Source organism: Phasianus colchicus, chromosome 4, assembly GCF_987193195.1.
Source record: "Phasianus colchicus chromosome 4, bPhaCol1.hap1.1, whole genome shotgun sequence".
NCBI lineage: Eukaryota > Metazoa > Chordata > Aves > Galliformes > Phasianidae > Phasianus > Phasianus colchicus.
In genome coordinates this window covers 55,787,588-55,931,766 of record NC_143439.1, presented here as the reverse complement: position 1 = coordinate 55,931,766, position 144,179 = coordinate 55,787,588, and the positions used below count along the sequence as shown (strand labels likewise).

At 36.5% G+C, this 144,179-nt stretch overlaps 2 protein-coding genes across 2 annotated transcripts; one reads left to right on the top strand and one right to left on the bottom strand.

The window, feature by feature from the left end:
- Positions 1 to 33,128: 33,128 nt before the first annotated feature.
- Positions 33,129 to 88,561, bottom strand: ADGRA3 (adhesion G protein-coupled receptor A3). The gene is made up of 19 exons (XM_031588429.2): positions 88,197 to 88,561; positions 74,921 to 74,992; positions 65,987 to 66,058; positions 64,617 to 64,688; positions 63,876 to 63,947; positions 62,097 to 62,257; positions 61,423 to 61,636; positions 60,348 to 60,512; positions 52,708 to 52,909; positions 49,671 to 49,820; positions 46,985 to 47,146; positions 46,523 to 46,726; positions 45,258 to 45,471; positions 44,897 to 45,105; positions 40,978 to 41,102; positions 40,316 to 40,439; positions 39,226 to 39,371; positions 36,255 to 36,350; positions 33,129 to 36,060 (listed from the first exon to the last, which is right to left on the bottom strand). The coding sequence occupies exons 1-19, from the start codon at positions 88,460 to 88,462 to the stop codon at positions 34,818 to 34,820; spliced, it is 3,969 nt and encodes a 1,322-aa protein (XP_031444289.2). The 5' UTR covers positions 88,463 to 88,561; the 3' UTR covers positions 33,129 to 34,817.
- Positions 88,562 to 111,674: 23,113 nt separating this feature from the next.
- LOC116225972 (cytosolic beta-glucosidase-like) lies at positions 111,675 to 120,697 on the top strand. The gene is made up of 3 exons (XM_090140111.1): positions 111,675 to 111,761; positions 116,107 to 116,179; positions 120,375 to 120,697. The coding sequence occupies exons 1-3, from the start codon at positions 111,675 to 111,677 to the stop codon at positions 120,695 to 120,697; spliced, it is 483 nt and encodes a 160-aa protein (XP_089996237.1).
- The last annotated feature ends 23,482 nt before the right edge of the window (positions 120,698 to 144,179 follow it).

Here is a 144,179-nt window from a genome sequence, read left to right as displayed (position 1 = left end):
TCTCCCCTCCTTCTTGTCTATTATTAATTTTACTAATTATTTAGTTTAATTGTTGTAGCATTCTTCTGAAACTTACATTGCTGCTCCCAGAGAAGAAATTTGAGTTCTAATATTAACAAATTTTCTCCCTACACTTTTGGTTGAAGGCTAAGAGCCAGGGCTGAAAGACTGGGGAGGAGATATACTCTTCTCCTAGCTTTCTGTTGTCTGAGGGTAGATGTACTTTGAAAATAGATAACAAATGATCCTCTGTAAGCAGAAATATGGAGCATGAAAGGCAATCCTGGCAGATTTGGGTGCAAGCAATATATTTGATTTGAGGCAAAATTTACACGCTGATGAAAAATCTCTTTATCAGACAGTTAAGTACTCTGGGAATTTATTTAGTGGAAGTGTAAGAGTTAAGATACTAGACATTAAAATATAGCCATTACACAGTCTGTATGTTTATATGTTACTATTTGACTGTGTCTTCAGCTCATTTCCCAGTGAACAGTTGAAATGCTGTGTTAGTAACAGACAGGATAGGTCAAAAATACATCAAAAATATATATGCGAACACAAAGATGTAGTGATTAAAAACTGTAAGTATGTCAGAATGTTTGCAGGATTTAAAAGATCTATGTTTGAAACTTAAGCATATCCTCTTCCTTAGGGAATACTTAGAATATGTGTACAGTTCAGTGCAGGTTTGAGGTTCCAGAAAACTCATGGAATGTATAATAAATAACTAAATTTAATTCCTTAGCATTTACATTCTGTTTATGTAGTCTCAGCTATGGAAATAAATTGTTACAGTTTGCAACAGGAGAAAGTCACAGGAGAAACTGTAGAAATGTAAAACACACTAAAATTTTCATTCAGTTTATAGGAGTAACAATTATATAACACCAAGCATAGAATTTAACAGTCGCATACTCTAAAAGGGAAAAAATAGTTAATATTTTATTATAACTAGAAGAAATAAATAAGATTACAGTAACTTTAATGACATGAATTATTCTTATTAAAGGAAAAAAATACATCAGCATAACTTGTTTATCTTCTAATGTGGCAAGCACAAAATATTTTACAAGAGCCTAGCTTTTGGTCTGTTATAAAACAGCCATACATAAAACACCAAATTAATTAATTCAGCCATATGGTTATAGATATCTGTTGAGGTCCTATTTCCCTAACTGCCATTTTCTCATATTCAAGATTCCCACTTTTGCAGAAATTCACTTCCACTAAGATGGATCCTAAGCGTGGCACAAAAAAACACCTCACTCTGTCCTCCAGTTTGAGCTCTCAAATAAATTTTTCCATTCTCAGATCACTAATAAAACAGCAATGATATATGAGTCAGCTGGTATCTGTTGAGCATTGCCAATCTATTACAACCTGGTAGAAATAAAATTTTGCTAAATTGGTTGTAAATCTTAGATTGGTAAATTAAGATCTCAGAAAGAGCCAGTTCTATCATAAAATGAAAGTCCTTATTCCCATTAATATAAAACAACGTCCAGGTCCCAGCAGATGATCCAAGAGTACATTTAGTTTGTTATATGGCAGATTCCCAGTAAATACTCTCTATGCATTAACAAAAGCAGATGTTTGCAGTTCTTCTTACAGCTCAAGGCAGATGAGATCTTTGAATTCTCCATCAAAATATGCAACTCCCCACTTTTCTCTGCTAATAGAGCCTTTTCTACTTTCTCTGTGATTGAAGTTATTATTTACTGTAACCAAGCCAAAACACATCAGTATCATCAGCCCTCTCATCCTATGTGTCAGTAGGAGACTTGAACATTTTCCTCCCCCACCTCTTCCCACAGTTCTAGCCATATAGCATAGTCACAGTGGAGTGAAGTGGCTTCCCATTTTGAGCTGTAGCTGGTGTGGGGAGTTTGTAAGCAGGGAGGGTGGGTGATGTTACACTACTGACAGTGCTGACCTCCCCTTGGCTCCACATGCTCTGAAAGACCTATGGTGAACACATGCTTAGAGTCACTGCAGCCCTGCTGCTATATATTGGCAAGGACACTTGTCACATAACCTCAGTAAGTCAGGCAACCTTATATGACCTAGCTTGCTATCTGGATGCATTAAAATGCCTGTTGGCAGTTACTTGTGCTGGAGATACGATGGCTTAGGGAGTGGCTTAAGGACAAATGTGCTCTGGGAGGAACATTGTAGCCTCCTCTCCGCATATATTTTGGCTTTCCCTTTGGCAAGTAAAAGCCCAGTAAGCCTATTATTCCTCAGATCATTTCCAAGGACTGAGATAGACACAAGAATATATAATCTTAACTCTTGTCAGGGTTTGTGAGACTTGGTCCTACTACAAAACATAACAGTCTCTTTAACAAGGCAATTAAGCTAGCTTGAGAAATAAAATAAGCTAGCTACAAGAGAAACTGCTTGATCACCCAGCTACTTGAATTTTCCATTTTCAGAACACTGAAGTGTCTGTAAATCAGTAAGCTACTTTTATTTTTTCCACTTCTTGGTAAACTGGTGAAACTGTAAATATATTTATAAATGCTCATATTTTCTATATTAACAGCAAGTTATTATATATAATATATATTAGCAGCAAGTTCAGTACACAACACACCTGAGTCCACTGAATTTTTTCTGATGTTTTTTGTCATCTCATTTCTCTCCAGACTACTTCACCTCAGCTTCAGTTTCTTAATGAAAAACAATCATTTCTCTTGCTGATTTGATTAAATATCTTACTGAACTTCATACTTGTTTGAAGTATGAGATAAACATCCAGTTCTATCTTTTATTTACACTTTATAATGTTGTCAAAAAGCATGCCACTGATACTGTCTATGCAGCTGAGTATTTTAACAAGTAGTAATAAACCTGAACTATGACATTAATTTGGTAATTTTCTATATTTTAAGTACGTGGAGACAGTGCAAGTTCAAATCAAAGCCATGCAAAATCTGTGTAATTATTACTTAATTTCATGTTATTTTTTCACTTAGATTTGTGTGTAAGCAGAGTCAAAATTATGCAAAATTATGCATAGTCAGAAAAGTTATTGCTTAATTAGTAAGTTAAATTTCAAAAGCTTAATTGGGTTATATGGAGAAGTTTATCCAAGAAACAGCCTCTTCGCCATGAAGTTCAATGTGGGTAAGATTTGAGCCTGGGAGACTTACCTGAACCAGACAATAGCTTTCCCATGGCATCATCTAAACTATTTAAAGTGTTCAGTAGTTCAGATGGTAGTTGCTGTTAGAAAATCACTTGGATACAGGACAGGGTAGGTAGTTATACATATCCTTGGTACAAAGGTTCAATGACAGTTTGGACTGAAATCCCTTTCTCATGCATTCTTTGGGGAAAGTTCAGTACAGGGTGAAGACAGTTTGAAAGCACGGTTTGTTTTTCAGCATCAGCTTCTATTTTGTCTTGGTTGATAGCACATGTTCTAAACACGTATATTTACACACCCAGGTTACTGTGGCAGAACTTCCTATAAGAAAATGTTCAAACTTCAGCAGATCTAACCATAAAGGTTTGTAAGGTAGCAATTTCATCTCTTGATCTAGGTTAAATTGCTGCCCAAAGCATTATTTTTGTTATTTCTTTCAAAAGCCTGGGGAAACTCCAAGCCCTGTTTCCCACAAGCTTTGAAGTTTTTCTCTACCTTACCTCAACTTCCTTCTATAAAAAATGAATCTATCAGAATCTAGCTGATTCTACTGCATCTGCTGACCTATTAGCAGTTGACAATTCATTTTGCAGGGTTCCCGCAGCTCACAGCTTCTCTACATCCTGCTCTGAACTCTACTGCAGCCAGCCTGAGCAGCACTTAGCCTGTCATAAGCTGTTGCAGCAGTTGTCCTGTTTCTATACTATAAAACTTCAGCTCTTCTGCTTTGTGACAGTCTGTCCTTGTTCTGATTTCTGCTTTCTCAGATGATGTATCATCTTTGTCATCCAAAGATGGTGTGCCAAGAAAGGGAATGCATCTGCTTGTGCACCTTGACTAGATCAACAGCAAGAGGACAGAAACACTCAGACTTATCTTTGGAGATTCTACCTTTCCTTCAGAAGTATTCAGTATCATCCAATAAACCAGTGAAATAGTTCATAGATGAGCTATGTTGTCTTCTGTCCTCAGACCCATGATATTCTTTCAGTTCCTCCTGATAGGTGTTAAAATGACACTAACAAAGTCTAAGGCATCTTGGAATTAAATTAACTTTGAATGGGTAACAAAATGAAATTGGATTTTCAAGAGCCAAAGTTTGACCTTAGGTTAGGAAATAAGACTTAAAAAATCTATAGTCAGAACCAAGACTCAGTGTTTGGAATGGAAGACTTTACATAAACAGAGTTTAATTTCCTCCAACAGAGATAGATCGGGTCCCTTTACTCTGGAAAATACCACTCTTTGCCTTAGTAAAGTGTTAAAGACTCAGCAGGACATTTATGGGGAGCATATATCAGCTGAATGAGAGGCAGCTGGGGGTTTGTATGGCAATAAGCGTTAGAATTCATTGCCAGGGATTGCAAAATACACCATAAAGCCAACTAAAATTGTCAGGATGCATTTTTGAAAACTTGATAATATTTCAAAAAGATTTTCTCTACCTTTCACAATGATTAGATGTGACTAAGCAACCTGATGAAAATGAAAGTGCTAATTCTGAGTGTCTGGGCAGCTACATTAATGAACAATAAATCCATATTCACTGAATAGGAAAGAGATGAAAAACTATCTTGATGAGAGAACTGAGTCTCACTCAATGGTACAGAACTACAGGAGAAGGAGCATGTTCCTAGTGTGATAGGAAAAACCTTGCTTAAATGGCAGTGGAGCAGAATCTTGGAAAACCACTTATATACCTTATGCACGTACCTTGTAACTTAGCAAGTTTCTGTTTTGATCACTGCTTTTTAAAAGATTATCTAGAGTTATGGAAAAGTGATCACTGTGTAAGCGAAATTATAAATCCTGTCACATCCAGTTTTGATTTCAGTGATCCCATATACTGTATTCTGTATCTGAGTTGCTCCTGCTGAAATGCATGGCAGAGTTTTGCATGGAGTAGGATTACAGACTTTAACTTGAACTTAGTGCTCACCATTATATAGCATGGAAGTTAATCTGATACAGTATGAAGATTCTCACGTTTACAGTTTTGTAAACTGACTACTATGCTTTCATTTACCTAATACTCAGTATTGAATACTGATAGCAACAAGGTGAATGGTACCTCTTGGAATATGGCTCTAAGGTAGTAAAGAAAGAAGTAAAATTTGTTATTTATTTTCCACTGAGCTATAACAGATGGAAAATAACCCAAATTCTAATTATTGAGGAATTTTACACAGTTTTTCCTCCAGGAGTTCCTAACTGCTTAACAAACTTCATTATTCCATTGTCTGAAGCAGTTACCAATTCCTGAATATATAATATCAGTCCTGTGACCTTGATATATCTATTCCCATTGACATGTGACAGATCCCTTGCCAAAAAAACTTCAAGGCAGAAACAAATTGACAATGGAACTACTTATATGAGATAACTGATTGGGTACATTTTTGTGGATAAATTTTGGGGTGCATATACTCCTTTGGATAAAACATTTCTGCCAACAAGTTTTCAGATGGTTTTAATGGTGCCTTCAAGAAAGAAAGCATAAAGATAGGAGAAATTGCTAGAATATACTCTGTATGGAAGTGCAGCATGAAAAAAGAAAGATCTGTGTTGGCTATTCTAGAGCCCACAGAGAGATGCTCTTGTAGCTTATGGACATTTCCTTCTTGATTGTTACCCATAACTGAGAATTATTAAAATAGCTGCTTGTGAGCAAGAGAGGGACAAGAATCATGATCAAATTCAAGGACAAATGCAGAGTCCTAAACCTGGGGAGGGATAACTGCATGCATCAGTACAGGTTAGGGGCTGACCTGATGGAAAGGAGCTTTTAGGAGAAGGACCTAGGTGTCCTGGTGGCCCATGAACCATCGGTGTGCCCTTGTAGTCAAGAAGGACAAAGACACCTTGGTGTGCATTAAAAATAGTATGGCCAGCCGTCGAGGGAGGTTCTCCTACCCCTCTACTCTGTCCTTGTCAGGCCACATCTAGAGTACACTGTCCAGTTTTGGGCTCCTCAGTTCAAGAAAGTAAAGGAACTACTGAAGAAAGCACACCGGAGGGCTGTAAAGCAACAGAACAAGGGGCAATGGGTGCAAACTAGAACACTGGGCATTCTAAACAAACAAGAGGAAAAACTACTTTGAAGGATATGGAACACAGGGACAGGAGCCAAGAGATATTATGGAGTCTCCTTCCCTGAAGATATTCAGAACTCACCTAGACGCTTGCCTGTGTAACCTACAGTAGGGAACCTTCTTTAACAGGGAGCTGGATTAAATGCTCTCCAAAGGTCCCTTCCAACCCCTCTGATTCTGGGAGTCTGTGATGCTGCATAAATTTATATAACACCAATCAAATTTATCCTAGTTATTTCTAGCAACTTGAATAGATTTCCTAATTTCAGACCCTGGTTGCCATCAACACCTTTTCTAGTCGATAGAGATCACCTGAGAAACATTTGGTCCACAGAAGGGCAAGTCATGTTCCTGGAGATGCATGATTTGCTTTTTATCAAAGGCGTCTCCTTCTTCTTGCAGAAGTACAGTGCAGCAGGGCTCCCAGGAAGCTGTTATATATCTCAACAAATGTAAAATGGCCTAAGGAAAATGAATCCAAAAACTTCAAATACACAGTCTCAGTTGTAATTCAGTTAACAGACTTTCAAATTAGTCAGAAAAATGTGATCAAAGCATCACATTAAGGAACTATTAAGAGGAATACACTTTGATCATGACTAATGAGGTGAAAGCAGAGAAAAAAAAGAGAAAACCTCAGTGAAATTAAAAGGTAATTAAGTGTAAGAATTAATCTGCATCTATAACATTTTATTGACAGGGCAAAGATTGGTATAGTACATATTTAGACAGATATTATCTTACTTTTTAGCAAGTTCTGTGCATAAAAACTGGTTGACTTCTTCCATGAATAAAAAGTATCCATCTAATATAAAAGCTGTAGGTTTAAAATTGATGGTTTAAATATACTTTTTTTTTTTCTGAACCATTTCAGGTCACAAATATCAAGCCTAAATTCTAGGTTTTTGGAAAAACTGTTGAAGCTTTAGTGATCCAAACAAGAACTAACACCAGTAGAATGCCGCACGTATTGATTAAGCTTTGTATCAGTCTGTGAGATATTAAATAAGTGTTCCTTCTGTTGACAGGAAAACAGAAACTCATGGATTAAATGGATTTTCTAGTAAGAGTAGTAATAGTATAAATTTTTAGGTCTATGATTCATTTGCCAGATAGCACAGTGCCTCTGTGATAATCCCCTTAATAAGAAATCTGATATAGGTGTGTTTGGAGTGCAAAGAACTATAGCCATGCTACTAGACATAAGGCATGAGGTATCTTCTTCGTCCTCTGAAGAACAAACACAATAAACAAGTGTGATAATAAGGCTAGATTTATGAAAGTATTCATTATAAAAGTATTCATTTATCACCATTTATCTTCATATTTTATTGATCTGAAACAGGCTGTGCTACAAAAAGAACATATACCTTATAAACGGTACTGAATCAACAGCTTCAAAGTACCATTACAGTTGTTGGTAGAATGAAAAACTGCAAATATGAGACACAAAAATAATCAATGTCTTAAGTTAAATTTCAACCCGGTAGAACTGTCAGCAGCTGGTTGTGATGTGCATTTCTATAAGCAGTATAAAATGCTGAACTTTTAGAGATTACAGTGATGTTTCTTTATGCCTTTCTGTAACCACTAATGGTCACATCCTCACTTGACTTAAGTCAGCATGTCACTGTCCATGCCTTATCAGCTGAGTGAACACATTTTGCACCAGCTGAGAATTTGGTCCTTTTTACAATTTTTCCTCACAGAGCATTTGATTTTATTTTAAGTTATAGGAAACAACAACAAAAAAGTATCATACGCTTTGCTATTCACATGTGGACAGAACAACTTATGATTATCAAGCCATATAACTACCCAGCGTCCATCTCTTCCAAAATAAATGCACAGCCACTATTTGTCAATCACAAACTCTGTGACCAAAGATCAATTTATGAACTAAGAAATGTTGAAGAATGCAATTTCTCATGACAATGCCAGCAAAAGGCTATATTATAAACATTTTTTCATTGGTTTTCTTTTTTTTTTTTTGATGTTTTATTTTTTGCCTTACCAGAAAATCCAGCATTTCAGTGAATAATCTTTTTTTTTTTTCTATTTGATAATTAAAATCTTAAAACTGATACAATTGCTGGATTAAAGGCCTACATTTTAGAATCATAAAAGCTGCTGGGGCTCATAGTGGGGAAAAGAATAGCTCGTTACCTATGAGTAACTAAGGAGAACACTAGGTAATAAAAAGAAGGTAATAGCACATCTATAGTATAAAAGGAATTAAAAGGTAAATCAAAAGCAGATTGACTTCTTAGTCTGACAGACTTCAGAAAATGTCCAGACTCTGTTTAAAAGTAAGAATAGTAGTACGTGCAGGTACAGACTCTTTGAAGAGTGTGAATACAAAATATAAGGATAGCATCAGCCTCCAACCTGAAGAATATCTATGTCAACAATAGTCATAAAACATCACAAACTCAGGTAATAATAACCTTTTCTTTTAGAGATGCAAGAGAACAGGGAAGCAGAAGATGTGATGGGCCTATTCTCATAATATAAGAAAAATATGAACCGCTCCATAGTTAATTGACATAGCAGTCCAGCTATCAAATTTTCCATTATCATCTTCACATCATTGGATTACTGTTGCTTTCTTTTCTGCTCAAAATATGACTTAATAAAGTGTCACCCAGCCAAACCTTTTCTTAACTTGAAAACTGTCATTCACCTGGATAAAGAATAACACTCAGTTCTCCAGTTCTGCAGTATACTCATAAAAGCCATGCATATGAAAACATCAATATTTAATTTCAGTATAGAGTAGCTTACAATGAAACACTATTACATTTTTCAAGTATTAATTTTTAAGTGTTTACATCAGACTAACACATTGCTCAGGTTCACAGAACAGGCAGTGATCCGGTATTTCACCCATCAGCATCATTTGTGCTTTCCCAGTTTCGGCTGCCTTTGAAATAAACTTTCATTTTTTTCATACTCAGAGATGAATTTATGCTAAAGGCACAAAGATATAGACAAAAATGTACCTACCACTAACTGAACTGTGTTTTGGTACATCATAACTAAAATGTATTGATTGCAGTCTTTATAATCTAATACTTGTATCTTCTTAAGTGTAATAAAACAGTCACACTTAGGAAGAGATGTTCTCCTCTCTTGCCAGAATCAAGAGAAGAAAAAAACCCTTGGACTTCTTTCCTTTTTCTTTCTGATATATTGGCATGCTGGTGAAGAATTAAGACTTCACAGGTATGTTTATAAATACGTTCCTGTCATTAGAAAGCAAAACCTTTGGATAGCTGAGATCTGACCCAATGCCCTTTTTTTTTTGCTGATGTTCCACTTTATGCTCAGTATTTCTGTGATGGGCAAATGCACAATTGAAAACTCTGTCTTTCAATTACCTGGAGCCTGTATCATAATTACAATTCACCTATTTTTGCATTTTGAAGTATCCACTGTACAAATTCTGGAATTTTATGTAATCACTTTGGATCTCATTTTATACTTGATGTACTATAGTTTGACAGTAAAGCATTTTTTGATAACATTCAAGTACAATGAATGAATATATAGCATAAATCTGAAGTTTTTAATATATTAAAATCAGATTTCTGAATCAAAAATCTGTAATCTTCATTTAATATTGAAAAGAGGTAGAGGAACACACTATTATATTTATTACTTTAAAAATCCAACAGTTAGAAATGTAAAAAATTAAAACTAGATAACTGAAAAGAAATTCACAGCTACAGTAATCCAACACTTAACCCAGTAACAATCCATAAGCAAATTCTCCTCTGAAGCTGGGGTCCGTGTCCTGCAAATTCCTATCAAAACTGCATGTTATCTTAACAACTTTTAGCATATGTGCTAAAGTTCAGACTGAGAGCTCTTTCAACAGTGATTTAAAATGCAAGCTTAAAAAAAATACTTCCATGGGAAATACATCTTTCTACAAACATAATATGCACGTGAGTTTTCCTACTCTAATATAGTTAAAAAAAAACAAAGAAACCACAGAACAAATTCCTATGACTTTATTACTATATTGCTTTCCCCATCCCCTTCCCCCCCACCTCTTTCACCCCCACCTTTACTTAGGCTGTTAGTTTTAATCACAGAGTTAAAGAGCAGTTCAGGTCAGAAGGGATTACTGGAGGTTGTCTTGCCTAAGCTCCAATACTTGATAAAATCTGGTAAAAAATTCCAATGTGTTTTACACATTCAAACTTAAAAACATTTCCATTAATCAAGTTAAAAAACATTTGTGGTTTTTTTTTCCTTTTATTTCAGTGTAGTTTGTCATTCACAAATGAGAAAAGGTAGAAAAACAAAAGGCTATTAAAGTCTCAGAAGATATGGACGAATTAACTATGCAAAAAACATACAGCTTTCCCATAGCTTTAATGCTTAGAAGTTGAAATAGACAAGTTCGTTTCCCTTAGATCTTTGATATAAGTGTAGCATATGAGGGCTGTTCTGAAAGTAATGCCCCCTGTTCTGTGATGTTGACGCATAACATCAGATGTGGATGTTGGTGATACAGCAGTAGAGGTTGAACCTTCTCATGTTGTTGCTGCGTGACAGATGGCAGCAGAGAGGCAGTCTGACAGAATGGTGTCTGACATGGAAGAGTGTATGAAGCAAAGGTGTGTCACTGAATTCCTCCATGTGGAAGAAATGCATCCACTGACAATCATTGATGCTTGCTGAACATTGAAGGAGACCAAAAAGTGGATGTGAGTACAGTGAGGTGGTGGTGGTGTGCTTCAGCAGTGGTGACAGTGGGTCACCCTCACTGATATAGATTGTTATGAGAATAGCATGCAGGCTTTTGTTCATCCATGGTGAAAGTGCATAGCTGATGGTGGTGACTGTGTTGAAAGAGTGTTTTGTAGCTGAAAATTTGTTCTATCAAGTAGTGTCATAATGCTCTTTGTATCTGTTGTAGTTTCCTCAGAAATAAATATGAGGCATTACTTTCAGAGTGACCTACATAGATGTGAAAAGACTAATGATTGAATGTTAAGACTACTGTTTAAATCTTAAAGTTAGGTAAACTTTGCTGAATTAAATCCTTAAAATGGAGAGATTGTAAGCACTATTTGTCAGAAACTACACCTAGTAGTGTATCTACTACACCTACTAGATAGGACTATTTAAGGAAGTCATGGGCCAAAATATTTTTCCTCAACAAAATCAGAGGTGAAATGGATCTGATGGCTCTGGCAATTCTCAAGGGCTGCCCTTGAATTAAATCATATTTTGGAACTTTTCCAAGTTTGACCTGTAGAAGGTGAAACAAATTATGCAATATTTTAAAAGCTCTGTGCTACATTTAATTCCAGGGTGATGTCATCATCCCTCATTATGGAAATTGGTTTTTTTTTTTTTTTTTTTTAAAGTTATATTCCTGGAATACACAGCTTTCAAATTTTTAACATGATTTTCTTCTGCATGTGCTCCTTTTTACTAGTAAAAAAAAAAACTAAGGAAATGCTTCTAGATCACTGTGAAGAATACTGTGTTGTTTCTAGCACTCATCAAAATAATCAGGATGAAGTGGTTTTCTGTCTACCTGCACAGAGCTCAAACTTTTTATGTATTGATACTGTTGCTAGGAGAAACATGAACTCAATAGTTTGAACCACAGATATTCAAACTAATTAACTATTTGAGTGTAGGAACTGCAAAGTTAGGTTTGTTACAAAACACTGTTTTACAATCACAGTATATTTTACCTAATTAATGCTTAATTAGGAGCTAAGGGTCAGTTTGTTTTATAATTATATATGATAAAACAGTTCTGCAGGTATTGCTCTAATACAAAAAAAAAAAAAAAAAACAGCAAAGGTTGAAAAGAAGGATAACAAATATTCCCTTCATTTAAGAAGTTATTTTTGAAAGCCTGTAAGACAGAAAATTCTTAACAGAAAAGGAAAAAGCTTAAAAAAAGGCATATAAATTAGGAATTGGCAGGAGAAATGGGCTTTGAATTCAGTTACCTTTAATGGATGCAAACTCATTTAACTAGAGAAAGATCTTGAAAGATGTGGTTTGTAATTATCATTAAGCTGCAGTGCAAATCATTGTAAGTAGTGCAAATCTACTACTTCTTTTTTATCCAAGTAAATACAAGCAATTGTTGCTTGTCACTTACTGTGATTAAATGAATATGATCCATGCTTATCAAACATAAACTGAAGTCTGTGGAAAGATTTCATTAAATTTATGAGGTTTGGAACCAGCCCTGAGATTATCTATTCAGTCCTTTTAGATTTTCCTGACTTCAAATGAATAAGGCATTTGAACTGCAGGCACCAACGTATCATGAATGGGCATATCTGAAATAAAGGCCTCTGTCATCATACAACTAAACATTTTATGATCAACTTCCCTCTTCTTTTCTTGCAGCTCAGCTGCCTTTTTCAGGTGTCTTGAAAACCTGAAAGGTACCTGTTCTTTGTTATACTTCAGTGTTTAAGACGATACCCTCTGGGCACACTTATCAAGTGTCCAAGTTCTATGTTTTACTCCTCCCTGTTCATGAAAGTCCTTTTCTTAGATGTTCAGGCTGCATATTGATTACGAAATCTTAGCTCTAAACTTGACACTAATGCATGACCCTATGCACTGCAAAGCCTAATTACTTCTGAGAATTATCCCAAATGCATTCTACAGTGATCAAATGAATACTCTCTCAGTACTGTAATTGAGCAAAGGTCTCTTGAGTCTGAGTCTCAACTGCAGAAATTTTTTCTGTTGGTTCAGGGAACTTTCTGCCCTTACATATAACTGATGTCTTCATAAAGTTTTTCACTTAATCAAAACCTGTCATTGGAGTTTTTAATCATAAAGGTCAAAAGCTTTTCATATGCCTTATATCATTACTGCAAGCTCTAACAGTGAATGAATTATTGAGTATGTGTAGCTTACAGAATGAAATGTGCACCAGAAATAATATTTGACTTAATCTCTTGCATAATTCTGAATAAAACAACAAATTGTAGATCTATTAGAGGAGGAGTACGGAGGAACCCTTAACATAAAAGCCCCTAGAGAGAGACAAATGAGACAGAGGGAGTGAGAAATATCCTGAAAATATACTCTGGTTCCATTAATAAAATGTTTGCATGTAATTACAGGATGTACTGTAAGTATATTTTTAGACTTCATCAGCCAAAGTAATGGCAGATACTAAAAATATTTCAAATTATTATTAGACACTGTTCTCTCCCTTCTTGCGCTGCTTGAACGCGTTGACATGAGGTCTAAATTACAGTTTACGTGTAGTGAGGACAATATCTCACGTACTTGTGCTGAGGTCCTGGGAGCAGCAGTTCCTCTAGAGCTTTGCTCTAGGCTTCACTAGTGGGAAAACAGTAGCAGGTGCTTCCTATAACTTCCTAAATAGACTAATCCTTTAACAAATGATTCCTATTATCTATTAATAGATGATTATTGGTGATGTTAGCCTCAGATAAGAACCAATTCCTTAGGTGTTGTGTTTCTTTCTTTTAGTAAATTTAATCTTTTCTCTTTGTTTCACTGAATGTTTATTTTATATGTAGTATTCAACTGTTATTATCAAATCATTGTTATTTGTACCTAGATATATGTATATAACAGCACTGTAAGTCTTCTCTTGTCTTGAAGTTTTAGAAGAATAATGGTTTCATGTCAGTTTATAATGACATACTCTTATCTTTTGAAGAGAAAAAGTTTAGAATTGAATTACTGGGTGTATGGGAACTACTGAGTCACGGCCTGAACCTCTGATTAATCACCTGAGGTGAGCAACGAGTCAGCCCTGGGAGCACAGGTGAAAGCAATTCACCTGTGCTGCAGGAAGGGGTGGAGCCTGGCTGCACCTCTCCTAGACCCATTTAAGAGCTGACTACCAGGGGGGAAGGATCTCTCTCTCTCTCTTTGGAAGATCTACTCCACTGGAGTGTCCTGAGTGAGCCTATGACATGGGTAAGCCTCCTGTTTATTCTTTTTGTCTCGCTGGGCCTAACTCTCTTGCTTATTTCTTTATTATAACATCTTAATATTATTTGGTTATATAATATTCCTTTATATAATTTTCATTGATTATACACTGGGGTTAAAGTAAATTTCAGTGTCGCAACAAGTGAAATCACCTTTTTTTGTTGTTGTTTGTTTTCTGCTACTTAATGAAAACAGAGAATTACTGCCTTCATAAGATCAACAAACCAAGTTGCAAAACATGCTTAAATAATTTTTACACCATACATCCTTCTATCTAACTCATTTTTTGCTGCAAATATCAAATTGCAAAATAGTAGGAAAAAAACTAGTGTCAAAACTAGCTAAAATTGTTCCTCTAGACTCTGAAACTTATGTCTCTGTCATTACTGGCTCATATAAATTACTTTTCCCACCTGATAGTCTCTGTATACATATGCTGAGACAATTGCTTTATAACAATGAGGAAATCCTTCTGTATTTCTTAATAGCTATTATCTGTGATTGTGATCCCAGGTGTAGGGAGGGCTTACTGAAAACTTAAGCGAGAAGGGTAAAGGGGATACTCTTCAAGAATAGTGGTCTTCACATGTAAAAGTCTTTGGTTGTGACAAGTATTAGAGGCAATCAAATAAAAAGGGCTTAATAAAGCCATGATTTCAATATCTGTGTGAGGAACTAAAGTCTAGGGGGAGTCTGAGCTTTTGTCTGTTCAGAAAACTCCACGTGGAGAATCTGGCACTGATCTGGGGTTGGAGATATGATGTGAGTAAATAAGATGCACCAAAGAAACACCAGATCCATATCAGACTGATAGCTGACAGAAATGACCTGCTGAAGATTCTTCTATCTGTTAGCTCTTAGGGACTGAAAGTAACAAAGTCTGTCTTCATCTTCATCTAGATGGCAAAAGCCATCTAGATGGCTTACCATCTGGTTCCAAAGCCATCAAATGGCTTACTAATATAGATCAAAGCTATGTTATGAGGCAGAAATAACTTTAAGCAGAGTTAACATATGCAATCTCCTACATTTAGTGTAGGACCAACCAAAAAAACCCAAAACAAAAAACCCCCCTCAAAACAAACAAAAAACAAAATGGGATAAAGAATAAAAGAATAAAAGAGGAAAGAAACCTGATGCATATTTAAAAGAATTCCCATTAATCTAACAAGCCAGTAAACCAAAAATGTATGTTTTTCCTTTCTATGAACCTGAGGGATTGAAAGACTTTTGCTGTGTTCTGAGTACTTTGTACTAACTTATACGAACTGTGTAAAAAGACTCATTTGTGACCTAGGTCATCTTTTGAAGGGAAGGAAGAAAGACGTGTGGATTTTATTCTGGTTTGGTTGATTCACGTCTGGAGAATCCTGCAGGATGTGATAGTGGGAAAAAGCCTTAACTATATGGACCCTAACAAGGCACACAAATATCAATACTAAGGTTTTGGAGCTTTGGTTTTGTGTTACATGCAGTACTACATCAATTGCGGAAATTGAAGCTGCATTGTCCACAGATTCATTGGCAGAAATATTAAGAGTTTCTTAAGTCATCATCCAGAACCTAAGCTAATTTTTGGAACTATGATATCAGATGTTGCCTATCTAGAAATGTTGAGAGGTGTATTCAACAACAAGCAGGATTAGTACTTACTTCTGCATGGGCTTTCTCCATTTATAGGAGAAATTGTATTCTGGCAGCGCAGCCACTATAAGTTGCAAATAGAGGAGGAGTAATGCAGCTTATGGCATCTTTAATAAACTTTAATGGCTAACAAAAGATAATGACATAAAACAATCTTATTACTTTCCAACTGAACTGGTCTTCTCATCTATGATCTCTAAATAGTGTTTGGAATCCATAAAAATGACATAATATTTAATCAAGTTCCAGTATAGAAATCTCAACTCTCCTCTGAGTCTTTTTAAAATTACACTGTGTGCTCTGTTAATCAAGGCCCTGATGCTGAGAACAGAAATCATGGTCTACCTGGTAATGGAGATCTGTGCCCATTTAATGCAGAAAGTGACAATGTGCACTAATCTTACTACATTGGTAGAGAGCATGCAACTTAATGCTTTCTCTGTCTAGAGGTTCAAATTTTCCAAAACAAATCAGTTGTGTTATTCAGTCTCATGGAATTCTTATGTGAAGAAATGCAATTAAACATGCAAATCAAATCAGTTGGATTTCAGCTGTTCTAAAAACTACCTCTAAGCTATGCTGTCTTTCAGCCAAGGTGAGACTTTCTTCTTTCATGATGAACACTCTATATCCAATTTAGAGCATCTCTGAAACTACAGTAACAGTGAATGGTCTCTGAAGAGTATCAACATTTTCATTTTGATATTCCAGAAAATACATTGGGAAAGGAAAGACCTTTGCTAAATAGGTTAGGATTGACTGAAAATCAAATAGATCATAAAGCTATCATAATTTAATTAGTCTTACTGTTAGTGGGTCTTTTTTTTCTGTCTTAAATGTAGTAAAGTGAAATATCATTATCCACAATAAACTGGGGTAGATCTGTGTAAACATAGGAAATATTGTTGCATCTCCTGGGAAGAGGAATTGATACAGTGAACATGCACTGGATTACCAGTTGCTGAAAGAATGCATCAGCAATTGCATGACAAGCTTTTGTGTTTCTAGTGGCAGCTTTTGGATGATCTGAGTGTAAGAAGTTTCCAGCACTGTCATTACATCAGAATGGTGTGAAATATAAACAAATGTTCTGGCAGATGCTTGTAGTGAGCTGCAACATACTTAGGAACTGCTTCCTTGTATCCTGTTTCTTTTCCCCATCTCCACAGAACCCAATGTCTGGACACCATTTCGTCATATTTGTGTGCTAACTATTTATCCAGCTAATTACATACAGCTGGATGTAATAAAGAATAATGGGGAAAATACTTTCTTCAATCTTTAGGTAGAACTGAAACTAGAATAGGAGAAACAGTTACTGAAAAATACTTTCCTTTTTTTTTATTAAACTACATCATAGCAAAATAGTGTGGTTCTCTCTAGTACAGTTCATTCTAAATTTAAGAATTCAACTTATGCTCCATCCTTACCATGTTAGTATTAACATCTGGCTATGAACATTGCACACAAATTCTGGATATGTATCATAGATGAACAGGACCACCAAATTTCTAAAGCTGGTCTTAAGTAGTGTTGTGTGTTTAGAGCTTGGATGAAAACATGTCTCAGCCAGCAGAAAACTTTAATAAGTTCTGAAATTAAAACTGAAGCATGCAATACAAATGCAGCATTCTGTTTGTATGCCTTTGGTCTCATTCTCCATTTTCTCAGTTTAGGCTCCAGGCAGTTCAGGGAGTTTAATTTACACCAATTACATGTGATTGTTATGTGTATTTTGTAAGGCTTGGGACAATCGAGGATGTAATCATCTCTGTATCTGAATCATTGATGGGTTTCATTTCAAATGCATTCATTATGCAGTGTGTACTTCAAAGGCTGGTATATTTGATGACTTTGTTTACTTCTAGCTTAAGAACTAGGATATACCTTGTCTATTAACACTATAGCTTTAGATTCCTGGTAAGGCAAAAATCAAAGAAAAAAAAAAGCTCTGACGGATTGCCCTTTTAAAATTAACAGAAATATAATCCAGTCAATAAAATACACCATTTATCTCGGATTGAATTCTGTTCATCTAACGAAAACCCAACAATTCTGTAATAATGGGCTACACACCAGGCTCAAGTGGCTTCAGTGCCTTTTATTCATTCACTATGTTCCTGTAGTAACCAACAAAGAGGCAAATATACATTAGGTAAGACCTGCCTTTATTACTAATCTCCTTATTATAAATTATGGCTGTGTTAGAAAAAAAAACACCAAAAACAACAAATCTGCTTCTTATTAGAGTTTCCTAAACCTGCATTTTTCTGCTTTGTGATAGGAAAAGGAATTTTTGAGTTGAATTAGGGAGATCAGACTGCTAGTCTTGTTCCCAGCCAGATCTAATAATGCTCGTACTCACAAATAAAACCCTGCATGGCTTGAATCTGAGCATCTGGCCCTTGTGGAGACTTCAGTGGAAGTGAAAGGCACCTTGAAATAAACACGCAGCTTCTAGAGCTTTCAAAATACAAAGCACAAACGCAGTGGTAGTGGAAATGCCTCAGTACACAGGTGCTGGATACAGGTTTTCCAGGGGGAGCCTCTGTCCTTGGAAATAATTGCTCTTAGGAATGAGTGTATGCTTGCTTTTCTCAGGAATGCTTGCTGGCTTGGAAAGGGGCAAGGAAAGGACAGCAGAAGGGAGAGTCTCCTTTTTATTACCTACTAATGACATTTCTCAGGTGCTTCATCTGTGTAGGATATACAGGTTAAATTTCCAGATCTGTCCTGGAAATTCAAGAGATTGAAAATCTTGTTCATCGCCTCTAACAGTGCTGTAAGTGCCAGGCTTTGAGCATGAGCCATCCTCCTCCTCCTCTTTGAAGACTTGCTTTTTTACATGGCTTACCAATCAAAAGGAAACAAATAAAAAAAAAAATAAAACAAAACAGCTTTTATGATACTGGGAAGGGCTCATACACTTTGTTTTCTTCATAAAATATCTGAAATATGTTTTCTTTTTTCTTTCAATGCTGAACACCACAAATCACAAATTAAAAACATTTTATTTTATTATGTGTCAGAGGAATAGGACCTGTGGGATGCATTCTTTTGTATGTGACTCCAAAGTTTACTGTCTGCAGGAACAAAGATGTTCTGAGCAGAATTAATTCTAGCAATTATTAATAGTGACACTTTCACACACTTTCACATATTCTCATAGAAAATTGATTCACAAATACTTGGCGTAAGAGTTTATAAGAGCAGGGCCCAGGACAGCAGATCATCTCCTTTCAGAGAGTTAACTAGCAATAAAGTACATTGAGAGTCCTGCTTGTTTCTCAGAGATTAAGTTAAATGCTTCTTTGCAATTCATGAGGAGGTATTATCAAAGGTCAGCTGGCAGGTTGGAAAAAAAGAATCTTTTTTTCTAAGCAGAGAAATATTCCTATCTAGCTAATCCATTAGTGACCTAAATTAGGCATTTTGTATTTCACAGCAATAATTGGACCTTAAGTCCAATTTTGTTCAGGCTGTATTGCTCTTTTGACACTTAAAATCTCTGTAAATATAAAACCAAATGACATGGTTAAATAAAGAATGAGCAAGTTAGTAACACAGTCACTCAAATCTACAAAAGTTTGTAAGTTCATGGCTTGTGATATTCTCCTTTCTTCTCACTACCTTCCCACAAAGCTATTCAACTTTACTTGCCTTAAAATATTCCCTGTAGCTTAATCTTTGTAATAAACAGGATTATGAAACACTAAATTATCTTTGTTTGAAATATTGCATATAGGTAAAATTAATATCAAAATTTAGGACGCTGTCAAAATGTTGGTGAGCAAACACCACTAGCTTTCTCACAGTGCATGCTGAAGGTGCTTGCTACATTTTCTCTGCCTCTCCTTGCTATCAGCTTTATGTTTGCTTTTTTTAAATTGATTTTCATTGGCAATACTCAGTATTGACCACACTTTAGGAACTGGCAGTGAAAAGATACAGTGGGTTTAGTTGGAAGAGACTTTAAACATCACTTAGTTCCAAGTCTGCAGCTGTCTTCATGCCTCCTTCTGCAGTGTGTGCTGAGATGAGAAGCTATCACTGTCCCTCATGTGCAGTTGTGGCTAGTGGGGCTTGTCTAGTCCTCTATGGTTCCTCTGTCACTCCTATTACAAGTGAAGCTGTTAGGCAGTTACTGTGCTAAAATAGATGGAATTATCTTTCAGTATCACTCACAGTCAATGATTATGAGTCAGTTTTTAGAGGCTATTGAACAACATATGCTGAAGATGACTTCTTAACATACACCAAGAATTAGTTGTGTAGGATTCTCATGAAAGTAATGAACAGAACAAGCACTCATTCCAGATCCTTGTCTGTATTTTTGACATTATAAATTGTTCTTTTTTCTGAAATTAACATCTGCAAACTACAGATTTGACCATTAGTCAGTGGTTCATCATCATGACAAGCATCTGAATTCAACAAAATAGACTTAACAAGTGTTGAAGAGAATTGCTGAATAGAACTTGATTTAGAATCTTGTCTATCTAGACCCTAAATTGTGAGAAAGAGATCTTAATATTGAAACTTTTCTTCCCCCCCCTAAAAGTGTATCCTGAACATTTAAGCCTGGAGAATTCTGCATACTGAAATAGAGATTAGGGAAAAAAACGGTGCAAAAGAAATGTACAGAGTAGAGGAAGAGGATATATTTTTACTATAACCACGATCATTGAAATCATTGCAGAGAATGATTTAAAGTCACCTTCCAGTAAAACAAACCAGAAGGCTTGTGATCTGTTTCAGAAGCTCAGTGGAGGAGAAAGAGCGCTCACCCTGTGCTCTAACTGTTCTCCCAGCTCTGCAGTTTCACATCTGTCAGCTCACTTCTTTGATTCCAGAGGAGTGTATGCTTTAGCAAGCCAGCCCAGCTGATTTGCCCCAAACGGCATGCTTATGACCTCTTTCCCCCTCTTTCAACTTCCTTCTGAAATGTTAGACCTGGTTGTCTGTTCTTCTTTCTTGTGATTTCATACACATTTTAACTAAACAAAGGTGGGTAGTTCAAGTTTCATTGGATTGTGCAGACACATTTCTTGGCACAACTGATAACCTTTGGGATGTTTTACATGTATATAGAGGGAGCAGGGGAGGTGTTGTTTTGTTTACCTTTGACTTGGGACAGGATTCTGTTACTCAGCTGATGCTCCTTGACATACTTACAATGTCTTGAGTGATAATGACCCCTACATTTACCTCGCAATGATTCATAAGAGCTAAATGTATGGTACTGCAGTTTTTGCTGTAACCTTGAAAAAATAAGTGGTTGTCCAGGCAGCAAAGCTTAAACACACTTTGTGTCTCATTGTACTTGTATGAGTCCCAGTATAGAATAGAACAGGTTTTTGAGCAGTTGAGATACTTCTAGGTTTTGCTGGAATGTTAGTTTCTCCTCAGTATCAGCATTATGTTGGCAGATTCCATCTATAGCTATAAAAGACAAAAACTTACATACTGAGATATGTACCCTTTTTTTAAGTGGGGTTGAAACAGCTAAGAGACTCAAACCTTTTGTAAAGGTGAAAACTGTGTAAGACGCAGTGCCTAAGGGAACCAGAGTAAAGACGCTTCTTTTGTTGTTGTTGTCTGTTGCTTAGGTTTAGGTTTGATCCCCATCAACCCAACTTCATTCCAAATCAAGGTCAGGCATATCTGAAAGGCTCACAGACATTTTCAGCAAACTTAGGTTGAAATTTTTCGAAAGCTTTTGCTGAGATTTTATTTTTCTTCTGAGTATTTTACACAGCTCTATTTTCTCTCTTGATAATACATGCTGTTGTTCTGAATATGATTTTAATGTGGTATGAAATTGTTTGAGTGCCACAGGGTCTGCTGTTACTGACCTGTGGAGTAAATGTTTCAAAGAGCTTCAATGAGCGCTTCAGAAATTCATATGGCTTATGGAAACCCTGGCATCAGCTACTTCATTCATGTGGGACAGTTTATTCTTTTTCTTCTTATTCGCTTACTCTTTTTCCATGTGCTTTCAGTTTGTCATAAACATTTTCCAATAAATATAATTCTACAGATCACCTACCTTGCAGAATACAAGAATTTAAACCTCTTATTTTATAAAGTTACTTCAAGTTCCATTACTTCTAGAAAGTGGGTGAGATTAAATTGATATAAGGAATACAGTTTAACTGTATTTATAAGCCTGAACAAATTAAACCTGATAAGTCTGTTTCTCTCTGATGGATTTGAGCACTACGAATTAATTTCCTCTGTGCCTCCTCTCACCCATGCAAATGCCTACCAAAAATAACAACACCATTTATTTTGCTTCTCTCTTATTCCAGGAGGATAAAAACATATCCAAACCTCACCAAAGCCAGTATCAACACTGATCAAACCATTCCTCTGTCTTACATCTACAGTTGTATGTTGGTTGTAATCATTTCTTTTTTAATTACCCTGGGAAACAGCTGGTTTCTAATTCATTCAGCTGGATATTTATACATACATAAACATCAAAATTACATTTACATGAGTAGATAAACAAATGATCATAAATGTGTGTAAAAAAAAAAAAAAAAAAAAAAACAAGCAAATGTTAGTGTCATTACATTTAATGCACTGACCATTTATTTTTCTATGTAAGCGTGATGCAAAAGGAAGGGTTGCTCACTTAACTGATAGAATGGTGCAGACTGCAAAGATGAGGTAATTAGTGCAACCTTAAGGAATTATTGCCTGGTAAAATTGTGTGGGTGTTTTGAATACAAACCTGTCTACCAAATGCTTCAATGCAAAAACCTGAAAGTGTCTGTGTAGGTCAAGAAGAGTGTCTCATACAAAGTGATATAAGTGAAGGCAGGTATTGCTCTAAAAGTAATGTGCCCCAAATGTCTGGATTTTTATTCTGCTTCTCTAAAAAGAGGAGAGCTTTATGATACAGAAAATTATAAGAGGAATTTAACAGGCAGAAAGGGATGAGACAGATTTTTTTTTTTTTTTACCCCTCTCAAATGAAAAATTGTTTCAGATATTTGCATGCGATTTCCCGATGCAAAAGGTTACAGAACACACACAAGTCATCTCCCTCAAATACCTTTGGTGGAGGAGATTGCTTTCCCTGATGCTACCTGCTTACTGCAAGTATCCTGCTTAGTTAGAAACATTAGGGCTCTTTTCTGGGCTTCTCAGGCACATTGAGCAGGAATGGGAGAAAGACAGGAACAAATGCCATATTCCCAGCAGCCATGGATTTGTACTGAAGTTTGATAGATTCAGTGCTTGAAAAGAGACTTTTTGTGCCTCTGATCTCTCTGGATTTGTTGCAGATGATCCTTCATCATTAAATATTTCAAAACATTTTTCATACTTTGAGATCAGAAAATTATCTATAAAGCTTAGTTTGAAAAGTAATCAACCCTCTCTTCTGGGAGACTCTACTACTTTTAAATGCTACTCCTTGAGACACATCCTAAATGTGGATGTGTCTACTAATCATTTTAGAGCACCTGAGGAGATTTGGGCATTTTACTTAGTTCAGGAATGAAATTGCTTACATTCTTGCACATGCACACTGCTTGCTTCTCCCTTCACTGAGTGGACTCTGAGTTCTCAGCAATACAGCCCACATTATTCTTGGGAATAAGTACTATTTATATTAAAAACTCCTGAAATTTCAACATAGCTGTCATAGAAACACTTTTTTAAAAATCTGTTTTAAATGTGTAATAAAAACCTGAATTCTCAGTCAAATTCTAGTCAGTGGTACACATCTTAAAGACCTACTGGGAACAAAGGTTCTACTCTTCTGTTTCAAATCTCATCACTTGCAATCTGCAACTGCCATTAAACTATGTTTGCAATTTGCAACATTAAAAAAAAAAGTCTATAAAACTACTCAGTATTACCATTTTTATTACCTTTTCCAGTTTTATGAGAGCTATGCAATTTGAATTTTTTTTCCTGGACTTCCTCATGTTTCAGTAATTAAATTATGAGATTTTGTAGCTTTACAAGACAAAGCCAAGATTTTTTTATACCAATACATTTAAATCATGTTTAGGTATAAGATCAACCCCAAAATATTCTGCTTGCAGTGTCAATAAGTGTTAATTCTGTGCACTTATTCTTTTGATTCCTCATCAGCTTTACACAATTTTAAAGCAATCTTTAAGATATCTTCCAGCAATGTCAACCACATGCCAGATTTTACCTTAATATGTTAATTAGCATACATCAAAATTCACCATTATTTTAAGGACAATTTTGTTAATATTTCAGCTACTTGATTTGAAATGAAAATCTGGCTCTCTTCCTTCCAAGTTTTGAAAAAACGAAAGACAAAAATGCCCATAATGCAATTCTTTTCTTTAATGATCCTTAGAAATAAGGAAGATGAGACCTTGATACAGACTGGCACACTTCAAAGACTGCAATCAGCTTTGTTTCTGGCAGCCATGAAAGTTTTCTGAAGAAGCTCCTTCTGCTTTGAAACAAACTTTGCATGAAATTCCAGGAATTTTATGGACAGAGAGCAGATTCTTTCCTTTTTGATTATTTTTTTAAAATTATTATTATATTTGCTGATAAGGAAAACTTCTGGAGCTAGATCTGATTCTACGTCAATCTGATAAACCTTTCTAAGACATTGCCATGACTTACAGAAAACAAAGAGGGGCCAAGGACCAAAAGTTCCTGGGGCACTCAAAGGGCTCCTTTCTCAAACAGAAGGAACATAACATTAATTTGCTTGGGGAATATTCCAATCCTTAACCTAGATGCAAAATGCTCATTAATTTTCTTTTTTATTATTATTGCAGTGAGGTATAAATTCACATTCAAGGAATTCTATGCTACTTTGCACATTTGCAATGCAAGCCATTAGCACTGTGACTTCCACAAGAAAATGTAAAAGCTGCAGCAGTTTTAATGAATGAATCCATCACACGGTGTCTTTCAAAACAATTTTTATAATGGTCATAAATTCTAGAATTGCCACTGCTGTTATCAGGAAAACTAAAATGAACAGGAAATTAAAATGTAAATCTGTAGTCCAATCAATAAACTAACAAACCCGAGGCAAAATTTTGAAAATAGTATGTTAAGTGTTGTTTTTTTTTTTTTTTACTTCAGTTCATGGACTTTCTGACCCAGTATTACAGTACAGTTCCCCCAGTGTCAGCTTTGTCCTGATTCAAGATAATCACAGCATGAGATCATATTTTTGTTGTCTTGTGTATGGATTGGAGGTGAGAGAAAATTCAGTTTTGCCAAGGTAAATTAAGTTTCTTTCCCTGCTGCCACATTTGCATAGGCAATATTTGCATTTTGTTAATTGTTTACAGATGAGAGGAATACAAAGACTTTAACAAATAATCTAATTCTGTATAGCACTTACCCCTTCTGTCATCAAGAATACTCTGAAGCTTGACAATATTTTTAAGCATTAGCTCCGACTTGGGAGAGAGAAGTCCTCTTTAAACAGCATCCCTTGTAGCAGAAGGACAAAGCTAAATAATGCTGCTATAAATGAGCCACAGCTCCCCTTGCCACTAAGGTTACCCATGAGTCAGAAAAAGATTCCCTGACTGGGTTTAAGTAATAAGGACAAAATAAAAGCTATAGTCTAGGAATTATTTGCATACTGGCTGCAAATTCCTCTGGCTCAATTGCCTGTAATATATCACACATGAAAAGGTTTTACACTGCTGCATGGAAAAATGTGTACCTTGCAATATGACCTTCTGGAGGGGGAAAAAAAAAAATGGATATGTGCCAATGTAGGAAATTATATTAAAAAAAAGAGAGAAAAGGAAAAGAAGGGAGCAGGAGCAAATAAATCATGCTTACTTCTTAAAAGTGTTCTAAATACAAAAAAAAAAAATAGCATGGAATTTTAATATATGCACACATGCATACCCCTCTACCTTGTTGTCATTTGCAGCGTATCCTAATAAATCAGCAAAAGTTTTAGAATGACCAGAACTGACAAAAGAAATTTTTCTGCCTTCTGCTGCTCTTCAGCATGGCTGATTAAGCTTTCACCACTACTATTGGGCCTGGGAAACCACTGGAGACCACAGCATGTATAAATTCATCACAATTCACCTAAGATTGGTATGGTGAACACACATGTAGCTTTTGCAGTCATGAGATTATGTTGCAAAACTATTATCTGAAATAATTCCTGCAACCTCTAAGGGTCCCTTCCAACTGGAATTCTGATTCTACATACATTTTACACAAAATCTGAAAGAATGCTATATTTATATAAAAATGACCATGAAAAATCCAGAAAAAAAATTTGTTATGGTATCTATACTATGATAAAGCTTTTCTTACTGCATCCACATACTCTTATTCTGAATTTGAAAGGTGAATATTTCAGCAATGCACTCTCTTTCAGGAGTGCTAGGTTGCATTATGATGAGCATATTCTGATCTCTAGCTTTGAAACTATTTCAGAATCACTAAGTGTTATTATGTTATAGTTAATAATGGAAAAGAATGTCTTTCATCTCCAGAAGCAATTTACAGCTTACAATAAACTGGCACATAAACTGCTCAGAAGGATCACTTTGTGCATTAACTTCCCCTGTGCCTTACAAATATATTTAGCCATGACATAGAGTCTAAATGTTGTGCTGAGTGGACCATAGAGCCTGATATCCTTTGATTAACTTCTCATGCAATGCAGAATCAAATGTAATACATTAAATGTTAGAATGGGTCCTTAGTACAGGGGCAGTATATCAGAAATATAGAATGATTTTGAGTAATTTTCAGTGAAAGCTTTGTATTTTCTTCCTATCTAAGGAAACAAGAATAGCATGTGAGGGGCATTTCTGTATTTTGTTGGCTTTGTACCACAGAATTAATGTTGGAAGCAAACTTAAGCTTTAATTCCAAGGCCAGCTGTTATCTGTGTCTTTACAGCTTTAGATTCAGTGTTTTCAAACATGCTTAGGGAATACTGATTTTTACTGACTGTGAATCACCTTAATTTATTTAATACTCCATCTCAATTCTTGAGACATAAAATGCACATGCAGGTGCCAGATGTCACCTACCATCAATCAGTTTGCTTAATGCAATGAGTATATTGGCCAGGGTGGGCAAGCAAGCTTGTATTTTCTGTGCCTAGGTTTTGTAATGGGAGCTTTTAATTTTCTCACTTTACAGATCAATGACAGCATCAGAGTAATGCAATAGGTAGGTCACTCTGAAAATAAGCCTCCTATTTATTTCCATGGGAACTACAACAGCTACAAAGAGCACAATAACACTATTTGACAGAGCAAATTCACAACTACTGTTTTTTCCAACAGTCACCACCATATGCTGGTGAAAATGCATTGCTAAAGAGTCTCCATGCCACACTTGTAACCATCTGCACCAGTGGAGGTGATCCACTGTCACCTCTGCTGAAATGCATCACCTCACTGTGCTCACATCCACTATTTGGTCTCCATAAACGTTCACTAAGTGTCAACAAATGTCAACAGGTGCCATTTTTTCTGCATAGAGGAATTCAGTGACACACCTTTGTTTCATCCGTGCTTTTATGTCAGATGCCATTCTATCAGACTGCTCCTCTGCTGCCATCTGGCACACAGCATTTAATAGAACATTGGTGAGAAGGTTCAACCTCTGCTGCCATTCTAGCATCCACCTCTGACATTGCAGGCTATCAGCATAAAATAGGAGGTAAAATATTTTTGGAGCAGCCCTCATAGATTATCCACAAAATATTGCAAATATTCTATTAGGAATATGTGCATGTTGTTGTTCTAAAGGGATTTCTATAGAAGTCCAAAAGCAAAGATTTTGGGGATTGAAGAAGAGGTTTCTTTTTTGAAGCCTTTTTTCTGTTGCATCAGGTTCAGAATAGCATCTAATGGGAGTTGGCAGTGCAGGATATTGACAAATAAAAAACAATATAATGACTAGAAAATAAGCATAGTGTTCTAATGCAGATTAGAAGAAATAATAATTATTTTATTAAAGAAAACCTTTATTTTTTAATTTTATAATTAATAAATGAAGGTATTTATTAATGAATGTAATGCAGTATTACCTGTCTGTTTCCTGCTTTTTCTGTTTCTCACCAGAGCTGTGCACTGCTTTTGGCTCTCACTGCCACAATAGAGCTGAAATAGGCTTTTATTTCTGGAGATGATCTTGAGTATGCTCTCATTTTGGAACTTCTTCCATTTTAATTTGGCTGCAGGCAACTTTGTCAGTCTGAGCTCTATTGAAATCCATGGCAACACTCTCAACGACAGAACCTGCCTATTGTGACAGCTGTCCACCACCCCTTACATTCTGCTATTAGTCATATTGCTACTTCAGATCATTTCTTAATTATTATGCTCTTTCCATACATTTGTGATGACAGGGTTGCCATTCATTTCTTTTTGTCTGTGATGGGTATAAGCGGCTTGTCACTAGCAGCATTATAACATATTTATACTGTTTTCTCCTCCATCTCTCCTCCTTATATCCTCCCAGCTCCTTTCAGGCCCACAGTGTTGCTTCTGTAGTTCCACATTTTACAGCCTCTTTGGAGGCCTGGGGCACAGGGAAGCAGCACCATCAGCAGTGCCAATCTCTGTTGGCACCCACCAGCTCCTGGGCTAGAACTCAGCAAGCCTGGCCTAGACACACAGTCATTGTAGAAACTGCATTTTCTCTCATGTTTTCTTCCTCCATCACCATTCTCATCTCTCTTTATGCTCCTTTAGGTCCTGTTTTCCTTTGCATTTTCGTCTCCCCACTCCCAAACAGATTTAGTTGTAACACTGCTGAAAAACGTAAGCTTTCTTTGAAGCCAAACATGGGAGATGTGGAAAACTTTGTAGCTTGAAGCACACCATTAATTTTATTCTTGTGAAGAAAACAATATTTGCATAATTGTTGGTCAGATATTTTTTTTTCACAAGTAAGCTTCTGCAAAATAAAGGCTGTATATTAAGGAACAAACATTTGCCAGTACTTTTGGTTGGATTATTTCCTCTTCGAAAACAGTGTATCTACCATAACAGCTCCTGTGTTTTTCAGTTACCATCCTAGTCCAGAGACCAGCTGCTGTCACTGAAAGCCCACAGAAATGTGTGAAATAAAGCAGTGAACAGTGCCAGCATTTTCCTCACTGGGCTGCAGGCAGAGGTATTGCTTTGCATATAGCTCCTGAAGCTCCTCCTAATGGATGAAAGCAGGGAAGCCCAAAAAAGCTTCCTCTGCATCTGATGCTGGTTGTATGGAAAAAAAAAAAAAAAAAAAGGAAAAAGAGCCATGGTTTTACTGCTATTGGATTTCAGGCTACTTTTCTTGTAAGAGATGCCCTGCACTGAAGGTGTATTAAACTTTTGCTACTGTCAGCAATTAACTGCAAATTTTCAAGAACCTCCAGCTAATACAGACTACAAAATTTCTTCACAATTTGATGTTGTTAATCTTAAGGCTTGCCCCATCTATTGCACTCAGAGAATGTAATATTTAGAAGAACGCTCTGCTGCATTCAACTAAAACACTTTGTTCAGCCACTTCATTTGTACATAAAAATTGTATATTTGGAGGTTTAATTTTGGATAATTTTCAATTTCCATCTTCACTGCAGGTTGCTGAAGTGACAGAAATTTTCATTTTTAAACTGAAGCCACAACAGTTGTGCTCAACAGCCAATAAAGCACACTTTCAGAAATCGGAAAGCCCCATCTCGGCCCTGACCTTATAGCTGCTCTCTTTTGACACACAGAGATTCTCCACTCACTCAGGGTTTTGTCTATAACATACTGGTAAGGCACAGCAGCAGTCAGCAGAGAAGCCTGACCAGCAGTGCCAGTTCTGCAGGGGCTTTAGTAAGTTGCCAGGTTAGTAAACAGCAGATATGGCAGTGTTAGGCTTATTTCCTCACCTATGAGCTTCAGGACTGCAGCTACAGCCATTTGGGGTCTGCCTGTAAAAGTTTGTCATACTTCTGGATATAGCTAACCTCATCACTTTCAAAAGTTAAGTCTTCCACAGAAAACATTTTATATTCATAGCCACCACCCCTTCACATCCTCCTCCATCTCCCCAGGTGTCCCTACACAACCAAACACCAATCCTGGAACCAGAAAACGTATAAACCAAATGCAAACAACTGAAAAAAAAATCTTCTCACATTACAACAGGTCCTTCAGTTTTGGAAAGAGGGGATTAAACATTCACAGTGTGTTGTTTACATTGCAAGCTTCCTTCATGCTCTGTGAGTTTTGAAGTATAAAGGACAATTTCTCAGAGGTAGCCATTGATTAAGATTTAGAAACAAAGTTCTGAGTTCTATAAACTGTAAGCAAAAAAAAAAAAGTCCAACAACAAAAATCCACTGATCCTTCTGTTTGCTTAAGGGATGTGAAAGAGCAGCAATACAACATACAAGTCAGAACTACAATGAGCAGCGCTGTGTTAACATGGAACTACTCAACTACTTACCATAAAAATGAAAGAAGAACTCCATGTTTTCCTTTCAAAAGCTGACATTTTCTAACCTACAGAAATTTAAAGCCAGTAATTAGCATTTAACACATTCTGCTAACCCATCTTTACACATCACCCATGAGCAAAACAGTAATACAGAAAGCTCTTTTTTCAATTAAAGGGAAAATATTTGTACTTTTGTATCTTAATCATACATTGATGCAATGCTTACTTGCATAGAAAACAAGGAAGAAGTCCCCTTACAAAAATCTATTTTTTTGCTTATAAATGCTTTCTTGAAAAGATGTCTATGTAATTAAACAAATTTTACTGTCTAAGTACTTTTTAATATGCTTCCCTGATAATACACTTAACAGCACTCTGACCAGGGGTGGATATACTATCCTACATATGCTGGTGTCATTTCTCTTACAAGCCATAAAGCTACCTGATTTAGCTCTCAGAACCTGAGAGCTGTCAATTTGACCATGAAACAGATGATTTATCACATACATCTCTTATTAAAATCAATTCCTCATTAACACAACATTTTTTTCTGCCTGAATCCCCACCCTTGGTATCACTACTGAACCTTTATTAGAGCCAAAAGCTGTGACATGCTCATTGCCCTCTGCCTCCAAAGCCATGCCACCTGCTTTACAGAGCAAGCTTTTGTCTATCATTTGAGGACAAACTTACTTTATTACAATTCTTATCACCAACTACTGCAGCCTCCACCTTTTCTGCAGCAAGCAAAGCTGATGGTTCTCACTTCAGTTTGCATTATCTACTCCCCTTTATATATCTGATCATTGAATGAATGTTCAACTACTTCCTTCTTGTCTAGCTTCAATAAGCAAAATAAATTTCTATGGTGCTTTTCTTCCTCCATTGGAGCGATCCAGGGGGTTTTACACAAGGTTTAATTAAAAACCTCTGAAAATAAGCTTGTTTTACAAGCTATTAGAAAAGAACATGAGGAACCTTGAAAATTTTGTTTTCATTTTCCTTACACTTAATAACTGCACTTTTTCACAGCTTAAAAACCTGTCTTCCTCTTCTTTTAGTTAAATAAATTCCTTTATTTAACATTCTTCATGTGAAACACAACAGAAGCGTGTAGTCTTGAAGTACCAAGGCTATGCATCTGCTTCCACTATTGCTTACTTAGCACAGAGTTTATTTTTCAGTCTCATCAACATTTAAGCCAAGCTTTGAAGCTATGAAGGATACATACAGGATTAAAACTGAAGGCAGTTTCAAGACAGACCGAGTAGATATTTCCACCCAAACTTATGGAAGAGATGCTAAGAGCCAAGGACAAGCTGCTTCTGAAAGACATTTGTTCTCACCCTAACCCTAATTCATACCTTGTTCAGACAGGAGGGAATAATCTATATACACACAGAATTTTCAATGAAACACAAAGTAGCTTGAGGGAGGGGAGATTTAGTTTGTCAGGGGGAAGTTCTTTACCAAGAGAGTGGTGAGGTGCTGGAACAGGCTGCCCAGAGAGGTTGTGGATGCCCCGTCCCTGGAGGTGTTCAAAGCCAGATTGGATGGGGCCCTGGGCAGCCTGGTCTAGCATTAGGTGGGAAGGTTGGTTGCCCTGCATGTGGCAGGGGGGTTGGAGATTCATGATCCTTGAGGTCCCTTCCAACCCTGGCAATTCTGTGATTCTGTGATTCTGTGACTTATTTGCCTTAGTATAGATATTTGGAGCTATAGAAAGCAGCGTGTATGCTCATCCTACAGAGATGTGAGGTTTGGGCTATAACCTAAGCGAGGAACCCCAATGATTACACTGGCACTAATTGCAACACTCGGCATGGAATTATGATCGAGCCACCTGAATTTTGACTTCATAGTTGAAAATGTATTTTTGGCACCAAGGGGAACCATCAGCTAATACAAGCTTCAACAGCAACCCAAATGGCTGTCATTGCTCCCCTTCCTCCCCAGTAAAGCAGTGAGTTGTCTAAAGAAGTTTAAACAAGCTTGTCCAATAGCTTAAAATGTACATTTTTAAAATGTATTTGGACATTCAGTTCAAATTCAGTTTTTCTGGAGATACTTATAAATGCACTTCTACACATGTGGCAGTTCTGAGGTTGGTTACAAGCTAAAAGCTAACTAACTTTCTTGCAGCCCAAGTGAAACAGCCCAGCAGTTAAACTCAGTTATACACTCCTCAAAGCATCACTTTGACAATTCGTAGATGGGAACTACTCAGAAGAAGCAAGAATTCCACCCAAATCCTAGTAAAACTGTCCTTCCAGTGTTGTTTGTATACAAGATCAGTTCAGGCTACCAAACCAAGTGTTAGGGAGGTGCAGTAGAACTGACAAGCAATAACTAAGTGTACCTGGATGAGTCCTTGCATTATAAAACACCACCTCTGGATAGGGAGAATGTCAGAGCCCGTCCTGTATTCAGAGAGTATGCTGAACAGTAAAATGCACAAGAGAGAAGTTTGAACTGGGGAAACAAGCAGACAAATGCAGGCAGCCCAACAGAGAAATGTATAAGCATTTTTTGCTATTAAATATGAACGGTTTCAGAAAAATGGGTAACAGTTAAAGGAACAAGTAAAACCCCCAACCATGACCTACAACCTCACATTTGTCACAGCATTAAGATGACACAAAATATGACCCTGCTTATGTTGCTAAGTCAGCAATTTAAGTAGAGAAAACTATAATCATAACTGAAAAAAATCTTTCATAATATTGCATTTCAAATAAAATAGTTTGACTAATGTTGTAGATAAATTCTAATTTAAATGGAATTGCAGTGTAACTACAATGATTTTAATTTTCAAGATACTTTATTGTGAAAGACTGTACAGATTGTTTTTAAAAACCAACAAACCTCTATAGAATATAACTTCATTTCAAACAAACTCTAGAATTGATGCAATTAACTGAACTATCTGTATTGTCTATTTCAAACACCAAATATTTTCTTCTGACTGAAACTGTCACCGTTTTCAGATATGAAGTAAAATCAACATGACATTAAATGCAATAACATTTCATTAAAAACCAACAAATGAGGACAAAACTGGGCTGCTGGGGAAAATACCATTTATTATACTTTTAAATACAAATTTGAAATGCATTGTGGACACATCTTCAGAGTTACATGTGAAAAATGTACAAAGTTGTATTTTGCATTGCTCAGCAAGATGCAGCCAGCTGCTCCCCCAGTGCACATCAGCAGCCTCACCAGCCCCTCCTTTGCTCCCTTTCACTACACTCAGCCACCAGACAGAAAGGGGGGTGACCAGGGAAGTGAAGCCACCCAGCTGGAGAGAGACCCTCCTTGAAGCCCTTGGCTGGCCAACCGGGATACCCCTGATAGTGTCAACTTCAAGGTCTGGGCTCCAAACCAGACGGGATGAACTGTAAACATGTTTAGCTTTGAGGGGAATTTCAAAAGAAGGCCCAGGGTGTCTCTTGGAGAAGGGAGAAGGAATGAAGAAAAGGCTTCTCTCCTGCATCACAGCAGAGGCAAAAGCAAGAGGAAGGAAGACAAAGGCTGAAAAACGCAGTAATAATCGAGTCACTGGTAAGAGAATACAGAGACAGAAGACATCAGCACTCTATCCAAAGCAGTGATTGCTTTGCTAATTTGGCCCAGTCGGGAGGAACCTTTTCTACTGCTAATGGAGCAAATCTGACCCTTTTAGTTCCTCAGACAGAATGAGGATTATAAGCGTTTGACATGGATGTGTCAGAATTTTAATTAAAAAGTGTTAGTTTGTTAAGCAAACTTGCAAAAAAAAAAAAAAAACAACTTGGGAAGTTTTATCCATTCTGTCTTTTGTGCCTGTACTGATTTTTTTTTTAATGCAGACTCCTACTGCATACAAAGTACATGCAGAAGTCATCACTTTTGAAAAATACATATGTAACAACTATTAAAGTTATCTGAACCTAAGTTAACAGGCTTTATCTTTTATATTTGAAGCCTGTGGTGTTTAGGTTCCTTTTCCCTGTCACTCCTTTCCATCCTAAATACCCTATCTGTGCTGGAGGCACTAGTCAAATTCAGTATTTTTTTTGTTAGACATCTTTCACATCCATCTGCCAAGAGAAGTAAGTGGAAATATACTGCTTCCCTAGATACGTGGGAATAACTTAAGTTTCACACGGAAGGAACTGTTTCTCTAACCTACCTGTAACCTACCTGTAAGGAACCTGCTATAGCAGTGGGGCTAGATTTGCTGATCTCCAGAGGTCCCTACCAACCCTGACAGTTTTGTGATTCTACAGTTTGTGGAGATTGATGCTTCAAAAGAAAAAATTAAAAAAAATCCCAAAACACAAATCACGAAATATCAAAAGTTCATCCTTGTAGGAAGAATAAAGATAATAATGCATACAATCTTTTGCTTGGCAGATTCTCTCTGTTCCATCCCTGCATAAAGTACCTACAATTTGTAAACAGTCTTTAGAAGCATTTAATAGCTTTAAGGAATGTGTAATCACAGTTCATATGGATTTGTCCCACACTGAACGATAACGCTACACAGTAGTTTCATGTTTCCATAACCCAGTTCTAATATTACCAGTACTGTCTGCAGTGAGCAAGGGTCCATCCTGTCCACTGCTTTTAAGTGGTCCGTTCTGAATGGCTAAATTTAGGCCGTAAGATTTTTGCTGGTTTTCAAGTTCAACCACTATTGGTTTCCTCAGTATATCTTTTTTGTTGTTGGTAGCTATTGTTTTTTCAGTATTTCTGCTGCTTTTTGGAAGCGTACTGCAAGCATCACTGCTATCTTGTTGGGACTGGTTATACTGACGTTCCCGGTATGCCAAATAGGCTCTCCTGCTCCTGGAATGTCCTTCACTGTTGCTTGGTCGGCTTTTAGGTACACCATTTTGCACACTTCCTTCAACACTTGTAGGAACATCGTATGCATATTCCCTCAATACTGCAAGCCTGCTAGCACGGTGCCCCTTGCTTCTGTTCTTGTGATGCCGACTTGGGTGCCCATTTGTCCGAAACTGCACCTCTAATGGAGCTACGTGCATTTTGATGTCGTTATCCACCGAATGTTCAGTGAGACTGTTATCAAGCTGAGGCCCTGTGTTTAATGGTAGGGAAGTAGAGTGGCACTGAGCTGCCGCAGCTTGTAAATTAGTTAGTTTACAACCTTGAGAAGAATTTTTTAGGCTTGATGCACTTTTATTTGTGCATGAAGATTCTGCACTGCTGTTGGTGCACTTCGGGGTCTCTCCGTTGGTTCCACTGGAACTGGATGGCTGAACATTCACTTGCACGGAATACGTACTCCTTCCAGGGCAGCAAGTTGTTATCCATGCATGCCTGACATCTTCCCTGTTAACACAGTGATGCACCATAAGAAAGGCACTGAGGCTTAAACACGTTGCCCCAAAAAAACAGCTAAAAATCAAGTCCATAGGATAATACAGGGAAACGGACAGAGCTCCAAAAATCCACAGAGCAATGTACAAAAGCAAAGTAAGGCTCACTCCCATAAGCTGTGCTTGAAAGCTGTGCTCATTCTCTAATGCAGATGTAGACACTAATGACACTGACAAGGAATCTTGATGAGTGAGTTCCCCATGTTCGTTGGTAGCCAGACGCTGCTGTTCCTCAGCTGGTTCCTTAAGCTCATATTTACGTTCAGGGTGCCGTTTTAGTTGTATGAATATGCTGAGAAAATACATGCAGTTTATGAAAATTATAAAGCTAGCTGGTCCATAAAATGCTCCTAAGCTAGGTTCCCAAGCCATCCAGCAACTGAAAAAAAAAACCAACACAAAAAGTCAAGACAAACATGTTTTCATAAGTAACTTATACTTCCATTGGTTCAAAATGGTACTTGAAATGATCTTGGCTGCATTACATTTTCTGAAGCATTCAGAATCGCAGGGAGTATTCAGAAAAGCAAGACTGAGAGCTTATAACAGAACTCTCAGTTATACAGTACTTACTAAGGTGCATTAGGTCTGCTGCCATAATTTCGGATGTTTGCTGCTGCTGTTATTCCACAAACTATGACAGGGATTCCTCCACCAATAAGGTAGAACCTAAGAAGTAAAACTAACATATCAGTGATTGCATGTAACCCTAGAGGAAAGGAGAAAGAGCTTTCCAGGATTCTAGAAATATATCATTTTGTTAAGAAAAAAAGCAGATGAACTGTGTGTGTGCTCCAGCAAAACTTTTTTTTTTTTTTTAAAGTCTTCTTCACTACAATTTTTTTCTCCCAGTATAAATCCACCCCTCCTTCAATTTCCAATTTCCCTCTGAGGTACTAAACATACAAGGTACATAAAGTAAGAAGGGAGATGCAATAGCTGGCAGTCAGAAGTTGTAAATTACTACAAAAGAATATGGACACTTAGAAGGAAATAGTTTCTGAAGATGAATTAAGATGAATTTGCTTAATATGGATACTTTTCTGAAGATCAGACACAAGAACTGGTCATTTGTTTTGTTTTAAAAGGACTGAACTTGTAGCATACATCTCCTGCTTCCCCGTGGCAGCGTTAATGAAAAATGCATGCTTTCGTAAGGATGAGGGCATACAATGTTAGAGGATCCAGCTTTAACTTTTAACTCCAATTTTCATGAATTCATGTTGAATTTGTTAGTGGCAGATCAATAACAGGTAACAATCATTCCAATCAATGCGACTCTGTAAGGTACATTATGTTAATCCTGTCAAAACTCAGATCAAATTCAGATCAACATGCTCTGAAAGCTATTTTTGTGGTATATAACGTGGGTAGTTTGTTTTGTCAACAACAAATATTCATTCCCGCAGTCTTGAATTTGCCCATTGCATTTCAAACTATTTGCCAGAACTTACTTTCGCCTCAACTCAAAACGAAACATTCTAAAATAAACTATTTCTTCTTTGGAGGTCCAGGTAGACTAAATATATTACTCAACTGCCCAGGCTAAGAAGGATCATGTTTTGTCACTTGTTTATTCAGTGTCATGATATAGTAAACAGGAAGAAGACAGACAAAACAGATCTTTGTGGCAGACCTTACTCCACTCATCTATCATTACAAATTACTAAATCACTGCCTCAAACATCTACCACTATTCAAACAAACAGTTTAACTTGATTCTACACAAGACAAGCTGTTATTATTGGGGCAGTGAAGTAACACGGATTGTTTGCAGATTGTAGTTCAGTCTGCTGTGCTGAAGGACATGTTTATTTACAATCAGCCTTGAACTCCTCTCGACCCTCTACCCCCAAAAAAAACCACTGAATCAATTTCAGAAGTCTTTTTTTATATTGTTTATGACCTGTGACAAAGCTGCACTAACACAAAGAACAGAGCTCATTATCAACAACATCTTAAATGCAATGAACAACACACAAAACAAAGCTTATCTGTGCTAGTGGGAAGGATGATTAATGGATACGAAGTCCATTCTCAAAAGGCACCCCCAGGAACTGAAGATCACTGTGTATGCATACTATCTACCTACCAACTGCAAAGTGAACTTTTTGGAAACACAAAGAGTGCAAAACAGAATAATTTATATATGGATATACAGTTTTCTTCTCATTTATCATATACATCTACTGGAGTTTTAATTTGTCCATTTTAAAATACCCTTTGTTAACCTGAAAAGGCACGTGAGAAGAAGAATCTAAGTAGCACAAAGACAAATTTTGAATTGGTTGTTTTGCCTCTTTCCATTCAAGAAACAGGAGAAATGAAAATAACAGGTGACTGGTTCCATACAAACAAGAAACTCCTGCTCAGAAGTCCTTGCCCTCTGCTACAACTGGGGAGGTTTGTTTTGAGCACAAATATAATAGGCAACTGAGTGAAAAAAAATTCTTTCACAGCTGCTCAGCAACAATATCACACATTGACTCAGGAAATCCTGATCTGCAGAGAGGAATCTGAGAATACATAAAGTATGTTCACCCTGTTCTTGTACTTCTCTTCAGAGCTACTGATGAGGCATTCAAATCTGAGGAGGTGTATGTTTATGTTTACACAGATCTAAGCCTGTGAGGCTGGTAATTTTACAAGAAAATTTTCCAGAGAAAGAAAAGCATATAGTAATAGCGGATGGGGGAAAAAAATTGCAACAGATGTTAAAATGCCCATTCAGTACCATGCTGGAAGGCACACATGATACCCTACAATAAATGGAACAGACTCTTTTTCTTAATATAATAGACAAAATTAAATAACGCAATGGGAATGCTCAGTGGTACAGATACTAACCTTCTGGCTCACATACACTGTATTTCTATATGTTTGTACATTGTACTGCACATTTTAACTGATACTTAGAAAAATGGTTCTAACTTCCTCCTGCTTCTGTATGTCAAAATTAAGCTTTCTAAACACTTGCCTGTGTAACTAATCAAAGTTAATCAATGTCTGCCACCTTGTGGAGAATTCGAGCTTAGCAGTTTTTAATTAGTATCTGGAGGCTCAGTGAGCTATGGGTATAAATTACATCAATCTTTATTATTAGAAGTACTTCATGGGGGAAATTTTACAGATAAAAAGTTTGCCCCATTTCAGTGATTTCAGAAACAAATATTCTAAAGAGGAACACTTCACAAAGAACACTACTTTTATTTGATAATGGCATTTTCAGAAAAATGTATTAAACTATACTTAAATATTAGTGTTTGTTAATTTTCTGATAACACAGTTCTCCCCAGTCATTTCCCTATGACGATTTAAGGTAAAGTGTTCCAACCTAAAGCCGTAACCAAAGCCTCAGATGCACTGCTGAAACAGTAACATGATAAGACCAAGCATCCTTCACCTCATCCTCACTCTTGGAAACAGAGAAGTCTGGAAGAGACTTGAATGGCACTTGGAAAAAAACAGTATTGACTTTACAATTTCCAGTCAGAACATGAGCATGGTGATCTGGCAGACGGCACTGCACAAACAACAGGCTCACCTCAGCATTGGTCTGGGTGGAGGTGGTGGCTCATCAGTATCTTGACATCTTTTTGCTTTTTTGGTTACTTGCTTGTAAATATTACGAGATGTCACTCCCAGCCACAGTACTGTTGCAAGAGTAGAATAATGGAGAACTATCCCAACCTTAAAAAATAAAAATAAACCCCTAAGCATTTATAGCTTACCAAGCTACAAAATTACCATTTATTGTATGACTGGCATAAAACTTGAATTTCCAAAATTTCAGTTCAAGAAAAGACAATTTGCTACAATGTTTTCAACTCTCAATCTAATAATTGCAAATTCGAACAAAAGCACTACAGAACATTATAGTAAAGAATTATAAACTTTTAGGAGTCATTGGAGGAAAAGAAAACACTTCAAAAATTTCCACTGACATTGTTCCAAAGAAGCAATCGTGTGACACTGAAACATGGCAATGATAGATGGCTCAATCTCAGAAGAACAAATCATCACAAAAGAGAAGTCCTGATAAAAGCTGTTTGTTTAGAAAAAGCACAGGTCTTTGACTTCAAACACTTCTCATTTCCTCCTTTTAAGTTACCATGAGGCAGTAAAAATAATTATGTTTCTATTTGCAGAAAGCAGTTTTTATATGGTCTGTAAATGTCACATACTTATTATAGAACTGTTATTGAGAGCTGTAAGTCTCAAAAATAAAAGATAAGGTAAAACAATCACTGTGATAGCATTTTTGGCTAAAAAAATCTGCTGCTCTTATAAAGTATTTTTCCAGTTTTCAAATAACAGATTCTTATCTTTAAGGTAGAAAAAGGTGATTCTTCATCTAAATTTAGCATTCTGATGAAAATGCCTGTACAGTACTGCTTTTCTGTAGAAAGCAAAGGGGTGTATATGAATATAGAGGTATGAAACGTACCTGATTTTTTCAAACGATATTAAGCACAATTCCAAAATATTCACTGTTATAATAAACAAACCTCAAAATATCAAGTTTTAATATTTAAAGTTTCACTTTCCCTAGCAAAATGATGTGAGTTAAAATCTTAACATTATTTTCTGGAAATAATTTCAACTTATTTTCTTTTGCTGCTGTGTTTACTTACTGCTTGGCAAATACTGGCATTCCTGGTCTGAGTTACGCCTCCAATGAACATCACACATGTCAGGAAAATGTGAAAACTCAGGTTAACTAGCATATGCCAGCTTTTCACACTGATCCTGATCAGACTGTTAAAGAAAATGAAGTTAGACAACATAAAAACATAGAGCACAGCTGCATTATCATCTTTCAGAAACTAGAAAGATACAGTCATGTTAAATGAGATGTAATTACTGTTAATGACTGTTTGACTATCATGCATTTTGTAATCAAACAAGCTCTGGACTTCATTACAAGAAATTAACATGCCCTCCTATTAACCAGTTTAATACAACTATTTTGGCTTTGATTAAAAAAAAAGTCAGGATCCAAGCTTTCATGTCAACACAAAAGTAAAAAGTAGAACATGGTTTAATTTCACTGTCATTTTTGAGAGTGGTCATTTCCATCACCACAAAAGAGAAGGATTAAAGAAATACATGGTTACAAGACCTAAATTATCACACCAAAAAGAAAAAATGAAATAGCCACTTCCTTAACAGTTTGTTTGCATCAACAAATTTTATAGGAAAATATGGATACAGATCACTACGTCATGCTCAAAACAGAAGGAAAACGTTGTTGTAAGTGCTAAGAAAGCAGTTTAGTCTCTAATTTTATTCATACCTGTGATGGTATATATAGCTGACTATGATCATCAAGAGGCACATTAGCAAAACCATGGCAGTGGCATAAATTACTGGATGCAAAAGATCAGCTGGCTGTGTATATAATTCAGCTTCTGTCAAGTCCTGACAACAAAACCAAAAGCAACATTAGTCCACCTCCTTATTCTGTAGGAATGACAGAGGAAAACAAATATACATATATATAGAATTAACAGGAACTCTACAGATAAAATACTAAGTCCTCACTGTCTCCCCAGTTAGTTAAGGTAGCTCACAAATACCTGCTGTTCTGGCTGAATGTTATAAATGCAGTCATATTTTAAAGCATGACTAAATGTCACGTATGTAGGAATACAGAGACAAGTTAGCGGTTCTGATGAAACCAATTTTATTATTTTTAAAATGCATATAATTTTGCATAGTGTGTAGAATAAAACTGTGCTCCAGTGAAGAGTAGCATCTACAATAACTTGGACAACTTAAGAGAAACCACGCTCAGCAAGTTTGCAGATGATGCTGAAGCAGGGGAGTAGATCAGCAGGCTGGAGGACATTCAGAAGGGCAGAGAAGTGGGCTGGGAAATGTTATGAACTTCAAAGGAATAGCTGAACATTTTTGCATCTGGGATGAAGTAACTCCCATGAATGCAACGTATGGGCTAGGTGTAGGACTGAAAAGAAAGCAGGAAAAGAAGAATCTGAGGGTGCTGGTAGACAGAACTTGAACACAAGTCAGCAGCACAGACTACAGTCCAAGGCCACATTTCAACTGTACCAGTGAAAATGACATACAGATTAATTATTCCCCTCTGCAACCACCTGTACAGAACTGTACTCAGCTGGAGGCCTCCTAGTACAGGAAAGGCACTGACACAGGATGGTGCAACAGGTGAACCATACAATGGAGGCTGAAAAATTATTATACTGGACTAGTTATTCTAACAAGAAATATCATCATTATATTGAGCTATCGACTGGGATAGTATGAAGATGACAAAGTCAAATTTTCTGGAGCTGAACAGAGAAGACTGAGAGGCAATGGATTTCTTATTAAAGCTAAAAAATAGGAATTCTACATAGTAGGTACATTTCAGCTCAAGTTGAAACAATTTACTAGGATTGTTTCCCTAATGGTAACAAATTTGAAAAATGCTTCAGTATCTTCTGACACAGAATGAACTGTTTTTTCACTGATATTAGGCAAACATATCTATTTTTTCCTTTTTGGAATAGACTGTATACAGAAACATATCTTCTAGCCACATATGGTGAGTCACTCAAACTTCAAGAGTTGTGCAAAGTTCAAATGCCTGCTGAGGGAAAGGAGAACAAATTCAGCCTTTACAGAAAACAGAGAACATTAGGAAGAAGCTTCAGCTTGCTTTGGAGAAAGATCACAGTGATATACATTCTATTTTTAAGGTTAAGGTGAGTAATCTGATTTCATGGACGGGAGGAGAGTTCTTGAATCAACAATTACCATTAAATTAGAGTTGGCAGTGTATTTACTACTCCTTCAATTGTTCTTTTATCAGAATATAAATTTGTTATTGCTAAGTAACTCACCAACCTCACTCCAAACAAATTTGATCAAATTGCTATTTGATTTTTTTGTGTTTGTTTTTCTTTCAGCACTTGGAAGAAAACGCTCTGGAAAAGATCATAAGACATTACGCTTTCAGGCAGCCAGTGTTATCAGAACTTAACGCTGCCCATGGTCCAGTCAATATTCACCTGGAGATCATTAGGACCACACTGCAGTGACAGATATGAGTGAAGGTAATATCACACAACTGAGAACAAAAACCATAGGAGAACTCCAGTCACTGCTTCCAAGTAGCATTGACAGGTAGCATGATGTCATGTATCATTTGTTATAAGTTTAGAGAGCAAAAGCTACAAAATCACAAAATTTAAAATGAACTTCTAAAATGTTTGAGAAAATTCAGCTTGACCCAATACCCACTAGATCAATGGAAGTCTGACCGCACTGTCAATTTTTCATCATATCTACTAAAAGGAGTGAGGAAGCAAATAATGTTATTTTTGAGCTAAACTGATCATAAATAATAATCTGTTTATAAACATGTCAATAAAACAGAAGCTGTTCTATTATTAAGCAGTAGTTCAAATAATTTCAAAACACGTAGAGATTTTTATAGCTCTATCTTTCTAGATCACGAGATTAAAAAACCAGGCACTCAAATACAGCTCCCTTATCAGAAAGGACTTTACATTATGTTCTGAAACGTATACAGATATACAAGTATATTACATCTGCTTTTGTTTTAAATAGGTATAGAAGAATAAATAATTAAATAACTCAGATTATTAGCCAGAAGTCATGCAGCCAGGATGATGAATACTGCTTTTAGACTCTATTTCTGTATTTGATGTTAATGATAGTTCTAGAATTAAAAGCCAAACTTCTAAAACAAAAATCAAAAAACTTCCTATAAGCCAGTTATCTGAATCCAGACTTATGTACCACTATGAGAGTCTATTAAGATAATAGACTATTGTGGCCTTTTGAAATTTTCAGTTAAATAATACACAGGCATTATGAAAACCATCTTCAGTAGCTACTTAGAGAGCTAGAAGTTCTGCAGTGTTTTAAACTATGTGCAAAGAACTGCTTAACAAATAAGAGTTAGTCTTCCTTCCTTCACCCATCCTCTCCTCTCTTGTCTCTACTGTCTAACTTTGAACATTAGATAATATTTAAGGAGCACCAGTTCTGAGTGCACACAACAACAGACCAGCAGAGAAGGATGAAAGCTGCCTCATCCTCTTTTTTGACTTCTGATTGTCAGCAGTTTTCTACACGTCTCACAATATACGTAGATACTGATGCAATTGTGCCATATGTAAATTTAGAAAGTCATTTACAGCTGCAGATTAAGTATGCCCTTCATTTTTCTTCCTCCAGATGGCAGAAACGTGACCAACTTTAAGCAGAACTTCTCTTTGAATGTATACTATACCTACAGATGAAGTTTAATTCAGTTCTAAAGACAACAAATTTAGCAAGTTACAAAATGCTTTCTTAAAGCGTTTACAATTTCACTGTTTCTTACTAGTTTACCACTTTTATGGCTTCACATTTTATACAGGCTGATGACTGAGCAGGTCAACAGCCGCTGGCCATAAACTGGAAGCTTCCCAGGCCAAATTCCAAACTGAAGAGCTCTGGGAACAAAGAAGAAATCCTACTTCCTAACTGAAGAGCAGGAAAAGAAGGCACCTCTCTCCCTTTTTATTCAGCTACCATTATATTTTAGAACTTCTTTCTTATTTTATTGAAATCACAAGTTAAAGTTGAGGTAATGCTGTTTTAAACAACATTTAAAATGTTTTATTTTAGATAATAATTATTTTTTTGTTCACCTTTTCAACTGATTTCATTTGGTAACGGACCTACATATTAGTAAGCGAGTAGCTTATTTGTAACTTAAAAATACAAATTATGAACTATAACAACAACAAAAAAACACAAAAAAACTACAACCCAACAACCTGGGAAGCATTAATAATGTTAATAAATTTTATCCAGCAGACAATAACAACTTCTCCAATATTAATTGTTCTTTATTTTGAACTGTCATTATTAGACAAAAGTTCATAAAAGCACATATGATTAAATAGTTCATTAGAATGACCTCTTTTCTATAGTATAGTACTTTCTGCATAAAAGTTATTTTTATTTCAAATACTCAGCAGTTAATCCCACTTTGACAGTTTTCCACTTAAACCTCATTTTGAATGAAAACTTGTATTTACAGAAGCAGCAACTGAAGATTCCAGTGCCTTGTTTTCTTAAGGAACACAGGAATGCTTACTTTAATGCAAGAACAAAGAACAATTGTGGTTCCAATACTTTTAAGTTCCAGAAAGAATATGTAATGTTAAGTATCATACCATTAAAACTGCATAGTTGCTGAGGGAGTAGCACTGAATGGTAGTAATGTTTTCATCAGACAGAAGAATGCGACAGCCATCAGACTTCCATCCCCCTTGTCCGTTCAGTAGATCAAAGTCCCACTGAGCTGCAACAGCATCTGCTCCATGTGCAATACGCCTTAGTGTCACATTTATAGGAACATGGTGACTGGCTGGGTTCAAACCATCTATTACAAAATAAATGTAGTTGCACATAAATTTCTCAGCTGGCCAAATGCTAAAAAAATCTCTCATTTTTTAGACATGCACAAACTTGATGCAAATAAGTCAACAAAAGTGTCTCAAAGATCATAAAAATGTTATAATATAAAAAACAAACCTATCTTGGTAAGAATGACTGGTGTCACAACTGTACGACGTTTCCCATCATCAGCAAGGTTTGTTGAATTTCCTGTTGCTGGAAAAAGCTTTCCATTGCGAAATGCAATAAGCTGAAGCTTGTAGACAGACTCATCTGCTGGTCTGATTTCTCTTTTTTGTTTTTGGGTGAAAAGAGAAGCTGGCAGCTGGATAGAAGCCTCTATGATTGTATTCTAGAAATAAAAAGATTGTAAAAGTTTTAAAGAGAAAGTAAAATTTTCTTTACAAACAACTCCTCCACCTAAACACTGTCAGAAATGAAAGCACTGTAACAAATTTATTGGACAGCACTTCCAAATAATCCACAGTAGAAGGCCTGAATCTATTAAAAGTCTTATCCCTTTCTTAAAAAGGAAAGAGAAGTGCTAAGATTCTGTAATTGCCTTAATTGTTACAGCTAGTAAAGTTGAAATGGAAATCAGCAACTTGTTACAACAATTTCCAGGCTTCCGGCAACCAGAAGCAGTAACCAAGGCCAGGTGAGAACACATACATACAGCAAAGCACAATTTCTTGTAACTGCACATCACTGTCATAGAAAATGAAGCACTCTACTCAATAAGGTTTTGTTACATTGTACATAAATTATGGTAAGGGAGCATGCCTGTAAAGTGCACAGAATTACACCATTATCTTATACACGCATCCTTCAGTGATGTTCAAGCACAGTAAGTGATAAAAGCAAATTGGTGTGCAAGCCACTCTGCCGTTCTGATACACAGATGTGCATTTGTGTGGGCATGTACATACCTAAAATGAATTAATATACACGCCTAAAATATACATACTAATAAAATGAGCCTTTCAAGTCCATGCACATGTACCATTTTCTAGTTGGATTAACACTGTATGCTGATTGATATGTAATTTAATAAGTAATGAAGGAGAAAAATAAATGAAAAATAAGTAATGAAGGAGCAAAATAAAAGGCAATAACTACTACGACCTAGGGAGAATTTCAATTTCCCTACTTTTGAAACACAGAATCTTTCCACTTAACATGTTTTAAAAAGGAAAACCACACCTATTCATTAAGAAGTGCGTCCATTAAGAAATTATTCCAAAATTAAACTACATTACTCCCTGTCATTTTAATTATCCTTTGTCACAGTCATTCTGGATTACATAAGAATGCTACTTCAATATTAGAACTTGCTTTCCAAGTGATTCATATTTATTATATCATTACAAAGACAACAATTGGGTAAACAACGAATATCCAACCTTTAAAGCCAGACTTGACAGCGTATTTGAAACATTGCACTTAAAACTTAGTTGCTTATCAAGATTTCCATCTGGATCTCTTCTCCCATAATCACTGAGTCCTGTACGGTCTGATGTAGCCACTTTCTGAAATACGGTGCACGTCATCCCAGTGAACCCAGCAGCCTTTATTACGTAAGCCTCAAGAGCAATATTTGGAGAATACTGTAACAACAACAGCAACAAAGATTTAACAATAAACACGTATGCATTATAGGAAGAATAACAAATAATGTTTAAAGAGATTCTCAACTGTAACAGTATGCAAAAAAAACCCAACCCTATTCCTATGTATCTGGTAGGAAACTCGAATATTTCTCCTCTCTCTCCACGTAAAAACAGCAGACATTTTAGATAATGTCAAGTTCTATTAAGCAAGGGAAAATAATCAGTAAAACATTTTCTAAACAAATCCATACTTACAGTAGAATAAACTTGAGCTCCATTTGCAAGCCGATACATAGCAATTTTTTGTAGACACTGTACAATTCTAGTGCAAGCCTTGGATTCCCTTTGTGCCATCCACAGAACACGTTCATCAGCTAACATAATGTTACTTGCTATATCCACCATCACATCGCCAAGCTAACAGGGAAAAGAAATACGGTTATTTTGCATCTTCAATAACATACATCAAGGATAATAGCAACCAGAAAATGCAATGCTACTTGTCAACATCAACACTCAAATATCACACCAATGCAATTTGCATATTTACACTGCACTTATAGAATAAAAACAAAAAAAGTGCAGGTATTTCATTAAGATTCAAAGGTATAATACTCCACGTTCTACTCTGGTAATTGTTTAAAAAAACAATTTACAATCAAATTCAAACCTAAAATAAATATAAATAACATAAATCGGCTATGGTATAGTTTACACATTGGGTAGAAAAAAAGGAACAGAGTAATACAAGAAGAACTTGTACACAATCCTTCTGCTCCTCTTCCTTTGGCTATGCCTGTCCTTTCTTTGATTCCTTCCTTGCTCGTCATTAATTTTACAATGTCAGTTTTAGGTCACAAGCTATTCACAAATGATGGCAAGTAACCACAGGTAACAGAGTGATTTCAAAGCCACTAGTTACACTGTTATGAAGTTGTTGCTTACACATCTTACCTGGTCTTCTGTATGGTGAAATACAAACCAACAAACTGAATTCCTTCATGTACACAACTATCAAATATCTACATTGGCCTACATTCGATTTTTCACAGCATTTTAGGAAGCGGCAAATGCTACACCAGAAGTGAAAATGCATGTACTCTGAACTGAATGAAAAGCCATTCTCAGAGATTAAACTTTGCGACTAATTTTCTACATGAAGAATACAAGGTTGGAAAATATCTCCCTTACATCTGGATTTATTTTTTTTTTTTAATTACTGTTTGTACTTTTAAGAACATTGCTAGCAAGGTTAGAACATAGCAGATTGTTCTCCTTTTCAAAAATCTTGAAAAATAAAGGCAAAAATACTAATATAAAAATATTTACTGTTTTAGGAACTGAGTTTTTAGGAACAAAAGCTATAGACATTACAAACCTCAAAAACTATCAAACAGCATTGTGCAAAATCTGCAGACTGAAGCCCTTTTTGTTGAATTTTCAAGAATAGATTAAACAAATTAATTGAAGATGCTTGTTAATACTTTAAAGTAGGTACCATGCCCTATACATCTACAGATGATGTTTTTACAATACATTATCAGTGTTAAGATCCTGAAACCATAGGACTCATGTTTTAAATACTGCGTATTATTCTTTCACTTTAAGGTATGCGTAAGTTTTTCAAGCTGCAATCTAATTTATGACAATCTACTGAAAACGTTCTGAGTGTCTTCAGCTTCTTTTCATATGAAAAAAATATTAAATGAAACATTTTACCATTTATACTATTTATATTTCAGAATAGCCACTGTAATGCAAACAATATCATATCCACAGTTAAAAAGAATTCTACAGACTGAGACACTAACAAGAAACACGTCAGTCTTCCTAACTAGTAGAGAGTATTAAACGAAATTGCACTCACATCCTTTCAACAGATTAAAACAAGGTTGATTTAAAAAATCAAACCAATTAAGATAAAAGAACAAAGTTACGCCTGAAATCACAAAAATTATAACTTTTTCTTCTTTATATGATTTATTACCTTCAAACATGGCAAATCAATGCCAGATTGTGAGGCTCTACAGACAATAAATCACAGCTGAGAAAAGAGTATCCTTATAATGTAACTAATCGCACAGCATTCTAAAATGCTTTCAGCTGGATACAAATATCAGCCATTTAATGAACTGCTTGTATAATTGCAAGATGTACCAAAAAAATTGCAAGCTACGATTGTAAAAATGAATTATAGATTGAAAATTCTCCAAGGAGCTCTATGAAGAATTTATAGCCAGCATTTATGGTTTTCTGAGGGGTGAAGAGGAAAATTTGGCTGCTTTCTTTGTGCAAGGCATTGTAATTGACAACTGCCCAACATGCACTGCAGAGTGAGATCAATTTAAACCTCTGTTCAGCAGTGAAACAGAGAGTTCCTGCCCACTGGTGGGACTATTCCATCACTCACACTTTTCTCTCCAACAATGAGCGTTCTCTAAGATTTTATTTTAATGTCTTATCTTATCCTTCAAAATGTAGGAATTCTGAAAACCTTAGAGATATAGCTCAATACTGAATAAAGACATCCTACCATGGTGGGAGGGGAGACTGTAAGTCTTGTTTTATTCATTATTGAGAGGATCTCTGAGGCTTTCATTATTCATCTTTTTAGATAAGAACCAAGACCAATGAAAACCTTTGTGACCCACTCCATATTAAATAAAAACAGACTTACTGTACCTATCTCCCTGCTCCAGTGCTGACCAGAGGTGTTACTCACATTACAGGTCCAGTGAATGCTGGATGATCTCAGCGCGAATGCAAGGTCTGTGACCATGGGTCAGCAACTTCAGAGACCTACTAAACAAACAAAAAAATGGGATAGAATCTGATAAACCACTAACTCGGTGCCTGCATCTACTGTTGAGAAGGCTTCACTGCTCAGGATACTTTAGGACACTTTGGTTATTTTTAAAGCAATGGCAAGTTATCCAGTTACCTCTTTGTACTTTTCTGCAAATCTTCCGAATTTCTCTATCATTTCAGCCACAAAAATAACATCCATTTTATCAGAAAAATTTGCAGCTTCAACAGTGTAAGCTAAGAGCTGTCTTGCTGTTGCCAGTGCGTTAGTGAGGTTGAGCGGCATCTACACAAAGAAGAAACAAGGTTCACTTTTTAAAAATGCTTAAGTACAAGACAAAGGAAACACTTTAGCAATTCACAAACCAGCATTTTCCCCGCAAAGGATAACAAACCCCACAGGGATCACAGGAGAGTTCAGTTTAAGTAGCTAGGAACTACCACCCTATCAGCTAACCACACATTCTCTAACATGCTGAAGAACCAAAACTTGCAGCCTTAAATTTTATTTTGTCTTGTTGTCTTATAAAGGAGAGAGATGTTGTACCACAAAGAGCAAAAAAGACAGTGTTGTTAAAAGCTTATTTTGTTTTGCATGACAGCTTGAGTAATGTGAAACTCCTAGAACATGGTGTTTCCTAGCAAGAGAAGCCAAAAGAAATTCTAACGCACCACTGCTGTTGCATTCTCTTGATTCTATAATTAGTAGAAGTGTTTATAATGGAACTTGCACAAAAATCAAACCCAAGACAGATTATTTCCATGACAAAGATCATGGCTTCATGATCTTTCATGAAACAAGTACCAGGTACTAAACAGTACCTAACTCCAAAATGCCTGAGCTAGCAGGGACCAAAACCAGCAAATTTCATATAGTATAGTAGAATGCTGTGCAAATGTTATCAGCTCATGTTCAGTTGCTATCCATTATAATCCAAACTAGAAGCATCTTGCCTCTCCATTTTTTGGTGTACAAACATTCAGTCTGTCCTACTGTATTTGTAATCTGCCATGTAAGCATAGCTGTACATCAGTCCCTGCAGGTCTTAGCCCATATACATAGATTTGAATGCAATTAAAGGAAGATTATTTTTTTCCAAAACATAATTTACAATTTAAATATGTGACTCACAGTTCGAAGTCATAACACACATTGAACAACGTAAATTTTCAAGTTCAGGTATTATTTATAATTTCTTTGAACTTAAAACATTAATTTCTCTTCACCTAGAACTATATCTGAATGAAATAAAAACAACAACAGTGAAATATAAATTTACGTTACACAGACTTTCTTCCATTTTAAATGTAGGCCCCTATTTGATTTAAATTACTTGGCAGGGTTCTAACATTCAAAAGAGTTCATCAACTATCTTTGTGTTCAAAGACTCTAATGATGTTTATAATATCATTAAAACATTTGTCTCAATGAAGTGATAAACTTTTGTGCTAAAAAGACTGCCAAACCTACTACACATAAAATGAGGAAGGCTCTAATGAGTAAAAATCAACCTCCAAAATCAAAACATGCCACTCTTCTTGATTTGAGGAAAAAATGGAAATCTGTTTCATTGTAGTATACACCTGTCCCTGTACTTTTTAAGCAGCTAATAGAAACAGTTACCAATTCCACACGTGGAAATTATACTTCTGCTTTTCTGAAGCCAGAATACCATTCTGATACCCACATTTTAAATTGGCAAATTCTTCTATAACCCAAAAAAAATTGCAGCTCCAAATTTGGGTGGTAGTATACAGTCTGTAGTGCTGTCCTGTTATAGATACTGCTGGATAAACTTCCAGGGTTAAAAAAAACACAACCCAGTTTCATTAAAGCTCACAGTAGGCAAATACTCAATCTTGCTGTGTCCCCCAATGGGGCAACACTTCCCACCTGCTAACCAGACACAGAGCACCACTATGACTTCGCATTTCATGATATTTTCATGTGACAGCCAAAGGCTGCACTTCTAAGTGCCAGGAACGCAAAGCTGCACTACACAAATAGTTCATAGAATCACCAAATCACCAAGGCTGGAAAAGACCTCCAATATCATCCAAGTCCAATTGTCACTTACCATCAGTATTTCCTCACTAAACCATGCCTGTTAGTACAACATCTAATTGCTTCCTGAACACCTTCAGGGATGGTAACTCCCTGGGCAGCCTATTCCAGCACTTGATCTCTCTTTCAGAGAAGAAATTTTTCACAATATCCAACTTAAAACCACTCTCTCTAGTTCTACTGCTCATTAGGTGGTGAAGGGGCTGACCCTCATTTCGTCACAATCTCCCTGGGCCACAACATGCAGCTTTCTCCCTTTCTCCTCCTCCTACATATCCCACATCACTGTTCCCTGATGATCTGGACCAGAGTGGGAAAGTAAAAGCTACTAAGTCTGCAGTGGTAAGTAGAGAGGGAGCAAGTCAGTAGCAATCTTCTACAGTGTAGATTATAAAACATTCTCAGATCTCCCTACATCTATTTGTTTCACAGGTGTTGGTGATATGACAACACACTGGAGAACATCAAGCTCAAACCAGAGGGCTCAAGGATTTATGGAGTATTATACAATGCAGTGCCTATACATGGAACATTTACATACACTGTTTTGCAATGATGTACCAAAAGCATGCAAAAACTAGAGATAAGTCTGAAAAGGAGTGTGGAATGGAAATATTTCATAACTATGCTAAAAAAATCTTTAAGTTCTATAAGATTAGAGAAGTCTCATTAATTCTTACTATCCCTAGTTAACTCCCATTATCCACAAAAACGATTATGGGTTTACTGTGCCAGAGGCTGAGCAGAATGTGTCCACTCTATACTGCTATAATTACAAAAGCTTTTCCCTGTTAAAAATAAAAATGTTTCTTTGTAGTACATATGCAGGTAAGGCATCCAGGTGACAAATACATTTATTACTTGTACCATTCAATTGTCTTTATGCTTTACACAAACACACAAGAATAAAATTTTCCTCATACATTTAATCTGAGGGCAGCCAAAATAGATCACTCTTAACATAAATCTACAAGGTCCATCGTACTCAGGAGATACCCATTTATCACAATTCAGCTAGACTACCAGTGCTACATACTTAAAAGAAAAGACAGACTTCAGAGTTTTTATTTTCCTCAAAAATTTGATTTGATAGAAATGCACAGATTACCTGATTGAACATGTAAAGAACTCGGGTCACATCATTCGCATATTGGCACCTGGAGTAGTCCTCTTCTGCCCAGTATCCTCCCCTGTCACATCTGCGCCAAGCTCTTCTCTCATCCTGTGAGTTGCCAGGATATATCCCACTGCCAGCAGAGTAACGTGTACACAGCAGGTATGCTGTGATGCCTGCCAACGTTCTAGGCCACCTGCAGAGTGAAAAGCATAAAAAAGATAAAAAATAAAAAGAGAAAGAAATTTACATGACAAGTAAATAAAAAGATTATGCACTACAACATGAAATAAAGAGACACTCAAAATTAAGCATCGCTAAACTACTTAAAGGGCCACCTTGGCCCACCTTCAGTATTTTCAAGTTGTTTATATTTGAGCACTATTAACAAAACAAGTACTCAAGTACTAATGCTAGCATATTTTTTCATACTTTCATGAGGTTGCAGGTGATGTGAAAAACATGCTCATAAAACCACACAATCCTTTGAGTTGGAGGGGACCTTTACAGGTCACCTTGTCCAACTCCCCTGCAATGAACAGGGACATCTACAGCTAGATCACATTGCTCAGAGCCCCATCCAGCCTGACCCTGAAAGTCTCCAAGGACAGGGCATCCACCACATCTCTGGACAACCTGTGCAAGTGTCTCAGCGCTCTTACTGTAATAAATCTTTTTTCTTATATGCAACTCAAACCTACCCTATTTTTGTTTGAAACCATTTCCCCCCATCCTACCACAAGGGATCAAGTGTCTGTCCACTTCTTTCTTACAGTCCCCCTTTAGATACTGAAAGGCTGCTATCAGGTCTCCCCAAAGCCTTCTCTTCTCCATGCTGAACAGCCCCAGTTGTCTTAGCCCATACTCGCAGGGAAGATGATCCATGGGATGGAATATTTCTGTGGCCCTCCTCAAACAGGCCTATCTTGTATTGAGGACTCCACATCCAGATGTAGAACTCTAGGCAGGCTTCACCAGCACAGAGCAGAGGTGTAGGATTACCTCCCTCGCCCTGTTGGCCATGCTGCTTTTGTTGCAGCCTAGGGCACATTGCTGGCTCATATCCAGCTTGCCACCCACCAGTATCCCCAAGTTCTTTTTGGTAGGGCTATACTCTGTCCTTTAGTCCCAGATCTGGTATTGATAGAAAGGGTAAGTTACCAATTACTAACAACAGTTTACAAGTGGTTTTTGTTGTTGTTGTGTGTGGGTTGTTTTGTTTGTTTGTTTGTTTTTTAATAAAACTAGCCTACTTCATGAAAAAATGTATTAATGCTATCTAAATACTTGTTATATACAGTAGTAAGTTCTGCAAGTATTCTATTTGTCCTGTTCACATATATTGCATTCATACTAATGCTAAACTACAGGCAAACAGCAGAGGACTACATTCAAAGTGATTAAGAAACAGTGGTAGGAGTACAACCACTGACTGATACTGCAGCCAAACATCTAGCAGCTAAAAATTTAAGTGAGAATTAAGCACTCACAATGTTAAGAAATTTGGAAAGCACTCCTTTCACTAACATGACATAGAACTAAGTATTTTAAGGAAATTTTAATATTCTCCGTGTTTCTTCTGTAATTTTATTGTATATTTTATCTGTAGATGCTTCTTTTTATTAATGTAAGTGTAAGAATAAATACAGGAAATTAAACTGCAATACAATCTTAGTGTACTGATCACTCAAGAAGTATTGTTTCAAAAGGAAACAATAAGAATACAAAAAAACCAGGCCTGAATTATGCTGCAATGCTGAGAACAAGGAATGCCAGTCACAGCCTGCCCATGCTTCCTGGTTTCTCCCTGGAAAGATGCAAATAAGCAGTATTTCATAATTCAGAACACTAATACTTGAAATTCAAAGCAAAAATGACACATACCCACAATAAAGAAGGCTAAATATATCAACTCTTAGAACCTAACAGACTAGGCTAACTAAAACCTAGCAAAAGATTCACTTCATCAATCCAGGCCTTCTGTACCATAATCAAGACAAGCTAAAGCAAGCTCTCTTTCAACAGCCTGAAGAACTTCTTCCCCAGTCTTAAGAATTTCTATTGGTTTTTACACACCACATTTGTCTCCAAAAACTGAAAAAAAAATTGTTAGCTTACATTTCTGATTTAAAATTTGTATTTTTTTTTTATTTTTTAAACATCCAGACTGTATTTCAATAAACAGCCATTTAATCAATTCTATCATCTGGAACACACCCAAGTTTGTAGTACATATTTCTGTGTTTGGAGGAGTCTGAAGTGAACACATTGATGAATGTTCCAGGAAAGTAAAATTTAAGTAAAAATTTAAGTAAAAAACCCACAGAAACAGAACAACTCTCTGATTAGCTCCATTTTCCTTTCTTATTCAGTTAATTAAGTTCTCATACCAAAGACATTGGAGTTATCCCAGTTTTCTCTAAAAGAAAAAAACCTTCTGGGATATCCTAAAAGTCCTCTCTAGATCAATTTCCCATCAATTTCCAATAAACTCTGACAGGCCATTTCGGATATCTTCAGTAGTGAAAGAAAAGTATTTGAGGCATTTTGGAAAGAAAAAAAAAACAACCAACAAGCAACTCATAAAAAGAAAGCCGCGGGCAACCTTAAAATGCATGAGTCATGGCATCACCAAAAAATTCAAGACAGTAAGGAATCTAGTGGAAGAAACTAGACAGTTATTACAATAAGCCAAAAGAGAAAACAAAGAATTAAATTTTTGCATCTTTTCTAACAGCTTCGGCGTAAGAAGTCAATTCTCTGTACAGCAATGACGTGACTGAGTCAAGATGTGGAGAGATATGGATATAACCATATACAAGATATGGATTATTATGACCATCACCTGAATTTCTGAGTACCTGGAAGGTAACGATTGAGTCTTGAAGCACAGTTTCATTAAGCCTAACAAATATGCACTACACTTATATTCAGTGCCTCAGGAGTCACTCCAAGAAATTAAAGTGTCACTGTTCAACCTCTATGTGGAAGAAAAAACCCAACACAAGAATTAGACGCTATAGAGAATGTTAAAAGGAAAAAGAAAACAATAACTACAGTTTTAAAGTAACAGCAATAAACGACACGTTAACAACTATTTACATAGGTGGATAGTGACAAAACAAGTGGGAATGGTTTTAAATTGAGACAGGAGAGGATTACGTTAGATATCAGGGTAGAAGTTTTTCCACAAAGAGGGTGGTGACGCACTGGAACAGGCTGCCTGGAAAGGTTGTGGATGCCCCATCCCTGGAGGCATTCAAGACCAGGCCGGATGTGGCTCTGGGCAGCCTGGTCCAGTGGTTGGCGACCCTGCCAGGGGTTGAAACTAGATGATCTTTGAGCTCCTTCTCAACTCAGGCCATTCTATAATTCTATGATGTACAGACATTGTAGAGAATGTAAACCAATTCAAATAATGTGTGTAATCTATCTCCATATATATAGATAAAAATATAAAATACACTCACTATATATTGGTAATTTCTACTCTTGTAATTACGTACTATTTTGTCTCCTGTAGAAAAGGACAGTATCTTCCTTAGAAAAATCACTTTGAAGTGCTGCAATCTCAGCAGCAAACTTAGCACAGTATTATGTGCACACTCGCAAGCTAATAAAAATAACACTGTTGGATCATGTCTGCCAACTGATTACAGGCTGAACAAATTATGGATCTGGCGGTGTATGGGAACTGCTGAGTCACAGTCTGAACCTCTGATCTCCTGAGGTGAGCAATGAGTCAGCCACAGGAGCACAAGTGAAGGCAATTCACCTGTGCTCCCGGAAGAGGTGAAGCCTGGTTCCACCTCTCCTAGACCCATTTAAGAGCTGACTACAGCTCTAGCAGCTCAACTCTGCTAGAGTTTCGTAAGCAAGCCCAGGATATGGATAAGCATCCTATCTATTCTCCTTTTGTTATTATAATCTGCTTTGCCTAACTCTCTTGTTTATTTCATGATTATAATATCTTAATATTCATTGATTATACAGGTGGGAAGCAACAAATGGGAAACAATATAATGCAAGTTAGCCAGAACACGTAAACATGTCTCAAGTCTCTGAAAAGTCTCTGAAATTGCTGTATGGACAAACCAAAGCATAGTCAAATAGTACATCTGGGAGAAAATACAAGTTAAAGGATGAATTATCTCTTATGGATATAAAAAGCTCTCAGGAAATGAAGAAAAAAAACAACCAAAAAAACAAGTATATAAAGACCGATTCCTCAGCTGAAACAGCTACTAGACAACATGTAGGCCCACCAATACATCAAATACAGCCAAAACTCAACTTCCAGCATGCCAGGAAGTTCTCCAGAAACACTGACGTGAAGATTCTAAAAGACATTTCTTTACAAAAATAATTTTATCAACATTATTTTTTTTTTTTTTAAATAAGTTTCCACATCAGTGATAACACAAGCAGATATCAAGAGGACAAGGGGGAATGGCTTTAAACAAAGAAGGATAGATTTAGGTTAGATGATAGGAACAAGTTATTTTTTCAGAGATCATGAGCCAATGGAACAGCTTGCCCAGAGAAGCTGTGGATGCTCCATCCCTGGAGGCATTTGAGTTAAGGCTGGATAGGGCCCAGGACAGCCTGATCTAGCAGGTGGCAACCCCAGCCATAAGAGGAGGGCTGGAAGCAGTAGATTCTAAAGGTCACAGAATTGTAGGTGCTGAAAGGGACCTCTAGAGATCAATTCCAGCCCCCCTGCAAAGCATGCCCCCTATAGCAGGTCCCTTCCAACATAAGCCATTTTATGTTTCTGTGATAAATTGGACATGAACAGTAGGACAACTAAAGCTTCCAAGCTTTCAGCCATTACTTCACATATACAAATTAACACAAATAAGTACAGTCATTAGGAGCACATGATGGGGAACCAAGCCCCTTACTATTTCCTCTCATTCCAGCACCCTATGTACAGGCACAGCCCAGCAGTGGGAACAGATTCCAGCTCTGATTATGCTTCCCTACTTCCCTATTTTTCCACAGTGAGTGTTAACCTGAACCACTTTCAGATATGAACTGTTCAACTCCAGTGCATCCAAAAGGTGAGGCATTGTGCACTTCCCTGAAGCAGGGTTCAAATTGTAAGATGAAGTTTTTGTCATTGAAAAAAAAAAAAAAAAAACTAAGCAAGCCTGACAGCATTCTTCGTTTCTTGTGAGTCATCAACATCTTTCACACTTCAACCAACTGCTAGCAGAAGTACAGATTCAGATTGTATTAACTCTTATTGTGTCACTGTATATAATTATGTGCTCAAAGTTTATCATACACACGTGAAAGTAGACATCTGTGGGAGAAAATATGATTATTAACACTTAAGTACTGTAATTCATTTCAGGAAGAAAAAGCCAGACAATGAGGTTACAGAAGCATTCTCTCTTTCATGCATGTTAATTCTGTTTTGAAAACATTTATTTCTTTAAGCAGTAACTTTTAGTAACAATGTGTTTTGTTATCATAATTGCATTAGCTTACAGGTAGTCTAATGTTTTTTATTATTATACCTTGATAATTCTCTAACTTCATTTTTAACGTTAAGCCCACCAACAGTTTTCCAAAGGGTAATAGTTACATTTATGACAGAATTCTATCAACTACCAGAATAAACTTACACTACACACCACAGTTGAAGAATTTAGTGAAGCAGAAGCAATAGGTTGTATTTTGTTACGTAAATTCTATTGTCTGCTCATTCATAGACTGTAACATATTTCAGGATACTAGCTAAAGCCTAAAAGGATGAATATATTAAAAGGAAAAAAAAAAAACAGAAGAAAACATTCCCATGATGAATACTGTTTTTCCCTAATCTTTATGAATTCATACTGAACTATTATTACAGCATCACAGACACTGAAGACAAACATTTCTCCATTGCTACTCTTTGCTGTCCCATTTCTAAAGGATAAAAATCTAGCCAGTTTTGAAGCTGCTTCGAAGCTAAAGTGACTAGCCAGTTCCAACTAAAAAACTATAAAATCACATTCACCTAGGATCATTTACAACCATCTGCTCAGAACCATTTTCTCGCTAGTCAAAGTCTTATTTCCATATGGTCTCAAAAGTAAAAAATTACCCTTTATTATTACTCTACCTAAACTACAAATAGAAGACCATTATAATAAACCCAGACACAGTGAAGCTTTCGATAAGCTGAACATTTCCTGAAATCTTATTTCTTTCCACTGAATTCTAGAGGGGGTAAAACCTATTACACTGAACAGTCGCTGAACAGCACAGGTTAATTTAATGGAAAACACTTTGAAATAGGCCCTTACCATCTGTTTTCACCTCTAATGGCAAATCAAAGAAGAACAATTCACACTTGTATCATAAAAAAAATGCGTAAGTGATTTAAATAGATGTGTATGTTCTTTGATGAATACAGCATCCATCTCTTTGACTTTCTTCACCTTTTATCTTAAGCAGGAAGTTCTCATTTGCTAATGTAGTGCTCATCCCCACAGTATGAGCCAACACAGTGTAAAGAGAGGATGTTCAGTGTTTCCTATATAAATAATTCATTACAATGTGAAAGTGAAACTCTTCAGTAATTCCAAATTGCTTTTGTGCAGCAAGTATGCTTAAAGTTTCTTCCCTTACTAACAGTTCCTTAATACCCAGAAACCCACTACTTTTCTTCTCAAAATCATCCACGTGACGAACAAGGTGAACTCAGCAAAAAATATTCTCAGCCAGCTCTTTACCTGAATTTTTGCTACAACTGGAGAAGGCCTTCTGTGCTTGAAAGCTTGTCTTTTTTCCCCCCCATAAACTATGTCCCAGCAATATGCTTTAACTTGTTTTTCATTCCTTAAAATGTCTTATTTCTATAGAAAGATGATGATTTTGAATAATTCTAATGTACATAGAGAAAGGAACAAAAAGTTTATAAATACACATGCAAGATCAGACAGAAGATTAGCATAGCCAAGAAGCATAAATGAACACAAATAAAAAGCAGAACCCTACAAATAGTAGTAATAATTTATGTTGTGACAAACTAATCATCTGTAGAAACTACTGCAGGGAGGTACAACACAGAGTATTATAAAGGGAATTACCTTACATACAGAGAATCTATACAGAAGCTACCTGGCACCTCCAGGAGTAACGTGTTGTTAAAAGTGACCAGCAGCAGAAAGATCAGAAAAGGGAAAACAGGTGAAGAGGTAAGAATAAAAGACAAGATACTCTGCAACATCCAGCACAATGGAATATCAGAGCTAGCTTTACAGTTCCAAAAGTCATAAAAAGGAAGCAGCATTCATATTTTCTAATATTACATGTTTCATGCATAGTTATTCTGTTATATGGGAGCAGCGAAGTTTTCAAAATATAAAGACAATTTGGTGGAAAACCCACCCCCATCAGTACACAGTCTAATTAACAGCTCTTCTAAAGAGTTTTATTCCAATAGTTTATATACCAGAATATCACAGTTTACTTTCCATCTATTCCAAAGATAGAAATTAATAACATAAAAATTTACTAACTCAGTTGTGTGTTTCAACAAGTTAATCCAGAATAGATAAAAATCTATTACATACAATTTACAAATGAACATCCAATTACATGTCTTTAAAACAAAAAAACTTCAGTTAAAAACCAACCTGAAATCTCCTTTATTGTTCACAACTCTCTCTGGAGGGCAGTATTGTGCAGAACTTTCTAATACCACAATGTCTACTGTCCTCGTATTATTTCCACGTCTGGTTTGTACATGGCAGCCCCAGTTTCCTGTGGAGCCAGCCTGAATGTTTGAGATTGTCAGTGCACTGGGAAGATAGAATAAATAAACAAACCTCAACAATCTTACAACAATTTATTAAGTTTTCAGCAAAACAAATAAAGCACAGATATACAATAGAAAAAGCAACTAGTTACATAAAACTGGGATCTTATAAGTTATCAATGAATAAATGCACTGTAATAAACAGAGAAATATTTGCTATTCTTCTAGCTCTCATTTATGCTAAGGCAGGAGAAAAAAAGAAAAGCTATGAGAAAAAGCTTCTCACTTCCTGAAAGAAGAGAGGAAGTCCAAATTACCACTGCTCTTAACAGCTGTTGCAGAAATGTCAAACTAAGATAATTATCACAAATTATGCACTTAGGTAAATGTCTAATTTACTAATACAATTACTAGACACATTATCACTCTGTAGATGCTGAAAGAGTAAAAAATCTACTGTAAGTGGAATAAATAATATTTATATGTAAGTGTCTGCTGGAGAACTTCAGTATTACCAAATGTGGTGTAATCATAAACAAGAGGGAAGAATTCCATGTGCTTACCTAGAAGTGTTGTTTTTGTGATTTTAACATTCTAAGATGACAAACTAAATCATACCACAAACTATTATTTAATGTTATCTGCATTAGGAAATCTTTATAGTTTCTCAAAATACAACTGTAACAGCCCTGGATAATCTGCTCTGCTTTGAATGGGAGTGGGTGGGGGCTGGGGGGTTCAACTAAACAATCTCTAGAGTTCCCTCCTTAATAGTTAGTAACAATGACTGAAACCAGTTACTGTAAGATATGAAGTCACAGACTATGTCCCTGATAGGAAAGTTTCTGCCTATACACATTCACTCTACGTGGGCCTTATTGGTCCTTGAAATAGTCACTAAATCAGAGCAAGGAACAAGAGTGAAGAAATACAGTTTCTCTGCAAGCATTCACCTTGCAATCAGTGAGCAGTTATGAATCATGTTTTTTTCAACAAAAATACCCTGGGACTCATCTGTTTCCACAATTTTCCCATCTTGATACCACAAGACTTGCATGTCTTGATCAATATATGAAGCCATACATTGGAAGGGTAGACTGTCTCCTTCAAAAACAACCTGGCGGTGAGATGGAGTCATATAGAAAGACGGTAATTCAAGAGGAGGTTCTAAAATTCAAGAAATAAAAGCACAATTAATAGCCAGAAGTCTCATATAAGTATTTGTCAGAAAAGGAAAAACAACTCTGTACTATTGATATAACCACATCAGAAATTCAAACTCAAAGTGTATATTCCATTAAATTCAGAAATAATTTGATAGTCCACATTTAAAAGAATGAATACAAAACAGTGAAAAATATGCCTACGCATTTTATTTCTTCATAGTTTCATAGAATTATAATTTAGCATTACAGGTATTCATACATACAAAACAGAATCACAGACTTATTTCTGAAAGAAAGCAAAACTGGAAGAGGAATAAAGATGAGTCTTTAGGATCACTGTCACCGAACTTCATCATCTGAATTTCATATCTGAATTTCAGATACACAAAAAGTCTGCTCAACAATATTAACAGAATAGGGAATGAATTAGCAAGTAAGGACTAGTTGTCAGAAGTGCTTACCACAGGTTAGAAGCTCTTGCTTAACACCAGTCACTGTCTGCGACTGAAGTGACTTGGGATAGGCACACTTTGTCTCACGTACGGTTATATTTCTCTCTCTTAGCCATTGATGCATCCAGAGTATGTTACAATCACAAAGAAGATAATCAGTCTGAAATTCTCTGCAATGCAAAATTCACAGTGATGAAATGGAACACTCAGATGTCTGAAAGCCTTACAGGAACAGCTGCAGATGGCCTCGCACAGTCGTAGACATGCAGGCTGCAGACAACCAAACCCCAGAGCACAGCTGCGTGGCCTGCTACTACATAATGGAAACTGCTCTAACACTTCACAAGCTGTGGTGCCAGCCCAAAAGCACACAGCCTCAGGAAAGTAATCCTCCTCATACAGATAATATCCCATACCTGTGTATGAAGTAACTTCTAATAATGTATTTAACTGAGGGAGTTTACATTACTTAAGCAAACATAACGGCGAACTCCTTTAACACGCATCACCACAACATAAGAACACACTTCACTGGCAAAAGGTTATTATAGCAATCAGATGCTTTAACATTAAAAAACATCAGAAATACAAAAGATATCCTCTCACTCACTTCTCTTATGAGACACTACTCACAAAACCTTACAGATTATTCTGCTCTATATGGAAATCATATGAGGTTTTTCAGTGATTAATAAAATCTCCTACATATAGTTTAATATTTCCTATTAAAAAGATAAACCAGGCCCTCCATTAGTGCCTGTTGAAGTCAGCTATATTCAAAGAGAGCATTAACAGTCTACCGATTTAGAAACAATTAAAATGCATCAAAATGGATCACTGTGTCTATACTATTTTTTTACCTCTATTAAAAGCCTAATTTTCATTTTTGCAAAATGTCTGGAAGATAGAACATCATCACAGGCAGAGCACTTCAAATATTAAATCAACATCCTTGTGAAACTCCATTTAGTCTTTGCTCACAGGAATTCCTCCAGACATGTATTTTTAACAGTTATTTTCAGATTGTCTTACCAAACCCATGATGTTCTTGGACAGCAATCTTTTTGTATACAATTTAAAAAAAATCAGTAGTAACAACTTATTAAGAATTAAAAGAAGCTGGAGGAAGAAAGAAAACATTTACTTTTATATGCAATCAATTTTCTCAATACCAAAGCCAGGAAACCCAGTACAGTGAACAAGTAAATTATCAGGGAAAAATGCAAGCTAATCATTAGCACAGACAAAATTTTTAACTTCCTTTCCTACACAGAATTCATAAAATTAAAGAAGAGAAAAACAAGGCTGAGATGTAGCCACCGGTATGTGTAACAAAACTATCATGCTTCAAGGTAAGACTAAAATTTTCCTTTAAAATATTTGTTCCCTTGATTACAAAAGGGCGTATGATACTATTTGTTTAAGATAGAAGTAATAAATTACACAAAGTAAAACTTCCTCAAGCTCTGAAATTGGTATAACTCTGTTCTCTTATACCTATATAATAGATATCGAGCATTTTTTGAGGGTAGTTAAATCAAACATCTGTATGTATATTTTCCATGCACTTACAAAGAAATTATTTATTTTGCTAGTGAGTGTACTCACATCAGTCTGAAAATCTCTCGTTCAAAATCTGGAATATTACAGTAATTTGTTTCAGCTATTTTTGGTTCAAACATAGGGCAATTCCAAAAAAAATGCAAGCATGCTTTATGAATACAACAAGGACTTTTTGTGAAGAACAAATGATCGCGCATTTTAAAATCAGATGCAGTAAATACTTACAGAGACTTTAGTGAACCAAGATGATCAAATGTTCCCTGTGTAAGCGTAGAAAACAGATTTCCAGAAAGATTTCTAAGAAATAGAAGTAAAATTATTTCAAATCATGCTCAAGAGATTGACATTTGACATTTACCTGTATAAAAATTCCCTCTTTAAAAGACAGCATTATTTTTAAAACCTACACGATACTATTATGGCACAGTGCTGTAGGTCACATGACTGAGAATCACATCAAATTTCACAGTCTAGCAAAAAATCACTAAAAAAATTGTTTCCTAATAGTTTTTTAGCTCAAGAATTTTAAGACTGGAAGCAAGCAAGATTTGATAGCAAATACTTTACTAAAAGCAACAACCAGCAATGTTCATCTCTGGAGGCGTTCAAGGCCAGGCTGAATATGGCTCTGGGCAGCCTGGTCTGGTGGTTGGCAACCCTGCACTTAGCAGGGGGGTTGAAACTAGATGATCATCGTGGTCCTCTTCAACCCAGGCCATTCTATGCATGGTTCATGGTGCATTTCAAGAAGTTTAAAAACAATTTCACTGTTCACAGTGAATACATTATTACTAACATGCTGTAATAAAATGTTTGGTATAGCAAAACTTTAGCATAAACTATAATAAGCATTTCAGGCTCCATGTCTTTCAGGCACTCACAACAAATGAGTCCCACTGAAACAAAAGATTAACTTACAGGGGAAAAACTCTTAGATGAAATAATATACAACAACATTATACTTACAGTCTAATAAGATTCACAAGTCCTTTAAATACGTCTGCATTCAGGCAGCCTATTCTGTTATTAGTTAAGTCACTACAAATGAGAAGAATGTAAAACATGAGAATAAACTCATTTCAAGATGCCATACAGTCTAGAAACCAAATTCTTTTACCTAAAATTCATGAATACTGGAATGCACCATATACAGCAAAAAAAAAAAAAAAATCAAAGGTCACAGGTGTACGGATGTACAAACATAGATGCATGCAGACTCCCTACCCCATTTCTAAAGCAGTAACAGTTTGCTCAAATGGAGCTAAGAGAGCTTTCAAGTCAATTCTTACTTAATAATCTTTGCTTGTTTCACAACAAAGCATATTTTTGCATTTGTACAGTATATTCATGTGCTACTTCAGTTAATTTTTTTGACCTGCCAAAATATTTATATCAGATCTTTTATGACACACAGATATGATTTCTATATTTATATTAATCTATATTACATTATTTATAATATAAATCATACAATTCCAAGTAACTCTTGAAGGGATAAAACTTAAGCTTCATGAAGTCCATAGTTGGTCCTTCAGCTTTATTTTTCAGGTTATCAGAAGAACAATTACAAATCTCCTATTAAGTGATCCAGATCACCTAAACAATGACAAACATACGTGATGGAAATCTAAGAGGGAAAGTGGCAAAATTAAAAAATAAAAATCACAAAAGGTCCATGCTGTAAAAGCTGTTCCAGATATTTTGAAAATTGGAAGTCTTTAAGAAAAGCTGTCATAATAACATCCTGTTTTTCAAGCGTCATCTGAGACAGTTTTGAGTCAAGATATAAATCCTCCAGAAATGTCTTAATGGAAATATTGGCACAACCTTTAATAATGCAGCACTGTTGCTACAGTGATAATAGTGATTAATAGCATGGGACTCTGTGTTTCACTATGACCTTTTGAAGAAAAAAAAAAAAACCAAAACCATGAGAGGTTTAACATTCATCAAAGCAGCACTTGATGGCATTGAAGCCCTGACTGAACATTCACTCAGTGATGTCAGAAGTCATAGAACTAGAAAAAAAGAGGAATAATACAAGAGAGACTACCAATAAAATCAAGTGAGGCTACCAAGCCACAAGCAGTAGATGATCTTCAGTCAGATCAACTGAAGAACTTTGTTCTTCTATTTACATATAGATGTAAATGTGGATATATTTAGACAGCAAAACTCTCAATACATATACATTCCTATATATAAAAGCATACATATATAAAGATATTAAAAGATATCTATATCTTTTAATAGAGATGTATTTAGTTAAGACTTTCCTCTGAGTTTATTTGTTTGTTTGTTTTTCCTTAAATTGATGGGCTAGATATACTACTTACAGTCTTTTCAGAGATGAAAGCCCCAGAAAAGCTCCTGGGTCTATATTACTTATAAGGTTGTTCTTTAGGTCCCTGCAGAGAAAAATTAAGACATTACTTCAGTCACAAACTGCCCATTAAGTATAGACATACACGATTCAAGATTACACCTAAATTGTCTCAGCTAATTTGCAAACTGCCCCAAAACACTACACAATACATTTCTCATTTTTCTGACATAATCGCATCTTTCAAAATTTGCAAATCCATATTTTAACCAGAAAGAGGAACGTGAACAGCATGTGTTACTTTAAATGTCCTATCAGTTTTCAGTACAGTAAGGGTACAATTGAAGACATTTTTACCATAGTATCCAAATAGATTACAGCTGCTCAGGATGTACTATATTTGCTCATTATACAGTATAATGCATTTTAACTTGGTGTCATAATGTTCAGTCACATTTTAATACTTGTCCAAACGTCTACCAAAAGCAGCAAAACAAGATTCTAAAAATACAGCAGACAACTGAAAGTTTCCATCAATATTACTGGAAAAAAAGAAAACCCTAACCGAAAATCCCAAATAAAGATGGTGAAAATGCAGAGCATAAATGTTTAGATCTTCAATTTTCAGAACAGAAGACTGTAGTTATCAATCTGCTTTATTAACTGTACAAGTGACATAATTAATGCCTAACTTCAGATGTTTTGCAGATACAGTGTAGCTTCAAAGATCACAGAAAGCATCTGTCAGCATTTACTGTTTTGAACAAACTTTATCACTGCTAAAAATATTTCTGCCTCCTTACTCATCCAATATTTGTACTGTATTATGATTCAAAACTTCTGAGACACTATGACAAGAAAAAGTTTTAATTCCTTTGGTAATATAAGAAAGCTTCACAGTTGAAAACAAGTTAGTAAGTCCAATTAAAAGCAGTGTTTTCGAGAGTTGGAATAGAAAAAAATATTTAAATCTACTGCAACATTAATAATTCTGCCAAAAAAAACCCAAACAAACCAGTACATGAGGATTATATCTACCATTACACAGATACACATGAATGGAAACAAGTTCGCCACAAGATTTCATTTCCTGCAGCCAGATGAGTCAGACAGGGTACAACAGACAATGGCACATGCTTCATGCCTCAATGCCATGCTTAATACATATTTTCAATAGTTGAAATACTTTACATTTACCTTGCAGCATTGCAAATTTAAATTAAACAAAGCAAAGGTATATACACCAATCTCTTATCTCAATTTCATTTTCTTGCTCCATATGGAGCAGGGACTGCCACACAGGAATCTGAAAAGTGAACATTTTTAAAGCTCTTTCAAGAAGGCTGAAAAATCCAGTCCTGACATTGACAAATCTGAGAATATGAAATGTTGGTCATCACTTATTTACCATCAGTCTTTGGGACAAGGAAGAAAAATGATACCGTTCATACTTAAAGTTTTAATTTAAAAGCCATGCAACTCTCACTTGGGGAGAAAAAAAATCTTGGCAGCATGCCTTCGAAATCCAGTAGTTCAGATTATCAGTGATCTTTAATTACATTAATTCAAACCACAAATCCCTGATGCATCTCTTACTTACATTTAACACTTCAGTGGAAAAACAAAACCAAACCAACACACTTTCAAAATTAAAGGTGAGAGTTTTACTATGACAGATTAGTTCACAGTAAGTGACTAGTCCAGATTTACATGATATTTTGCCTTTTACCTCCCTTAAAAGGTCTTAAAACCAGTTCCAGAAGGGATCATGAAACCAGAACTTTTTTTTTTAAAAAAAAAAGAAATGCCAACACAATTGTCACCTTTTCACAGTAGTTGCATGACATACTCTAATGTTTTATATTAAGATAGCAAAGCAATAAAGAAACAATAAAACAAACAAGCAGCCCAGAACCTTGAATATGACAACTTAGCTTTTTCTCAACTTGCAACACCAACAGTCAGGAAAGTCTGTTGGGATTCATCCCCCTCCCCGCTGCAGTCATTTGGAAGACAACTCCTGTGTTCATCTCTCAAAAGGCATTAAAACATGAAAACTGTGAAATGTAAAAGACATCGAAAGAGCACAAAATTATGGCAGTGCTGACACGTCTGGCAGCTCTTCAGAAATAGTATGAGATGTTGATGCACGAGCGGGTAAAACTGCCAGGACGCCAGGAACTGGGAGTGTTTCTAGAAGAAATTGCAGCTGTAGTTGAATTAGTGGGAGTCTCATGAAAGGGGTGGGGAAGACAATCTTATTAGAAAGTTATGTTTGGCTTGGAGATCTCTATTTTTACTGCTTCTAACTACGTGCCAACAGAACTACTGGTTTTTAGCAATTGGAATTCAGTCATCTTACTCGCTGATTTTAATCATTTTCTCTGGCAAAACTTAACCAACAAAATCACCACAGGATATGGTTATCTATTTGTCCAAATAAAAGTTTATTTAAACACACAGAAATCCATTAGAAGTTCTTCAGTTGAGGATTTGTTGAGGTTATATGGTCCAACTCCATCTCAAAGCACAACTAAATCAGATCAGCTGCTCTGCTCTTACTTCCAGTCAAGTTTTGACAACCTCAAAGGATGGAGATTTTACTGTGGAACGATACAACCTCCTCCACTACTTAACCATTCTCATTATGAAGGATTTTCTTATGTCCAGTTGAAAAAACTCTCTCCTCAAATACGTGATTAATTCGACAAATTGCAATTCCTCACAAGAAAAAAGAACACTGAATGCCTGACAACCAATCCTAATGTTATTTGGTTCAAATTAAAAAAAAAAAGAATACTTTTATTTACCTATGGTTTGTCATGTAAAAAAAATCATTTTATTATAATTCAAAGCTGTATGTTTCTGCGTCCAGTTGTCTGCAATTAAAAGTGCATGTATACATTAGTTATCTAAGAACACAAATTATTTACAATTTATCTTTTTCTGTCTCAAGACAATAATGATTGTTTAAATAATTCCTAAAGCATCCTGGCGGCATGAATGACACAAACTACTGAAACATAAAAATTATTTAGCTCTCAAGTACCACTGAACAAGCCCTTCGTTCTGAATGAAGGGCACATTGGCTACCAGGGACTCTTAACATATAAAATATGCCTTTTGAGAATGGACAAAGAAAGTAAGAAATTACAAAAATTCACTGATCATTATAAAAAGCCAACATCTCCCTCCTACAGCTCTATGGGGCATATACAAAAAGAAGCCCTACTTTTCCCCATCAGTAAGTTTCTACTGTATTTCCAACAGTCCAGAATAGTTTGAACGACACAAGCAGCAGACACTGAATAATTTTCCTGTCCAACTCCTCTTTCATAAACAGAGCTTCCAGAACGAAAGTTGAAGCTGAAAACAAGTTCCCAAATATCCATAAAACCATTTTTTCTGTTCAGAAACATTCAAACAAGAAATACTGACACTCTCCAATCACTCATAAAGACTTGGAAAAAAAAAAAGTTTGAGCATTAGCAGAATGAAAAGTCCACACTCTGCAGCCCCATAACAACAGAAACTATAATCAGAAACCGCCACTGCCTGAAAAGCTGTTCAGTTCTTTAATTATTATTATTTTTTTTTTAATTTATTTTAGGCATCCGTGTATATATATATAAATCAGGACTGATGAACACAGGTGAAAAAAGACTGTCCACAAATAACACTCCCTTTATACTGCATATTTTCCAAGGTATACTATTAAATTCTAAAAAATAATTGATAAACCTCTGTTATTATTTAGAGTTTAATAAATGTCCAATTTTTCTGGTACCTAAATATTTAACTGAAATCCACATCTGTCTCTTCCTCCTCTCTCCCTCATGTGCAAGGACAAATGGCACTTCAGAAAAAGATTAACTAATCTTCCTTATCCATGCAAAGGTTCAACAGACTGCATCAGTTAAGCTGTCAGACTTTGGATAATACTATATGAGATGAAGCACCTACATGATGAAAAATACTCTGTTATAGACTTGTGCAAGAAGTTACTTCTACAATGAAATGGCAGGAAAATCATAACAATACACAGCATTAGCAAAGACACTGAAGATTACAGCATTTAATATCTTTTGGAACAGACACTGGTTACTCGTAAAATCTTGGATTTTACTCCTCACTATTACTCAGCCATTAATTTCTCCCTACCAGAGTAGAGGTATACACAGTATAATCATTTTTTACTGTACTAAACAAAGACTCCATCCTCCAGTTAAACAGAAATTCTTATTTTGGTTGTTACATCCTGTTTACAAAATAAGGGATTACTGAATTGTACATTTTCATAAATTAACAGACAAGCACAAAACCATGAACAAACAGGTTCAGAATTCCTATTTGTGGTAAGGAAGTTTCAGTAGCGAGAGGTAAGCATTCTGTGCTTTTAAAGACACCACTCTGAATTAAAAAGATGAGCATGCAATTCCACAAACATGGAATTTTGATAAACCTGATATTTCCTTAAGCTATATATAAAATTAAAAGAAATCGAAACTATTTCTATAGCCTGCCCTCCCTACTCAAAAATCATTTTGAAAAAAAAAGTTTACTCAGTCTTTTATCAAGCTATTCACAAAATTGTATCTTTTCCACACAGCAGTCTTCATAAAATGGTAATTCCCTCATTGGGAGGTGAGAAGAAATTATTTAAAATGCTTAAAATTATAAACGATAGTTAATTTGTTCATGAGAAGTTGCATCAATAGGTAACATGCTAATGCCTATGAGCACAGACACCGACTGACACAAACAGGAAAATCAAAATAAACACATCTGGAAATTCTCTCATTACTTAGTGCATCCTGAATTACCTTAGCAAATACTGACATATATGTAATTATATTCTCCTTTCAAAACAATACAGACTTCACTACTAAATGTAAATATTTCTTCTTTTTTCTACTCTTCCTGGGTCACCGAATGAAGTTTCCTTCGTTATCTAATTTTTTGTATTAAGAGAAAAAGAATCCAGTGGGAAAACAAATCCATGATTTCTTCGGACAGAACAACAGCACTGAAAACAGCTTTGAAATTTGAATAGAGACGCACTGTTAGAGAACCGGGAGGGTGTTTCTGTTATGTCTGAAAGAGGCAGCACTCTACCTTCTGCCAGCAGTGTTGAAGGCCAGAGAGGAGCACCATTCTGTACACGTACTCCCTGTTTTTAAGGCAATAAGCACATAGGCAGAAAAAGTCAAACTTCATCACCTTCTTCCTTTCAGCTTATGTGCCACAAACACATACCAGAGCTCTGTTAGTACTGAGCTAATCATTTAACAGGACATATTTGAAGGAAACAGTACATATTTCACAATTCTACCATGGATTAAATATTCTCTTTCATAGAAGCATCCACAATTCTTTTCTAGCTATTCTCAGTTACAATTCCCACAGTTTAGAAAGTTTTCAGTATTAAGGTAATGCAAGAATATTATCATATTGTGTATATATCTTATTAAACCATGTTACCTTCTCATTTTCTTGAAAGGGAAAACAAAACAGCCTGCTTTTTAGGGAGGGTTGGCCAATGCCAATGTAAAAACTGAAGGTTTTGAAGAGAAGGCTTGTTTTCATCAGTAGGAAAGCGACATGGCTAAGTATAGAACCTCTATAATAGCAAAAATAACACAAAATATCACATACACAAAAGAGATTCCTCCCATGAAGGAAGTTTGATATATGAGTGAAATTCAGCCAACACATTTTTCCAAGCACATGATTAATAGAGGTGTTTCACATTTCAAGCACATCAGGTAGAAAGAAAAGCAAAAAATTATTTTAGCTTTTGCTATACCTTTCATTTTGCATACTCAAAAGGCCCAGTGAGACTTGTAAGAGAAACAGTATGTTATTTTCTCAAACTACCACTCTAAATCTATGCATACATATATGGAGCTGCAGAATAAATTCAAACAGTCATCTTTCCTCAAGCTGTTTGCAATAACTTCTCAAAGTGGAGCTTTCAAGTAAATAACTATTTTGTCTACTTTTCAGAAAAGACAAAAAACAAGGCAGAATTAAAGGATTAATAACTAAGGTTACTTAATGAAGTCTCGATACACTTTCACAGGGAGGCAAGTGCTAAACTTTCAAGTTGAAAGAGATAAGGTGTAGTTTCAAATACCAGCTGCAGTACTCTTGTCTGGACTATTGAAAAATCACAATGAAATATTTTTCCTAATAAACAGCAGTGTATTTAACAAAACAAAGCTCAGTAAAGGCTCAGGGTTTCTCTGGGCAAGGGTACCCTATCAGATTCAGTTCCCCCAGAAAACAAATTAAGAGAATGACCATTCAACTCCATTTCATAAAATATTTTTATTACAAGATTATCCTCTGTCCTAAAGTTACATGCACAGGTCTTAAGAACATTTAAGGCAAAAAACTAAAAAAGAAAAGATGGTCATTAATGGTTGATATGTCATACCAGTTATCCCTTCCTTCATGAAGACACCTAACTCTCAATAATAATTTGTTAATGTTTTCACCAGCATACACAAAGTATGTTATCTCATTCAAATTAAAGCACCATATCATCTGAAAAGCTGCCTACTCCAGATCTCTTCAAAGATGGAATGCATGATGGATTACTTACTCCTCTATTTTCCTTTCCTGGACAGGAGATATAAAAATAACCTAAAACCCCTTACAAGTGACTGGTATCAAATGGAGGAAATCTGGATTCTAATTGCATTAAGCACAACTAAAACTTAGATTCATGAAACAAATGCAAATGATCACCTCAAACTAATTAAAGTTTCAAGTATTTCCTGTCTGAAAATTGTAACGAGTTGCAAAAACTAACAATTGTCAGCAGATGCTTTTATTACCCTGAGCAATGATGCCAAAATAACATGTAAAGATCTAGAATACTGTCCCTGCTGATAACCTTGCCTTTTTGACACAAAAGTTTATTTCTACAATAAAGCACATCTGTCAGTGTAGGAGACATATCTTTTTCTCCTAGCGCATGGGGGGTAGGATGATAGAAGCATTTGAATTTATTTAGGCCAGGTGACTGGGATTGCAGCCTTCAAGTTTCAGAGGATGAATAAAATACTTTTAATCCCCTGAAGCCAAAAGACTTTGGAACTCTTCCTAGATGTTGCAAGATGATTATGAAACTGGCTGCTTTCCCAGTCAAATGGCCTAGAAAAATCCCTCTCTCTAAAGTTTCTGCTTGCTCCCAGGTAGATCAACCTGCCAATCCTGACCTTCTACCAGCTGGAAAAAAAGCTGACTATAACAGAAGCTACAATACTTCTTATCCCACAGGCACTATATCATCTGAAAGGGAAAGTGAAAACAGGAAGCAGGACAAGTTACAGAGGTTACTCCCATTGGGCTCACTCCCATTTTTCCCCATACATACGATATATACAAGGATTGTAAAATAACAAGAAAAGCTGTTAACTTATATGCTAATAACAAACTGACATTGCATATGCCCTCTATTAGAGGTTATAATACATTTGCTTCCTCTGGAAAAGTCACAGAATCACCAGGATTGGGAGAGACCTTTAAAGGTCATAGAATGGTTTGAGTTGGAAGGGACATTTAAGACCTCCCACTAGACCAGATTGCTCAAAGCGCCATCCAGCCTGGCCTTGAATGCTGCCAGGTAGGGGACATCCACAACCTCTTTGGATAACCTGTTCCAGAGCCTCACCACCCTCACAGAAAAGAACTTCGTCCTAATATCTTGTCTAAATCTACCCTCTTTTCCTGTTGCTACATGCCCTTATAAAAAGCCTCTGGCCAGCTTCCCCGTAGGCCCCCTTTAGGTACTGGAAGGTCATCTAGTTCAACTCCCCTGCAATGAACAGGGACACCTACATCTAGATCAGTCTTCTCAGAGTCCCATCCAGCCTGACCTTGAATGTCTCCAAGGGCAGGGCATCCACTATATCTCTGGGCAATCCATTCCAGTGCCTCAACATAGTTATTAAAAAAAAAAAAAAACCTTTTTTCTTATTTTCAATAAAAATCTCCCCTCTTTTAATTTGAAACCATTTCTCCACAACCTATCACAACAGACCCTGATAAAGATTCCATCCCCTTCCTTCCTATAGCCCCCCTTTAGATATTGAAAGGACACTATCAGGTCTCCTCACAACCTTCTCTTCTCCAGGCTGAACCACCCAAGCTCTCTCAGCCTGTCCTCTAGGGGAGGTGTTCTTTCACTTTAATCATTTTTGTGGCCCTCCTCTGGATATACTCCTACAGTAAATTTCTCCTGAGGACTCCATATCTGGACGCAGTACTCCAAGTGAGGTCTCACCAGAACAGAGTAGAGAGAGGGGCAGGATCACCTTTCTCAACCAAACAGATGGCCATGCTTCTTTCAATGCAGCCCAGGATACAGTTGAGTTTCTGGGTTTCAGTAGGTTCATTTAGGCAGGGCTCTACCCTCTAGTTCCCCAGGTTGTATTCACAGTGAGGGCTGCCATGACCCAGGTGCAAGATCTTGTATTTTTCAAACCTCATGAGGTTTACTGCTCAAGCCTGTCTAGTCCTCTGTGGGTGGCATCCCATCTCTCAGGCATGCTGACTGTAACACACAGTTTCCTGTCACCTACAATCTTGCTGAGGTAGCGTGCAATCCCACTGTCAATGTCATTGATGAATTTTCAGGGTTGGCTGGTCATTCTTGTTCTTCTTGTTTGTTTTGATTTATGTGGGTGGGGTTTCTTTGGTTGGTCAATTGGGTTTCAATTTTTTTTCATTTACACCTAATTTCATTGGTTGCAACTTTTGCTAAGTTCCTTTTTTTGCTGTTATATAAAACTCATTTTCATGAATTCTTAACTATATTAACTCTGCAATCACAAGAAGCTACATTCAAATAAAACAAACATCTTGATACCAGAGTTATTAATTAAATAAACAGAATATAACTCTTATTTTGAAGTGAAATATATTTTAAAGTGCTTACAATCTTTCAAGAAGATTTAATCCAGAGAAGGAACAATTCTTCAGCTCTGTTATCTTATTGTTACTCAGAATCCTGTAAATAAGAACAGAAAAGGACATTATATTACAAATTGAATAACCAAATTATTTGCTATATTATTTGCTAAATAAGCTGAGCAGTCCTTCTATCCATTACTTCTTGCTCTTTGAAGGACCACATGTAACTGCAAGTTTCTTCTTTCATACAGTACCCTGTTTCAAACAGCAGTCATCTGCAAATGCAAATATCCTCAAGATATAAAATCTCATGGATGCTTCCTTACTTCAAAGGGTGCACTTTCTATCACATTTTTTTCCCTATTTTCCTTCTGAAACCTTTCTTGAATACCATTCTGGCATCCAAAACATTCCTTAGCAAAGGGTTTCACATTACAAAACTTTGACAAAGAACACCTCATTTCCTTTGCTTTCATTGTGGCTCCTATCAGCTTCCTTCAATGCTATAAGGGGGGAGCACTAAAGCAAGCAGTGATCAATCCATATCTATCCTCTCTTTACTACACACAATTGCATATAGTCCCAGACTGCCTTTGCCAGATGGGAAGATTATTTTCCTTAATTACTTCTCACACAAAAGTCATTTAGTACTTTCTTACTAGTTTCTGAGCTTTCTCCAGTTTTATTAACTCAAAATTTGAGACAAGACTACAAAAACCGAAATAGCACTCAAGGCTTGGAAAAGTTACAAACCTACATAGTGATGTAACAATATTTTATTTTGTTCCCTATTGTTTTCCCAGCAGTTCTTAACATCTGGTCTGCCTTTACCACTTGTACTGAAAACTGAAGTATGCTGGTCAGCCCACTGCCTGCCATCTCACATATTTAGACAGAACTGTTATTGTTACCAATAAAATTTTTTACTTCCCCAGTGTGCTGCTTCTGCCATTTTGCTGCCAAGTTATTGGTTTCATAAACTTCTGAAATCCATTGATTTATCCTCACCCTTATTCAGTAACTCAAAATTGTCACCCCAGAAACCCTCTTCCACAGGTCACTAACAAATACATTATACATTTCAGGTCTGGAACACTCCATTCCATTGAGAACACTGACCATTTACTTCCACCTTTGCTCTTACCTTTTAGCAATTTAGCTATTGATACAATGTTTTCTCATTTTGTGCTGACATTTTTCTTCAAAAGCCTTTGGCAAGGGACTGCAAAATGCCTTTTAGAAAATGTCCTGTGTCTTACTCCATCAACTGGATCATCTTTGTCAATATTTTGCTGATTGTAAAGAACTTCCCACAACAGGATATGTAAGTTCATTCTAAGTGCGACTTCAGTCATCCATCATTTGACTCTCCATCCCTCAGTTCTTCTAAAAGCTCTCCAGTGAACACTGTCTCATCCTGTAAAATTTATTCACTCTGTCAATCTCTTCCATAACTTCGGCTACAGTCACTTCAGTTTCTGACAGATCCTCTATCAAATGCATCCTGCAGATCCAGCAAGTCCATTCTCTTCCTCACTAGCACCCATTATATCCTCAGGCTGGATCACACTGCTTCAGCACTAACAACTGCCACTAGAAGATTTTCTCCACTCTGCTACATTTTTCAGATCTCCTTCACTGTAGCAATAAAAACAAACACACCTTTCCTCCAACGCATAAAATTCATTATCTGATGACAAGGTTTATACTTCTAAACACATCAAGAATAAGATGAAACTAAAATACAGGGATACCTTCTATGAAAACAGCATTATTTTGACATAGCCATATATTACACTGAGAAATCTGGAGAAGAAAAACTACTTAAAGACTGCCACAGGCATCTACGGTTTCAACAAACAGTGCAGGCAGCTTTTTGTCTCAAAGCTCTGGCTTTGAGTCAGTATCTCTTAATCACACATGTACACAGGATCTAGACAGCTGAACAATTTTTGTGAAATTCTGTAAGAATCTTTCATTCTGACAGGCAGGAGGTTTGAAAATTCTTGAAGTTAAAACTGAATCAACCAACCAAGGTAACAGTTCTGATGCTTAAAGGAGATCCTATCTTTTCTCCTCTCCAGTTACACCACATGTTTCTTCAGCTGATCTCAAGTCATCTCTGGTGCCCAATGCTCCACAAGCAATGTTAAGCTGCAGAAACACCCAAGCATCTTTCAAGACACTAATTTACACATCTACTGCATAAGCATGATCATCACAGTATTCCAAACAGGCAGTCAGTCCTGGGTGAAAACTGATCACAGCAATGAATGGAAAGGTAAAAGAGTAAGAAAAGTGCTTATTTTTAAAAGTATACAAAAATAAATTTGCTATTAGACAACATAATTTGCCTATATTGCCTGTAGCTTGATGCTCTCAGGGATGTTAAGAAGAAACATTAGCTAAAATTGCCCCTCATCTGCTTCTGTGATAACCTAAATGACTCAACAAATAACATATATACACACACACTCTGCAAGTTTCAAAAGACAGACATACAAATTAAAAACTCATGGGTGATCTCACTGCATCAAGGAAGAGCCAAAAGCAGAGCAGAATCAAAATATGTATTTCTCAGACTGAAGTTTGGCAAAGCAGAACGCTGATATATTAATAGTAGAAGCAGGAGGAAAATAAATAAGTAAACAAAATCTTTGGCACGGAATACCTGAAATAGTATTAATACTTAACTGAAGTGTTAAAATTAGTAGACCTTGAAGTCTTGAAGTTATTTTTATTTTACTCTGAGAAAGGTCTCAACCTAGGCAGAAAGAAATAGTAGAAGGTACAGGATTCATTTTGCAGTCTAAACCAATCTGAGTCAAGTACACATTTATTTCCACATCTTTCCTGGTTCCAGAAACATACACAGAAAGGAATAAATGAAATAAATGAAGGAGCTAAAAAATTTCATTATTACTAAATGCAAACAGAATATAAGGCATAACAGCAGCAGCAAAAAAACACAAAAAAAAAACCAAACTAAAGCCACAAATCCAATTTAGGTCTACAGTTAAAAAGAAAAAGAAAAAAGAAACATGAGAGTTAGAAAATACCCACGTCAACACAAGCAAGCACACTACAGTCTTTGGTGGCCCAAAAATTCTTTGTATTTTAGTTGTAATTGACTTTGTTTCATAATTTAATGAATTTATTTGTACTTCTTCCAGAAAAATAAACAAGCAGCTATTTAAGATGGAACAGAAACCACTTCAAAAGTAGAAGCAACGGAGTGAACTAAATTTGTACTAAATAAAAAGTACAATTCTGTTTAAAAAAATCAGTTTTCTGACATTGCCTATAAATAACAGACCTAAAGTAGAAGGCTTTGAATATCTGAGCACTAGGTATATTTGTCTCTAGAGTGTGATGTACAAATTACAGTCAGCCTGATTTAGTATTTTCTGTGGAAGCTGTTAGTTGCTCAACCATAAAGGTTTAGTACAATAAATGATAGATTTTACAACACTCCATATAACCTAAGACATTTCATCATACTTAATGCTGTAAGTGTAATCTTTAAAAAGTGCAGTTTAAAACTTGCTATTAATATACTTAGTCTATACATTATTAGAAGTGTTTAGGGATGTGGCATAACACGACAAAACACCATAAAGCACTCACTTCAAAGTAGACATTTTATATCCACTTTTACAATTCCTGTGCATTAATATACAGTAAAATCATGGACTATTATGTACCACTTAGATACAGACAATTATTTGTGATCAATAATAACTTTCAGTTATCAGTTTAAGAACATAATTCTTCCTATGCCTGAACTCTTCCATCATTAAGAAGTTTAAAGGGAAAAATCATAGAGAGAGAAATCTCACTCATTCTTATCTTATCTTGTTCAACTCTTCTGTAACAAGTGACCCAACAGAAATACATCTGGAGGATTCGTGAGGAGGTTCCCATAGCCAAGCATCACCAACGCACTGTATTTCTCATAAGCTACAGATCAGATATTGGCTGTTCTTGTGGTTTTTTAGTTTAGTTGTTTGTTTGTTTGCTTGCTTGGGTTTTTGTTTGTTTGTTTGTTTTTATATTGAATCAAACACGTTTTGCTTGTTCACTATCCATCCCCTGTGTAAGAATACAAACTGGGATGTGGAACTACCACATACAAGTATACTGCAGCATCAACGGAAAAAGGCAGCTGAAAAGCAGGTTCTGGACAATGTCTCAAAGCAATCTTCAAGTATTTCCCTTTTCCTTGGAATGGAATGGTTGTAAAGAGGTAACCTGAAACAACACAGTAACAATCCTCTTCCCATAGGAAATAAAACAGAAAGGCTACCCCAACTTCTCACTCACCTGATAAACAGTGCTGAAGTTTTCCTTCATCAATTATAGCTTGGTTTGGAAAGCCTTGCTTTCACTTTACTCCAGAGCTTAGTAAAACTCTGCAAAGAAACTCACCTCTGACTCATTAATTGGCAAGATCTTTGGCAACAGATGCCCAACTGCTACTATGCAAAACACTTAGATCACTTACGAGCAGATCAAGTTGCTGCCATCAGCCATTTCTTTATGATAGCGCAGTAAAAGAGATGGGGGTAAATAAATAAAAATCAAGGCTTGTTTTGTCTTTACCTTTAGAATGTGGTAATAAACCACTGTGCACAAAAAGTTTTGTCCTAATAAAACTACTACTACTACTAAGCCAGGAATCAGCTAGTCAGGAATACAATCTCTAAATTTCACAAATGAATCCTTTCATAGTATGCTACTGAAATACACAAATCCATTAACACGACAAAATAGTCAAAATGGGCTTCAAGAAGTACAAAGAATGGGAGATGGCGTAACTTTAAGCTGAATGTTGAAGTAGCTTTCAGAACACAATTTAAGAGACTCAAACAGAGAGCCAGAAAGCAGAAAATTGATCATTTCATGGTGATAGTTGGATACTCAAATGACTGGGAAAGTGGCCACCAGCAAAAATTAGGCTAAAATAACCATCTGTACCATCCTTGCTGTTGAAAGCTGTGAACATGCAAAAATAAATATTTTGCAAAGTTTATCTTGTAGAAGCTGTGGTTTAGCAAGGACATAAAAACAATATTTTTCAAGAGTTAGTAGAGTTACTGGTGTCAAAAGCAAAACAGCATCAAGTAATGTACTGTGCACATCATGAACAGTACTTGCTTAAAAGTAAACCCTGGAATGAAAACAATCTACAAGCTATTACACAAAAATCTTTCCATAGCCCCCTATTAAAGGAGAACAAAAACAATACAATTAGGGAAGCTTAGTAATGAAGCATTTCCAAAACAGAAGTTCACAACAGATAAAGAATCTTCTGTGCTATGTTATCATCACGCATATTAGGTAATATTAAAGATTGTGAACTAAAACACAAAGAAATAATGAAGTTACCAAATTAAATCTGTGTTTATTTATATATTTCCATTTTTAACAGGAACTGTATTAACTTCATATGAAGTAAGGACTAACCTTTATTTTTCCTGCATAATCCCAGTGTCTTTAATTTATAAAGATAACGACGCACATTCTCTATGCTGCTATTCAACACATACCTACATGCTTTATTCATTACATTTAAGGACAGAAATCTTGATTTCTAGTGAAATACAGTGCACATAGTAACAAAAAAAAAAAAAAATACTACATGAAAAACATCTTGGAAAAAAGAGACAAAGTAGAAGGTAACAATGAATAGCAACGCTGCTGAAAAAGACAGTACCATGGCAAGAAATTATAAGATTTACAAACAAACCTCTCTTTCCAGTACTTAGCCTAGGCTGGAAAGCCTACCTAGGATTAAAAAAAAAACAGGAGTACAAAGCAGCATCCAGCCTTTTCCCACACTGGGTTGCTGGTCCTAAAACTAACCAAAAGCACTGGCAATCTAACCCCTGTGCCCACGACATCCTCAGAGAATTCCTCCAAGTTCTCTTCCAACCCCTCTGCATCTGTAGCATCCGCATCAGTTTGATGATAGAGTTCTGCTGCAAACCTCCTGCCTTACTCCCCTTCCTTCCATTCCTTCCTGGCTTTCTCTCATCCAAAAGATGCATAATTTTTAGGACGCTCCTTCACATTTCAGTGCAAGCTTACCCTACTCCTCCAACACCCAAATACACATGAAGGATAGTAGCTCACCTTACAGGGGACATGGCGCACACACGTCTAGCCAGACTCTTCTAACTTAAGCTGCTACAGCCAGTACATTCTCTAAGTCCTATCACAGAAGTATTAATTATAGCATACGCTGTCAAACCCACAGTCTCATGTATTTATGTTTCCAGTGAGTACATTACCTGATAAGAAAGTACTTTGTCTAGACATGATTTGTCTAGACATGTTTGCAGGTACTTCCTGTCAACTGCTAACACACAGACACATTTGCAGAAGAATTTATATCCCAGCCCTATAGAACTTAACAGGTTTGGAATAGTTTAGCTCATCGGACTGATTGCACATGGAGCCATACAGAGAAGGAAGAACAAGCCACCCACAGAGCCAGAGCCTGGAGGTAAAGGTGCATGCTCAGCACACTGCTTGGGCAGCAGCATTTCAGTCAGCTAACATGGATGTTACTTTCTGCTGTCAGTGGTGAGACTTTACTTTCCTGTTCCTTGTTCCAGACCATTGTGTGTCAGAAGCAGTAAGGACAAGAGGAAGGGGCTCCCATTCTCCAGCACAGAGCTGTAACACACCTACTCACTGCCAACCACAGAAAGGGGCAGGTTTAATGAGACCATCACCACTGTTGCAAGGGTTCTTTTTGAGGGCTGCTGTTGCACTGAAACATGATTCTGAGGCAGTAGATCGTGCTAAGGTCTTTCTGACAGGATGATTTCAGAAATCTGAGCACAACTTATGAGCAAATTCTGCCAAATGCTAAGTTTCAGGGTTACATCTGTTCTGCAACAACATGGGTTAATTCATAATAAATGAGCTTTTTAATCTGTCAGAAAAGTCTTGTTCATCTCCTCTGATGGCAATACCACAACACATGGACAAAACAGAATAGTTTTCCAAGGTACTATTGGATGATCCGTTTCCTTGTGGCAACCAGTCCCTAATTCTACAAAGCTTTCCTAGATAGCAGTTCTATTTCCAAGGACTCTTGCTCACCTCTCACTAAACTAGCTGTACCCCCTTCAGCACCTTATTTACTCTACTTTCACTGCTTCCAGAGCCCTTCTGATCTCTCACCTCCATAACCAACAAGCGTATGCAAAGAAGCTCCCCGTTCCCTCACCCCTCCCCAGCTGCCAACCATAGTTTCTGCTCACCCAACAGAGCTCTGGCATCCCAGACATGCAAGGGCAGGCTGGGCATCTGTGGGACCGCACTGCTTTGCGTGCTGGACATGCTTATGTCTTTGCTGAAGGTGGAGCAATGCACAGAAACAGTAATGAACAGTCACTAAGCGCAGCAAGACATTGTAGTTTTCACTGCCAAACAGCCATACAGTGACATCCAAAGGTGAAAATAAAATTCTCACTTGTTTAGTGTTAAAGAATTTAAGTATTTTACAACATAAGATCTAAAAGTTATTAATCATGTCATCACAGAAAGCTAAATATGCTTTAATTATCTTCTCTGATGTTCTTAAAACAATGTACTGTTGCAGATGAGAAGAAAAGCTCAACTGGTTTTAATCTCCATGAGTTACTTGTACAAAGAAAGCACTTAAACAGTATAAATTTAGAAATTATAGAGAATATAACATGAAGGTAAAGACTAACTACTGAAGCAGTAATAATAAATCCATGAATCTATGTGGTCTGTGTGAAGTACATATGGGACCCATCACATTCTAAAAAAACAAAAATCCGATACTGTATCTCCCAACTCATTTTAAATCACAAAAATAAGATCTAAAAGTGAGCAAACTACAAGCAAAAATGAATGAGACATGCAGTTGTCCATTCCTCATTCATCAATGCAGCACAAAAATCTCCTCGTATTTCTTCAACTCTTAATTTAACTTTACATTTAAAAGTTCTACAATTCTGGAGATTTGCAGAACAAAACCACGCATACTGATCATGAACAAAAGATCAAAAAAAGAAGAAAAAAGTGTTAGCCTTGAAGTTGAAAATACCAATTCTTGAGGCTAAACTGTGACTGACACATTGAAATGTATGTATAAAGAGCACTAAATGGCTATCTTCTTGGGGAATAAAAGGTTTTGGACAATCACACAAATATCTTAGCTACAAAAATTAAGAAATTTAATTTTGCCTCATTTCAAAATTTTAAATTTGTTCTTGAGAATTTTGCAGAATTTACCTCTATCCTCCTCTTTACTTACTCTTATTAGTAATCAACATGTAGCTTCCATTCAAAATCCAAAAGCCTATCACACAAAAATTGCCTACAGTTGTACCCATTATAAAAAGCCACATTTATCTTTGTCTTGTATTGATTGGAAGTATAATAGACTTCTTGAAATGGACTTAAAACAATTCAAACATTTGTATGGAAGAATCTCAAGAAATATTAGTGTATACTGATGTCACCATTATTGCATGGAGGTTATTACCAATGACAATCAGCATATATATGGTGAACAGATACGAACATATGTATATAATAATCACCATATTCTGACTATATAGGTTAAAGACTTTACTACAACACTAAAGAAACAGCAGAACACTTTACAAATTTGAGTGCTCCAGTTCACACTTAACAAATAACAAAATGATCATAGTTATTTAGGCAGAACAAAATACTACAAATTAGAAGAAAATACTGTTCAAGTTGTGAGCTAAGTTTTCTTGCAATGCTCGAATATACATGGGAGCATACATGTTTGTAAAAGAACACTGTACATACTCAATATCGTGTAATAACAACCCCACCCACAATGATGAATCAGTCCTAAAATAGGATATAAAATGTTATGTGATTTTCAGTGTGGATTGTAATCTTCTCAACAAGGTAAAAAGAAAAATGTACACAAATGACAGGCATATACTGAATAGATCTTCAAGAATAAAAGCCTAACAGAAAATGAAACACCACCACCAATTCTTGCAGGTTGGATGCCACTGGTAAATTGCGGCTGTGACAGTTCTCAAGTACTGCCATGTATTCTTGAGAATCACATATTTTGCACAGTTCACGTATCCAATGACTGAAGAAAATTTTAAGATAAGTTTTAATGGGAGTTATTAGCCTTTTGTGTCTTCAAAAAAATGTTATCACCGTTGAAGTTATTAGTACAGAACACTTACAACAGTCTCAGATAGACTATATTAACAAAAAAGGGATTAGCTGTCAAGAGTACCATTCAAGTTAATAATGAAAATGTACTTTAAAAGAAAGAAGAGGGAAACTTCCACTGAATACATTTACTATGCCAGTTTTTCCTGTTTGACAATTTTTTTTTTGTAAAGGACACTTTTTCCAAGATGTAATAAAGGCTCTACAAAGGAAAATAAATTAATCAAAATAGTTTAGCAAAGCAACAGATGCCTTAAAAAAAGGAAGAATATTAATAACCACAAATATAAGTAAAATAATAATATGCTTTATTTTTAAAACTTGAAGATCCATTTACTGCAAGCAGGAAAAAATTACTCATGTAACTACACACAGTTACTGTAATTACAGTGCAATCACATGCTGTGATAGGAGTGAATCCTTGTAATGCGAGTGATCTTTGAAAAGATCACTATGAGAAGCTGGGAATTTAGGAATTCAAGTTTAAAAAAAAATTGGAAAAACTTTGAAGGTACCTGGAAGGCCAAATAAATACGCCCTCGAGTTGTTTAACAGATGTAGTTTGATATTCTTATATTTGGGAAGTGGGCAAAAAATGTGACATTTATATGTTTCTCAACAGCAATCCAGTTCTGAACACAAATCCAGGCTAATGCAATGGCTTGTAAATGCTAACTAGCAAGTGTAAACACTGATATTCATATGTTCCTTTCAGAGAATGAGGTTAAGCAAAACAGCTTGCAGGTCAGTAAAGCTCCTGTTTCAAAAACATTGTTCTTCACTGACTATACATGCATTTCCTCCATTCATTTACATTCCTATAGGATAACTTTTATGTAAATCAGTGACTAAAATTCTCAAGAAGGATTTTAACTTCATTGGCTTGTCTTCAGCGGGACAGCACTTTGTTCAACAGAAAACGTTGTGAAATCATCAGTTGAGCTTGAAACAAAACAGCAATGGTTATCTTATCTCAAACTTCTACTGCACGAGGTATAGCATGCTCCTGCTCCTGAAACGTGAATCATTGCAGTGACTTCAGTATCTACTGAAATATAGTAGACAAAGAATGAAGTTACATTCACCCAGTTATATTATCTTCACATCAAAAGCATCTCATCCGGCCGGTTAAGCTACAAAGGTCAAAGCAATGTGGGATGTTTGTGTAGGTACACCCTTCATTTGCATCCCAATCACTTTTTATTATATAAGGCTCCAAGTCCCTTCCTTGGCCATAACTAAAGGTCAAATTTCAAGGTGAATGTGAGTAACTGCTTAGCAAAGCGCTAGCTAATTCTAATTAGACTCTAAAGGAATCTCAACTTGCAGTCCTAAATCCTTAACATTACTTATTCTCCTGTACGCATCTCTCTATACTTAAAAGCACTTATTTCGGTGTTTTCTTCTTCAACCACAAAGCAATCTTACTTTAACCTTTATTAACTGAAATAGGGTTTTATTTTTTTCCTGAATTGTAACTACAGATTCTAAGTAATTGTAACCAGTAGTGACCTAAATTACTAGAGCAATGAAAGGTTTTGTGGCAAAAAAAAGCCAGCCATTTCCTAAGTTGTGACCTTGCCAAACCTACCAAAGCCGTTATTAACCACCAACTACAACAATATGCAAGAACTCGGATTCAAACCTGTCTATCCTCACTTCCATTGATTTTCTTTTCCTCACTTTTTAGACTGTTTTATCCTCAAAAATACGTCAGAAGGAAAAATACAGAGGTGTAAATGCTAAATGCACAGCAGTTCATCTATTGGAAGTGCAGGAGTTTGAACAGTGATGAGGATGGAATCAAGATTCTCAAGAATAAACACTTGAGTCCTTCCCAGTTTACTCCCAGAAAAACAATACATTGTCTATATAAAACTACACAAATGTCCTCATATTTAAAATTGCTTTGTGCAAAATAAGAACCAACATAAAAGAAAATTAACTGAATTAAAATATAGCTGATTTACACAACAGTGATCTATTTTCAGCTACTTATCTCTGCAGTGATCCACTAATCCAAAAAGCTATAATAGAAGTAGGACTTATCTTAATAGAAGAATCCCACAAGAATCAAGATTCAAGATAATTCAGGGTAGTTTGACTCTAATCAGAAAACTTTCCACTACCCACCAACCACTGCAGTTCCAAGTATCAGCTTGGAGGAAAAAAAAAAAATTTGGAAAAGATTAGATAACAATTAACTCACCCACTATTAAACAACATGTTAGTGAAATTGCACATAATGGCACATGGCAACCCAACTCATAAATCACCAACGTTTACTAACCAGGTTAACATTGACTCAGTACAATGATCTCAGAGATATGGAAAGTTACACCTCAGAAATGAAGAAATCTGAAAGATTCCAAAATACAACAACCACTGTGTCCACTTACTTAGAAAAACCAGAAGCATCACTTTAATAATCTTTGTCTAACATTTAAGTAAAATTTCAAAGCATGCATTCACATTGATTGTATTAACACTGTTATGATACTTACTAGAGAAAACAGCAAGAAACAATGTGTTTTCCAGTTATGTCATTTAAAAAGTTAGGAGTACTGAAGGGAAAATCTGTTTCAGAAGTAGTCATGCACTTCAAAGGCTGGTTAGAAATGAAAGCAACTAATTACTGTATGAAGATATGCTCTAGATAACGAAGGAGTATGAAGAATCAAAATGAAATGAATTCTTCCAAATTCTTCTGTCACTGCAATTATGAACAAAGGTCCATTCACAGCAAGGATGCTATATTTGATATTTGCTTGTCTTTCACAGTAATCACAGCTGTGACTCCAAGCTTTTTGAATCAAAAGACCCCCACTGTCAACTTCAGCATATCACCCAGACTAACACTTTTATCTTTTTTTTTGTGGATAATACTGTATTTTTAACAGCTAATCAGCTGCACAGCACTTACAGCTAACAAAGACCGAAATCAATTTGTTGATAAAGAGCTGTCACCTTTCACTTTCTGCTTTCCTTCCTACTTCAGAAACTTCATACATGAGTATTTCTGGTCACTTCTCACAGGTCATTTAGAAATATTCTGACCCCTTGCACACTGACAAGCTGAGGGAAACTACCTAGGCCCCTCTTTTTTGGTCTCTCCCTTTCCCGCTGACTGGCCTTTATGACTAGGGTACTCATCTCACTCTAACTTCTCAAATAAGCCCCTCCATCAGGTTTAAGTGCTGTCAAAGTTCACAAAGGCAACAGTCAAACTGTTGTTCTCAGGACAAAAGTACATACATTTAGAGACATGGATCTGTTAGAGCACGTCCAGAGGAGGGCCACAAAAATGATCCAAGGGATGGAACACCTCTCCTACGAGGACAGGCTGGAGAGCTGGGGCTGTTCTGCCTAGAGAAGGCTCTGAAGTGACCACCAGGTCACAGCCAGCTTTTCAGTATCTAAAGGGAACCTTCAAGAAAGAAGGGTACAGACTCTTTAGCAGGGTCTGTGATGATAGTACAAGGGGAAATGGTTTCAAATGAAAAGAGAAGAGATTGAGTATAATGAAAATGTTGTTTACAGTAAGGGTGGTGAGGCAGTGTAACAGGCTGCCCAGAGATGTGGTGGATGTCCCATTCCTGGAGACATTCATTCCAGCAAAATAAGCAAGTATATTAAGCCAGACCCTATGTTACAGTCACTTCTCATCAACTTTCTTGCACGCCACTCAATCACACTTGAGCCCTCCCACAGAAGCACAGACTCCCTAAGAAAAGAACACAGGTTTTTGGGCCATCACTGATGAAATTGAGTGTTACTACACAGCTTCGGATAGCGTCTCAGGAAGAAAAGAAAAACAACTTGCAAACCCTTCCCGCGAAGAGTACCACATTACTTAGGTTGGAACAAGCCGCACATCCTGCTTGAAACTTGTTATTCAAACGGAGGAGCTCGGATCAAGTCCACGTAGGAACAGCACGGCCGAACGCAACCCGAAGTTAGGACGGAGCTGGGAGCACGGGGACGCTGCACGGCGGGGCGGGACCACAACGCGCAGCCCCCACCCGCACAGCGCTTCACGGACCTCTTCCCCCCCACCAAAATCACCACCCCGGGACCGTACTCACAGCGTGACCGTTCGGTTGGGCAGCGCCTCGGGAGGCAGGACGTGAGCGAGCTCCAGGTTGCTGCACACCACCTTCACCTCCAGCGGGCCGCCAGCCGCCGCTTTGCCGGAGCTTTTGGGGCGCCCGTCGTACTTACAGCCCGGGGGCAGCGCGGTGCCGCCGCCCCTCAGCGCCGCCACGAGAAGGAGCGCGGCCAGGAGGCGCGCAGGGCGGCGGGCACGGGGGCGAAGCGGGCGGCACGCAGCGCGGCGGAGCGGGGGCAGCATGGCGCTCGGGGCCGGGCCCCGCTCCTCCTGGAGGTGCCGGACGGGAGAGGAGCGAGCGCGGCTCGCGGGCCCTCACTTAGCTCCGCGGGGGCGGCGCCAGGCGCGGCCGCAGCTCCGCCGCCATGCGGTGCCGGGGGGTGGCGGGCCGGAGCTGCCGCCGTCGCACCCGCCCTCGTCTTTGTGTCGGGGCCGGGAGGACCCCGCGCGGCGGCAGCAGCGCCGCCTTCCGCCGGTGTGAGAACCCCGCGGCTCGTGCGCCCGCCGGGCCCCGGCCTCGCCGCGCAAGCGCCGCCGCCGTGGCGGGCCTCACCGCGCCTGCGCGTCACTGGCTGAGGGGGCGCGGCGGAGAGGAGCCGCTCTCCGGAGGAGAGGGGTGGGGGTGCGGCCTGGTGAACCGCGGGCTGCCCAGCGGTGCCTTCTCTGCCGGCGCGGTGTATTTTGCTGCCCGGGCGACGGCTCCGCTTCTGTTCGCCTTTGGGACCCATCTCTCTGGGGGACACAGGTGCTTCGTGGCCCGCGTTCCCCTTGTAGAGCAGTGCAGTTTGTCTCCCTGCCGCGCAGCTCGTCCCACGCTCTGTATCCGCGGTCTTCCAGGAGTCCTGCTTGCCATCGTGCTTCCTGGAAAAAGGACAACCTGGTGCCTGGCAACTACATAGCCTTCAGCGCCATAAAGTCAGGCATCTACAAAGTTAGACATTATCGTCATATTATCCCTGTAAAAATGAGGTAACACTGTTATTCCCACTTCATATCCAAAGAGCCGAAGGATGGGAAAACTCATTTCAGTAACATCAGACTCAAGTATTAAACAACAACAAAAAAAACAACCTTGTCTTCATTGTGTTTTCTAATTGCACATTTGGGAGTGCTTTTCTGGGGGTATTTAAGTCACCTTTTCACTTTTCTCTGCAGCCTGGTCAGCCTGGCCCAAACACCGTTGTGTCGGTGGAAGACAAAACTTTCAGTACATTGCTGCCGCTATGTCTGCAGATAACAAAATAACTTATGTTACCTGCAATTAATTTATAAAATCTATGCCTAATTAAAAAAGTTGAACGGAGACTTTCCAGAGCCCATCAGAAGCTGTTGATCACTAACCATGAACTCAAAAAGCTGCAGCCTTACAGCAGAGTGCTGGCAAATAGCATCCTTCAAAATACCCACTATGACACAGAAATACAATACTCTGTATTGGCGATAACAGCTTCCAAAATGAGGCTAACAAAATCTTTAATGTACGGTTTCCTTGATTAATGTGGAACACCTCTGGTTGCAGCCTAGTTTTAGATGCAGCCTAATAAAAGCTATGGGCAAGGAACTGGAATTGTGGATGGGACAGGTGGGAGAAGGCTACAGTAACAGCATCACAATTACTTGGGCATGTTGGAGATACTCTGTAGCTACCATGCACTTTACCTACCTTTGTGTTTTCTCTTCTCATTTGTCTGGCCTCTCACAAATCAAAATGGAACCTGTCCCACTTAATGATGTTGTTGACCAGTATACACTATGGCTTCTTGAGCATTTGCATTAGTCACTGAGTCACTCATCAGGACCAACCTGATCTGAATTGAAATGCTATGCCAAAATTACACTTGAACTAAATTAGGTCAGGGCACAAAATACAAAATTGACAATATTCATGCTCTTATATTGCTATTGTGCCAACTATAAAAAAATAGATATCTGTTCGCTCAGCAGTATAAAGTTAATTCTTCAGCTCAGGCCTTTGTTTTAAACAAATTCAAACTGCAGAGTGAAATTCTATTGGATCAGTACTTTGCATCATAAAACCCCATCACTTTTGGACTGGCACCAGGAGTTTTGAAATGGGATGTACTCAATCAAAACAAGGTCATCACATGGGAACATCAGCATGGAGACAGGTTCTCACCACTACTTTTCATATTAATTAAGAAGGTTTCCATTCTTTTTAATTTATAAATTAGCATGTTACTTGCCCTTGATTTTCTCAAGTATCTGCTCTGTTCTTACTGCTCCACTGAGATCACCCCTACTAAGATCTGTAATTGGATTGCAGTTGCAAAGCTCCTACCATTTAAAATGATATTTCTGTTTAAAATGGTACTGTTAAAACCTTGCCATGTTTTCTGTTGATTTTTTATTCTGTTTTCTTCTCTTAGTTACATTACTTCTTCATTTGAATCTGAAGTTCCTCACCTGTTTTAAAAAGGCTTGAAGGTTTTAAGCAGAAGATTGTTCTTCCAGGGTTGTGCTTTTACCCTCTTTTTTCCTTAGTGCAAATACTACAGTTCCATTCTGTGGTAAAAATTTGAGAAACCATTATTTTCACAGTAACTTAGAAAAGCTTTTAATCCAAAACAAATGTCCCACAGGAGTCTCTTAACATATTTCAAGTGTTTTTTTTTTTTTCTGTTATTTTTTAATTTTTTGGAACCATAATATACTTTTGTCAAGTTTATTAGATCACTACCTATATTGTAGTTGTGGTCTAAGGATGTAAGGATGAGATTATGCTCTGCAGATGCTTCAAAAACCAGGAAGTCCCATTCCTCTTGGATTTCCCACACCCCTCTAGCTTAGCTTATATATTCTGTCTCTTGCTCTACCTGTGGTAGTCATCTGATTGTACAGGAAACAGATTCAACTCAACAACTAACCTTTTTCTTTAAAGAAAAAAAATATCCTGATTTTCAGTCAAGTTATGGAGTTAAGTCAGCTCAGGACAGGATTAAAGTAGTAGCTGGAGCAAGGTGAGAACACTAGCAAAGGGGGTATAACCTTCTGCCTTAGCAGCAAAGCTAGCTGGAGTATGGAATTTCAGGTAAGACAAGATTTGTATGGGGCAGCAATATCTTTTATTATAGAAGCTGATATATCTGGAAGAAAAAAAAAAAAAAAAAAAAAGAAGGCAAACTGTACCCAAAACTCACAGAATATAGCCAAAAAAGCAACTATTCAGAAAGTACTGTACATTTCTGCAATTTTTGATTATTTTTCTTAAAGTGATGTATGGGAACTGTTGATCACAGCCTGAACCTCTGACTGACCACCTGAGGCAAGCAATGAGTCAGCCACAGGAGCACAGGTGAAGGCAATTCACCTATGCTACCTGGAAGGGGTGGAGCCTGGCTGCACCTCTCCTAGACCCCATTTAAGGGCTGACTGCCACTGAGGAAGGATTTTTCTCTGGAGATTGCTCCTTGTGGTTTACTGTGAATGTACAACACTGGTGGGCATTTTCATTTATTATGTTTCCATTTTCATTTATTATGTTTCCACTGTGATAATCTTACTAAGCCTAATGTCTGTATACTTATTGATTTTATATCTGTGTACTTATTGACTATACAGCTGAATTGAAGTAAACCCTCAACTTTCTTTCCCTTAATCTCATGATTTCCTGTCCGTGTTGGTAATCTTGTTATTACTGGCGATGCTTTACTTGAGGTGACGCTTAAATTTTTTGGAATGTGTTTTTCTTCCAGACTGTGAACAAGTACTCTCTGTGCTTGCTTGTTGTTTTCCTTTCCTTCATTAAATTACCCCTAATATATTTTGTTTTGAAAATTAATTTTTTTCTCTGTTCATTATGTAGTGACTGCTGGAGAAAAAAAAATAAGCAACCTACCACATTTCATCTCTTCCCTTAATGGCCTGGGATATCATCAGTTATGTTTTGTTTGCTACAGCAATTGCCAAGGAAAAGGAAGCATTTGGTTGCCCTTAGCTATGTCTGCAATACTGTGGTTATTTATTATTCCAAGTAGACAGAGGTGATGATAACTATTGGCAAATGCTGGCTTGCTATTAACCACTAAATCCAGCAAGCATGGAGTCACCTTTATACAGCAAGTACTTCTTACATACATGCAGGTTGTACTATTACATTCCTGCCTCTGTCGGTTCTAACTTAGTCAGACCAAGCTCTGTTTGTGACAAATACAGACATTCCCAGACACGTGTCTTGTTTGTGTTGGATACAACAAACCGACACAACTGACTGTTGTGATCAGGGGTTAGAGATCTTCAGCATCAGTAATTCTACAGGATGAAGTATAGTTTTTAGATTTGGTTGAGAAATTGAGAGAAAAACTCTATTTTCCTTTTACTTTACCTAGTTCTTCTCTTAAGTAGTCATGAGTATTTCAAGAATGCTTTGGCAGAACCCCAAACATTAGTTGGCTTGTTTGTGAACTTCTTATGGAAAATGTTTTGGAAATACATAAAAGGAGACTGCTCTCAAAGTTGTTTCTGTGCAGCATATACTGTTTGAAAAACATGTAAAATATATTGTGCCGCTTTCCTTTATTCTGTCACCACAGACCCTATGAGTTTGTCTCCTCCTTTCTTGTAGGTTCCTTTTAGATACTGAAAAGTTGCTATCAGATCACTTCAGAGCCTTCTCTTCTCCATGATGAATAGCCCTAGCTCTCTCTGCCCATCCTCATAGGGAAGGTGTTCCATCCTGTGAATGATTTTTGTGGTCCTACTTTGGATGCACAGGTCCATGTCTTTCCTGTACTGAGGACTCCACATCTGGACATAGTACTCCAGGTAATGTCTCACCAGCACAGAGTAGAGTGGCAGGATCACCTCCCTCACTCTGCTGGCCACACTTCTTTTGATGCAGCTCTGGATAGGGTTGGCTTTCTGAACTGCATGGGCACATTACTCTGCACTGATAAGTTTAGAAGCTTCCAAGCAGTAAGCTACTAATAAAAACAGAAATTGAAAGTTTTCCTTCTATTCCTTGTTATACTTCAATAAATATTCTAGTAGATATTCTTCGTCCATTATAATCTAAACACACAGATCTGGGGGGAACAACTAGCAGGGAAAACAGTAGCTGAACTACTTTGTTGCTAACACATCAGTGCTTATGGCTGAAAACTAGGAAATGGTATTCCAAGATGAAGGTGATTATGTCTAGCCAGATAGATGGGGATTTGCACTGTTGTGTGAACAACACATGAAAGAGAAGCTGTCTGATGCTTAAGCATTTGAATGGTTCAGGAGTTAAATTTCCTTAACATTAATACTTTGAAGAATTTCCTTCACTCCCAATTCTTATCACCTTAGATTTTACAGCACATTAACTCTAGAGAAGTCTGAATTTTATTGGCTGCATAATGGTGCCTGAAACAAGAGATTCTATTTCTTTTCCCTTGCAAATACCTAAAATTGAGGCAGGAAACTGAAGGGGAAAAAAGTAAAAAGGGGAAAGGCTAATATGTTTGTTAAAATAAAAAAGCAGCACTGGCCAGAGGTAAGCAGCCTTGAGCAGCACACTGACAAGAGACTGTAGCTCAGTGTCCTACAGCACCATGCCAGCCTGTGGCAATAGTTAGAAAATGAGAAAGGGAAAAAGAAAAAATGGGAGGATGATGAGAAACACATCTATGCTCTGAGGTATACCTACACCCAGATGATGGAGCAGGAGTTACAGGCCTGTTGTTGGCAGCTAGTACCATGTTGCCCTTGAGACAGAAGCTTGATACTTCTTGTTACCAAGTAACCAAGATGCATGTACACCCCATATAATATAAAGACATGTGGTGCAGCCAGTACCACACGGAGATGTGAAAAAAGCAGCAAGGGGATAGAAGCTGTAATGTGTCTTAACCATGGCACTCCTTCTAAACTCAAACCTATACCTTTCAGCAGGTGGAGCCACAGCAGAGGTTATAGCACGCCTGTCTGATCTCAGAGCTACTGCTCCAGTCATTAGCGAAGTGATCTTTGTGCCACCCTCAGTTACAATAAAAACAGTCTGAGACATCTGCAGTAAGGCTCAGAGGGGTCTTTTGTCCTACTACATTTTATCAGCAGTATTACTTCTGGTAAGCAACCACAAGTCATAAAACATTAAGCAGTAGGAAGCATAATAAATAGCAATTAATACATCATCATAGGTTTTCTAAGGAGGACGGAAATGAGGAAAAATGCATTTTGATGTCAACAGCAAAATTTCTGGGTCCTGCTTTTTGGATACTTCATCATCCTGACACCTGCTTACTTTCATAGGCATTTTAGCAGCAAAATTATCTGGAGAAAACTTTTTACTCAAGCAGACCTCACAGATTTTTCACATTTTTGTTGTTTTTGAAACTGCTGGATTTTATCTTGACAAACAGAGCAAAATAAACACATCCCATGTTCTGCTTCGCATTTCCCTGAAACATTTTCAATTGAGATTTAAGTATTTAGACTTCATAAAAATGATAAAATATATAAAATAAATAGCAACTACCCACTCAAACATATTTGCAGAGTACTGTGGCTATGCAATAGGTTCGTACCAAATTCACAATTATGAATCTATTACATAACTTTTAATCCTTTGTGAATTAGTAATCAGTATTCAAATAACATACATTAACTGTCCTATTAAATCTAAATTAATTGTGGTTCAGGGAGCATCAGTTTAAAAGGTTACCTATTTTCCCAGCAGATCTGATCTTTGTTTCATATTTTTTCATTAAAATTAGCGTTAAAGACTGAGTAAATGTATTTCATTTAGAATAGTTAGTTACTGCTGCGAATTATGGTCTGCCAGTCTCTTCTGCTATCAGCAATATTTAAGATTCGCTCATATTTCCTTCCATCATCACTACCAGTATCTAGAGATAACAAAATTTCACATATTTGTTTAGGAAAGTTAGTCCCTTTTGATTGGAGGAACTGACATTCATCAGATTGTCACAATACTTGAGTCAAAATTTTACTGTGAGATGTGCATATTGTGAATTTAAGGAATGACCATCTCTCAGAATGAAGTGTAAGACTGAAAATTTACAGAATCATTTTCCCCTCTAAATGAATCAGGATCACCACAGAATTGATCTAATAGTAACTTTATCCCTTGCAGTATTCTGAATAACAAATTTGAGTAGATTTTGCTTTTGCTAAAAGACTGCTTAGCAATGACCAATAACTGGTATCAGAGTTTTGATCTGTGGACCAAGATGTTTCATTGGAGAAAAGAACAAGATTCATTGCAAATAATATTAATTGTTGCATCATGTGATATAACATATCCTACAAGAAACTATTAAAAGCCTCTATTGACCTCAACAAATTGTATCCAATGGAAACTCTCCAAAAAAAAATGCTTGTCAGAATACCCAGAGCATGAGAATTCATTGCTTCTCTTGGTAAAGTATTCCTTTCTGGTTGCTCGGGTCATTATCTTGTGCTGTACAAGTTCTTATCTAAGTTCCATGCAAGCGGCTGTGTCCAATCCTAATGGATCCACATTGTTACCCTGAACTTCTTATCCATCACATCATGCCTCATCATTGATTTCCCAACTTAGAATGAAAATATTGCAGAATTTTCCAGAACAAAGTCTCTCATAAGAGACACTAGAAACATCTGAGCATAAGGAAACGTTAGGTGTATTATTTATTGAAGACTTAACCCAAATAACATGCATCCTAATGTTAATATGTAGCTTAAATTTCTTTTAAAAAATAGAATTATGTTTGGTAAGGAGTTACAGCACTCTGAGAGAAATTATATCTATGAAGTTAACTCAATCATTCAAACTTTGTGTCAAGAAAGAATGAGCTCAAATGCACTTAGGAGGTGTACTTAGAAAATGGCAGATGTTAATTTAGAATTTTTTTCCTGTTGAACAATTAAATTGCATGTTGACTTTTGCTATGCTTTTCCAGATTAAAAGTTTGCACAGGTCATAATGCTTTGAATACTTTCACAACAGTAATACTGCATCTGTTCTCTGAAATTTATTCAGCTTTGAAAGACATACTAAAGTGAACTTCTCTGAGTAAGAACTATGCTTAGCAATCTCTGCTTGGAATCTCAGCTGCAAGATAATTGAACATTGCAAAAAAAAAAAAAAAAAAAAAAAGAAAGACATGCTTTATAGATGTTTGACATTCTTCATGGTCACAGTGATGAGTTAAAAACAAGTGTGTTCTTTTCACAAGACATGAGTCTTCCAAATACAAAATATGTATAAGTTTTGAACTGCATTTTCTCCATGCCTGTGCAGGCCTGTTATGTTTGTCCTCTAGTTCCTGTTTTCCAGCATTTTACAGCTCGGCTGTATTCATTTAAGTTTGCAATGCTGTGTTGTAGGTTTTGCTCTCACTGCATGCCAGATGTGTCAACTGACTACCTGTTCCTGGCAGATAAAGTCACAAAGCAGGATGGAAGCTGGCATGAGATGAACAGGAAAGATTGCTGTAAAAAAAAAACAACATTCCTGAAATGCTGGTTGACATTGAGCTTCAGGTGGCTAGCTTCAGGTTTGATGCATAGATCTTAATATTTACTGCAGAAGTAAAACAGTGTGAGAGATCTTCCACAGTTCCCTCTGGGTCATGATCAGCCTGTGTGCTCCTTCCCATGAAAGCTGGATATTGAGGGAGCTAATGATACTGACTTGAAAGAGTATGAGCTTCATAATCTTGTCCAGTCTGTGAAAAGAGGGAGTGTTTAAAAAGAGTTAAATTGTGTTAGCTAAAGGAGTAATACAGACAGATTTACCACCCTGTAAATTGTTTAGCTGTTTGCAGCTGAGCATTGAGTTTAAGGCCAATATCTGAAGAGCTGATGAGATTTAAGTAATAAATGTCTTTGTGGATCAGTCCTCAGCTACTTAAAAACCAAATATTTTATATTACTCTGCCCTTTTAAAACAGTGCCCATTTTCTTTGTCTTGATAGGGCTTAATTTTTCTCTCACATGAAGCCAAAGATTACATCACTTCTGGCTCTTGGCATGCTATTTCTTACTGTTGTGCTGTAACACTGATGTTGTAGCTCCAGCTCCAGTTTGGCTAGAGCAGTGATCTTTAATTTCAGTTGATTCATGATCCAAAAATAATAAGCAAACAGCAGTGTCAACATTTTACTTTGCTGAACTGAACGTGTGCTTGCAGAAAACAAAAAGTACAGGCAACAAGAGAAGATATGGCCTTGTACAGTTTGAGTACAACTTGCTGCTTTGCTCACTGAAGTCATTTATTACTCAAACTAGATTTTATTAGTCAAATGTTAGCGTTTATTAGTTCAAAATCTGCCTTCATTTATTTGTATGCCTCTGGAAACCAATAAGGATTGGGGTTTAAGTTATATTAAAATTTTAAAGAAGAGAATAAGTGAGGGGTGAGGAAAGATTAAGAATTATAGGCCACTAAATTTAACTTCAATGCCAGACAAATAAGTAGAAGAATTAGCAAAGCAAGAGTAATCAGTATATAAACAGCTTGAGGAAAATGCAGTGATAAATTGGTAGCACATTTGTAAAAAGCACAAATGAAGTGAAACCAAACTAATTGGATTCTTTGAAAGAATAATGAATGCGTACATGTAAAGTAGTAGATGCAGAACTTCTTAATAACACTGATAGTGATTGCACATAGCATTCTCAGAAAGAAGCCAAATAAAATCAGATTAGATTGAAGCAGCAAAAAATGAATACACAGGTAAATAAATCAAACACTGAGAAACTTTATGAACTGTTGAGCTGGTAGCCAGGAAGAGATCAAAAATATTTTTAGATTATCTGACAACCTACATAGATCAATTTAGATGTGAAAGGCGATTTGTTTGCATTTTTTAAAAGAAAAAAAAAAAAAAAAAAAAAAAAGCAGCCCACAGCCATCCTACAATACCTACAATAGAGCAGCAGAAACACCTAAATAAAGACACCAAGTAGAACAGCAAAAATGTCATCCATTTTGGTTCCATGCCAGCACCAGAATAGTTTACATCAGCATCGTTTTTCTGCTACACAGCTGAGTTTCTTTATTTAGACATATTAAATACTCCAAAGCATGTCTAAATAGAGCTTTGATTGCTGCAGGATTATCTCAAATTTATTTATTGACATTGCTTCTGTTGACTGATATTTCTGTCCATTCATCTAAAAATTTCTTGATTCATGAAATGTTTATGCCTTTTTGTTGTGACTGAGTGAGAAAGGATGTCTAGTGGCATCGTGTCTCCAAGAACTTTTGCTCTGCTTTCTTTATGAAAGATAACAAAGATTCTTACATTTGTTCATTTATTTTACTATAATAGATAAGTACATTATTGGCAGTCATGGCCACCTACTCATTTTGACAACTCAGAGAATATTTTGGAAAACAGAACATAAACTTGTAGGCCCAAAAGCTAAGATCTGACAAGAGACCAAGAGACAAAAATTGATAGAGAAGGGACATATCAATGAGATTTTTTTGGTAAGCATTATAGATAGCAATTGTAGCAAGCACATTAGCTTCCTCACCATTGTCAAGATTTTTCATAGCTATTAGAGGAGAATATTTTTTTTTAGAAGTTTAAAGTAAAGATTATCAGGTAGTTTTCCAGATTTTTATGAGACAATCTTCCCATATAAAAAGGGGTAGCACAAACCTGAGCAGTGTGCCCTGATCAAATCTGATAATAAAAGACAACAAATGTTTTTTAGTGGCAGTAGTTGTAGAAAAGATAGAAATCCAGAGCACAGACAACATGGAGATGCAATGAACAAAATCTTTTACACAAGAAAAAGCAAATACCATTAAGTGATGAAGAGTTGATTTTATGTCTGTCCATACAGACTGCAGTAGTGCTTATTTTAATATATAATGGGTAGAACCAATAAGATACAGGCAACAAATAAAATCCTAGTCAGTGAAGATTTTGTCACAGTAATTTCTGCACCCTTAATATAGCCCATATTGCATTAAAGTAAATGCAAAATTGCTTCTGACTTCATCAGGAATGGCTTTGCACTCGTAAGTGCTGTGCCTTCTAATTTCAGCAAAGTACCAGATGACTTGAATAATTAATTTTTTTAAAGGGCAAGGATAAAATATCATTAAATAGATTGGGGTTACAAGATCGGGTGCTTATATTTAAAATTTAGAGGAATACTGCATTGGGTTTCTTCAGTAGAAGTATGGCATGGAAAGATACAAAAAATAAGGTAACTGTTCCCTTGCATAGTTAATGTGCATAGTAGCACAATCACAGTTATCTTAAAATTAATTTAAGAGTCAAAAACTTACAATAAAAATGAACTGATTTAGTTGTGATTTTTTTTTCTTGATAACTCAATTTCTCATAACTCATAGGCATATTCATTTCATAGAAAAGAATGAAAGCAAAGCTTAATAGCCTACAGATACATATGTACATTAATTAGGTTGCAAATACTGCTTGCTGAGAACAAATGGGAAATTACAGAGAAATTTTGTTTACAATGAGTATACTAGACAGTAAGTAAGAATGACAGTGGAATTGCTCTTACTGGAAACACATATGGCTGGAGTTGATGCTGCAATGTGGAAATAGAAGACGTGAGATACATTAAATGTGGCACACCAAGCAACAGACTTTCTAAGGCTTCAGATTCCAAGTCAGAAGCTACCAAGACATTTGAATACTCAGCCACTTAAGAATCCCACATGCACTTCTGAGAAAGTGATGTGTCAGGAACCTTTTACAAAAGCTTCTGGAAAGATTGCACCCTATCAAATGTCTCCATTCTTTGATGCCAGCTAATTACCAGCTGGTTTTAAACCTGGTGTTTTGAAGTAACAAAGGCAGGGAAGACTGCAAAGGTTTACAAAGTATCTAAGTTTTAATGTTCTTCCTTGTAAGTTATAATGGGTGCAAATACTTGACTCTCCTCTAGAAGAAAGATCATTTGTTGTAGCATACCTAGACAGATTAATTCATAAGTAACAGTATTTTCACTTATAAGAACTGTACAGCATTTCATTTAGGGAGGTCTGGCCAGAGCTTATTGCTTGAAATACTGTTTAAAGAATGTTTCCGAAATTTGGAAGGGTAGATTTTTCTTGTTTTTAAATGAGATACTTTAGTACATGTACGCAAACACACATAAAGAGTTCTCTAAGAATTTTAAATTGTTTTTCAGATCTACCCCATAGAAATGCATTTGGCACATGTACATATGTAAGTATATAAAACAAGATAACAAATGTTAAGATAATTATAGATATATCTTTTACAAATGCCCTCCTCCCCCCCCCCCCCAAAACAAAAGAAAAAAAATTACAACAGTATAAGTAATTTCAAGTTCAAATTCTCATTACTCATAATTACTATTTTCTAAAAGCCAATCTACAGTGAGAAGCAGAAACTCCAAAACCTGAGGATTTTTAAGTGAATTATTAGCATAATTTATATTCAAAGACATCTCTCTCACAAATCTCCTCTAACAACCTTATCCATCAAAGAAATACAGATTCTTCTGGGCTGTTGTAGTAAAGACTACCATACAATGATCCATTAAATAGTGTTCTAAACCGAAAATCGAAGTCTATAACTAAGACTAGGTGACAGAAACAAAAAGATTTTAAACAGGCAGAATGTTATTACTGAATGGTATTTTCCAAAGTGAAATAGTACAATACATATTACCTCAGCTTCACTGAATATAATCAATCTAATTTCTATTTGCAATCTGGAGGAAGGTCTTTCTAATATAGATATATTTTAATCCTCTTGTGAGGCTTGCGTACCTACATGTTATCTAAGTAATGCAAGACTCTCAAAACTGCACTGAAAAAAAAAAAAAACCAACAAATCAAAAACTCATGGCTGAACAGCCAACACCATGGACTAGTGCAGGCTTGCCATCTTAGTATTTATACAAATTCCTAGTAGACTGCTAAGCTTAATTGCTAGCATAGTATCACAACTAACAGTACTTAAACTAGTTAGCTGAAACCCTAACCTCTGTAAATATGTAACTACTCTGTAAAAATGTAACTACTCACAGCCTTCATTACAGAATAAATTTAGTTGAAGAAGGAAAAGTATTACTCCTGACTTGCTCTTGAGATTCTCTGTTTCCTTCAAGTGACTTCTGGTTCACTTATTTACTTTTCCTAATTTCACTAAGCATGAAGAGATTCCACAGGACCTCAGCCTTCTTCAACCATGTGTACAGACCAAGAGAAAGTTCATCATTTCTAGTGTGAGTTCATGTCTTCTTCTGAGGCATTTCCTGAAGCACTTTCCACACACACAACACTTGCATACACACAACACCGCATTGACTCCAGTCTAGTATATCACCCTTTATGCTCCTAGCCTTTAAACAGTGGAAAAAGTAATAGTGAAAACCCTAAGAAACATGGAATGTTGGGATGACCTTCTCAGGGCTTGACATCAGACATAGGGAAGTAAAGTTGCATATACAATTAATTTATTCATATCACAGGGAAAAAAAAGTTGTACTGTAAAAGAACTTTCACTTGTGATAAATTATCCTATGCTGGTACGCTAGGATTTAAACATGCATTTTAGCATAGCATTCCTTTGTATAAATAATAGCAATGAGCTAATGAAGGTATGCACCCAAATCTCACTCAGGCCTCCAATTGGAATAATGTCATTGTAAATCAATAGTCTTATTTTGCCAACCTAACTTTGCTTTTGTCACTGGAAAAATCATTCATAATCCACTGTGGAATGGTAACTATTGTCCTTAATTTTTCTTGTGTGGAAGTAGATTATCCCTCAAGATTTTCATAGTTTTAAGAAAGCTGAATTCACCAAACACCTGAGCCTTGCTTTCCCCACATCTTGCCCCACCAATTTAAGATGCAGCCAGATTTTATCCAACTCTTGCTGGTCATCATTTTATTTTGACTTAGAGCATAACTGTGTCTTTTTCACTTCACATGGAATGATCTAATCCTTTGTGATTTTGGAGCTGGGTCGGAGAGCTGTAAGTCTTAGCAAGTTTATATTTCTGGCTTAAAATGCCTGAGGTGCTTGAGCTGACACTCTGTACATCTGCCTTGCTTAGGCAGCATTTGTCGGTGAAACACCCTTATTCTCAGCATTTGTGCTCCAGATAGTCTGGCAAGTCATTGTATTCATACCTTCAGAGTGTGCTCCAATTTTTCTAGTCTCTTTTCTAAATAGGATATTTAATATCAGGGGAACAATTCTGTCTTCATAATCAATGTCCATGTTGATGACTGTATTGTTTATGAACCCCACCTAATGTACAGTCAAGCAGTATATTACACAAATGTGAAAATAAAATGCTTATTTTAGGATCTTACAGATGCACTGCTGAAGACCTCCTTCCTTTCCTACATGCAAATGGTATTAAAATCACCTTTTCAGCAACTAAAGAGCATTAGGTAGAGTCTCAGTTAAGATAAATTTACCTCAAAAACACATTCATCACTCTCTTCAAAAGTAAAGCCCCAAAGCAAAATGCACGTAGTTGCCAGAAGCTTTACTTTAAGCTAAAATTAGCCATGCTGATTAAGTGGATTTTGCATAACCTTAACTATTAATCCCTCATATTGGTCTTCTTTTCTTTGAAAAAAAACTTGGAAGTACCAATAACATAAAGGTTTATAGAGTCACTTTTTAATACTACTTATTTAAGATTTAATCCTTTATTTAATAGTTAACATTGACAACATCTTTTAATAACCCAAGATTTCTAACATCCATTTGCCGAACAAAACAGACATTTTAAATTCCAAAGAAATAATGGCGACAGTCACAGAGCAGAAGAAAGTTGATTTACAGAATTTTAAAAAGTACTTACGAGAGATAAAAGTAGAGTAACAGTAAGCTAATCCCCTTCCTTTAAACAGCATTCTTTTCATTGTAATTAGTCTCCCTCTCCATAAGGACTGAGGTCTTTATTTTCTAACAGCTAGACTGTTATTTTAACTGACCAAGCAAGACATACATTCACTTTTCCAGTGAAATCAGTATGGAATGTGATTTGAATTTTCTTTTTTAAAGTAGCCATTGTTTTACAGCTTCTTCCTCTCAAAAGGTGTGGTAGAACTTAGACTTGGATCATTCTATTTATGTAGAGGATAAAATAAATTCCTGAATTAAAAGTTGAAATTGTTCTTATTCTCAAATCAGTCCAAAGGGAAGTCAGATTGTTCTTTGCTGTGTGCCATTGCAAACATGACACTTGTTTGGGGTTGGTCCTGCTAACAGGATGGATGCTCTCCCTGAAGATCAATCTAACATGTTTTGCTTTAGAATCTCTTCAGGCTAACAGTACAAACTGTAGTTAGTTACCCAAGCTCAGCTGACACCTGGAAGCTCATTAGTTTACAGTAATTCCTTTTTTGTGTCCAAGCCTTACCTTCACATACCATGGCATTTTCTCCTGTGCCTTTTTGTACAAAAAGTAATCAACTACCACATTTTGTAATAACTGGCACTGTCTGAGATTTATTTATATTGCTAATAAATGGAAGAGAGCTCAGCAGGCACAAAGATTCTGCTTTCTTCACTTCAGAAATACTTGAAAGAAGTAAAAAAATGAGTGAATGTAGGAAGCTTGTAATTATTGTTCACACCTTTCTTTTGCCAGTCAAATGATTCAAAAATCAATTATAAAACAAATTATTAATTAAGTGAGCAATAAACATCTTTACTCTTTTATATCACTTAGGCTTCTTTCTTCCATGTTCAACCAATTATTCATTAATTATTTTAAACATCGTTTCATCAGTAATGAACTGAGAGCAGCTGACAGTTGTGTTTTGTGTTTCTATTTGATCAATACAAGCAACTGAAAATTTTCAGATCATTGATCATGTCAGGTTCTGCTGAGTAATTGTCTAGTAAATCTGGATATTTGGAAACTGATGACTTAGTGGTTCAAGGGTCAATTCAGCAAAGCACTGAAGTTAGCTAAAGAGAATTTTATTTTTCTCTTCTTTTTTTCCAGTGGGTGTTCTTCTGAATGATCCATGATCTCATCTGCAGTCTTTCTAGTGTTTTTCCTCTTCGTTAGTAACAGACTGTTGCTTCATAGATCACCTTGCTCTGTTGTCTGTACTATATTGCAACTAGGAATGGTATTTCAGAAGGAGAACACAGTGACATCTATAATTTTCTTAATGTTTTCTTTGTGTCTTTTTCAGTTATAACTGTCAAGTTTTCAACTTTGTAGCTGAAAGCTCTCAGATGTGATCACTTGCCAAAGTTCACTTACTGTTTTACATTTCAGCAAAACACAGTCATATAAGTTTGCCTTTCTTTCTTGCATGATGCATTGTGATCTTTTTTTCTTGTAGAGGTTTATGTAACACCTATAGTTGAAGACTTAGAAATTTAGCGTGGAAAGCATTTAGTATAGACATCCTTTACAGTGCTGTATTAACAGTCTATTCCTATTTGGTACAGTTATACAGATTACTCAAACTATTTATATTTTTCAATAATGTTGACTATGGAAAGGAGTAGAACTTAAAAAAAAAAAAAAAGAAAAAAAAAGAAATTTATGAGATTGCCAATATTTGGAAACCTGAATTATTTCTTCTCCTCTTGCAGAGATTCATGTTTCAGAATAAGTACATGCAAGCATTTATCTCACTAAATGATGTAGTGACTTCACTTAGGAAACTAGTGCCCAGGAGAGACTCAGCAGTTGTCAAAGTATCATAGAGAGACATTGTGTCTAAAAAAAGTGAGATGCACAAGTGAACTCGTGGGAGGTTGCAAGTGTCAGATGCTGTGAACAGGCTAACAGCTTTACTCCGTAGATTTCCCCGAGTAAGGCTCAAGTAGCTAACAATTTCAGGGTATTTCCAGCCTTCAACAGAAACTTCCCTTCATTTATCATAGTGATGAATATTTACTCTATATGTACACACAGTTTGGGAAGAGTTTGTTTTCAAGTTTTAATGGTTGCTAAGTGGATAAATTGTAAAGTGGTACGTGGACAACAGCAAAGATAAACCACAACAGAAAAGCATGGCAATTTTATAATGCTGTCCAATGAAAAAGCTATTGTTTGCAGATAGATTTGCCATTTCTTTTAAAGTTCCAATTCTTCCATCAAATACTTATCCACCCTCTTATGAGGTTGTGATCATAAGAGCGATTCTAATTATTTATTTTACAAAACCACCTCTTTCTCTGACAGATTCACAGGAGAAAATTGAATGATAAAAAGGTAATCTATAACATCATTTATGCCATTCATATTTGAATTGGTTTTATGGTGAACACAAACATTTAAGATTTACTTCTCCACAGGGGCTGAGGTATTGTACTATTTACTTTAATAGGCAATCATTCAACTTTTTAACTTAAAGTGCAAAGAAAATCTAGTACAGGAAACTTGCCATTGCAAAGTTATGAATGAAATGATACATTTTTAGCATCCACTCAGCAGTACATAGGAGTTACTGCATACAAAATGTTCAGAAGAGCAGAGCTGAGATGCATGATTTTGAGTTTAAAGTCTTTTTTCTGACACTTTAACATCTGAGTTTATACAGCTCTGTTAACGTCAGTTTTTGAAGGACTATTTGAGTCCATTATTCCACATGTGCTTTCCAGGACAAATCAGCACAGTAACTTACTTTAATTAAATCTAACAAAAATCTTCTACTAGATTTTTGTTTTTCTAATCACATATTATAGAAAAAAAAATATCCATCTGCATGTTTTTCAAACATTCAGAAATGTGCTCAATGACAGATGATAATTTTACAGTAGTTGCAGAAGGTACAGATAGATATTATCCTGAAAAGGACATTAGCCTGATGAAAGATCTAAATGTCTTCCTAATCCTGATATTGACCTTTCTTATGGCTTTTAAGAAATCATTTATCTTTCCTCCAGGGACTCTCTTCTCCTTCATAGTATCTTTTCAGGGACAGAGAAAGAAGATCTAAGCATAACAGCACTGGAATCTTTTTGTGCTGGAATCTGTATTATAGACATATGATATCAGTTGTGGGGTTTTTGTTGTTGGTGGTGGTGTTTTTTTTTTAAGGATTCTTTGTCTTGAACACTTGACACTGTTATTCCCTACTTATTTTCTCTCTTTCTGCTGTTCCATCTGGGAACTCTCCTCATTACTAATAAGAAAAAGAATTGCAAAAAATATCAGGAATGAATATCACCCTTTTTTTTTTTTTTTTATCAAAAGACAAATTAAGGAGTAAGAATAAACCAATGCCTAGATAAATGAATGGCTGCTGTAAAGTATTCCGTGCAAATAGCTAGATGTTACCATAAATAAAATTTGTAGTTATCACTATAACTTCTCTTAAGAAAATATTCCCAGCTTGCTTTGCCAAGCTGACATTCTCACCAAACTTTTCTGGAAGTGCAAAAGTTTTGTTGTGTTTGAACCTTCTCCTTGAAAGGCAAAGGTATGCTTAAGGTTCTACTCTAGCTGTATAACAACTGCAAGCTTTATAACCAACTGCACATGACAGGGCATGCTGAAATACACATCTTGGGTCTGTTCTAGGCATCAGTCCAAGATTCTATGCTGTAACTGCAAGAGAAATATAGATATTTTGAGTATATGTAACCTACAGTCTTCAGAAAACCCTTAGAAATCTTATCTATAGCCAATGTTAGCTAGGAGTTGGTTAATCTTGACTGGGATAGAGAGAGTGAAAATTCCAATCCATTTTTGCAATAACCATTTAACATCCTGTTGCAATAGTGGCAGTGCAGTTGTATTAAAAGAAGTCTGAGAAAGTAGTTTCTGAAACATCAGATACAATTATGAAGAAAAAGATGTTTTGCTGGAGGAAAAAAAAAAATAGTACCATTCATGTTTTCTTCTCCTTTCATTCAGATTGACTAAATATACATATGTGTATTTATGAAATATTTGTGAAAACTAAGACCTAATCTAAATTCCAATGACTTTAATGGAAAGCTTGAGGTGATTTTGATCATAAGAGCTGTTTCTATCCATAAGGAATCTGAAGTGGGAATTTTTTCTAATGTATTTGTTAGAAACAAGATTGAATTTACATTTGACTGCACTCTAAGGAATTCCACAATAGTATGTTTAAAAGGAAGAAAATTATGAAGATAGACAGATTTTTAAAAGTAGTGATAATTATAACGTCCTATTTATTTATTTTCATTGTTGGAACTGCTAGAACTGAGGTATTTTGTGAGAATTTAGTACTGTAATGCAGTTTTTGTTGATAAGATATTCAGAGTGGAAAAAAAAAACAGGGGGGGCAGGAATAATTTCAGCGTATGGTTAGGCACACATGCTGCTAAGGGTATGCATATAGTTCTAACCTGACTGGTGCAAAGTAAGAACTTGATTCTTTTCTTGCAAATATTTCAGCTAACTCCTCTAGCTTGCATCTACTCCTCATTGCTTTGAAGCACAATTGTTTCTCTTTTCTCTTTTCTTTCTCTTTCTGGTCACAGATTTGCCCTGGTTGGATCAGAGATGTTTGAAATGTAAGATTTTTGCAGGGAAAAGCAAGCATCTTCAGACACTGAAGGAACAAATTGAAATTTGGACAGAAATGCCAAACGTGTGCTGGCATTTGAATTAGTTTCTTGCCATATCTGGCATGATTAATTAAACTTTGGACCCAATATAAGCCATGGAAGAAAAACCCTTTGCATAAGCCCAGTGGAGAACTTGTTAGTGTTTGGCTGTTCAATTTTCCAAAGATTCAGACTCCTTTGAGAATGTTTCAGTCATTCGCAGCTTCTTTGAATTACCTGTACTGGGCTGTTCCTGCAGAGACTGAACAGGCCCCATTCTGGAGTTCAGAGGCCAAGCAAAACATTCCCTTCCATTTTCCTACTGCTGCCAAAGGTTGTTTGAAAAAAAACCAACAGGCACTAAGATTAGGAATTCAGGCCAGAAGCAGAGTATAAAAATAATTTATAATCAGTAGAGCACACTCTATTGCAGAACTTGGAACCCAGCATAAAGTTCCTTAGTCTTTGGCAAGAAAACAAATAACTGGAACTAGTGACAAGCTGTAGTAATAGTCCACATAAAGGGTAACAGTTTTCTGTTGCTGCAGGTTTTTGCTTTGGCTTAGACAAAGAGAGGAAAGTGATGTGGGTATCAGCATCACAAGTGGCTGTATTTTAAATACAGTTAATAAAGTGCTCTATGCATTCTTCTAACAGAATGGTAATTTACAACATCTGCTTTTCAAAGGCTAGAAAATAATAGGTTGCCTTTCCCCCCTCCCAGGATGTATCAATCTGATCACGACATAGTCCCTTAATTACGCAAACACCCACTACTTTTCCACAGGCCTCCATGGGAATGTAAAGAACCAGACTGTAAAGAGCTCGGTATGTGCATTCAGCCAGCCTTCCCATCTGCACATCGTTACTTATTGCCTCCTACTGGAAACTGATCACTTCACAGCCAAAAGCTTTAAAACAGCAACCATTACTAGATCTGTTCACCAGTTTTATTTGAAAAAGGTAATTAAGAGGTACTGAGGAGGTGGATAGAAAAACAGACTTGCTTACTCATAAACTCCACTTTTTTTTTTTTTCTTGTGATGTTTATAAAATGATTTAGTATTTAATCAGAAGAGGAAAAATGTACATGATTCTGTCTGTGATGTGTGAATGTTTAGCTTTCTCTGAGCAAAACTAAAATATGGGGAAGTTAAATTGAATGAGATACTGTATTCATCCGTGTGACTTCTTTGCTAAGTAGACAACCTCTGTGATGACAAAAAAGGTCATTGCTGCACCATTAAACCTGCCATATCCTTTAATCTTTTTTTTTTGTTGTTGTTATTATTATTTTTATGTTTAAATCAAACAGAAGGCATCTATGTTAAACGGTTATATTGAATTTTGATTTTCTTTTGATTCTATTAGTTTAGATTCAGGCTCAGGTACATGTTTTGTGATATTTCCAGAATAACATCATCCTCAGACATCACTGCACATCTGTAACACTGTTTGGAAGACCAAGAAATATGTGTGAAGCATAAGTTGTTTGAAAAATAACCTGTATTTACTGAACTCCAAATAGGTACTTGGATTACTTTGTCAAATTAAAGTACTGCTCTGCTACTTATCTCATTTTCCAGGTGCAAGCAGTAGTATTCACTAATATTTTTTGGGATAAAAATGAAGAGTACAATGGATGGTATATCTTGCAAAAGGAAAAAAATATTTACAGCATAATGGCATAGCACAAATCTTTTGAAAAGTAATATCAGCTACTGTCTCTCATACTGTGCTGCTGCTTAATAGTAGATAGTTCCATATTGCTGATATAGAGAAGTGGATTTTATGTAAATGCACTAGTATAATGGGATTTCTTAATCCTGACTGGTGGAAGAAGCTTTTCAAGCATATTTGCTAAAGTCATAGTCAATGTCATTAGTCATAGTCAGTGACATTAGAAACAGCATTTCTGTAAGAAAAGAAAATGAAAGATACAGTTTCACTGCCATAAAACCTAGTCTCACTATTTCTGGCTAATTCTGAAAACAAAATGTGGGACTTTACAGGACTTAATATACATCATAAATGATGAAATGACTGGGTTTACTCAGTATATCCCCAGTACAAAATCAATCTGAACAGAATCCTTTCTACCTTATTCTAGGTGTGTATTAAAATAAATAAACACATAAATATCTAAAAGGTTTAAAAAAATACAAAATAATAATTTTTCTGGGTTACTAGTGTTTCTGCAAAACAATCTTCTAAGAACTTAAAAAAAAAAGTAATGTGACATTCAAATTTTTAAAACCAAGTGTATATGAGAATTTTGATTTTTGCTTTTTTGTAGTTTCATACATCTTGCTTGAAGCATTTGCAAGTATTAGTACTCATAATATCTCTCCTATGAGTCTCTGATGTCTAATATAATAGGACATTTTTTTTATATATGTGTGTGTGTGTGTGTGTATATATAATCCAATATAATTGGACTTACATTTCAGGCTATCCATCAGTTGTAACACCACTATAAACCACTTATTCAGCTGCGTATTCTCAAAAAACTTATGTTTTTTCCATCAAATTCAGTTGAATCTGGTAGGTGATTTCCATGGAGATCAGTTGTTAGACTATTAAGGACAATGCTGCATCGTTCATGTAGGACCTCAGATATCTCAGCTTTTTGACGCTGTGTGCTGTGGCTGGAGCTCACATCTCTCCCTCTCAGGGCACAGTGGCAGCATCATGGAGGAAGCATCAAAACAGCCAGGTTCTAAGTCAACATTTTCAAGAGAGTCACATTCAGCCTCCACTTTTGCATTTCTATGGACACCTGGATAATGTTCCAAAGTCAGGCAAAGCTTGAATAAAGTGCTGGGCTTTCAAAGTGTACAGAGTGGGAAAAAATGGTTCATACTGGTTTTAAAACAGAACAACAGAACTTGGTGTGTGTGCAGTGAAGACATTATGTGCATGATTTTGCATATTCAACTCTGTGAAGAATTAGCCAGTGAATCTGTGACTTGAACAGGGAAATTGCACTGTTTCAGATGTATCTAAGACTTCTGGATCTTGTGTTTTAAAAGTGTTAAAAGTTTAGTTAAAAATCATCCCAACATCATCCTAACCAATTGCAACCAATCTGATTAGCCATAGCTGGTATTTTCCTGGCAAAATCACATCAGAGAACTTTGCCAGGAGGCAGTTTCTACAAATGTCTTGAGACTGGATTTCTGGAAAAGTTAAGACAGCACTCCCTGCAACAAAAATGAACAAAAAAGCTTCATTCTCAAGGGATCTTTCTCATGTTCATGGATACATACCGTATTTTTTGTTGGCTTTATAAATGTAGGCCACTCCAAAAGTAATGCCTCCTATTTGTTTCCATGGAAAATACATCAGATGCAAAGAGCACAATAACAGTATTTGCTAGAACAAATTCTCAGTTATAAAACACTACTTTTCAAAATAGCCACCACTATTAACAATGTATTTTTGCTAGTGAACAAGAGCTTGCTTGCTGCACTCATACAAATCTGTGTGGCCATCCAGAATGACTCATCTTTCATGCTGCTGCCATTGCTGAAATGTATCAGCCACTGCTTCACTGTGCTCAGGTGTGCTCTTTGGTCTCCATAAATGTTCATCAAGCATTAATGAATGTCAGTGGGTGCTATTTTTTTCAGTGACACACCTTTGTTTCATCCACACTTCCATGTCAGATGCCATTCTGTGAGACTGCCCCTCTGCTGCTGTCTGTCACACAGAAACAAATTGTAACAGAATATTGATGGAAAGGTTCAACCTCTACTGTCATACCACCAACATCTGCCCTCGTCATTGTGGGTAAACATAATAAAATAGGAGGCATTATTTTTGGATCAGCCCTCATGTAAATCCTTCTCCTTTTTAAAATTCCTACATTTTTACATGATGGCTCATTGGTTTTCAGCCTATTTCCTAGGAAGGTACATAATCCAGGAATGTGGAATGGCAGGACATGCAGAGATGCAGACGAATAGAGCATGGTTTTACATGAGAAGCTTCTGCCAATTTTTCTACTGAAGTGTGCAAATTTAAAGCTGTGGATCAACGCCTTGCTCCTTGCACAGGTAGTGCTGGGTTGTAATGTTGTGACAGTGACAAACTCCTGAGTGGCCCAGCCCACTTAAAAATTCTGTATGGAGGCACTCAGCAATAAAGGACGAATCTGTCAGCAGCCAAGAACTACCAAGGACTTTTGATGACTGATGGCCAATATGGAATATCACTTCACATACACACTCTACATCCTAATGCTGTGCCATACTGAATTGCCGAAACTCTCTCTGGTGCAGGCAGTGACATAACATTAGCTTGGCACTCCGCTGTAACTTGCATACTGTGATTCTCAGCAAGAATAATTTCTGGGAGCTCTTCAAGTGAAATTAACTTGCTCACTACTAGCTTTAGCTTTCCAAGATATTGTGCACATATTTCTGGTATTGGAAAGTTCATAGCAGATAGCATTGCACTGGCAGTTTCCTAAGCAATATATATATATATATATAAATCAAGCTGCATGATAAAATTACCAGAAGCAGTGGGATAATATTTTATTTCTTCAGTCTCATGCTTCTACTATTTTTTAGCCGGTTGTTTGCTGTTATGTCATTCACTCCATGAAGGACAATGCTCTGTTTGTTAAATGGATGGCTTGCTTCTAAGTTTTCTTCATGGGAAAAAAAAAAAAAAATCTGTAACTGCAAAATCTCTGAATATCTGACTGATAGTCTGTTTTGTCAGTGCTCAGATTCAATGCAGAGGGGAGCTAATGGTAGAACTATTTACACTGAAGAGCTACTTAAAGTTTAGTCATTGCTGCTCAGTCCTTATCAGTTCTGCCCAAATGTCAGGTTTATACCTGTAATTGTCTGCTGATCTTTTTTACCCAAATATTACTCCTCTATTTTCTAAACTGAACCTCATTACAACATTCTGCCTGTGTTTCTAATCTTGCCATGACCCCTTGTATTATTTCTCCATTTTCAGCAGTATGCTCAGCTCCTCCTAGTTTAATAGATCTGCAGATTTCATTAATGTACCATTTACTCCCCCTTCTAGCTCATTATTGAAGCTATTAAATGAGATCAGAAGTAATACTAATCTCTGTGTACTGCACTAAATGCCTCCCTTCAAAGTTATTGTTTATCATTACCCTTCATTGTTTGTCATCACCCTTCATTTCAGTCAACATGAGAGTTCATTTCCAATTTGATTTAAGCTTGGGAACAGTATTTTGACACATAGGAGACGGGAGAAGAAAGGCTAATCAACAGTCCAGTAGAGGGTTTTAATTAAGGCTCAATTTAGATGATCAAAGTTAGAAGTCCTCTGCTGCAGCAGCAGTGCAAGGTGGAAACAGTCTCTATAAAATAATTGAGAACAGCCAAGCTTGTTGCTAAAATGTCCTGAAGAAAACTGTGTACTGCTACTATTCAGACACATGACAGTATAACTTCTGCTGCCCATTCATTAGTTTTGTATTACTATTTAAAAAATTGACTTCAAAGTGTTTTAGTAAATGTTTTTCCTCAAAAGCTGTTCCATTATGTTGCCAGGGATGGAAGCTAAATTTATGAGTAGCAGTTTTGAAGACAACTTGCAAAATATGTGAACTTCTATCTTCAACTGTTTTGGAGAAGTGCGCTTCCAAAGTAACTATATTCTTCTTCTGTTCCTGCTCAGTGTACTGTTTCAGGAGAGAGACTTTAATTTTCACAACCTCTTCAAAGATTAATTTCTAAATTGCACGGTAAATATTATTAAACGTATCTGTAATATGTAGATAGAAAACAGAGATCCAGTCAGGAAGAACCCATCTTGAAACATACTCTGATAATAATTAATCCCGTGTGTTTTAAGGGGCCAGGACCAAAACCTGTTTACCTTTCACCTTGATACAACACCTAGCATTTTGTAAAGATGGGCTGCCAACTCTTAGCATCAGACCCAATTACTCTTGATTTTTATTGACTTGCCAAAACTATCTTTATCCAAGTGTATTTCAGTGTCCAAGAACTACTCAGTTTTTCCTAGGAATACCTTAATTAAGCTTTTAAAATTGCATATAGTCTGTGTCGGAGCAAATGTTTAAAAAACCAGCCAACCAAACAAACAAAAAAACCCAAAACACTAAACTAAACTAACTCTTGTAATGAAAAAAATGATGTCATGAAATTACTGACTTCTCTTATAGTTTTGTGATTGTAGGTGTTAGAAAAAAACAATGGAGCAGTGAACCACTGAATTTCAGGGTGAAGTGAGACTGCTTACTGTATGTGGGGAAAATTGCCAGAGAAATAAGGCTTTGTGAGGAGCCAGGCATGCATCCTAAGGGCCATGACATGAAGTGGATCTAATGGAGATATGACTGCAAGTCCCACATCTGCAACAGGAAATGGGTTCATGAATCCAGAAATACAACCCAAAATGAGGTCACAAATATAGGAATTGGGTTGCCAGAAGAGATGGAGATTAGCTGCTATAAACTCAGCTTCTCTGAATTTTGAAGCTCTGCATCTGTCAGTATCTGCCTACTTATCTGACATAGTCTGCTATCTCATTACTCTGAACGTGCCTTAACCTCTGAGGCAAATTTTGTTCACTCTTCCCCAGACCAGACTGCTTATGGAATATCTTTCACCCACTCAATCTCTCCTAAAACCCATCTCTGCCTCTGTTGATTCCTGCCTGGGAATCATCAGTGACACTTTTTAGCCTTGTTTTTTATGGTTAAACATTTTTATAAAACTTTTTATTGGGTTTTTATTGCTACGATCTCCTGCCTGCCCCTTCCCCCATGTTACTGAGCTACATATTTATTATTTCTCTTGTGAAATTGAATTGTATGATTTTCTGGGAAAATAATTAATGTCACTTAGGTTTTAAAAAGTACCTACCAATAACATTAGTGATGTAAAAAACATGCATAATTACTCTGGTTCATTAATACCTATTAATCATGGTTTAAGATATCCCCAGTGTGTTTTACTGTTAGCTGTCCAATAGCTTACATATGAAAGCCTGAGGAGGCTGATTCCAACAGAGAGCATTAACCCATTAATTGCATCAGTTTGTTTTCAGTCATCTCTATGAAATGCGTAAGGGGCATGTCTGCCTACCATATGTGTCATTGTGTGTTTTGGGAACAAGTTAGTACGCTGTGCTTCATTTCCCCCCTTGTTCCCTTGTATTCATAATGCTTTTACCTCTCCTTTGAAAGACACTTGAGGAAACACATGCCTGCTGTGAAAGTCTGATTCATTTTGCACTGCATCTGCACTGTCTGGTTCCGTAACGTGCACTATGGATTTAAATCAGCTTCTCTGCATCTCTGCAAAGGTTTTCATTTTCCTAACGAGTTGACTTTTAAGTTGTGTGTATTTTTTGGAAATGTGTGCATTATCATCCGACAGTCCAATTAGTGCAAATATTGACCTTGGTAAAAGCAGTGTGGCTTTAGTAACATAATAAATGAGAAGAAAACGCCTCTAACTCAAAATAATAATAATGAAGATAAATAATAATAAAAAAATTGCAGTAGTGCCATCTAGTGTGCCAGGTGTTGCAGTTTGCTGGAAAGGGACAGTCAGTTCCTTTCAGTCCATCCCACTTGTTACTGTTTAGCCAGCTCTCCTGTGGCTACTTCCTGCTCAGCCTGACAGGGCGGCAGGTACAGCACTGACAGGAGGCAGAGGAGAGGACCCAGGGGCTGCCCTGCAGATGTTTGTCCTGGCACACATGCCATAAAGTTGTCGTTGCTTCTCTATGAAAAAAAATGAGTATCCACGAGACTTTAAGGAAAGAGAAAGATAGCTCTTCTGCCTCTACTCCCACATAAACCTTTCTCTTCTACTCAGTGATTTCCATTGCTAAACACGTAGTGGCTAAAACAGCCTTTCTTATTCACTGCAGCATGGACAGGCCAATAGTTTGGTGTGGGCAGAGAAAAAAGATATACATTTGATGTGAGAAGGGCAGAGAAGCTGCTGCTTTTTAAAACTAGGAAGGGATGGAAATGAGCCTTTGCCTGTTATCTGAAGGATATATGTTGTGTTAAGGGTCCACAAAGCCCTCTGGCAGTGGGGGAAGAGAGGGAGGAGAAGAGGCACCTGCTCTGTGTGCTGATGCTGTGTGCTAGTGAAGCCCTTTCACCGTGACCACTGCAGGCTTTTCCACTGCTGCCTTCTTCACTTCCACTATTAGTGACTGAACCTTTCTGCTCTAATCCTGAGATATGCAGAATGCATAGCTTGCCCTTCAGCCTGTGAAGCTGCACAGGGTTTATTTTTGTCTTCAGTATAGAATCTGCTTGTAACAAGTGGATGAGTGATCGAGCCAGAAGCTGTTGTCTGCAAATGAAGCCCGCATCTCCATAGCATCACATAATGCTGTGTATTCGCCTGTCCTCTGCAGCTGCTGCTGGAGGATATTGCTTTTCCAGCTGGATTTGCTTGGGGTGCAGCTACAGCAGCATTTCAAATTGAAGGTGTCAATTTTTAAATGCCTAATTGTTATGGAAGTTTCCAGTGAACAAGAAGTCAGGATCAAGGAAGGAGAGATCTTTCCTTCATTGTATAGATGCTATATCTAATGCAAATACATGTAGCACTTCCATTTAAACGCTTCTGGCCTCAGCAGAAGCTCAGAGTCTGAGATTTTACAGATCTCAGAACCATATGGCTAGGAATTGGAAATGGGGAGGAGCCTTCCACTATCTACTGAGAGTGAAGGGAAAAAAGAAAAGGGGAAAAAAAAAAAAGAGGAAAAAAAAAGAAATGAGTAATGTTCCCAGTAGCTTTTATTTCCTTTTCTAGAATTAATTTAGGATGGTTACTATTGGCTATTCCAAAACAGAGCATGAGAACTACCTAGTCAGATATTAGTACGCATGGAGGTCCTTAGCGAGGAATCTTCAAGTAATGTGAAAAACAGAGAGCTGGGGGGTTAACAGCTGGACTTACTGAGGCCCCTGACACATGTTATGTTCCAAACTGAATGGTGGCGCCGACAGAGCAGTTTGCTCAGCATGGAGAAAGCTATGTGGCAGAGTAGGGAATGCAAACCCACAAGGTACAGGGACACTGACAGCTCTAAGCCCCCAACCTTTCTCTCTTCATAAATGTGTGTTTAGAGACCACTAAAATACATATAGATCTGATTTTCTCATATTATACCCTGCAGCATACTGGCACTCTGCTCCCATTGATTTCAGTGCCTAAATGGGAGCTGTAGATCTAAAACTGTCTTTGAGGATGTAGCCTTTAGTTCTTGCTTATTGCTGAAAGTGAGAATACTTACCCATGCCTGGAACCTTTTAACGAGCTCTGCTCATTTCACCTAATGTCCTGAACAGCCTGCTCTTCCCTGGGAATCAATATTCTGGGCCAGATTCTAACTCGAGTCCAGCAACGCGCAGAGCTTTGCTAACTAATTCTTAAAATGTGAATTGTGTGTGCATACAGAAGGACATTATAATTTCCTGCTTTTTGAGTGGCTGGAAGTGCAACTATAATGTTCTCTTAATGTATTTTTAATGAGCTTTCCTAAGGCTTCTGAGTGGGAGAGATGTTAAAAAAAAAAATCTATAATGTGGTCTAGACACTACTCAAATGACCCCTTTCCCACTGAAGTAAGAAACTCAACAGGGAATTCCTCCTCCTGAAAGCTGTGGAAGCTGTGCAGCTTTTGACTTAAAGGCAGTGTGATTGAAGCAATAGTTCTTGTAGAGTCAAAACTCGGTTGCTGCATGTATCACAAGATCCACAGTGGATGAGGCAAAGGCTGCTAGGCTACTTTCTTTTTTTACTGTCAGCTATGTATTTATGCACAGCACAACCTTATTCGCTCTGTATATTTCAAAGTGTTAAAAAATCATACCAATTGTACTCTGCATGCTCAAAGTGCAGATTTCAGAGGTTCATGACTCAGTCAAATCAAAATCAATTTGCACCAGAACACTCAAAGGCACTTCTTCTTACTGAGGGCCATTTCTATGCTAAATTCCAACTCCCTGCTTGAGTTTTTTTTTTTTTTTTTTTTCTTTTTTTTTTTTTGGAAGAGAGGAAAAAGTTTCAAAAAATTCTTGTAATGGTAAAAGTGGTTTTCTTCACTTCTTATGCCAAATAGTTGAGCTACATTAATTCAAACAAAATTTTACCTTTTGGGCAAAGAAGAAGCCAAGAAAATTTCACACCAAAGGATGAAAACATAGTTGAGTTAGAGGAAAAGCGAACTTGCAAAGTATATGAAAACTCAAATAATCTGATCAGTAATAGCCCTGCTTCAATAGTTCCATTTAAAAGGAAAATAATTTTCTCTTATTCCATTGTGATAATGGCAGAGAATGGGGAACATGCATCACATTTCATCATGTTCATCATTGTATTCCTCATTTGTTGACATATTATACTAACATGTAAGGATCTGGTAGCTAAGCCTCCCCTATGCATTTGAAATGTAAAATCAGTTCCCCCATCAGTGTTTTTCCTGGCCCCAAAGCTCACTAAAACTCGGGGTATGTCTACAATAAGAGCTGCAGCACAGCGTTAAGGTTTCTGAGCAAGCGTAGAGGAGCAGGCTCAGTTCATTGAAGCTAGCTGAAGCAGAGCAGAGCTCTGTGCAAGCTAATTGTGGCTCAGCTGGATACCTTAGTGTGTGTCGAGTTCTCTGTTGCCTGGGCTAGATTGCTTCCTGCACTTTATTTAGCTAGCTTGGGTACTCAGCCCTGTACAGAGAGGCTCACTGAACAAGACAAGGGATTCTTAAAAGTGGGTTGGTTTACACAGCCCCAGTCAGGGCTTTATAGCCACTAATGACCACCAGAGAAGTACTGGCAGGCTGCTAGAAATCAAGTGCTTTCCCCTTCCCGCCCATCTCCATTGCTGGAGGAAGGCAGGCAAGAAAGCAATGGCGCAGCATTTGCACTAGCTGCTTATTCTTGAATAAAAATGTCTTAGGTGCCCAGTCTGGGTGCTTTTGGCTTCCCTTCACCCCACCGTGGTGAAAAGAAGCTATAGCGCATTGATGTGGAAGCTTGCTTTTAAAGGCTTCCAAATTCTAAGTACCACAAAAGAACTACTATTAACTGTTATTACATGCACTCCTCTGAAATCTATTTTTGCAGGCATATTTAAAATCAAAAGCAGGACAGAAAAACTCATAATATGGCATTTTTCTGAGGAGCATGCACACAGAGCACAGGATCTATGATAAAGTCTGAGATTAAGAGAAACTCAAGCTGCCTGGACCTAAAATTTGACCTACTTTGAAGGTTGTCCCACATAAGAGTTTAATTGACTAACCAACCAAATGTGGATGTATCAGTGTTCATGTGCTGCAATAAAATTCTGTAAAGAACATGAAATGTGACAATGATCTTTGAAAAGCTAGGTTACAGAAGGGATATTACAAATTTTAGTAATGCTTTAAATTAAGTGTCTTCAATATGCTTAACCTTGCATTAAACTTAGATTTAATAAGACAGATGTGTATTAAGTACTGAATATACTTAAGGGAGCAATCTTGCGTTGGCAGGGGATGGACTCAATGACCTCCTAATAGTTCTCCTCCATCTCTAATTTCTATGATACTAATTGATTATTAAAACACTTTTATTGAGGATTGATATGTAGCTATTATATAGTTATTAATCTTACAACCCAACTGATATTTAATTTATACGTGATTTTAACACACAATGTCATTTTAGTTTTTAGAGAGTAACACTGTAACAGTGCATTTACTGGAGCTCTGAAAAATCTTGCTGGTAAATGTGCTTGGCCATTATGGGGTCATTTGGAATTTCATGATAAAATCACACTTTGCAGGAGCTTAAGTTTACAGAGCTCTCCACATTAAAAATGGAATGTTTACCTCTGCTACAGCATTGCTCTGGAAAGACAAAGAAACTCATCAGGAAGGAAGGTACATCTGTTTGGCTTCAATAGTATGTAATGTTAAGAATGTGTGATCTCAGACAACAGTGAGATTTCAAATATTTTATAGATAATCTCACTGTTTTGGAATTGCAAAGAAATTTCTCCAGTCTATGAGAGTGAAGAAAATGGTGCAGGGATTTTGAACATTTAAAATTCATTTCTGTGAACGTTTGGCTAGGCAAAAAGCAGAAGTTTTGCAGAGCTGTGTTATTAATTCAGCTTGTATATGCCTAGGGCCATAGCTCATAATGGCATTCCTTTCTTTTTAACAGACTGTCAGGATTTTCAAAGGACATCTAGAAAGCCATAAGTGCCTATTTGTTGGATGTATTTCTCATACCCTAAAGGCTTTCTTTGATATGGACTGATCTTTTACATTTATGGATGGAAGCTGTGTTAGAAAATGCTCTTTGTGAAAACCTGTAATATCTCCAGAGTTGCAAACATCAGATTTTGGCTAAGGAAATATGAAGTGTGTCAGAACTCCGAATGCTTTTAGAAACAGGATTTTCAAATAATTAACAGCTAGCAAAAATATGAATAAATGCAAAACCTAATGCAAATATATACTAATGCTTGAAAGTTCCTAGCTACTTTAAATGATATGAGGAGGGGGAAGGGAATACCACTTGCTTTTCTCTTAGGATTCTGAGGTTCTTGTGCCTACTTTGTGATAAATATTTACATTCAACATATGCTTTTTGATGTCAAAAGTGTAACAACCAAGTTTTGTTTTTCAAGCAGAAGGCTGGAATACAGATGGAAAGGGCCTTAATGTCTGGGGCACATTCACCCATCAGGGAGGAGATCGAGTTTTCAAGAACCAGACTGGTGATGTAGCTTGTGGCAGCTACACTCTGTGGGAGGAAGATTTGAAATGTATCAAACAGCTTGGATTGACTCATTATCGCTTTTCTCTTTCCTGGTCACGTCTGTTACCTGATGGGACGACAGGTTTCATCAACCAGAAAGGCAATTGTTTCTTAAAAATAGAAGGTTGCAGCTTTAATTCAAGGTTATTGCTGCAGTCTGGCATAATTAATCCAGTAAGCTATTCTGCAGTGTAGCTTTGAAATTGCAACTTTTTTCAGAGTAATTATGGGATGATTTTTTATAGGTTTGCAACAACTTACTAATTGATATTCTAGATCCCTTTGGATAGCACAATCTTTTGGGATAGGATTAATATTATGTTTCCTATGTATTTTTGCTTACATCAGTTTAATTGTTACTCTAAATCATTTTGCTACATCAGAATGTTTTTAGTTACAAGAAACCTAGTCATGAGGATAGTTTTGATGGCTTACAATGGAGAAGTCTCTTACTTGACAAATACATTTAGGTAGGTTATCAGTATATTCTGATGCAATGAACTTCTTGTTGACAGTTTTAAAATAAGAGGGACATAATTTTTCCAGATATTTTCTTTAGAACATTACAGGGGATTCTTTAGGCTCAGCTAGTAGCTATGTCTATGACAAACACAAGCCAACCCTCACTCTGAAGAGAATTTTCACAATCTCAACAGATGATGCAGAAGTCTAAGTATAAAGTGATATAACATATAAACAAGCCAGCTGGGTTGCTGGGTTGTCAGGTATAGAATCTGTTGCACATCTGATTTAATTTTAATTCCTTTGGCATAGACTAGGGAAAAGATGAAGATGACTTACTGGGAAAAGAAAGGAAATGGTAGTTTTCCCTGCAAAAAATAAGGAATGGAAGAAAGAAGAAATAAAGAGAATTGTGAGTTATAAAAGCAACTGAAGTTGAACCAGAAAGGATGGGAGAATCAAAGCAGTTGGCTGAGGTCTCCTTTATTCTGAGAGGATGATGTTCCAGGAAAAACAAAAGCAAAGTAAGTTTGGATGAACTTCTGAATCTCAGCTCTGTCTCCTACTCTTCTGAATCTCAGTTCTATCAAGAAAATATGTAGCTTTGCATTTCTGAGGCAATGTTTACCTTGATAATTCCTTTCTTTCACTGTTTTGAAACTTGCAAAGATGGAAGGCTACAAAGAGAAAAAAATTTTTAGAAAATGTCAGTCCTGATCTGATCTGATCTGCGCTAGGAAGTAGAAGCAATATTCTTCTGCAGATTTTGGAGAGCTTGTCTGTTCAAGAGGCAGCAGTCTGTCCTCTGCATCCTGCTGATTACATTTCTCACCAGAGAGTGAAGGAGCTTTTGTTTCAGGAATTCAAATGAGGGGGCTGGGGGATCTGCTGTAAACAGACCAACCAGCCATTTTCCCTGCAGAGCATGACTGCAAAAACTGTGCCAGCACCCCGTAGAGGCTTGAATGGAAGCCTTCCCTTTGCTACCAAAGTTTACAATATGTGGCCCACTTTTACTAGCACAGCTTGTACTTCCCTTGGAATGTTTTTTGTGGCACATTGAATTTAAATTTGGCTGAGTCCTTGTGGCTTCTTCCCTGTCCTGATATTCCTTCAGCTAGTGCTGCAGGCACTGTGCAACACCACTGAGCAGCCCACTGAACAGGCTTTTGTTTCTTGGATGTCAGGCTGGGAGAAAGCAAGTAGACACTTGGTAAGGGAAGCTAACATTTTGACAAAACTCAGCTGTAATTTCAGAAAATGTTCGCTTGATCTGTAGTATAAGCAGTTGCCTGATTAATATTATGAACTTTACATTTAGTGAAAGGGCACTGGAGAAACTCCAAGTAGGCTAGCTTTCATTAGGCAGGAGTTCACTTCTCTTGTGCAGTGATCTGTTGAAGCAATTGTAGCTGCCTAGCATGGAAAGGCCATCATCTTCTATATAAACATTTTTATAAAGAGCATGTGAAGAATTAGAAAGCTTAGAGCATTGTCCTTTCAAATAAAATCGTTCACACCAAGAGATTCCCTACCAATTTCACACCTAAAACAGAGGACATTTGAAAACCTTTAAAACCATTCTGTTTCCAACTCAGTGGGTGTGGGGGCTCTTAAAGCAGCAATGCTGTAGGGCGTGTCTGATTTTAGGTTAAAACTTACACAGAGTTTGTTTTTAGAAGTATTTTAGCAGTGCTATCTGTGCCCTAAAAGCTGTTCTGAGCAGGATTTTATCTGCTAAACAGTGGGTGCAGATGTGGAGGAGGACAGAAGTAGTTGCCATGGGGCTGTTAGGTCTTGGATAGTTGGATGTTTTGCCTCACTTCAGCATTAAGACAGGGAATCAAGATGGGGAGAGACAAACAGTAGCAAGGAGAGAAGGATAATCCTTCATTTTCCAGTGTTAAAGTGCTCCTTAATATCCGTAATCCCATAATTTTGATGTGTCTCCAAAAATCCCTTATCTATACACTTTCCTGGAAGAAAGTTTTCTTCTGTATTTCTGCTTTTAGATAACCCACAAATATAGCCATAAAAACTAAATCACACTACTCTGAAAATTAGAATAGAAAACCCCATTACCTATTATTAGAATAGAAAACCCCCCACAGCAGCATGACTCCCAATGTGGTAGAATAGGATCCTGTACCAGTGAAGGGGTTTTTTTGTTGTTGTTTTTGTTGTGTTTTTTTTTTTTTCCTCAAATCAATTTATGTAGTAAACCTTGCAGTTCTCTCAGCAACAGTTAACACACAACCAGATCAAATGAGTCCCTGTTAAAATATAACAGAAACAAACTGGTTTTACACTAAAAGGGTTGCAAATGGCAAGAATTATCAAAAATTACAGTTCCAATAAATACCTTCTCTTTTTATGTGGGTGCCTTCTGAGACTCATATACATATCTCCTAAGAATTTCAGTTCTTCTGGTGACATATTCAGATGGACAAGCAAACTACCTGTGAGATTTATTGTGAATTACTTGGTAAACACACTTATTGAATCTTTCTGTGTTAAAGGATGTGTATGCACATGTTTGTTTACAAGAAGTCACTGTCTAGATATTGGATTCTTAATTGATTGCTGCAGTATATGCTGTGTTTAAAAGCCGTTTGACACAAGTCCTTAAGTTTTAACTTGAAGATACGATAATCTGAAATTTATTATTGTCTTTTTAAGAAGAAGTTAATGCAGGTTTCTATGCTGACATTTTTAAATATCAATACACACCAAGATGAACCTACAAACCCCTGGAAATAGTACAATGTAATACAGACATATCTATTAATGAACCGGTTTCCTGTTTGGATTTAAAAAATCTTTTGTTCACACACTGGTAATAATAATACAAGCCATCCACAATCTCATAGGCCTATATTTTGTTGATCTGTGCAATTAATTTATTCTCTCTTAATTTCTCCTCCTACTTTCTATGGCATTCTCAACTTTAGAAAGTTTGGAGTTTTGTTTTATCCTCAAGATAGATATTTCTAAGCAGCTATGTCTTTTTATGTGGGAGTCTAAAACCCTAAAGAACTACGGTTCTTTAACACTTTGGTATATTTGGCCCAGGTCTCTGAAGCAAAAGCTGTCTGAGTTTTCCATACCCCAGCATGATGGAGAACTACTCCTGGCTGGAGCCTCGTAGCTTAACAAATAATAATTCAAGGCCACTGTTGGCCTTTTCCAATTACCTCACTAAACCAGATAGTTCTAGTAAAAGAGCATGCTAATTGATACTCTTTGAACCAGAGCTTATGATATGTTTTGCAATATCTAATATTTTCAGAAGGCTTAAAAAGTAATGTAGCTATGTTTGGATTTAGGTAAAATTAAAAATGCTTATGTGAGAGCTTAAGGTATTTTGATATTTAAACTTGCAGTGAACTCTGAGCAGCATAAAAATAGTCCTTTAGGAAACATATTCATGTCAACCACTTCTAAATCTGAACAGAAGGTGAATTCCCTTTAAGCCTCTAGAAATGCATCCCCAGTGCTGGCCACTTTTAACAGTGCATCCAAGAGATTATAGCTGAACTCTGTCTTATCAAGGGGGGCAAGTGAGGTTGGAAGTCATGAGATTTTAGAGAGGTGAGCTAAATTCTTTGGCACCAGAAGGATTGAGCAGTCTGTGTAATGGTGGTGTAAAAGGAAGAGAGTTGGTTTCTTGGATAAATTATTGCTAAGACATTCGAGCTAGCAGTTAAATAGACCAGCACCCCAAACTCTAAAATATACCAGAGCCCCATGAAAAGTTGTAAATCTCACATAGATCTGGTAAGTTGTCCTATCTAATGAGGAAATGATTGAATTTTCATCATTGCAAGATATTAAACACATTGGTATTGTCTTCTTTGTCTTGATATTGGCATGGAGAGTGACGGAGAAAAAAACAGCCTAGAGGAAGCAGCTTACCAGCAAACAAAGTTTAAATCAAAAAAGGTCGTCTTAGATACCTTCCTGAATATGGAACTAAACTTCGTAAAATATATACTTCTCAAGGAGAGAAATTCTTTCATTAGAACAAATCTACCTGTCCAACTCTCGTGCCAGGATTTTTCCAATGCATTTTGATCTTTTACAGGCAGCTAGGCTGCCATTTGGGAATTAAAATGAAAGGATTGTATTTTTATGTGACCAGCACCAATCAGAATTATTTTTCTCCTGGGGAGTTGCTGTCCACTGATCTATTCTGAAAATTTGCATCCTCATTTCATTTTATGTGCCTGAATGAAATGTGTTGTGTGCTGAGCATTTTTGCCAACTCTGGGGTCTTGTCACAGTAGTCAGCATACAGTTGAGAGAGAATTTTTGCATCTCATAACAGAGCAAAATGTGCAGTATGGTTTCTTTATGTGTTAAAATGTAATAAACTTAACAAGTTAACCCCTTTATTCTTTTCAATATTTCCAGGAGTCAATCATTACAGCAAATAATTAGTAACCTGGCAAATTACATCCTGTTCACGGTATTGCTTTGACTTACCCCCGTTTTTTAGAAGATGAAGGTGGTTGGAGATCTAAAATGATCATTCAGACCTTCGATAATTTGTGCAAAATATTGCTGCAAAGCATTTGAAGACTGAGTGAAGCTGTGGATCATTATTAATGAGCCTTATGTTGTTGCTATACGTGATTGTGGAAAAGGTATAGCCCCTGCTACAACAGAATCTTGTACCAGAACTTACAAGGCAGTTCATAATTTGATAAAAGCTCATGCTAAAGCCTGGCACAGTTATGTCAAGATAATTAGAGAAAACAATGTGGACCTGTGCCTATAGCTCTGAACTCAGATTGGCAGCATTTCTACAAATTCTGTAACAAAACATGAGGCAACTGAAGGGTACCTGTCCTTTACCTTAAAAAGCTTTGTCAAAACAGTATTTATTTGTGGTGAATATCAACCCATTGTAAAGTCCTGCTACATGTTTAGTTCAGGGTTACTAATCGTAAAGGCTTCTAGAATTTAGTAAGGAGTTAAAAATGATGGCCTCATGTACTGCTGACTTCTTTGCTCTGAATTGTTTCACCTAAGATCAAGAAAATGCAGACAAGAGGCTAAGTGTCTCAATGGCATGTGAGGCTGAGTAAATAATGGATCCCTCTTGGTCTGTTGCAACTGGGAGTCTATGGCTTGCTGAAGTACCAGGGGTTTATACTGACTTCTGTATTATATCAAAGTATGACATAAAGCTCTCAGGACAATTTAACCACTACTACCTGGCCAGTAAGGGGATCTGAGAATCCATTGAATAATACTGGTGATTTGTTTTCTTTTGAGGAGCCCATCTGGATGGCATAAGACATTGTATAAGATATAAATAAACAAGTCACCTTGAGATTCTTAATTTAATGCTGGTGTGCCAGCTATAAAAAGTAAAGCCTTATTGTTTTCCTATTGCCTTTATACTTGATAGCTATTTTACAGTTTGAAAAGAAATACCAGTGTTTTATCATCTTTTCAACTCCAAAAATTATCTTTTTCATGCCAGCAATAAGGCTTTCTTGGCATGGATCTACTCCTGGCAATGGGACTTCTGGTGACTGCCAGTACCAAGGGGTTAAGGAGCAGTCACAATAAGCAGATGCTAATGCAGGAAAGATATTTTAGACTTCTCATTAAAATAAGTCATTTCACTGTCTTCATGGATATTTGCACAGTTTTGCTTTTCCATTGTTAGTCATAAAAGGTCAGCTCATGGAAAATTAAGTTAATAGGGTCAGTGCAAGTTGATGAAAACTAGTTTTAGTTTTAGCTTAGAAAAGATAGAGGGTAATGCATCTGATTTTATGGGCTTTCTTACATCTGTTCTGAATAAAACTTCTGCTCTCTTGTTCTGGGATATATATAATAACCCTCTAATTTACATCACCGAGAATGGGTTTTCCCAAAGTGACCCTGCTCTACTTGATGACAGCCAACAATGGGAGTATTTCAGGCTGAATTTACAGGAAATTTTATAAGGTACCATTTGATATGCTGAAAGATCAATTGTTCTAATTTTATATAATTTTCCTTTGTGCTTATTTGCATTCAGCAATGACCAGTGATTCTTGAAGCTAAAACTCATGTAAATCAGAGTAAAGCAATGTCATTAGAAAAAGAAAATGTTTAGCAGAAAGGAAAGCAAGTAGTTTTAATCTTGTTTCCATCTTTGGATAGAAATAGATAAAGAGATTCTCCGTACATTATTTCACATACTCAGTGTTCTAGGACCATTAATTGAAGAAAGCTGCCACACTGATCTTCAGAAATGCTCATCACACGCTTATTGTGAAGGATGTGAAGTTGAGTGCACCATTATATCTGACAATATACCCTTTCAGAATATGACCTCCTGTGCAGAATGAGGTCCCTGTAATAATTCATTCCTACACTGGGCTATTAAGACTTTATAACTCAGCTTTTGCAATTATGTCATAATAGGTAACAGTATTAAATACTGGTATTCTTTTGTTGTCTTTTTTTTTTTTTTTTAGAAGCTTCTTTACTATTGACTTTGATAGAAACATAGTTGGTCCAATATTGAGATCTTCTGGAAATTCCATTCCTACCTTCCATCTGCTGAGAGCATTCTCTGATGTAATTTACAGGGAGGAGGTCATCTCTCTATGTATCACGTAGAATGTATTTTAAAATACTGGTTCAGCCAGTTTTCCTGTCATATTTGTCCAAAGTGATCACAATAATGAATGTCATGTATTTGTTTAATATTTTTGGTAGTCATTATTCCATCTTCATTTTGCTTCTATTTTATTTCTGCTATGCTTTTATTTTTTATTTCATTACCTTAATTCAAACAGTCATTTAAAAACTACCAATCTGTCTTCATCCTTTCTATTCCAAGTCACAACCTAGACTTGTCAGCCATGCCAATTAACTGTTTCTTCAGCTGAATGGAAGATATAAAAACCATTCTCTGTCTCTGAAGCCAATTGGTAGGGTCTGCTTCTATCTAAAGCTGGTATACCACATTCTAGCTGCCTTGCCTCTTCCCATGCTGTGACATATCTGGAGAGTGGTTTTGTAATGGAGTAAAAATATTAATCTCCATGGATTATCAAGGGTATGTGTTTGAGTCATGCTATTGACCCTGTTTTGTTTACTTACTTTGCAGACAGGATGTCTGGATTTGATTTACTCTGAAGAAGATATCAAGAATTTAATAAGCATTTAAATGGGTTTAATTTCAAATCTAGTTGTTCTACAATGTACATTGTCTTATCCTGAAGTAAACATTTAAAGTCAGTCAGATGAATCACCACTTAGTGCATATCTATTCGTGTACAGTAAGACAATGAGGTTGACTAGCTTTGAGATTGGTGCATATATGGGAGACATCAACATTCAGGTAAAATGAGACTTACTTTGCCATTAATTCAGTCCAAGAGAGTTTTTAAACATGTGTGGTCTGACTGTAACCAATGCAACTCTACACAGGCTTAGTTAGGTTTTTGCTTTAATATTATGTTTTATTTATGTCTATTTGTTTATGCAGCAATAAACACGGTGGGCCACTGATTGAAACAGGTCTCTGTATACAAAGATAATATAAATATTAAATCCATCAACTGTAAAGCATTCTATGAAGAAATGCTTGTAACTTTATCCCCATATAACTTCTCCCCTGATGCTTGGAGTAAACATTTTCTTATATCCACTCCCTACAAAGTGACCCATGAATGAGCAACCCGTTCCAAGTTTTCAGTTCAGGTACCCTGAAAAACAGGATTTTCAAAGATGTTCACTTTATTTAATGCTTTAATTCTTAACCATTTATTAAGTGCTATGTGAAGCAGAACAGTTCAATTGCTCTGCAGTTGGTGTCAACAATAATTCCTTATCTTTGAGCTAACTTTTGAAATGTACAGGCTCACTCATGCAATCAGCTCCGGGTCATGATAGGGGCTTGTGTGGATTTTGCTGTGGGATTTGGGCATACTTATTTTTTTGTCTAACTGAGAAATAAGTATGCCTTACTACAAAGAAGAGTATATCACCAGCCACTGATTGCACTTGTAAATATAAAATTTTAATGTGTATTCTGATATTAGATTTTGCATTAAATATCCTCCTGCCTTTTAGAATACATGCTTGCATTGCTTATGTTAATATTGTCAGCCAATATTTTCAAAAAATATTTTCTCCCTCTTTGAGACCTTAAATGTCAGAAAGAGTTATATTCTTGTACTCTGAAAATCAGATACTTCAATGCGTCTCAAGATAGGTAGCAGGACTGCAGGTGTGCAAAATGCCTAAAATTTTGGATATCAAGACTATTTGGAATGAAAGGTTTTGGAGCTCTGAAGCAGACTTTTTATTCTATGAGTTTACTTAACATCCTTCACCCACTAAGACTGATTACACAGTGTGAATAACTAAAACAACCACTGTATGTTATTCCTATGGTTTATTTTTAAAAAACAATTTTGATGGTGTCAGATAAAACTGAAATTTTTATTTTGGGAGCAGCATTAGTTAATAAGAATGGAAATAGCAATGTAAATATGAACTAGGAAACAGAGAGTGAGCAGCATGGAGCCACTACAAATATATCACATTATAGCTGTTATAAGATGGAAAATAGTTTTTAAACACTGCCATGTTGCTTCTGCACTATATGGATAGATAAAAGCATCAATATTTTAATAAATGTGGATATACATATTTAACATCTCTACAGAGCCATAAGCATGCATGGTACTTTACAGATAAATGAAAATGATGTCTTCTTACCCCAAGGAGCTTAAAATCTAATTTAGATACAATGCATGAAGAGAAGACGAACAGAAGGCCGGATGAGATGTATAAAGAGAAAATGGATCAGAGTTGTGAATTGCCTTTTACTACAGTTGCTCTTCCTTAATTTTATGTAATATATGTTAAGGATGACATCTAGACCAAAGATCAAGGCTGCCAATAAAAAGGTAATTGAAACTACTTAGTTTTGGAAACTGGAACCTTTTAAAAGAGATAATAGAGTTTCATAAAATCCATGAAGGAGAGCAATGTAAATAGTGGATGGACTGTTGCCACAGGCAGATGATGGAGAAGAGCAAAGAAGTAATTCCATAATCTGGCCAGTAGGAGATTAATAATAATGCTGATGGGGAGGAAAAAATGAATTAAATGAAAGTTAGAGTGCAGAGGGCTGCACGAAGTGGAAGGAGAGGTGAAGTTAGTATGAATAGAAGGTAAAGAAGTTGAGGATGATGTGACGTGATATGGGCAGAGGCAAATAAGAGGGAGATGAGAAGCAAGAATATATGAGAATAAGCAGGACTGGAGCTGGAAGTAAATAGAAAGCATATGAACATTCAATTTGGAGTTAGCTAGAAGGTCAACAGTGAAAAATGCAGGGCAAATGAGAGAAATTATTGCTAGAAGAAAGGGATAAGTAAAGCTTAAGATTCAGATGGTGTTGATTTTCTCCTTAAATATATTTGAATGGAGCAGAAAAGGAAATGAGATACAGAGAATGCTGACTGCCATGGGAAGTGCAGAGCAGAACTAAAACTGACAGTAAGCAAGGTGATACAGTTAAGAGGATTTTAAAAATGCACCTCATGTTAAATGCAGTTTCTTCTGGACTGCTTTTGGGTCTTTTTTTTCTGCTCATACTTCTAAGATTTGTTATAAAACCTTTTATGTCTTGTTGTCACTGTATACTTTGATTTTGCTCTCATAAACTAACTGCTTAGTCTACATTGTAGACACACACTAGCTTGCTCTTGATGCGTTTGCATGCACATAAAACAGTGAGGTTATAATGCAATACTGTAGTCCCTGAAAATATGATTTATTGTTAAATTAAATATGGATGTCATAATGTGATTCCCTCGGGTCAACTATAAGCTTGAATGATATTGAAAGAGCTGCAGCTGCAGTTCTGTTTCTTCATTGCCACTGACAAAAATGCCTCTACAAATAGAATACAACAATGCAGACATCTTAAGGAGTTCTGAGATGTGCTGTCCCTGGCATAACATTGCCATGTGATGTTTTCAAGAACTATAAATACATTGACTACATTATAGTGTAAAAGTTAAGAAGCTTTGTGGTAGTCACCGCAGAACTGCTCAAATCAAGCAGAATTTTTTATCAATAACATAAGGGATTTGAAGATTAAAACAAAACAATGAAAAACCAAAAGCTTATAAAGATGATAGCACAGAATGATGCATTTATCAGATTTTTAATATAGTTTAGGGTTCAGTATATAGGATGTGGTTCTGTACAATTTCACTTAGATGCCAGTTTCATAATTTCACTTTATCACAAGCATGGCTACACATAATTTATTAGGATAGATGTTTGAAGCTACCTCTAGACAATGACAAGATTCTCTTGTTACTGAATGCCTGAGCTTTTTCAAACTAATCCCATAATCTGAATTTTCTAATATTCACAAGTGGACACTTTCATTTTTCAACTCTTAACCAGCAGTTTTGCAATGGAAAATTATGAAGAAATGTTTTATTTCTCCAAAATGTTCTGTAATGTGCCTTCAAAAGTATCTTAAGTGAAAATAATGCAACATACTTATGAGCTTCTGTTAGTAATCTCTCCCTTCTATTGGAAACAGAATAATAGGAGTCTGGCTACTACAGCAAGAGAAAACAACTGACTCTGTACGGTAGTTAATTGCCAGTGTCTCGATTTCAGATAGAAAAAAACAAATGGAAAGTAAGAAAAAACAAGGATGGCTGTGGACCCTGGAGAAAGGAACTGCCTGATTCCACCATAGGAGTTTTGTGTGCAGTGTTAAAGACTAGCTAGGCTGTGTAATGCATCTGTGCTTGAGCTGTAGGGAATCTAGGTATAACCGGTATTTCACATCCTCATGCCGTGTCTGCGATGTACTTTGGTTCCAAGTAACCAGCCCTCAGTGAACCATAAATTTTCAGAAGCATTAGCAACTGCAGCTCAAGAATAGTTCCCGCTCTGTAGGGAAGAGAGAGAGGTCACAGGTGGTTTTGTGACTACTTGTTGTCTCAGAGAGTATAACCTAAATATTTAGGCCCTGTGGATGTAATACCGCTGCTGGTCTTCCTCATCAAGTCCCTTTGGGCTATTATTAGGGGCAAAGGATTTGCTTTGCCTACATACAAATATGACTGGACTACACTGTTAAAGTAAATTCAGGATTCCTCAGCTTTGCTACCAGTTGTGCAAGCTAAAATTTGAGATCTCAGTGGCTAACCATCAGATCCTACCTATGTGGTCAGAAAGTTAGAGACAATTATTCCTTACCTGCAACTTAGAGATTTCCCTTAGGAAATGATTTGTATGTACAAAACATAATCCTCACATCAGAAGCACCTACTATAGTTTTTGTTTTTGTTTTGTTTTTATTCTGCCTATTTGTTGTGCAAGTTGAAAGATAATTGCAATACCACTGGGGGAAAAAAAAAAACAAAAAAAACCCTTCATAAATAAAAAGAAGGGATTTGGGCCTTTTGCATGAATGAGCTGTCTTTTATGAAAATTGTGAGTTTCAGTTCATCAGATATGGATTGCACATAACATTACTGGTTTTGAAATCAGTTCTAAGCTTCATACTTTGTTTGGAGTTACCTTTCTGCAACTTACTGAATCCACAGAAGCACATCATAAAAAGTACTGTGCTGGTGGTGTGTCTTTGAGATAGTTTTAAATTTTAATCCTTTCTTTTTCAAGATAATTCAGTTTCAAATAACACAAGCTCATTATGTGCATTCTAAGTGTTTTTCCTAGGATCATATACAGGATCACATATACTGGAAATGAAGTTAATATATAAAATACACTGCCATAAGCTATTCTATATAGGCACATATATTTCCTGTAATTGAGAGGTAGGTACAGTTTATTGGAATAAACATCTCTATTTAGATACCTATCACTTCATAAAGTCACAGATATCTGTTCCAGAAAATGAGATTTTGCATTTTGATATAGAACAGGAAATCTATTTTGTCTCAGTGCAGAACTCATTACCACAAAATATTATGAAAATTGTTTCCAAAAGATATTAGAGAATTAGTGAGAAAGCTGATAAATTTAGTGGTGATGGTACAAATTTTTTCTCAAAGTGTTCCTAAATGATGAATTCCATGAGAGGTATTCATGCACTGTTTTTCTTCTTTCTCTCTAAATATCTGCTATTGACCATTTAAGTAGACAGATCTGCAATTTGGCAGTCTTTATGTTGTTTGATAATCACTAAATAATTGTTTTGTTTTGTTTTCTTTTTCCTGTACTCAACTCATGTATAGCAGTGTAAATAGGAGAATGAATGAAAATAGAACCTTAGCTAGGGTCTACAGAAAAAAAAAAATTATATATCTGTTTTTAGTATAGCCTGGACAGCTAATATATTGCTGGCCAGCTTTCACTACTTATTTTTTCATGGTGTTTCTCTAATAGTAACAGCTCATCATTTAATTTCATGGGAGTTATTGTAATTCTAAAGGGCTGAAAATGAAGTAAATGCAACTGTACGGGGAATATTACAATGTCAAATGAAACAGGGTCATTGCAGTTCTACATGTATGTTGCTATCATGTCAAGCTAATGGAAGGAAACCATATTGATCAACAGAGCAGAGTATCAGAAGTGACTGAATAAAATGCAAACATGGCATTATCTGTTATAAAGTCTTATTAAATGAAAATAAAAATTTTAGTCTATACCACTGCATTATAATTTGATCTCATAGATGTCAGGTGATTTAAAGCCATGATTTCCACTGCAGTTTTGACTGAGCAGGTGTATGTTCCTTCAATGCATTAACACATACATTCACTATGACCTACTTTATAATTGCTGTGGGAGTTTGCCTTTGCATTTTTTGATAGCTCTCTGTTCAGATTCTCAACCATAACATTGCATTAGTTTATTTGCATTAAATCAATTTGGCTAAAGGATCTCTCTTTTTTGTATGAAGAAATACTTAGCCTCATCATACAGGGAGTGAAGTACTTCCATCTCAATTTTAAACTAGGGAAATTGAGGTAGCACAAGTTCAGTGTAATTTAGCTAAGGTCAAAAAGAAGATGGCACTAATACTAGATGTAGTGTCTGGATTTTCTGTTCTCCTTCTCTGACTCTGTGTGCTCAATGTCACATTCTTGCAGCGAACACATTTTGAAGTAAACATTCATATCAGAGAATATGAAGATCTACATGAATGCATGGTATGTGCTTCTATCAAAAACTCTAATGGGAAAATCATCTACTGAACCCATATGGAACCTGGAAATTAAATGCAAAATGTTACTATTTAAAATATACTAAATATGCTTATCTTGAGTGAGGGAAGTCTGAAGCTTGAACAGATTTTTTTTGAGGAGTTAATAATTCTATGATACTGTGGAATCATTTCTCCAGAAAAGTAGGTGGACAGTTATATTTCTGGCAAATGAAAAAATCAAACTATCAAATAGTAAAATATCTGCAAGTCATAATACCTCTATGAAAATGTTGAATGTGTTTGGATGCAACACAATTTAGAATATAGAGGTTTCTTAAGAAAAAATATGGCATTTATTTATTCATGTTGAGGTAACAAAAAACTAGCTACATGAAGTCTTCTGGACTTCCCTAACAGCTCTCCTTCAGCAAGAAGTTAATGTAAGAAAATGTAATTATCTAGAGGATAATTTGTTAATGTTCATGTGTGCTTAAAAACTATTTACTTTTACATTTAATTTTCTTACAGCAATGTAACAATCAAATGTATTTTTCTTGCTGTTTTCTGAGAGGAGGAATCCTCTCTTGCTGGCACAATTTTGTTTTGGAAAAGTAAGACCTAAAAATATTTCCCGATACTTACAGGAATTTGGTGTTCTAATCTTAAGTTGTGCATTCTGTCACATTTGCTCAGTGTGAATGTGACTGAAAGCATCAGAATATGGAGAGATGTTTTTTAAACCATCTTGCGCGGGAGATAAAATCTGGAGTGAGTTGGACTTGCATGAAAAGTATTTGCTAGCGTTGGTGTTCCATGGGATTAATTGACATTAATTGACAAGGGAATGAAGACCCCCGTGAAGTCTATGTGTAAGGGAAGGATGTCTGGAAAGGTTCCTTATCCTGCAACCCACACTGTATCTCACCTGTGTTTCAGTTTTTAAGAAGCCTTTTAGATACTTTCATGTTAGCCTTCCCTTCTTTGCATTCGCCTACTAACACCAATGAGCCAGATACAGCAAAGGCTGGTGAATTTCTGGAAACACTGTTTCCTCGGCAAAAAATGTTGTTTATGCTGTTGCTGTTCTTTGCATTGCCTAATTTATTGGAATTCAGGCAATGTTAAATGAATGATAGAGTTTATATGGATATTAGTAGGGGCTACAGGAGCTTTAGTGAAGGGCTTAAGCAACAAAGAAACACTGATTTTTCAGAAGGGATCAACTGAAGCCTGTATGTGCCTTAGGCATTTGAATGTTTCTAAAAAAAGTTAGATGGTCAAAAGCCAACAATTGTATTGTGTGTTATCTTTTCTTAGAAGTTTATGAAAGTGTGTGAGTCATTTTTATAAAAAAAAGTCAAGAATTACACATTTTTCATTACTACGTGTCCTTGTTAAAGAATACTTTGTGATTATTTGGATGATTTTAAAAAAAGGCGAAACAATACTTTTCCTTCTGTGAATGCAGGGTCGGGGCTTACAGTGCCGGGCTGATGCGGTATAATTTCTGCTTGCACTAATATGTTCCCAGCAGTAAGTACACACCTGCTGTAACAACTGAAGCTGCTGTGCACTTTTCAAGTTTATTCCTCAGCCATCCTGCATTGTAGAAATCCAATCTAAAGATCATAAAGGAATGAATAAGCATAGCTGAATGCAGTGCCAGAGACAAATGCTTTAGCTCTTGCAGAAGAAGGAAAGAGTACTTTTGCTTCCACAGCTTCTGAAACGGTGATTTGAAAGCTCTCTTGGACTTGCATGCCTTTTATATCTGAAACTCTGAATGTCACCTCTGATCTCAGCATCCAGCTTTTTGGCTGTCTGGCAGTCTTTTTCTCATGAGCTACCCCAGCAGTTATGATCAGCTGGGTGCACAAGTAAACAGTTCACAGGTTCTGCATCCTGCCCTTTACTCAACATCTTTATAAGCTTCTGAAAGGGATCTTTCACTAAGATGTACAATTTTCAGTGCTGGAATGCAGCTAATCAGTCTCCTCTCTCAGGTACTGGCTCTGCAGGGTGAGCATTGGCTTGAATACAGGACGTGCATCCTGAAACTTCAGTAATTCAATACTCTTTATATATGTTACTACTTAAATTAGGGTCACGAAATCCCATTTTCCATTTGTAATCTTTTGACTATTGTGATTTTTTCTGTTCTTATTTGACGATCATGGTATTTCTCTTTTTCTCTATTCCCTGCTTGCCTTACCCCTGTCAATCCTGTGTTTTCCAGCAGGCAGATGCTGATTCTCCTCATCCATGCGTAATCCCAATGAAATTTTCATTTTCCATATTTTATAGTCTGCTGCTATTCACCTTTTTAAACACAGGCAATAGGAGTCCAAGGGAGAAGAATTCACTAACCTCCTGGGGATACTAAAAATGATCATAGTCTAGCAAGTCACTCTTTAAAGATCCTTTTTTCATTCCACCCTTCCCTCTGCTACTCTTTAAGTATTTAAATCTGCCCCCCACCAGCCAGACTTCCTCACCAGATGGTGCCTTCTGACTAGCTCTGCCTTTCTTCAGAGGATGAATAAGTACAGCGAAGAGCATAAGGAACTGGTGAGACAGCTACTGGAATATTTCATCAGTGCTAGTGTCCACTTCTTTAAAAAGACAGTGAAAAATGGGAGAGAGTTCAGGAAGAAGCTACAAAAATGATTTGAGGGCTGGAGAAAATGCCTTATGGTGGGATTCAAAAAGAGCTCAATCTGTCTAGCTTATCAAAAAAGAAGATTGAGAGGGGACTTGATTACAGTGTACAGGAACCTTCATGGGAAAAATATACAGGATACTAAAGGGCTCTTTAATCTAGTGGAGAAAAGCATAAAAAGAGCCAATGGCTGAATGCCAGACAAATTCAGATGAGAAATCAGACACATTTTCTAACAGGGAAAGTGATTAAACATTGGCACAAATTACAGTAAGTCCTGGATTCTGCACCTCTTGCCTTCATATTAGTGCTGAGTGTAGTTTGGAAGATACGCCATAGCCAAACCCAGATGTTAGATACATTACAGGGAATCTACTGAAATTTAAGATCCTGTGATACACAGAAGGTCAAACTGGACAATCTTATGATCTCTCTGTCTTTGATTCTATGAATTCAAAGGTGCTGACAATGACTATCCATACATCATGAAAATCAAGCTGGACTGAAGTATAGCCCTGCAAAAGCTAGACAGTGGTTTTGTTGAAGTAGATGTATTTAAATAATGATTGGGGAAAAAAACACACTTTTTAAAAAAATAAAAAAAATAATGGAATGGATTGATGCAGAGCATTTAACATATTAATGTTTAAATTATTTTAAATTAATATCATTTTTTCAAGTCAGAACAAGTTGAAAATGTATATTTTATAAATAAATATCAAGCTGTTTCTTCCAGGAGATTTTAAACCTGAATATTTATATTTTCCCCAGATTGTTTTGCATTGTTTTTTTCTGGATGAAGGAATTCTTCCCATCTCACTATAATTGAATTTACAGCGTGTTTATTTTCATGAGAACATCACCAAAGATTTGTCCAGAATAACAGGGAAACTTGTTCCACCCTAATGCTCATTGGTTGTTCTCACTTGTTCTCCTCTCTGAGAATCATTATCACTTATGTGGGCAGTGATAGTTTTTTAAATGATGTAATCATATATAGGTGTGAAATGGTAATGGCTTTATCCTTAAAGATAAAGATTTTTTAAAAGGTTAATTATATTCCACAAATTGTTTTAAAAGTACAATGTTAACATTATTGTAAGACCCAGAGTTGGAAAGCAATTCCCCAGTCTAATATATGTCATTTAATTCTAATAAACTTCCTTATTTTTTTCTCATTATTTCTACACTTTCCAAGTCCTAATGCTAAATTTAATGCTAAATACTTTCTCTCTTTCTTTTGTGTTCTTTCTTCCAGCTGTTTGTAACCGTGTTTCTTCTACAGCCATAGACATCACATAGCCAGGTGAAACATATTTATCTTTTCTTCTTTGTCTGAGCAGATAATTCATTTTTTCTTTCAATCTTTTTTTTTGTTTATTTTGTTTTCATCAACTTCATTCAATTTCTCACAACCTCTCCAAAAAAGTCATACATGGGATCACACTAATGTCATTTATTGCATAGTCATGATTGCTGCTGTGTTTCAAGCAAACTCCAATGCAATTTCACCCTGGGAAAAGAGAAGCTGCATTCTTATGTCTAAAGTTAGGGAAGAGATAGAGGAAAAAATATCAACTCAATATAGAAAGCCAAGTTGTATATAGCAAAAGCTCAGTGGCAGATGCAGGAAGAAAAAGGTGTCATGACTGTGGTTGAGGCAGATTAGAAAGAAATGACAGGTAAGGAGAAGGAGAATGTGGCAGTAACTGACCTTAGCTGCATAAAAGTTGGAAATTCTGTGAAAGACGTACACAGGAATTTCACAAGATTTTATCCACCTGGACCTTAGGAGATGAATTTTCATGCTTTTCTACGTGTTTTACTGGAATCTTCTCATTCTTCAGCACTATTAGCAGCAGCCATAGTCATCCTCTTTATCTCATCAGCTTCAACTTTGCCCTCTTTGTCTTACACAGAATTGGATAACAATTCTTCCTTCACATTGACTAATAATAATAATAATAGCAATAGTAATAATTTTTAAAAATCAATACAATCTTTCAGTTCTGATCTATCACCACCTGTATTTTCTCCATGGGGCACAGGCCCTCATGGCTAGGGCCCAGACATATCCTCCCTCTATAGATTTTCTTTCACATACGATCCAGAGAATTCTGTCACCATTCAATCTGTAGCTAATCCAGGACAATTAAATAAGCAAGAATATGTGGAAAATGGAAAAGCAAATTCTTAAGACTTAATGTGGCTGGGTTGGGAAAGTATTGAAGTTAGAGATTAGAGACTCCGGTTGAATAGTCTCTGATCAGAAGAATTTCACTAACATGGCAATATGCTGTTACTAGTATGTGGCCTGATAGCTTATTTGTTTCTGTAGTACCAGTTTTCATTACTATTTTCTTAAAAGTCAGCCACGATCAAAGGCTCAAATGTACATGTGGCTCTTTGCTGGCAGTCAGTGTGAGCCCAGTGCCAGAATTCACGCCTGCTTTTCATTTATTCTGAGTGTCTGAATAATGCAGACGGTGTGTTCTGTACATGGTCTGTAACTGGAGGTGGCAGTGTTCTGCTGCGTCCTTTCTGTAGTCAGTTTTAGCCATGGAAAGTCCATTTCAATTCTCTCAGTCTTAATCTATCTCTTTTAAATAAGCAAAGCGTGTGCACCAGTATGAAAGATGTAATAGAGAAGATTAATATAATAAGAAAAATGTCTTCACTTAAACAAAAAGGTTTTCCAGGGCTTTAGTTTTATTAATATATAAGTAGCGTTTATAAACTGCATACAAAACATACCGTAAAGGTAACATCTGTTCTGTGTGCAACAAAGGCAAAACCCAGTTCTAACACAGGAGACATTCCTCTTTGTCATAGATAGCCAGAAGTATGAATATACTGCATGGCTGCTATAATTATGCAAAAGATTTCAGTAAAAAAAAGAAGCAAGCTAGACACTGAAAACAAACCTTTGATTTAGCCCATTACTAGTAATTACCACAACTCTGCCCTGCTCCAGAGGTGGCTTTTTTTTTTTTTTTTAATTTTGGGGAGTGAGAAGTTGTTCACTTTGTGAAACGTTGAACAGCTTGTTAGAATTTGACTAATTGAGGGAGACTTTACAGAAACAGAGGAGAAGAGCTAAAGGAGTAAGCCGGCTACAGAATCCAGCTGCCCTGCAAAGATCCCAGCTGCAAAATATCACACTATATGTGGATATTGATTTTTTTACCAGCCAAACCACTGAGTGTACCTGAACCTGTAAAACAATACAATATTGATCTATTAAAGAAAGTGATCTATTTTGAATATCTATTCTCTTTACTACTGCAGGGTGCAGAAAGATACCTATTTGCTAGCATAGCCTGGCATATCTGTTCAACAGACACCAGTTCACACCATCTGGGTGTAACGTTAGCTGACATCTCATCTTTAAAAACTACAAAATACTGTTAAATCTTCCACTGTCAGTTTCTAGATATGCCAGGTGGTTTGCATGGAGCTGTTTGAAATAGAAGACCTACTAACAAGCAGAGTTAGATTTTTTTTCCAAGTAGCAATTTGTTTAACAGGTTTCCACTGCAACTCTTAAATGATTTCACTTAAAAGGACACTGTGAATGTTAATTAAAACATTCATTAGGGTTTTAATAATTCCTTAGAGGCTTTAAACTGAAATCTGTTTCTGTACCAAAAATGTTTTTTTTTTCTTGTCTTTGTCCATCTATTTTTGGGAAACGAGTGAATGTTGTTGGACTGCTAATACTGCTTCTCCTCCTCCAACCCCCAGTTAGTTTTGAGAAAAGAAGCACATGTTTGGTTAGTGATGGGGAAAAGACAAACTCACTTTTTAATTGTTTCCTTACAATGAAACAGTTGTGAGAACTGAAATCGAGCCTTCTGTTTTCTCAGTTCAAGCATGCTTTTCTGGAGTGTCTTTTGTGCAGTGCTGTTTAGGTACATAAGCATGATATGGTAAATCTGTCCCTATGTTACAACACTCTGAAATCTCCATTCGGTGGGCATCAGCCTAGCTGGACATTTTCTCACTAACCAAAGTGCGTATTGATAATTTTTGTGAGTGATATTGTCAGGCATGAATGGCTGAATATGCCACACAGACAAAATTCAGAATTCCAGATTTAGTGGCAGTTTCACCATTAACTTCAATGTGACCAAGAAGTAATTATACTTGAATGTAGATTACATTTAGTAGGAAGTCCTACATTTATTCATCAGTCACAAAAGGGAATGGATATGTTTGAATCTTTTGAAATTTTCTTTAGGTGTACTTTTGCAGTATTTCCTGATTATTTTTGTGCATTTCTGTGCAGTGGAACATAATTCAAATATTTAGACTCATATAAATTGTGAATATTGTGATGCAGCATTGCTCTTTTTGTATGTTCTATTTCTACGTTAGAAAGTCAGATTATCATTACTGTATTACTGGAATTTTGATCAGCTTTTTTGATCTTTCTCTTGTACTTTCTTAGTTTGTGCAGTTGAAATCTATGTCTCTGTCTAATCTCATTCCACAGATCAATTTTTCCCCTTTGTATATAAGCCAAATATGCTAACTCTACGTAGGTATGATGCACAGTAATGCATGTGGCATTAAATTAATGTTCTTTTTTATTCTCTTGATTATTAAACATCTATTTAAATCCATATATATCATTTGCCTCTACCTTTCATTTGCATGATTGAAAGCTTTTTGATAGTGAGGCATATGCATGTATATGCAAGCTCCAGAAATTTTCAAGGAGAGGCATATTTCACAGTTTTCACTTTGTGGTCTGTGAGGAATCTTATTTTTTGACCAAGTATTGATTGCATAGTACAAATGTACAACCCTTGCTTTTATTCAGAAGGAAAGAGCTTGGGTGATGATGAACATTTGTGGCAGTCCAATAGGATAGAAATACCCTGACTCCCATGATGTACTCACTGTAAAATTTTTTAAGTGCCTATGTTGATGTACAATGACTTCTGCAAAAGCAGTAAGAGATTCAAGATTTGGCATTTTCATTTTGAATATGGGACACTATTGGTGTATTTCCAGTATACACAGATTTTGATGTAATTATCCAGTATTGCCAATTGAATTGGTAAGAAATGGCCAGTTTTTCCTGAAATGGACCCCAACGTGACAAGAAGAGGTTCACAGTGAACAAGTATTCTCATAGCAAATACTATAGCCTACCATTTTTCCATACGTATAGGAGTCAGCAAGGTAGATATAACTGTAGATATAACTATCACTCACATTAAATGCTTATTGCAGAACAACTCAGGTTGGGTTCAGTCCAATGTTTGTTAATAATAGCATCCTAAAAGCTGGGTGCCTTATCCTAAGGTAAAGAGAGCAAAAGATGCTCTGTACGAGGGAATAGCAGTTAGAAAATGGTGCGACACAGTTCAACTTGTATCTATCCCTTCCCCTACAGATTTAACTAAGTCAGTATTCAGGGACAGAAATTTCAAGGGTTTTTTTCTAGGCCTGGAATCTCTCTTACAGACACCTGCATGGTATGACTGTGAGGTCAAAGTCTCAACCATCCATGCCTAGATAAAGCACTGCTGTTCCCTGTTCTGAATCTTCATGATCCTTGTTGTCAGTGGTTGTACCTGGAATGCTTTTCACTCAAGACTCTAAGCAGGTAAAACCTGGATATTTGTAATAAACAGATTTACTGCATTATATCCAGGGTTTCCCCCTATTCTTTGCCTTATTAATATGCCAAGTGATTCATTGATAATGTTTGCTCACAAATCTGCTTGTTCTGCAGACATTAGGTGCTATAAAGATGTCACTTTCAGAACAACACTTTTGGAAATGCTGTTCTCAGGAAATTTTCACTATTTCTCATTACTTTTCTTGGCTGATCTTCACTGCTTAAGTTTGCAATGCAGCTTGTAAAATGAGACTGAAAATTGAGAAAAGTGGAAAATACTCTTCAGTAGCACTGTTTGTAATCTCTGAGTAGTCACTATATACTTTGAATATTTCATCCTACAAAGCAGAGCAGTTGGTTGTTGAATTAACTGCTAAGATTCGGTGCACTCAGAATGACCAAACATTTAGTCATCATCACCAGTTACAAAACTCTATGTTACATGCCTAGGTGCTCTTGTTGTCTGCCAGATGAGCCAAAAGTTTCTTTTCCTGTGCAGCCATTTAGCTGCATGAAAGTGGATTAAAAAGTGTTTTTCTGCTCTTGGTAAAGGATCAGAATTGGGTGGGCTTTAAGGTTCCTTCCACACAACCACTCCATGATTCTGTGATGAAAATTAATCTCTGCTCTCAGTGACATTAACTCTCACTTCCCATCTTTCAGAAGAATGTTTACAAGAAGTAATGCTTTCCACTGTGTAAGAAATTTTTTTTCCTCTGGCTAAAGCTGTTCCATCCCTTTTAAAGTCCAAAGATAAACTGAATATAATGTTTCAGTGAGGAAAAAGACAGGGATCCACTCCTTGTGTTTTAATAACAGAAACAGAGTTTTCCAAATCAGTTTTGTAGGACTAGCTTTGCTGAAACTGCAGGCTGGAAAATGAGGTGCCCAAATTACTGGTTGCTAAACTGTAAGTTCAAGATGAAAAGAATTAGAAAATACTGTAAAAAGAGATTGCTATAGAAAATCCTTCGTGAAGAAATGAACAGTACTATTGCAGAGCCAGGGAGTTACTTTGCCAACTTGTTATAAATTAAACATTTCTGTTAGTATTGCAAATATTCATCGTGTCAAATATTTTGACCATATTGGCTTGAAGAAATAATATATTGTGAACAAATAAGCTCCTTTACATTTTTCAGATCCTGTGTCAAAAGACTAGCATATACACATGCTAAATTTGCTCATTTTGCAAGTAGGTAGGGAATAGCCTTGATGAACAAGTTTTCTAACAAAATGGAACAGGAGGCAAATAGCAAAAAAGAGAGTGAAGGTGCAAGAATGTTCACATAATTCCAGTTAGAAAGAACTTAGATAAAATTTAGGCAGAGAATTTGGAAGAATAGTGATAGGAGGTACAGTATTTTAGATGGAAGAAGTTTTGCTGATTGTAAGCACATAGAACTGATGGAGCACGCAAAATAACCATGAGATGCCTGCACAAGCTGCTGAATGTCTGCCACAGATAGGACTGCACATTCATCCTAAGGAAGCTGTGGGCATCCAGTATCAGATACCACAGAGGCAAACCTGGACAGGCAGAAAAGTACATTTAAGAGTCATTAATGCTGGGGAATAAGTGAGTCCAGGACAGCTACAGAGACACCCAGGAGGTGTCTGGGAAGAGTGGAAAGGGAACGATGACAGAGACTTAAGAGATGCTAACAGAGACAGAGGGGAGATAGAGGATCTATCAGCAGTAACTCTCTAATGCTGTCAGCCACATGAAGAAACAATAAGTTGGTGTCAC

What these genes read in the sequence shown, in the direction of transcription:
- ADGRA3 (XM_031588429.2), bottom strand. Translation starts at nt 88,462, where the DNA reads ATGCTGCCCCCGCTCCGCCGCGCTGCGTGCCGCCCGCTTCGCCCCCGT. An exon ending in AACTGCTCACTGATTGCAAG is followed by an intron (nt 60,513 to 61,422) that starts GTGAATGCTTGC and finishes CTATCTTCCCAG; the next exon opens with TGCACTGACAATCTCAAACA. An exon ending in AGCTATATATACCATCACAG is followed by an intron (nt 40,440 to 40,977) that starts GTATGAATAAAA and finishes TTTCTTTAACAG; the next exon opens with TCTGATCAGGATCAGTGTGA.
- LOC116225972 (XM_090140111.1), top strand. Translation starts at nt 111,675, where the DNA reads ATGGTTTTACATGAGAAGCTTCTGCCAATTTTTCTACTGAAGTGTGCA. An exon ending in ACGCCTTGCTCCTTGCACAG is followed by an intron (nt 111,762 to 116,106) that starts GTAGTGCTGGGT and finishes TGTCCTCTGCAG; the next exon opens with CTGCTGCTGGAGGATATTGC. An exon ending in AGCAGCATTTCAAATTGAAG is followed by an intron (nt 116,180 to 120,374) that starts GTGTCAATTTTT and finishes TTTTTCAAGCAG; the next exon opens with AAGGCTGGAATACAGATGGA.